Here is a 144179-nt window from a genome sequence, read left to right on the forward strand (position 1 = left end):
CTTTGTGGTCCTATGAGAATTTAGTCATTGGTAAGTCCAAATTATTTTATGACATCCATCGACCATGCTACAATGAAATATTATTGCAATACTACTTCCTTGAGCCTTACAAATCATGAGGCCTATGTTGAAGTTAAAGACCTTGTCTGATTATGCCAACATGAATGCCTCATAAATAAAGAAATAGACCTTGATTTTCTACCTTCAAAATTAGAGGTTGTTTTGGTACAATTCCTCCATATTTCTTCTTGATCACTTCCTCCTGCTATAAACAACCTTAATCAGTAGAAAGCAAATTTTATAGTTTGAAACATGTGTCTACAAAGGACTATAACAATTTTGTAAATAAATTTGGAATTTCTATGTGAATTAAGATCTACCCTTGAATAAAATTGCACATATATGAACCCAAGAATAGCATCAAATACACCTCTTATTGAGAAAATTGCTTATGTTTCTCTTCTGACTTGATTCACCTCTGTATTATTTCATTCATGATCCTTGAAACTATTCAAAAGATCACATTGCTCTTTACCACTAATCTCCTTGGTGTCTGCCATGTTCTTGTTTTAATCCAATAGATTTTGCTTAAGAAAATCTAACCCATGTTATGCAGTTAAAAATGATGTAGAGATCATTCAACAACATTTAAACCATTTTATCTTGAAAATCAAGCGAGTGTGGTCCATAACCACCACAATAAATTTATTGTTTTTTTTACATCAAAACACCACACCTCACCTTGGTTTTAATGCCACTCATCCGGTCCAATCCATCGAGAATTAGAAGCACGCCACCACCGCTTCTCCACTTACTTACCCAATCACCAGGATTAACCCATTACACCACTGGTTCACTCACATGCTACTAACCACCGATTCATTTATTACTCATTAGAATAGCCCCAAAATTTATATAACCTACTCATCTATCTGAATAGTAAAAACATGAAAGAGTTATTGTGAATTTCACATTTTAGACAAGAAACACAGGGATAAATTTGACAAAAAAAGTTGGATGAAGAAAAAACATGCATGTGGAAATTGCACATAGTGACCTTTGTGGTCCCATGAGAATTTAGTCATTGGCAAGTCCAAATTATTTTATGACATCGATTGATGCCCTTCCAAGGTTGTGCTTTCCCAAGTACAAGTCATTAGCTCTGAAGTCAAACCCATATATTTATACATCATAAAATCGAAGATATTAACTCAAAGCATGCATAATATCCAAACCCTTCTCAAAACATTTTGAAGCTAAAAAAAATATGCAATCTGATAGTTTACAGTCAATGAATCAGTTGTACCATGTGAACCCATAAAAATGTACATTGGAAGTCACGTCATGAATATGCAACGTGGTATATTCTTTGTGTATACAAAATAATTTGGTGCATTTTAGGGCTCACAAGACATTTAGAGTGAATATCAAGTCCAACACACATAATCTAAATTCATAATATATAAAAGGTCTCTCTAAAGATTTGCATTCATTACTAACTGAGAAGACACTCCAAATGCACAAAATATCAAGAGAAGCTCAAATACCAATCACCTTTGCCAATCAACCTGAATAGGGATTGCCTTTTCTGAAATAAAAAGACAAAATGTCAGCATTTAAATAAATTGCTCCAAAGAAATATGAACAAAGATAAATATCCAAATTATGAGAGAATTGACTTCCTACCAATGCCAAGAGATCGATCACTTTTTATGTGCCCCTTGGTTGATTGAACTTGTGGCAACAATCTCTGAGTCCTTGGTGATATAGAATTGGGTTTCCCATTAGGAGCTACTAGAAGAGAATGTCTCCATACTATATGAGTTCCCTTCTCTCGGACATCTGGACTCGACCTTTGAGAATAACCACGAAGATTTGATTTTCCAAACTCAGTAGCAATCATGAAATTTGGAATTGATACATTGCCTTAAGAAGCATGTTTAGTATACTAAGTTTTAACATATCCAAATGAATTGCGTCTTCTGGGTTCCTCCTTCTATAATGTTATTTCGCCTATCCTCCTGCCTTAATAGTAATTTACGCCTAATAATAGAAGCATTGTGAGTTATACCAAACAAAGTATCTAAATTCCCTTACCATTTAAAAAGCATCCTCAATTCTTGTACCACCCACCTCAACATCCACTCTAGAAATCTTAGGTTATTCTTAATTGATCAAGAGTTTATAATTTTTAGGGTGGTGTTCTATGTGCACTAAAATACCTATGAGGTCCAGGACTATGTATGGGGGTTCATTGCAACCTTGGATATATTATGTGAGTTGATGTGATGTTTTTCTTGTGGCTACAACTTAGTTTTGGTTCTCACCTAGCTATCATGATTCAAAACTCAGTCATCATCTCAGACCATTCCATTGCAGCATTGGATATATTCTGTGAGCTAATGTGATGTTTTGTTTGTCACAATGATTCAAAACTCAGTTATTATATCTCAATATTGACTTTCTCACTATTTGTTTTGTATATGAACCCTTTAAAAAACCACAGTAACATTTGATTTTACACTATTATCTCCCGAGCATGGGTGGGGGTTTCAAAAATTGGAGAGAGCAACTTAAGTGGCTATTGTTAGAAATTGTTGTATAAGATGGAAAGTTGCATGGTCTATAAGCAATCTAGATGCCATAACAGATATATATTTTGAATTTTCTATTGTCTCTAGCCACCATGCATCTAATAGTATCCATTTCAACTAAGAATGTTAATATGTCACTGCGCCAATGACAACGACCATTTATTTTTCTTGGAAGGGCATCGATGGATGTAAAAAATAATTTGAACTTGCTAATGACTAAATTCTCATGGGACCACAAAAGGTCACTATGTGCAATTTCCACATGCATGTTTTTTCTTCATCCAACTTTTTTTTTTTCAAATTTATCCCTATGTTTCTTGTCTAAAATGCGAAATTCACAATAGCTCTTTCATGTTTTTATTAGTTAGATAGACAAATAGATTATGTAATTTTTTGGGCCATTATTTTAAAATCAAGGTGAGGTGTGGTATTTTGATGTATTAAAGCATTATTTTCATTGGGGTGCTTATGGGCCACGCTTGCTTGATTGTCAGGATAAAATGGTTTAAATGTTGTTGAATGATCTGTACATTATTATTAACTACATGATATGGGTTAGATTTTAAGCAGAATCTGTTGGAATAAAACAAAAACATGGCAGACACCAATGAGATTAGTGGTAAAGAGCAATGCCATCTTTTGAATAGTTTCAAGGGTCAAGAATGAAATAATACAGAGGTGACTTTAATAGTTAGAAGAGAAACACGTGCAATTTTCTTAAAAATAGGTGTAGTTGATGTTATTCTTGGGTTCAATTTCCAGATTGGAGATATGTGTAGTTTTATTCAAGGGTAGATCTTAATTCATATAGAAATTCCAAATTTAATTACAAAATTGTAATAGTCCTTTGTAGACACATGTTTCAAACTATAAAAAATTGCTTTATATTGAATAAGGTTGTCTAAAGCAGGAGGAAGTGATCAAGAAGACATATGGAGGAATTGTACCAAAAAAACCTTTGATTTTGAAGGTAGCAAATCAATATTTATTTCTTTATTTACAAGGCATTCATGTTGGCATAATCAAACAAGGCATTTAACTTCAACATAGGACTCATGATTTGTAAGGCTCAAGGAAGGAGTAATACAGTGAGATTTCATTGTATCATGGTTGGTGGATGTAATAAAATAATTTGGACTTGCCAATGGCTAAATTTTCATGGGACAACAATGGTCACTATGTGAAATTTCCATATGCATGTTTTTTCTTCATCCAACTTTTTTGGTCAAATTTATCCCCATGTTTCATGTTTAAAATGCAAAATTCACAATAGCTCTTTCATGTTTTTACCAGTCAAATAGATGAGTAGATTACTATGTTTTTTGTCTAAAATCCAAAATTCACAATAACTTTTTCATGTTTTTACCAATCAGATAGACGAGTCAGTTATATAAATTTTACAACCATTATTTTAAAACCAAGGTGACGTGCGATCTTTTGATGTAAAAAAACAATGTTTTCATTATGGTGGTTATGGACCACACTTGCTTGATTTCAAGATAGAATGGTTTAAATGTTGTTGAATGATCTCTACATTCTTTTCAATTGCATGACATGGGTTAGATTTACTTAAGCATAATCTATTGGATTAAACATGAACATGGCAGACACCAAGAAGATTAGTGGTAAAGAGTAATGTGATGTTTTGAATAGTTTCAAGGATCATGAAGGAAATAATATAGAGGTGAGTCAACATTAAAAAGAGAAACACAAGCAATTTTATCAAGAAGAAGTGTACATGATGATATTCTTGGGTTCAATTTCCAAACTGGAGATATATGCAATTTTATGTAAGGCTAGATCTTAATTCACATAGAAATTCAAAATTGATTTACAAATTGTTATAGTCCTTTGTTGATCCAGGTGGATGTTGGTGGCCACCCACCTACCCCATTTGGACCCCCACAACTGTCTCTTTCAGTTTTTCTGTTTCCTTAATTATAGCACAGTTTACTATTTTTAGCAGTTTTTCGGGTCCTAAACTTCCGGAGCCATTTTGAGGCCCTAAACGATGTTTTTTGGGAAATCTACTGCCAGCGATATTTTTGTCTAAAAATTGTCTTTTTTGTCGTAGTCCTCAGAGAGATCTTTCCAACGGGCTATCATGCGCGTCAAACAGAGATAGTACGACCAATTCACGACCCCGGGAAGTTGATGTACCAACTTACCCAAAAAGGGGCCCACAATTTGGCATTTCATCTTCTAGGGTTAGGTTTTGGAATGTGAAGGGTTTTCCATTGTTTCTCAACAATAAATAGGTCCTCGAGCCTCATTGTAACACAGTTTTTGGAGAACAGTTCAGAGGCATGTAGCCGACACATCTCTTCTCAGAGATAAGCTACCATCGCCCTAGCTGGGTTATTCCATTTCTATTTGTAAGCATATTTCAGTATTTTACAGTAATGAAATGAAGTATTATTTCCGCTGCATATTTGTCTTTATGGTTATCTCTGTAGTTTATTGCGTTCCTGTTTAAATCCCCGGCAACGGGGCTCGACCAACGGGAGAGGAACTTTGAGAGAAGCGCTCCCTCGGCAAGGCAACACTTCGTTAGAGCGAATTCCCTTCTGGCTCGCTCCAGTCGGTACCTATAGATATAGGGGGGATAACGAGATGGATCGGATTCCTAAGGGATCATTGACCATGGGACTAGCCGAATCGACGTCCCTGCCTCCCTGAGAACAACTGTTGTCAACGAAGCGACCTGTACATTCCGTGAAATTGAGAAAGGATTATGGCCGGATTTAAACAGGAACGCAATAAAATACAGAGATAACCATAAAGACAAATATGAAGCGGAAATAATACTTCATTTCATTACTGTAAAATACTGAAATATGCTTACAAATAGAAATGGAAATAACCCAGCTAGGGCGATGGTAGCTTATCTCTGAGAAGAGATGTGTCGGCTACATGCCTCTGAACTGTTCTCCAAAAACCGTGTTACAATGAGGCTCGAGGGCCTATTTATTGTTGAGAAAAAATGGAAAACCCTTCACATTCCAAAACCTAACCCTAGAAGATGAAACGCCAAATTGTGGGCCTCGTTTTTGGGTAAGTTGGTACATCAACTTCCCGGGGTTGCGAATTGGTCGTACTATCTCCGTTTGACGCGCATGATAGCCCGTTGGAAAGATCTCTCCGAGGACTACGACGCAAAAGATGATTTTTAGATAGAAAAATTGTTGGCGGTGGATTTCCCAAAAAACGTCGTTTATGGCCTCAAAACGGCTCCAGAAGTTTAGGACCCGAAAAACTGCTAAAAATAGTAAACTGTGCTATAATTAAGGAAACAGAAAGACTGAAAGAGACAGTTGTGGGGGTCCAAATGGGGTAGGTGGGTGGCCACCAACATCCACCTGGATCATTTGTAGACACATGTTTCAAACTATAAAAAAATTACTTTCTACTGATTAAAGTAGTCTATAGTAAGAGGAAGTGATGAAGAAGAAATATGGAGGAATTGTACCAAAACGACCATCAAATCACAATCTATTTATTTATTTATGAGGTGTTCATGTTGGCATAATCATACAATGTCTTTAACTTCAACATAGACCTCGTGATTTGTAAGGCTCAAAGAAGTAGTATTGCAGTAAGATTTCATTGTAGCATGGTCCTTGCCTTCTCTTGATATTTTTATGTCTTTAAACAGTTGCCAAAGAAGTATTAATTAGTGTATATGCTATTTCCTTACATCGTTTCCTTTGCAACATCTAGAAATTGCTAATAAGCTGCACTGAGTCATCTCTAATACAAATACAAAGCACTACAATTTACCATTGCATTATCTAATATATCCATATAGTTAGTATATAAATATATAGAATGAGAGAACATAAAAATAAAATGTAAAGAGTCACATGAACATTTTAGTATATACCAGTTGCAGGTCAATCATGTTTGTTTGATGATGATGATTGTTAATATCCATTGAGACTATCTTTGGTGTATCAGATTTTGAGAGAAAAAATGGTAAGGAACTAATTAGTTTACTTTAGAATTTTATTCACTCTCTTAATGTAGAATTTACAAACTGTTAAACAACATCATCATTATCATTTATTAAAAACTAAATATAATATGTTGAAAACCGACCAAGCTAAAAAACTGAAGTATTAAGAGATGAATTTCAAAATAATAATAAAAATATGATAAGAAAAAATTATTTAACTAAAAATACACAATTAAAAAAGGTTATCATTGAATTAAATATATTTTAAAATTAATTTTCTCTATCCTATTTGGTTGTTATTCTTAGACATGACCACTATTTACATAATAATAATAATAATATAATTACTGAAAAATTCAAAATAGAATTCAGGTTTCCAAATCCAAAACAAAATTAAAGCGCACTGACACATGAAAATCACATGTTTTAGAAAAACACATTAGACATGACAAAATTGGATAGATCAAATATCCACCAATACAACTCTTTTCTTAAGTGATCTTTGAGTTATGCCAAATTTAGGAGGTTCCAATTACTTTTTCTCCAAAAAGGAAAGGTCATCTACAATCATTGCAAGTGAGAGAATTACATCAGGATTTGACATTGACAAAGCTACAAAAGTTTATCTATATAACCAAAAAAGAAAAGTGATAGGTTTCCAAAAAGTTGTTATGAAATAATCAACCAACAACAACCAAGGGGAGGTTCCAATTACTACATAAGCATTCTTCAAAGATCATTGAATTTTGTGGAATTTTGGAGATTTTTACCTATCACATAAATGAGGTTCCAATTACTACATAAGCATTCTTCAAAGATCATTGAATTTTGTGGAAATTTAGAGATTTTTACCTATCACATAAATGTTCTTGAGCTATCTTCAGGTTGTCCTAAATTTAGGAGCATGCAATCACCATATAAATATTGTTAAGTGATCATTCAGTTATGCTAAATTTGGGGTCCAATTACCGTATCAACGAGAGCTCGAAGGAAGAAAAGGGAAACGGTGCCCTATATGTAAGAAGGCGAAAAGATTTATATTATAAGTTACTAGTAATGTGAAACTTTTGCATAATTAAATCATACTTTGATGATTAATGACATTAGAATATTTAATATAATGAGGTCGATGATTAAGTGTATTAGAATATTTAACATAGAAATGTTGATTATCAAATCAAAATGCCAACAAACTAATCATATGAAAATGATGTGTTTATTTTTTTTTATTGTTGGGAGTAACGAGAAGTTAAAGCATACAAGAATTTATATGTCCTTTTTGTGTTGATCTCCATCTAGATTATTGAAAGGATTGAATATTAATAGTAAAAAATTGCAATAAAAGGATTCACAAATTAGCATTAGTGAAATTAAATAAAGAATATAAATAAAATTTAACAATTTGGCATTCTAAAATTGCGAAACTAAATCTTGATTAGTGAAAACAAAATTTAAATTAAGAATATAAACAAAATTTAATAATTCAACATTTTGAAATTGTGAAACTAAAGCTTGAACAAATATGGCAGGACTTTGTAAAATTCAGTAGATCCTTGATTTGTTGTGCGTTCTTTTCTTACAGAAATTCAAGATTATACATATATTTAATGGAGAAGTATTTTTACAACTACTTCATTTTACATTGCTCTTAGCCCTAGTACCAGAAGTTAAAAGCCTAGAGGCATTTACATGTCTAAAATACTTTCAAGTTTAGGACCTTTTGTGTCGATCTCGATTACTTAAAATAGTAAAAAATGACAATAAAAAAATTTGACATTAACATTAATGAAAAGTTCAATTAATGCTTTACCATCCCTAGTGTGTATTAGGAAAAACATTCTGCTCTGACCAAAGAGAGACTTTGATAACTAAAATCCCAATTCTTACTTAACCAAAACCAACAAATACATAGCCATACAACAACACTTATACACGTCAAAATATAACTAAATAAATAAAAACAAAATAAATCTCATTTACATAATAAATGATAAATTATATATTAAAAAATTAAAATTAATTTGAAAATAATAAAAAATAATAAATTTATAATTATAAAAATAATAAATCATATCGCATTAATAAATAATGAATGCTTATAAATAACTATTTGTAATATATATAATCTCAAATTTCTTCCTTATTGAATTTTATACAAAAATCTTTTTCTATCCATTCAATTCGGTTCAACAAGAAATTCGATAATTCGAAATCGGTATAGAATTTTGTGAATATAAAATATAATATTTAAAAAATAAGAAACACAATTTTTTATATTAAAAGAATTAGAGTAAACAATAAATTGTACATTAAAAGAACTGGGTTAGGTAAGGATTTTGGTTAATATAAAAATTTAATATTTAAAAATTTATAAAAAAAATTTCTATATTAAAAATTTTATAATGATGATAGAATTTGGTATTGATTTTTGTTAATATAAAATGAAATATTTAAAACTTTAAAAAAGCTATTAAACTCTAAATTTGTTATAAATTTGAAAATAATAGAAAATAATGAATTTGTAATTATTAAAAATAATAAATCTTATATATAAATAAGTGTAATATATATAATTTCAAATTTCTTTATTGAATTTTATACAACAATATTTTTTTATGAATTGAGTTTGAATTCCAATTTATATTGGGTAGTTATGGCTGTCAAACACAGAAAACAAAGATTTTTAGATTGATTCTTTTTTTTTGGAGTTCGTTGAAATCCAAAAATATATTTTACATTTTTAGTGTAGTTTATGAGGAACATGGAACTTGTTCCTAACTCTGTAGTTTCAAACAATTCTCTCGGCAACTTAACATTGGTCTTTTCTGGTGATTCTGTCAATTTATTGAGGTCTGAATACAATCTAGAATTGGATGAGAAAAAAGCCCACACACGAATACGTAATGTCTTCCTATGTAGAGAAGTGTTTATGATCGTCTTCATTTGCAACAACCTTAGTAACCAAAAAGCTTGACAACAAACAGGATGAAAGATCTATAACAACCTGGGATGAATAATTTGTTAGAATTTTAGTAACTTCCAATATTTCATAGAATAACAAATGCGCATCAGATTTCCTCAGAAGCATATGCCATAATTACGTCAACAACCTGGGATGAATGATCTGCTAAAATTTTAGTAACTTCCAATATTTCATAGAATAATAAATGCACATTAGATTCCTTAGAAGCGTATGCCATAATTACATCTGCAAAACATTTCGATAACTCTCGAAATTATTTTCTCACATAAATCTTTTGGAAGGGAGAATTTTAATAGTCGGAAGTGATGAATTCTTTACGGCGAAGCAATAGGTTCATGAGTTAGAATAAAAATGAACAAGTTGAACGGTTACACAAATCAAGATTCACTTAACAGTTAAAGGAGTGTGATCTAATGGTAGAAGAACTTTCAATTGTCTAACATTGGATCTGACGGTACAGAGGGGTGCAGAGTGGAAACTAGGGGAGTTCTTCCTAGAGGAACGCCTTACGGCATAAAAATAAAAATCTAAAAAAGTTTCTATTTGACGAGTGTCATAATAATGATTGTTATTGTAGTTTTTTCACAACACAATGTCACGTGGATAACTGCCCACCATAATTTAAGCAAGTATTTGGATAAAAAATGGATAGGAACAAGATGTAAACAAATATAATATAAAGTTTATTAAGCTCTTATTATGTTAAATTTTTATATTAGTTTTTAATGTCGTAGTCTAATTAAAATTCGGGAGAGATTTTAAGAAACTCTAGGTTAAGTTGTTTGATTTGTAGGATTCGAGTACCCAAGGGGTTTTTTAGGGTGTTTAATCCATTTATGCATTCAAAAAACAATTTTAAAAAACAAAAGATCACATTCTTGCTTGAAATTGTATTGCCAAATTCTAGTGAAAAAATACTATTTCATTTATAAATTAGACTGCTTATTTTTAATATATATATATATATATATATATATATAATTTCCCCACCACTGCGGGTGCCTGGAGCTGACAAATGTCGGCGAGCATTCAATGCCACAGGAAATCATCAGACATCTGGCCATGCTGTTAATCCTCTGGCACGCTTGTATTCACCTTGATATGATGTCTGCACCTGTAAAACCTTGGTCATTGTACTTCACAGCTAGTTCACATTACGGGAAAATAATGGTTCCTCATTATTACTTATAGTGGTTTCTTATTACGTAGGACGAGGGTGGCATCATGGTGAGTCGATGCCCTCCCTTGGGTCTATTTCTAGTCCTTGCCACCTCGTCTCGGAAATACAATGTGTCTGGTGGTAACAATGTGGAGAAAGTATGTCTCTAATGCTTATCCTCTCTTATCATTCAACAATTAGCCCATTCCTGGGTATACTGTGCTTATCTCGGAGGTGGAATGTTTGTGTAGCAATTGGTCGAACTCTCAGCCATCCCCGACCTCCAATGCTTGTAGGATGGTTTTGACATCTTCAATGGCCCCCTAGGCTCACTATATTTATACATCCTTCCCAAAACATCCTCTATTTTCTTATCATTCACAGGTTATAATTACAGAGGTGCAAGTCAAGGTCTGATCCATCTATCTCCTTATTACTATGTCTGTTGAGCACTCAGGTAACAATTTGTGCAATTTGAGTGGGGCGACAGAGCTCAATTAGAGCAATTCAAGTATGCTTGGTGAGGTTAGGAGTACAAGCACGACCTCGACTATTGAATACTCTTCCAGGAACCACACTTGCTGTAATACAGGAGAATTTCCTTCCATGGTACATAAGAACCAATTCACAGTTCAGTTGTTTAATTTTAAGAAACTCTAGGTTGAATTGTTTAATTTGTAGGTTCGAGTACCCGGGGGGTTTTTTAGGGTGTTGAATCCATTTATGCATTCAAAAAACTATTTTAAACAACAAAAAGTCACATTATTGCTTGAAATTGTATTGCCGAATTCTGGTGAAAAGACTATTTCGTTTATAAATTAGACTGCTTATTATATATATATATATATAATTTCCCCACCACTGCGGGTGCCTAGCGCTGACAAATGTCGGTGAACATTCAATGCCACAGGAAATCATCAGACATCTGGCCATGCTGTTAATCCTCTGGCACACTTGTATTCACCTTGATATGATGCTTGCACCTGTGAAACCTTGGTCATTGTACTTCACAGCTAGTTCACATTACGGGAAAATAATGGTTCCTCATTATTACTTATAATGTTTTCTTGTTACGTAGTATGAGGGTGGCATCATGGTGAGCCGATGCCCTCCCTTGAGTCTATTTCTAGTCCTTGCCACCTCGTCTCGGAAATACAATGTGTCTGGTGGTAACAATGTGGGGAAAGTATGTCTCTAATGCTTATCCTCTCTTATCATTCAACAATTGACCCATTCCTGGGTATACTATGCTTATCTCAGAGGTGGAATGTTTGTGTAGCAATTGGTCGAACTCTCAGCCATCCCCGACCTCTAATGCTTGTAGGATGGTTTTGACATCTTCAATGGCCCCCCGCGCTCACTATATTTATACAACCTTCCCAAAACATCCTCTATTTTCTTATCATTCACAGGTTACAATTACAAAGGTGCAAGTCAAGGTCTGATCCATCTATCTCCTTATTACTCTGTATGTTGAGCACTTAAGTAACAATTTGTGCAATTTGAGTGGGGTGACAGAGCTCAATTGGAGCAATTCAAGTACGCTTGGTGAGGTTAGGAGTACAAGCACGACCTCGGCTATTGAATACTCTTCCACGAACCACACTTGCTCTAATACAGGAGAATTTCCCTCCATGGTACATAAGAACCAATTCACGGTTCAGTTGTTTAATTTTAAGATTAAATTGTTCAATTTGTAGGATTCGAGTACCCGAGGGGTTTTTTAGGGTGTTGAATCCATTTATGCATTCAGAAAACTATTTTAAACAACAAAAGATCACATTCTTGCTTGAAATTGTATTGCCGAATTCTAGTGAAAAAGACTATTTCGTTTATAAATTAGACTGCTTGTTTTTAATATATATATAATTTCCACACCACTGCGGGTGCCTAGCATTGAAAAATGTCAGTGAGCATTCAATGCCACAGGAAATCATCAGACATGTGGCCATGCTATTAATCCTTTGGCACGCTTGTATTCACCTTGATATCATGCCTGCACCCATGAAACCTTGGTCATTGTACTTCACAGCTAGTTCACATTATAGGAAAATAATGGTTCCTCATTATTACTTATAGTGGTTTCTTGTTACGTAGGACGAGGGTGGTGTCATGGTGAGCCGATGCCCTCCCTTGAGCCTATTTCTAGTCCTTGCCACCTCGTCTTGGAAACACAATGTGTCTGGTGGTAACAATGCGGAGAAAGTATGTCTATAATGCTTATCCTCTCTTATCATTCAACAATTGGCTCTCTTATCATTCAACAATTGGCCCATTCCTGGGTATACTGTGCTTATCTCGGAGGTGGAATGTTTGTGTAGCAATTGGTCGAACTCTCAGCCATCCCCGACCTCCAATGCTTGTAGGATGGTTTTGACATCTTCAATGCCCCCCTGGGCTCACTATATTTATACAACCTTCCCAAAACATCATCTATTTTCTTATCATTCACAGGTTATAATTATAAAGGTGCAAGTCAAGGTCTGATCCATCTATCTCCTTATTACTCTGTCTGTTGAGCACTTGGTAACAATTTGTGCAATTTGAGTGGGGCAATAGAGCTCAATTGGAGCAATTCAAGTATGCTTGGTGAGGTTAGGAGTACAAGCACGACCTCGACTATTGAATTCTCTTCCACGAACCACACTTGCTTTAATACACGAGAATTTACCTCCATGGTGCATAAGAACCAATTCACGGTTCACGAGCTACTTTGAATTGCAATCAATAACAATTGGTTCCAAAATACTTCAATTGGTTTCTTGATGGGGTTAGGATGGCGTTATTTAGAAGTACATGGCATAAAATCTCTATGCACAATATGAAAGCCCTTCTTAGGAGTTTGGGGAATCTCTTCATAGTGGAATTGCCCAGGGTTTCAAAGCTCCATGAGATGACCTATGATAATGCTCCAATGGTCTGGGTCAGCAAAGACCGACAACTCACAAGAAGCTTCAGGTTGGTGGGCGATCAAAACTTCATCCCTACACAGAGTTGGCAACTGTGGGGATAAGTGGTGGTCAAAAGCTTCACTCCACTTTCTGGCTCAAAGTCCCATTAAGGACGCATGCACGTGGTTAGTGTCTCGTCATATTGTTGTTCTCTGTAAAGAGTTAAAGTTATGGAGCAATTGGATACTTTTTGTCCTAGTTTAAATGGTTCAGAGCTATAAATTTTGAAATCATAGGCACAATGGTTTTAGTCCAAGTTATCCTTTCATTTTGTTGGATAAGTTGTTAGGAAAAACATTTGCAATCTTAAGAAACTAATCTTACGTTATTGCGTTGGTTTCCCATCTAGGTGGCCAATAACACATAGGAAATTTATATGTATTCTTTTAATTCAATAGTATAAAGCTGAGCATTATACTATATATAAATTTAAAATTATTAATTACTTTTTGTATTAAAGGCAAGTACAACATATTACTTATTTATTAAATTATTTTAAATTTAGTAATATTTTGCAATAAATTTTAATTCTCTTCCTAGTTAAAAGATGAAAATTAAAATTTAAATATATATATAATTTTTTTTACAAATAAATAAATAAAAATTAAATATATAAAAAAACCTTAACAAATAAATAAATAAAATTTAAATATATTAAAAAAAACTTTATTTAATTGTATAATTAATAGTTTTCATGTGTGATTTTTTGAAAAGTTTTTAAGTCTAATTTGGATTCTTCATCTGTGATTTTTTGAAAATTTTTTTAGTCTAATTTGTCTAGAACTCATAAAGATTCATTGAAATAATAAATTGTGAACTCTTCAAAATCAAGTGCCTCAAACGGTTTTTGAAAATGCTATCTATATGTGTAATAAAAAACAAACCTAGATTAAACCAGACAAAATTTGATTCCAATTTTTTTTGCCAAATTCATAACAGAAATCTACAAAATACTTCAAAAATCACACTTAAAACAATAATTAGATAAATAAATCTTTATAGTTAATGGAAAGACAATAATCAAAATGATTTATAGTTTTCAGAGACTATAAAATACATTAAAATAAAACATGGATAAACACCAAAAAAATAGAGATATTTTTTCAGTTCCCGTGCGGAGTCACGCCACGATTATTTATTCCCCTAATAACAGAAATGAAATCACCATCACAGAAAGCTGGTACACAGTTTTTTTAATCCTTTCGAAGGTGTTTTGTAAAGAAGCACCGAATTCAAATATAACAGAGATGGAAGCAACACTGACGTATGGGTCATCTTCTAAGGTCTCCGATGGTAATGACAAATCTATGGACAACACTGATCATCTGGTAAAGGAGATGGGGCTGCTTACTGACGGAGGAGTATTGGCAGGGAAGGGTGGGAATTCGGCAGAGGATATTCCAATTGAGGCTCTCATTGATATATTTTCAAGGTTGGATTTGGAGGAAAGATGGAATGGTGCCTCTCTAGTATGCAAGGACTGGTTTAGGGCTTTCCAGGATCCGTCTTTCTGGCAAATTGTTGATTTCGAGAAGTATTTTGCAAGGAAGAGAGACACTGCTTCCTGGTGGAGTACAGAATTTGAGAAAAAAATGGATAAAATGGTGAAGCTTGCAGTCGATTACAGTCATGGGGATCTTAGAGAATTGCATATCAGACATTGCTCTGATGAAGCGGTCACTTATTTGGCCCAAAGGTATGATGCCAATCCACATCCTTTTCTGGTTCTTGCGTAATGAAAAGGAAGAAAACACGGGTCTTTTTTATCTCCCTTTATAGCAGTTGATAATGAAGTGGCACCAACCCAATCTGTGAATTAACTTTATAGGATCTATATGGTGTTTTATATGAAATGTGGAATAGGGATATTATTTTTCTCTTAATAAGTCATGGAGGGTTAGGCTCCCCTGGAGGTATCAGGGTAGTTCACAGCAACACCTCCTCTCGAGGTTTTAGGATAGTTCGCAGCCACTGCCCCCAGCACGGATCTATCTCAACATAGGCTCTGTTATGCATGGAATGGTATCGAATTCCCTGAGGTGTCAATCTCAATGTCTTTTCACCCACTCGTTGTGATTACATAGTGTTAAAGTAGTTGTCTGTATATTGTGTGATTAAACAGTCTTTCAGTAGTTGTAGGTGAAAAACATTGAGATTGGCATACCAACAACCTGATACATCTTGGTCCTTAATAGATTTAGAGTTAAGATGGATCTATGCAAGTGGCAGTCACTCCCGTATATTGTGTGATTAAACAGTGTTTCAGTAGTTGTAGGTGAAAAACATTGAAATTGGCATACCAAGAATCTGATACATCTTGGTCCTTAATAGATATAGAGTTAAGATGAATCTATGCGAAGTTAAGATGGATCTATGCAAGTGGCCATCACTCCTAGTTGATTTAGAACTAAAGTTTTATATTAATTATATACATTTATGTCATATTTTAAAAGTTTATGCAAAACAATATGAAGAAGGAAAATAATAATTACAATGTTGTAGTGAGACTTTAAAGAATATGATGTAACAACTTTAAGTTTATATATATATATATAACAAATTAGTGAATTACATATAAGATTTAATCTAGAAACTAAAACATTTACATGATGATGATACAAATTTAATCAAACATACAACTAGTACTACATCAATGATGATAAATTGAAAAACACACAAAAAATTAAAACCATAAACTGTAATTTTCTCATTCAATCATCAAAATCAAAATGTATTACATAGATATTGACTCTCCAAGTCATTGCTACTATAAGTGGGAATGCTAATGACAAATACAGTACAGTGTAGATAATAGAACCATAGATCAAGATGGAAGAATCTCATAGGTCATGTGATGCAGGAGCATTTTTCAAGGTTTATAAGACCTAAGAGTCTTATCACACATTTACTAAAGGGAGTGGGTTCCCTTAATTATTTATTTAATTTTCAAAGTTTATTTTGAGTTTTAAAGAGACTGGAATGTAATTTGATTAATGGAGAATATGTCGTGACTCGTGAATGTAGAGATCTTAGAGACAATTAAGTAATCCTAGGAAGAGTGAGGACTTGAGGGATTTAAAAGATTAATTTGGGTTTCTGTTTGAAAAAGAGTGGAGCTGGAGAGATAATTTGGGAGAGAGTGAGAGATTGTTGGATCTGAACTAAATTGGTTCATGAATATGTTTTTGTATAAATTGTGATCTTTTGAATAATTCGAGAGGTGAGCCAGAGGTTAGCTAGAGGTTAGCCAAAGGTTAGCTAAGGGCTAGCTAGGGGTTAGAAAGCAAGAAGATAGTAAGAGCAAGAGTGAGGAGTTAGTAAGAGAAATAGATGGACTTTATGGAAAGGAACTGAAACAGTCGAATGTGACTGTTTCCCTTGTAAATATTTTATAAAATACCAAAACAGTGTGGATTTGTATATATCATATATGGGAATTTGTGTCTGTATGTGTCTTAATAACCTTATGGTGCATTGATTGTGAATCTGAGAAATACTGTGGAATTTATGTGTTGAATAGCATGAATGACTAACGGAATTTACTTTACGGGATTAGTATTTAATTGTCTAATAAAACCTGTGTATAGGCATGTAGAAATCAGGATTTCCCTTTTGAATGGATGGAGGGATTAGCTGGAAGTGAGCGTAATTGGTTTTCACAGTAGACAGAGGAAGATTGAGAATTATCTTCTATAGTGGAGGACACATGCTTTTTCTCAATTTCCTAAAGGATTGTAAAGAGACAGTGAAGGGCGAAAGAACGGTGGAGATTAAGTCGCATCGTTGAAAATGGAAGATCGACGGCGTAGAAAGAATTAAAATGACAAAGAACGGGAACCGTTGGATCAGCCAGATCGACGGATAATAACGATGGAAGAGGAATGGTGGAGGAAACATCATAGCCGTCCGATGGGAGGAGATCCACGGTGATCGCGTGGAAACTTGCAAGCAAGTTACCTCGGCTAGTGGACTCGAGAAAATCATTAAAACGAGTTTAAAGTCCGGAGGTGATCGGATTGTCCGTTGAAAGGCGATCGGACACATATCACGTGCCAACAAGCGCGGACCTTAATTCCGAAAACGAACGCGATAAGGTTTTATACAACGAGATTAAAACCTTGTTGAGATCCGGCCATCCAGACCGTTCGTTGGTTGAATGATCGGACGGTAATCGCGCTCGAATGTGCGCGTGGGTTAACATTTCTGGCGGACCCGATATGTTATGAACTAGGGTTTATCTCCTTTTGGGTTTCGGCCATATGCGTTCAAAGAAGGATTGACGGTGATTGGTTGGGTTTCGTTGTGTTTTTGCCAATTAGAACGCTTCCTGATCCGGACTTAAACAGGAACACAACAAATTACAGAGATAACCATAACACAGATATGCAACGGAAATAATACTTCATTTCATTAATATAAAACATCGAAATATGCTTATAAACAGTAATGGAAATAAACCAGCTAGGCCGATGGTATCTTATCTCTGAGAAGAGATGTGGTGGCTACATGCCTCTGAACTGTGTTACAATGAGGTTCGAAGGCCTATTTATTGTTGAGAAACAATGGAAAACCCTTAACATTCCAAAACCTAACCCTAGAAGATGAAACACCAAACTGTGGGCCCTGTTTGGGTAAATTGGTACATCAAATTCCCGGGGTCGTAACTTTGGCATACGATCTCCATTTAACGCGTACAATAGCTCGTTAGAAAGATCTATCCGAGCACTACCACTTTGGGAAGGGCAACATTGGTCGTCTATGGACCCATGTTGCCCCCAGATCTCCCAACAAACGTCATTTAGGGCCTCAAAACGGCTCCGGAAGTTCAGGACCCGAAAAACTGCTAAAAATAGTAAGTTGTGCTACAATTAAGGAAACTGAAAATGCTGAGAGAAACAATGGTGGGGGTCCAGGTGGTCTTGGTAGGTGGCCACCAATATCCACTTGGATCATTCCTCCCCCCTTAGGAAGCAATGGTCCCCATTGCGTTGAGTTCCTCCATGAGATGAGGAAACTTTTGCTGAACTTGGTCCCTGGCGAGCCACTTACCCTGGTGAAGGAGTTGGCCTGCTTTGACAACTCGATACAGTTGGATATTCTGTTGGCGAGTGTTCTTGATCTGTGTGTCCATGATCCGATCAGTTGCAGCTTGTTCCATGCAATCTGGATTTAATTATGTGGGTGTGAGCTGTTCTACAATGTCGGATGTGTTTAGCAATGGTGGAAAGTATGGCCGAGGACGGTCCACATTGAACACTGGGTGCAGGGCAAGGAACAGGGGAATGCTGAGCTCAAATGCATTGTCTCCCACAGCCTTAGTAATGGTGTAAGGACCATATTGGAGTGGTCTCAGTTTCCGATAGGCTCCAGTAAGGCGTTCTTTTTGCAAATGCAACCAGACTTTGTCGCCCACATGAAACTTGTGTGGCATCCGATGTTGATCATGTCGCTGCTTGTACTTGGCATTTGATTTCTCCAGAATGTCGTGGACCTACTGGCGAATATGTTGGATGTGCTCAATGAAGCTGGTTGCCTTATCTGTTTCGGACTGGACATGAGTCGAATCTATTTGAGTAGTTGCAAGTGGTATGGCCACATCAATGGGGCATAGTGGCTGGAATCCCAAGCCCACCTCAAAATGGTTGTGGCCAGTCGAGCTGTGAAGAGCTCGGTTGTAGCTGTGCTGAACATAGGGGAGGCTCTCGTCCCATGTGCGTGGATGCTTTGAGTTGTACATGCGCAGAATGTGCACAATCATCCTATTGACAATCTCTGTCTAGCCATCATTTTGAGGATGGAAGGCTGTGGAATTTAGTGAGTTTGGTGTCCAGCATTGACCAGAGACTGGACCAAAATGTACTAAGGAACCGACTGTCCCCATTTGAGAAGTCTCGTGCCCACAAGAGTTGAGCACGGTGGTTAATGCCATGATCGGTGGTCGATTGAGGTAATCTGCAACATTATTGGTGCTGCCCTTCTTATACTTGATATTCAAATGGAACTGTTGTAGGTATGTAGACCACTTCTGATGGCGATAATTCTGCAATTTCCCTTGGGTCTGTATGAACTGCAGGGGTCGGTGGTCTGTGTGGATGACCGTTTCCTTCCCCAAAATGTAATGCTTCCATTGTCGGCAGGCCTGCACAATGGAATACATCTCTTTATCATAAGTGGGATACTTCCGAATTGTGTCTGAAAGTGTTTCACTATGATATGCCACTGGATGCCCGTGTTGAGTAAGGACTTCCCCAATAGCATAGTCAGAGGCATCTGTCTCGACCTCAAATGGTTGTTGTAAATCTGGTAACGCGAGCACTGGTGCCGTGTAGAGGCGATCTTTCAACTCTATGAATGCCTTCTGTTGAGATTCAGACCAAAAGAATTTTGCTTTCGCTCCTCCCTTGGTGACTTGACTTAAGGGCCAAGTGATATGAGAAAAACCCAACACGAACCTGCGGTAGAAGTTGGCAAGACCTAGAAAGCTGCGGAGCTCTGTCAGAGTGGTTGGAGATGGCCAATCCCGAATGACTTGGATCTTGGCTGGATCCACATGCACCCCCTGTTCATCAATAATGTATCCCTGATACTGAACTTGGGTCATGCCAAAAGTGCATTTCTCCAAATTGGCTACATAGCTTGTGTTGCCACAGTGTTTGGAGAACCTGTCGGATGTGGTGGTAGTGCTCTTCCCAACTTTGGCTGAAGATCAGAATGTCATCCAAGTATACCACTACAAATGAGTTGGTGAATGGTCATAAGATGTCATCCATTAGCTTCATGAAGGTTGCAGGAGCATTCGTCAATCCGAAAGGCATAACCAACCATTCGAAAAGGCCCTCCTTGGCTTTAAAGGCAGTCTTCCACACATCAGAGGGTTCGATTGGTACTTGGTGATATCCTGACTTCAGATCGATCTTGCTGAAATATTTTGCCCCCTTTAGTTAGTCCAGGAGGTCATCAATCCTCGGGATCGGGTACCTATTACGGATAGTGATCTTGTTCAGTGCTCGATAGTCAATACAGAGTCTCCAAGTCCCATCCTTCTTCTGTACCAACACGATCGGGCTCCCACAAGGCGATGAACTCGGACGGATGTGACCTTTCTGCAGGAGCTCCTGCATCTGCCTCTTGATTTCATCGTTCTCCAGAACGGAGCGCCGATAAATTGGTCCATTGGGTAGCGGCGCACCTGGGGTCAGATCGATGGAGTGCTTGACCTGACAGTGCAGAGAAACCCCTGCGGGGGAGGTGAAGATGTCCTCGTACTCCTCCACGACCTTGTCCATCTGTAGTTGTCATGCGGAGGGGCCCTGTCTGGAGGCCGTGGCCACCGTCTTCTGAGCTTACTGCATTGTTTTGCAGTAATCAAAGAGATGGCGGTAGGCGGTGCTACCTCTCGTATCCTGTACAACTTATTTCCTAATGTAATAATAACAGCATGGGGCCTTGATTCATACACAGCATGTCGCTTCCACAAGTATGGTTGTCCTAATAATACATCACAAACTTCAAGGGGAGCAATGTCACACAATACCTCATCCGTGAAGGGCCTGATGTTGTATGGAAGGCGACATTGCTGGCTTACGCGAAGATCCCGTCCTTGGTGAAGCCACCCGATGGTGTATGGTTGTGGATGTGCTGTGGTCGGTAAGCCCAACCGCTTCACGACCTCTGCTGAAATGAGGTTCTTTTGGCTCTCGCTATCGACAATGAACTGTAGCGGGGAGCCCTTTACCCACATCTGGGAGTGGAAGAGACGCTCCTCCTCCTCTGGATCTTCGGGTTCATTTTTCTAGATCTTGGCGGTAGCAATAGTGGCGTTGGGATCCGCATCAATGATCTGCTTCCCTTTGTCATTCTCCTTGTCGGGTTCTGAGTCAGAGTTGGAACATACATCTGATTCTGAAACATTTAGCTCAACCACCAGTGACTGCTTGGCCCGACACTTACTTGTGTTGTGAGTGGAGCTCTTATGGAACTCACACCATTTTCCCGTGTCCTTTTTCGGCTTTGCGACGCTGTTCTTTGCTTGCAGCTTCAGCGAGTTGTCTTGGGCTGCCCCGCCTTGGCTTTGTCCTTTGTTCTGTGGTTTAGGGGCACCTTTCCCTTGCTTTGGATTCGCAGATCCAAAATCTCGCTTCTTTTGTTTAAACTTCTGCTCGACCTTGACGGCATATCGGTATGTTGTGTCGAGGGAGGAGATGTTCAGGAATTGTATTTCTTCCTGGATGTACTTGTGCAGGCAACCACGCTATTTGAGTATCAAATGCTGCTCCGAATCCTTGATACCCAACTTTGTTCGAAGGGTATGGAAAAGATTGGTGAACTCCGGCACGTCTTGGTCCCTTCCCTGCTGCAGCATGGTCCACTTTATGTATTCATCCTCATGGCTTCCGACAGGGTAGTACTGCTCCTTGATGGCATCCCGGAATGAATTCCAGGTGGGTGCGGCTGAAAATAGTGAGCCGGTACTTTCATCCTTTTGCTCGCAGTAGGTTTCCCACCAGTCCTTGACGTGGGGAGCTGCTTTGAGAAGAGCGAAAACAATCTTTTCCTGACTCGAAAATTCATGAACAGAAAAATAACCCTCTAGCAGATTTAACCATTTATCTACGACATCTGCATCTATCTGACCCTCGAATATGGGGATTTCAAAATTAACGTGTACCTTAAAGGGCATGGCGTTTCCAGAGTAGCTGCTAGAAGCCGATGCGTCACCTCTGGCTAGCCGCTGAAGGATCTGGGCAAAGCTGTCCATCATCGCATTCCGTTGTCGCTCAAGGGCTTCTTCAAGCAAGATTTTGATAGGATCTCCTGCTCCCTCGTCTTTCTTCTCATCCGCCATGGGGGGCCGTTGGGATTTGCGAGGCTGGTCTTGCAAAGGTTCGACCGGTTCAAGCCCTAACTCCTTATATCCCGACCTCGTTGGGGACATGCAAAGAAAAACAGAGAAAAAGCAAACCGCTCTGATACCACTGATCTGGACTTAAACAGGAACGCAACAAATTACAGAGATAACCATAACACAGATATGCAGCGGAAATAATACTTCATTTCATTAATATAAAATACTGAAATATGCTTACAAACAGTGATGGAAATAAACCAGCTAGGGCGATGGTAGTTTATCTCTGAGAAGAGATGTGGTGGCTACATGCCTCTGAACTGTGTTACAATGAGGCTCGAAGGCCTATTTATTGTTGAGAAACAATGGAAAACCCTTAACATTCCAAAACCTAACCCTAGAAGATGAAACGCCAAACTGTGGGCCCTGTTTGGGTAAATTGGTACATCAACTTCCCGGGGTCGTAACTTTGGCATACGATCTCCGTTTAACGCGTACAATAGCTTATTAGAAAGATCTATCCGAGCACTACCACTTTGGGAAGGGCAACATTGGTCGTCTATGGACCCATGTTGCCCCCAAATTTCCCAAAAAAGTTGTTTAGGGCCTCAAAACGACTCCGGAAGTTCAGGACCCGAAAAACTGCTAAAAATAGTAAGTTGTGCTACAATTAAGGAAACTGAAAATGCTGAGAGAAACAATGGTGGGGGTCCAGGTGGACTTGGCAGGTGGCCACCAATATCCACCTGGATCACTTCCGATATATACGTGGGCCCATAACCCACAGGTCCATGCACTAATTTTGTAATGGTGCAGCTTTGCTATGTTAAAGCAGCTGAGCTGTCATCATCATGAATGTCAGTAGCCCCCCATGTCATTGTCATCAAAACCAACATCACTGCTAGTGCTTTCTCCTCCATCCTCCTTTGTGGTTCTCATGTAAAATGTTTATAGTTTTAGATGATGATGATACAAATTCAATTTTAAAACTAGTGCATATAACCAAAATAATACTGAGTACAATCCATCTTTGAACCATAACTACATCAACAAAGAGGCTCGAAATGGCCTCTAGAGTCCAAAAAAATTCATGCTACAACAAATAACTACATATCATTAAAATCATTGCCTATATTAGGATCCCCATCATCAATATCACCCTCTAAGCATTGAAATGAGATAGAAAAAGCTTAACATGTCAAATCGAGATTTTTTTGAGTGATGGGTACATTTTCACTAGGGTCATGACAAAGAGTTCAATAATCACTGCCGCCGACATTGAGGTATAAAGCGAACTTGGTACTATTCATTAAATGCTAGTTCCATACCCTCATACATGATAGAATCAAATGGAAATGTTGCAATCCCCCAAATCTTGAATTTTTGAAAAATGCTAAGTTTGTTGGATTTTGAGTGGGATCTAAAATTCTACTATCTCCATATGAAATCCAATGAGGTTGGAACCATTCTCAAACATTCTGGAAAAATTAATGGTCGTGTAAAAATTTAAGTAAAAGGATGTCATTGTCATCCTTTTTATTTCAAGAATTTATCGTTACCATTAATTACATAGCATTAGTAGGGCTTGGACAAATCCATTTATGTAATATCCCCAATTTTTTGAGCATGAGAAATTTGCCTAATTTTGGTGACATTAAGTAAAGGGGCAAATATTATTTTGGAGAAAGGTGGCAAGTATTATTTTATTGGAGATTGATGGCAAATTATTATTATATTAAAATGGAGGCAAAAGTCACTTAGTGGAAAATGGCCCCCACCAATAAAATAATAATTAAAAAAAGAGTCTAGAAGCATGGGGAGAAATTATAAAAGGAGGATGGACTCATTTGCTAATCATATTTTGATTATACACTTCACATTACATTTTCTATTGGAGCTGTTTAGCACAAGAAGGGAAGTGTTGTTTATCACATGAGTTCCAAGTGGAATTCCACCCTCATTTAAGAGAACTTCAAGTGTCTCCCTAGTGAGGAAATTTGGGGAGTCCAATTCAGGATTTCTAGAGAGCTTAATTGTAGGTGTTCACCCAATTCTATGCACTTCCTTGACGTAGAGGTAGTTTGTGAAGCACAAAGTTATTTAGCTAGAGTGCGTCGGGAGATTCAGTGATTTGCAGAGAGATTTCCTATCTTGAGACCGAAATTTTGGTAGTGTTTCGTAGGGCAAGAGTCTTGGCCATTTGGTGATCTAAATTTCTCCATTCTGGCAGTGTGTGGAGCTCACTAGAGAATGCTTGCGCAGGGGAAGAGAGAAACTAATTTCTGGAGGAGATTGGCTGGAAGAGAAGGTAGATTTTAGAGGGGATTTTGTGTGGAATTTTAGTGGCATTATAGCAGAGGAATTGAGAATTTTTGGAGCATTATTTCTCAGTAGTGCGTGTAGCCAGCTAGAGGGCCACTCGCACTATTTGGTGGGCTCTCTCGTCACTTGGAATTAGCCCAAACCCTTTTTGGGTTTTTGTGGGTATTTGGAGAGGAGCTTGTGGCTGCATTATCAACGTGATCTGGGCAATATTCAGGCCAAAAATCCACTCTCTTTCAACAGTGTGTTTTATTAGTTAGCTGGCAATCTGCACCACTTTGTGGGTTTCCAGGAGAGTTGGTTTGGGGCCAATCCCTTTATGGGTTTTGTTGGCCTTGTTGAGAAAGTGCACCAACTAATTTCTCAGAATTTTTTGAGCACTTCTGAGGGCATATTTTCCATTTCCTATCTGGTAGCAGCAACAAAAATTTATTGGGTCAGTGCAGAAATTGGGGAGGAGATTCTACAACACTTGGGCTTCATTATTATCACTTGAGTTTTGCCTTGCTTGCTTGTAGCAAGCCCAGGTTCTACTATTACCATCTGTTGTACCCATTTTGCTCATATTAATAAAATGGCTTAGAGCTTGGTTCACATTTCTGGTGTTTAATTCATGTGCTTTCATGTTTTTGAGATTGTAATTTGTAGTTAGTTCATAGACTCTGTTATTTCCTATATTTTCCTATTAGGAATATTACAGTGGTATCGGAGCCATGATATGTGGCCTGCTGTGGGCCTTAAGCCAAGTGATGACAAGCCCTGAATAAAAAAAAAGCTAAGAAACAATGGGATCCAAAGAAAGATTAAAATCAAACAACATGGCAGTAACCTTGAATGAGGTGATTAGGATGCAACAAATGATGATTGATGTGGGGGGGCAATTGATTCATACCACAATTGGGAATCAAGACCATTCTCAATTCTATAACAAATCCACTATGCCCAAAGTTATGGATAATGCGTCAAGATGGCAAGACATGATTGCAACTGATGTTGAGTTATTGGCAACAAATTGGAGGGCATGCCAATCATTGGGACATGACATTCACACGTCCCTCTCCTTTTGGGAGTTTGGTGAACTAAGCGACATGCACAAATCAGTGGGAATTCAGTGGAATTATGCAGGGATGATGAGGAGGATTAAGGCAAAAGATGAAAAAGTAGTTGAAGGGGCCATGGTTGGCAAGGAGATAGTTGAGCATACATCGCTTGGTGAGATGTCGACATGAAGTACCCAGTGTTGTGACTAAGTTTTCAGGTGATAGCAGCGCACCAAAGATTGATGAGGTGCCTGGAGCCATATTCACCGTTGATGAGGAGTCGATAGGTACAAGGCATCCAAACCTGTGATAGAGCTTCCATACAGTAGCTACCTATCGTTTATTGTTGAGGATGTTATGCATGATGAGCTAACTGTGGAGGGGAATTTAGTGGCTCATGTTGAGCCCATGGTAGAGGAGGATGAGCAACCATCGTTGGAGTCAGCCATTGACGAGGAACAGTTAGGTGCATCGGCAGCCAACAAAACTATCGTGCTTTCAGACGATAGTCCCCTTTAGGCATACATTGATGGGGCTTGCAACATTATTGGACTTGCCTCCTTGTGTTGGTGAGAGAGAGGCCACATTACCTAGGCAGATTACATGGATTGGCCAGACTAGCGAGATGAGGCGACACGAGTTGCGCAAGGTGCAACATTCGCAGGATGGAGGACTTGCTCCATGTATGGTTCGTGCATTTGATCCCCCTCTCAGGGTTGGATGACGAGAGATATTGAGTTGGTATTTGGTGTAGCTGGCTAAGAGGTTAGATGCATCCATGGCCACAGATCAGCAGGGACTACTGATTACTAGAGGGGCTTGAGGGCTAGATTGCTGTTGGGATCTAGGTGGGATTCTCCATCAGATCATGGAGTCAGTGGGTGATGGTAGTAGCTGCATGACAGACTCAGTGGTTGGGCACACACACCCTTTCATATCCCCTTTAGAGTTCCTAACAACACTAGTGACGGGATGGATTGATAGGGGAGCAGGCAAAGTTCATGAGTTGTCATGGCATGTTGGGAGTACAAGGGATTGTAGGATGATTAGCCGACTCTGGCAGGAGTTGTTAGGAGGAGGTGGCATCGACATGCCACCAAATAGGGTATTGTATGGAGATCATGCTCTCTCACTGGTATATTGGACACAGGAGCTACCGAGGATAGGATTAGTAGTGTCATTCACGTTAGCATGTGAGGAGTTAGGCTGCTCAGGTCTATCTAGGGAGATGAGGAGATATAACTCACATCGTGGAGGGCTTACTAGCAAAGTGGTGGATGTTGGCGTATGCGGGATGGCATATGATACACAGTGGTATGACAGTAGGTAGTGGTACCTAGGGGTGCACAGAGATATGTCGCAGAGTCCAGTGTTATGCAGAGGGATGCAACTTGATGCATACATATCGAATTTTAGACCCTAGCATCCAATGTTGTATAGAGGTATGCAATGATGAGCAGTGCCCTGTAGAGGAGCATGGAGATGCATGGTTGTTTGATGTCGCATGTTGGTTTACATTAAGCGACTCACATCGCATCGAGTACACGTGGGGAGTGCCAGGTACAGTGACATAGGCAAGATACGAGATGGTATAGCAGTAGCATGGGTATCTAGTGTTGTACAGGGATAGGCCGCAGGGTACAGTGCTAGGTCGAGGAGTATAGGGATACTCGGTGAGATGCAGGGGCATATGGTGCTACACAACGAGGTCTTAGAGGGTCGCCTCCAGGGAGACCTATGGACGGAGACACTGGGCATACCTTTGGGTGTAGTTCACCCAGGATCGACGGGAACACAAATGAGCTATACTCAATGGTATCCATAGGGACTCACACGTATGTCCCTCTTATACATCACTTACAGGCATAGACAATTTGTCTGTTGTCCTTGGACACTCTGGGAGAGAGCAACGGGGATAGGGAACTCACCTGAGATATTGGGATGACACTCAATACAATAGGGGAGAGACTTCTCAACGGTGGCATTGGGTTGGTGCACGAGTTGACAACCACTGGTTGGGGGATGAGGTGATCATTTGTAGGGGTGGCATATCGTTCATCAGTGAGCCTATGCTTGGGGAGCTGGTCACGAGGGAGACATGTGTCACTCTTTCCACAGGGCACGCCAGGACCATGCATGAGAAGAGGATATCGTGTACATGTGAGGCAACTTTCTAGTATGTGTCTGACCTCCAGACATTTTATTGTCACATTATCGAGTGGGCGGATGGCAGACTTAGTGGTGATGGTTGGCAGGAGCAAGACGGGTCCGCATACACTGATTCAATTGCGAGTGTCAGATACCCATCTATTGGCTGCGTTCCGGGGTAGTTATTTGGCACATGTGGCTTCTAGCAGTGATTGATACTACGGAATGGCAGGCACATGGCAGTTTAGCATGCATTAGATTAGTTCATGATATATGGGGCCTATATGTTGGTTACATGCAGGGACTACGGACGAGGCACAGACGAATTCCAACAGTTATTAGAGCTATGCCGCAACAGGTTTGGCTAGAGGATCCAGGGATTCACTTGGTTGACAGACCACTCCATCTTGTGAGGAGAAGGAGCATAACAGAGAGTGATCTAGGTCACTTTGGGGTTGACACATGGGGGATCATTGGGGCCTCCATTGTTTGGCGAGGCAGGCTTCTTCAATTGCAGCTCAGGATTGAGACTAGCGATGGGTGGGTAAATATTGACATCATAGAGACATCTGGGCAGGATGAGCTTGGCCTTCATCAATATTTTGCCTCCAGGTTTCATGGGAGGAGGTTGCAGTGTGCACACGATGGGCAGCCTATTCAAGTCAGAGTGGCGTAATGACAACATGGTGGCACTTTTCAGAGATGAGCATGGGACTTGGGCATCGCTGTACTCGACAACTCAAAGACCTTTAGGGATGAGCTGGATGCTATAGGGGGAGATCAATCAGATTTTCCATTGGGCTTTAGTGCCTCGCTGATGGCGTGGGGGACTCATCAGCATGACAGGTTGGTCAACAAGGGGATATCAGGAGGAACTCATGCGGGAGAGACTTCATCCCCATAGGGATTGGGTTGTATCTTCAGGAGTTTACTCTTGGTGTGCATGAGGTGGACTACTTGGTAGGGCAACTTCATGGAGAGTTTGGACAGAGTCCTATATTATCATGATGCTCTATAGTATGCAGAGGGCTTTTGGAGCTTATACTTGGTTGGAAGATGAGTGGAGCAAGGGGTGCTTCACATTGATCAGGAGGCCTTGGGATCCTGGTATTGAGAGATTCCTTCTTGATCAGATAGTGCAGAGATCGGGGCTAAATCAGTGGCACATTTGGGACCCTGGTATTACTAGTGATGATAGTGGTGATTAGCAGTCAGAGGGGGTGCTTGTTTCGACATTGCTTGAGGACAAGCAATTTTTGGCGGGGAGGACTGTAATATCCCCAATTTTGTGAGCATGATAATCTTACCTAATTTTGGCGATATTAAGTAAAGGGGCAAATATTATTTTGGAGAAAGGTGGCAATTATTATTTTATTGGAGATTGGTGGTAAATTATTATTTTATTAAAATGGAGGCAAACGTTAGTTGAAAATGGCCCCTACCAATAAAATAATAATTAAAAAAAGGAGTCTAGAAGCATGGGGAGAAATTATAAAAGGAGGATGGACTCATTTGCTAATCATCTTTTGACTATTACACTTCACATTACATCTTCTCTTGGAGCTGTTTAGCACAAGAAGAGAAGTGCTGTTTAGCACATGAGTTCCAAGTGGAATTCCACCCTCATTCTAGAGAACTTCGAGTGTCTCCCTAGTGAGGAAATTTGGGGAGTCCAATTGGGGATTTCCATAGAGCTTAATTGCAGGTGTTCACCCAGTTCTATGCACTTCCTTGACATAGAGGCAATTTGTGGAGCACAAATTTATTTAGCTAGAGTGCTTCGGGAGATTTGGTGATTTGCAGAGAGATTTCCTACCTTGAGACTGAAATTTTGGTAGTGTTTTGCAGAGCAGAAGGCTTGGCCATTTAGTGGGCCATATTTCTCCATTCTGGCAGTGTGTAGAGCTCACTAGAGAATGCTTGCATAGGGGAAGAGGAAACTAATTTTTGGAGGAGATTGGCTGGAGGAGAAGGTACAAACATTCCAGAGGGGATTTTGTGGGGAATTTTAGTGGCATTACAACAGAGGAATTGGGAGTTTTTGGAGCATTATTTCTCAGTAGTGCGTGTAGCCAGCTAGAGGGCCACTCGCACTATTTGGTGGGCTCTCTCGTCACTCGGAATCAGTCCAAATCCTTTTTGGGTTTTTGTGGGTATTTGGAGAATAGTTTGTGGCTGCATTTTAGCGTGATCTGGGCAATATTTAGGCTAGAAATCCACTTTCTTTCAGCAGTGTGTTTTATTGGTTAGTTGAAAATTTGCACCACTTTGTGGGTTTCCTGGAGCGCTGGTTTGGGGCCAATCCCTTTCTGAGATTGCAATTTGTAGTTAGTTCATAGCCTCTGTTATTTCCTGTGTTTTCCTATTAGGTATATTACAATTTCCTAGCACTTGGAATCCCTTTTGACACTCCTTAATTGCCCTTAGTTGCATTCCAAAGCCTTTGAGAACTCCAAACTTATGACTGAAATGTGTGAGAATGAAACAAAAGATTAATTTTGAGAAGCCATGGGCCACTTTTTTGTCGGAAACATGTTCGAAAATCATGACATGAGTAGGGATTGTGTCCGACACGAGTTTGACTTGTGTCTTGCGAATAGGATGTGAGTCAAACTCGTGTTGGACATGTGTCACATAGTGTCATGTCCGACATGTGAAATACATGACACATGGGGGGGTAGTATTGAAATGTCATGTGACTTAACTTAGAATCAAACCCTACGACTTATGGATTGTTAATGTCGATGCAAGTCAAAAAAGCAAATTTCGCATGTCACCTCATTAGTAGTTATTGGAAAACCTAAATTGCAGGATATAGATGCGTATATGGATACAAGTCTGTTGGTATTTTTTGAAAAGTCATGATAAGGGTATGGGGAAATGTCTAAGGAAAAAATGTAAATATTTCATTATAATATTTATAATTGTCAAAAGGAAAAGATAATGAACCAAAAACATAGAAAATTGAGATCTCCAAATATATTTCTCTCCATGTTAGTCTCACATACTTAGAAATGTAGATTGTCATGACAAGCTGAAATTTGTGTGTTTTAGGATTGAGGGAGGGGCTATCTTATAGGAAAAAGTTAGGGTTTGAGGGTCCCACATCATGCCTTTTTTTAATTTTTAATTTTATGTTTCATCATGTGGATTTTTTGTAGATGGATGTTTTTGTAGGATGTGTGAGTGTGATCTTTTTGACGATTGATAAATGGATCATGAGTAAATCCTCTGATACTTACAAAGTGAGAACATATTGCAAGTGGATTTTGATCTGTGGAACTAGGAATGAGATAAGGAGGTTGCTAGATCAAGGAGATTAGTTGCTAGGTGTTGAAATTTCTAAGTCTGACATGTCAGAAATCCCTATTGCATTATCTGGTTTATTTTCTCCTACTTGTTCTTTTCATTAACAAGTTATTTATAAATATAAATACCGAAAATAAATACAAATGCAGCGTTAACACACATACAGATCAACAATTGAAATAACTGGGACAATCACACAAGGGACACCGTTATTTTTGGACAATTGTCCCCGGAAAAACCCAATGCAGGAAAACCGGTGCAACAGATATGAGGGTTTTATTATTATGCAGTTTCTGAATACAACTAGGGTGCCATAAATGGCTCACCCAATAGAGAATGTCCTCAGCAGTAATACCTCTCCTCGGAGATAGATATTCCGGCTGATCAGTCACTGGATGAACGATCCCACAACAACTACGACAGCTCCTTAGCTGGACAACGAAAGATGCTCCAAGCTTCTCCACTGCTCTGCGTCACTTTGCTAGGGACTGCGTCACCCTCTCAACGCACCAACACTCAGTCTGCCCCACGAAAGTCACCCAGCGCTGCCTCTTGGCCCTGCGTCAGCTCGACTGATGCCTCTGCATCAGCCTTTTGGCTCTCTGCATTAGCCCTCTGACCCTCTACGTCACCCACGCTGGCCTCCTTAGCCTCTCTGCGTTGTCTCTCCAACACTCTCTGCCTCTCTGCTATGTATTCTCGGCCTCGTGCCGAACTGCCCCTCGTTGCAACAGATCACTGGTTCGATTCTCTTAGTAAAACCCCACTCCAGAAAATCGAACTAACTGATCAATATGGTATATCTCCAACTAACCCTCAAGCATCCTCTTATACTTTTCCTGTTGAGTCTTCAATGACTGAGATTAAGTCCCTAATCAACGGTTAAATTAGATTTGGCTTGATCCATGTCATTTAAAACATTCTCACCCAGTTTTGTATTAATACCCATTAACATTTTAATTTTTCCTAAGTTTAGACTTGGGAACCCCAAAAAATATTAATTATTTTAATATCTCTCCAACCGGGTAGAATTTCCCCAAATGATTTCTGGGTCTTGGAGATCCTATGTGCCTTAGCCTCTCCACCAATTTTCATGGCTAGAGCACATCTGATGCTGCCACAAATCAACACTAGGATCAAGGAGATTAGTTATCTCTCTCTAAAGCATAAATATGACAAGATGGGGGAAGTTGAATACACACATTTTGTATAGCAAGAAGACTCGTGGTCAAAGAGAGATTAGTTGAGTAAATTCAATGCATAGGATAGGGGTCGAGGTCGAGAAGCAAGCCGACGTACGTTTCATATAGTCACATGGATTTTGTACAGATAGATTCATATAGTTGTACAAATACGGCCAAACAATGTTGTACAACAATTTATGCAGGTAGATTCACAATTGTCCAACAAATAGATTTATCTTAGTAAGGGCAGATCTTGTTTTTGTGTGTACCGTACAATTGTTAGTTTGACAGATTGTGGAGGTTTCCTTGTAAGTTAGGAATATTTAAATGAAAAGTTGATTTGAAGGGGTAATTATCTCCCCGTTGTCGCACAGAATGTCTAGGCACTGCGACAGTGACTCAGATCGGGGGCTGTCACCCTGATCCCCAATCTCTCTGTTTAAGCTGTCTCCCAATAACAGGCTACAGGGGGTAGACCCTACGGAAATGGAATGAAGGAGAACTAGTTGGGAACCAACCAATTCGGGAGACACAGTCAAGCGACCAAGTACTTGTTTTAGATTTAGCAAGACTTATAGGATTCGATTAGATTTATACGATTGATACCAGTGCCTTATGGAGTCAACTATTTTGCTAGGAAATTTAAGACCTAGTAATTGATGAGTAACTGCTGCTTGGATGAATGACTATCTTATATGAAATGCATATCCTAAAATTAATGTTTGATGTAGGAAGCTTGATTAATTTTAATTAAATGCCTATCTAAGTTTTAACCTTTCGATCCTTTCCATATCGAGCTTGATTTTGTAGTAAGTGGTGGAGAGAAGATAAACACACTAAGGTGTGATTAACGATACCTCTCCTGAAAATCTAACGTACCTGGTGCCTCCGGCGCTGCAGAGAGCTGTGGCTTTAATGATTGTAAGGTCACCGTTTTAAGTACTATGAAAACCAGGCTTCTCAAGCAAAGATGGATGGGTACTTATCTTTCTATCGACCAAGCTTATGCTTGGAAGTAAATTTTAATTATGCAAGGTTAATTTAATATATGAATGCACGAGATGATTAGAAGATGGAGCGAGATGAAGCTAGATTAAAGATTGAAAGTGCTTATGTCACGATTTATTTTTGAGTTATATGCCAAAGCCTTTAATCGCCAAAATAAATATTCACTTCACTAGATAATGACTGAAAGATAAACTTTTTAAAACATTCAACTCAACAATGATATTATAGTATAATTTCCAATATGAAATTAAATCGTAAACTTATCACTTCAGTTTATCTAGATGCATTCCAATGCAATTATAGCTCAAAGAGGACAAAAAACTTCTTCACAATTCTTCAAGATTACCCTCAAGATAATGCCAATTATGAAGATGCTCAAAATATTCAGTTTAGGAAACGAAAGAAATGCAAATTTTCCACAAGTCAACGATAGAGTATTCAATAATTACTTGAAAAAATTCTCAAAATTAAATATGCAAGAAATATCCAATTTCAAGTAAATAGACCCACACTTAATTAAATGACAAGCGATCTCAATAGACATCAAGCACTAAAATATTCAAAACCCAATGCCAATGATCATGACACTTTGCTGAATCATGCAAAAGGCTTAAGCACTTAAATTTCGAAAATTAATTACCATGAGAAACCATGAAATTTAAATGCTAATCAAGTAAACACTTCAAGCAATTCCGGAATTAAAATTATTTTCTTAAGTAACTTTAATCCATAATTTTTTTTATTTTTTCCTATAGTCAAACTTTAGAAATATTAAAAATTTAAGTCACATCGACTATAAGAAAAATATATATATATTTTTTACCACAAAAATTTGAAGTTTGAAAAATCCCCAAAACCCCTTATCACAAAAAATCCAAAAAAAGAACTTTAGTCATACCTTTATTGAATGTAATTGAATTTAATGTGATAAATGATTTAAATAAAAAAATATTTTTTTTAGTTTACACAAAAATAAAATAAAATTTTTAAAGGGACAAAATGAATCTTTTTTAATGTGAAAAAGTAAAAAATTTAATCTTTGATTTTTAAAATGTGAAATTTTATGATAAAGTTGATTTTAATTTTGTTTTTTTCTAATGGGCCAAAGGCTACACATATAATTAAATGGAATTGCAAATCGATAATTTTTAAAAAGGGGAAAACCAAAAATTGAAAATGAAGGCGTTAGAGTGAAAAAAGGCAAAAATTGATTTCTTATTGTTTCATGTGCCTAAAGCTTACCCTAAGTCGAAAAAGGTAACTGAGGGTGAGTTTGAATGTAGGTTCGATGAGCGTAAAGACAACAGGAAAGGAGACGCAAGCTGAAGGGAAGGAAAATGGATGCGATGGCTAAGGGAAAGGCGAACAGAGGAAAAGGACTGCGAGGCAGTAAGCAAGAGCGAGGGTTGCGAGGAGATGCAAGGAATGAGGGAGATGTAGTGAATGAGAAGGCTGCAAAAATGCGAGACTCATGTAGGCAGAGAGAAGGAAAAATGAAATGCGCGAGGAAGGAGGACATGAGGAGGAAAAATAACAGTGTTCCACGGGGACTCGCCCCCCCCCCCCCAGGGGTCTAGTTTCCTTGCTCCCCCGCGCTCCGGGGACTTGGGGACGAGTAGGGGACGTTTCCCCACGCTCCCAAAATGGAGGAAACTTGGGGGGACATGCCAGGGAAACGTTTCCCTTCCCTGAGGGGACGTTTTCCCACGCTCCCAAAAAAATGGCCTTGCATATAGTTTAAGATTTAATAGACCTAAAGTGGTACAAAGCTACTCATGTTCTGTATGGGGATAACATCTTGTGCTGTCTTTTGGTTTCAACAAGCGTTATTTTAGAGGGTCAGTATCATGAAAATTTGCTGGACCATATAGCACGTACATGAATTTTCCCTTTTAAAACTTCTCCTTTTTTTCTCAAGTGATGGCTGGATTATAGTGGGGAGATAATTGGAGTGACAGGCAAAGAATATGAGACATTCAGTTTGTGTTTTTAATTTGCATGACATTTGACATACAAACTATGGAAGCAGCGCCTATTTCATGTGGGAAATAATTGGGTGGACTATAGACTAACATGCGTTTACTGCAAGCATGACAAAATACTATGGGCAACAAGAAATCTCAGGAACTGTCGTTATATATGAATTTATACAGTTACAAAATTTACACAGAGCACAGTGGCTCAGCTTGAATTCTCAGGTCTGAAAATTATTTTCACCCCTGAAATACACTGCTAGTTTGAAGTTTGAACTTTGAACTGCATGGCATTGCTCTAATAAGGTAGACAAATTATCCATGCCATCGTTGGTCACCCAAGTTGGTTCGCAGATGGTCATCCTGCAGTCAATGTCATTTGATAGTAAACTGTCAGAAACTTTTTCATGTGATCTTCTTATTTCTCCTGGAACTAAAACTCTTCTTTCAGCATATGGTGTACTGTCTATATTATATATAATATAACAAACTTTCTAGCTGTTGGATCCAATACAGCTGGACAACCCATTGTAGTTGCCCCTTCTACTGCCAATGCAGTGTTCCTGATCTGTTCATTTACCTTTTCACAGAATTCAGTGGCTACCTTATCAAGCTGAAGCTCTCCCTCTGTCTGACTAAAATCTAAATTAGAATTTGACCAAGCTGAATTAGAATTTTAAATTTATTATTTTATATGATATTATAAATTTGGATAATGTCAAATGATATTCATATCAATGATCATGCTTTGCAACTTTTCAATCCAAACCAGATTGTCATAGTGGACTCAATTAATAAATTATATTTTATATTTATAAATTTTTAAGACCCTGACGCTCCCCCACGTTTCCTAAAAAATGGTAGGGAGCTTTTGCATAGGCTGCTCCCGCGCCCCCTCGCTCCCTCGCCCCCTCGTCCCGGAACCTTGGTGGAACATTGAAAAATAATGCAGAAAAGAGAAAAAATCGCAGAAGAAATGAGGGCAGCGGGTTATGCAGAGGAAAGGCAACAAAAATGCAGTAGGGGAAACGATTTCAAGCAAAGGATGGAGGGCTCAACAAAGGGTTAGTCCCTTAGATTAAAAAAAAATAAATTGAATCAGAAATATTTGCCCAGAAATTTATTGATTTCACAAAAATCCTATATAAAAAAACTAGATCTGAACTCTTCCCTGCAAACAAATTGTTTCTGAGACAAGGTTTTGCCATCCAGGGCCTAGATCTGTCTCAGATCTTAAAATTTTTTCCTAAAATACCTTCAGATCCACACCTGCAAAATGGAAATCAAAGATACCTAGATCTCGATATATACAAAAAATAAATAAAACCCCAAGACCCAAATTGAAAATTCTAAGATCTATACAAGATAATTACAGATCTATACAAATGAGTTATAGATTTATTAGATTTGAGGAGTATGAGTCCAATTTCGCTCTTAGATTTGTAGATCTAAGGCTCTTCCTAGCCAGATCTATCAATTTTGCACAAGTTATAAAAAATATTTAAATTTTTTAATGAGGTACTAGCCCAGAAACACCCTGCAGAAAAATAGATCGTTAGATAAATCCTGAAGCTTCGATCAAGTAGGCTCTTCAGAAATTATGCTTTGAGAGTTGGCTGGTCCAACTGAGGACTATCCCAAACGCTCAATTAAAATTCGAATGATCTTCTGCAAACACTAGATCCAACTGTCAGATCAAGTAGAGAAATAAAATAACAATATAATTTTCAAGAACTAGAGATACCTGCTAATTCAATCAAATTAAAATTGTTACCCTAGATCCAATAAACTGAACAAGATACCTGTGCACAGATTATTCCACGAGAGCTATTGATTGACAATTTTCAAATAATATTCAACAAAAAAATTTAAAACAATATTACCATAAATTCGAGAAGAGGAACACCACTATTAATTGAAACCCTAAAGACTTTTGCATTATATTCCAGAAATATTACAAGAGAGTTTCGAGAGCTTAGTACACAATTCAAAGATCAGATAGAATAAACTAACACCAACCTCTAATTTATAGATAAATTCTCAAACGGTTAGTTTGCTCGATCCCCGTCAAAGTAATCTTTTTTTTTTTCTCGGTAAAACTAGCTAATCTATTATATTATATTTACAAGTAAACTTTACATGCAGAGAGACAGGCTGTCCAGGGCCAACTGTGGCACCTTGGATAGCTTAGCTTGACACAAAATGCTCCCTCGCAGGGGCAGCACCTCCAGAACATACCAAAACACTTCCAGAATAGACCAAAACATAAGACAATAATGACACGGCTATACCAGAACATGAAACAGAATTGAGCTCAGACAGTAGCGATACGGCCCACGCAGGGGCTTCCAATAAAAAAACTCACGGTAAACCTTGCCCAGACGCATAACCGCCATACACATGACATAATTAAGAAATGAAAATAAACAAACACAGTAACGTAGCATAATCCAAATACCCGCCGAGACCTTTGACTTAGACCATAGCCGAGAGAGAGAAGAGAAGGCCGGAGAGTGCCTCTGGGGATCAATCTTCAGGCTCTTCCTCAACGACGTAGCACCAGCCTTGGCCTTCAGGGATGCCTGCCCACATTGCCATAGGATCCTTTGCAGTGGCCAGAGGTTCCTGCTTGGGCTCTTTCCCAGAAGTTCCTTCTTCAATTGATGGCTGCAGCACTGGACTTTCCTCACGATTGCCTTCTGGAAGTAGCTCAGCCGAAACTGGTAGCTTTCCATCTTCATTCTCCTCAGGAACCTTAGTAAAGAGAACTGAGATATGTGCACTGATGCCTGCATTATCCTTCGAGCTGCCCAAGGTGAAAACGACTGAGCCGAATGCTGGAAGCACGGGCTCTCCTCCACTGGAGCTGCCGACCTCCATGAACTGACTGGCCTGAATTGGGGTGGCTCTCGCCCTCCTGTAGCAGTAGTAGCAGCAGCAGTGATGGTGCACATCTGCTACAGGGGGGCGTGAAGATGCACCTCGCCCCGGTCCCCTTCTGCTCGGTTGTCTTTCCCGCAATCGTGCCATAGACTCCACGTCTTCTTCAACTTGTTCCAGGACCGAGCTCGTGGGCTTGAAGTCCCCGCTGTGACTGCCAAAGGATAGCAGTACCCAGATTGATGCAGGGCTGAACTCAACTGCCCAAAGACCACGCACAGAAGTAACAAACCCGGAGCGGACTTTGCCCGAGTGAGAGTCTTCACTTTTCGCCTCAAATTCACTCCAATTGCTCTTGGAGCTCTCTTCCCTTTTGAGACATTTACCAGCTTCGCAATGACGGATTGCAGTGTCTGCGTTTTGAGGGAGGAGAGCGCCCACCTGTCCAAAATCTTTCCGAGCCTGCACCACCCAGGCCTTACCATGCAAATGCGCCTGCATTGATCCGCCTTCCCTGTGAAATCTCGCAACATTCCCTCGAAAAGAGCCCTCCATAACTGCTTCCTGCATCCACATCGCTTCACCCTGCGCAGCATTGAATGCCAAGAGCTCGGGCGGCTGAACATTAAACCTCGGCGGCAGTGAACCATTACTATGCATCGTTAGCACGGGGCGGCACATGCTGGGCATGTGGCTCGTCCCTGTCTGACGTGCCATCACCCGCATCCGGGGCCCCGTCAAAGTAATCTTGACCATTGAAAAAGATTTAATTATCTTTTAATCTCCTTCGTCGAAATTATTTTATTTTTTGAGGAATTTCGAATTTTTCATTTAATTCCTTTTTAATTAACTCAAAAATAATTATTTTGAGTTAATTTCCCCAAAAAATTGACTCAAAAATAATTATTTTAAGTTAATTTCCCCAAAAAATTGACTTTGACTTAACTACCAAGGCCCAAGGGTCCAAAATCTCTTAAAATTTTCAATATTCCCTTGGCCGGGGACCTCAAAAAATTAATTTCTTTAAAGCCCACGAATTTTACCTAGGACACAAAATTAATTAAATTTTTGGCTTAGGATTTTAATTTAATTTTGCCAGAAAATTTAATTAATTGACTTATGAGGGGATTAATAATTTTTCCAACCCTCTAATATTTAGCCATGGTGTCTAATTATGAGGGACCATGCACTAAATATTTTTTACATGAAGATTTTACATTTTAATACATGAAGGGGAAAACCCGTTTGTTATAGACCCTCAACATTTACCCATTTCTGCGACACAAAAAATTATAATCTAGTAGACCAAGTGACTTGTAATAAAATAATTTAGCCAATTAGCTAAAATTATTCCCAAGTCACTTTTACAAAGACTCGATCTAAAACACTAGGACTCGCCTAAGATCTTGACAACAAAATCCACCCTAGCTTTGGGGTGAGGGTGGAGGGAAAAACTCTGCCGATCATTTGTGTCTAGAGACACATATGAATCAGTGAGACAAAAAACCTCCTAGAATGGAAATCGTCACCAAAACAATAGGTTTACCTAGGCTGTTACATACAAACGTGGTCATACTAGGATTATTTACATTATACATATGCAGAATGGGTTGACATCTTTACAAAACTGCCGACTGATGATGAAATCTGAAAGGCGCGAACACTCTAGCATGATAGATCCCTTTTCCGAAAAAAAGGCGGTGTACTGCTATGGGGTTGTTGACATAGAGTGGTCAACACTACCTATTGTGTTTATGCTTTCGTCGTTAATTTTCTAACTATATGTGTGATTGCTGCATGTTCATAAATATTTATTTTTGTGGTTAAATAAGTTTAGATCCTATTTATTTAATTAAGAGAAACATATGACAACAGTCACCTAGGGTTTGAAAATCTACAATGAAGATTGGTGGATCACATCCATCAAAGTGACAATTATAGAAATCTATAAAAGTCAACTTCTCGATCCTGAAATACCAAGCTTGTCGTATAAGTAACAACCTATGCAAGGCCATTGACAACTTGCCAACATGAGAATCTCCTCTCTCATGTACCTCCAATCCTCTAGTAATTGAAACAACTTCAACTAGGTCAACTCACTCACCCTGAGAGAATCCTGAAGCAAGAGTAACATCATGGGAAATTCCCTCTATTTGAGAGGATCCAGTAACCTTGTCCTTTTAATCTACAATACTTCCATCAAATGCAATCCCATAATCAATATTAATGTCATCCTCCGTCAAGGTATTGCACCTCTCCTCCTCAAGATATTTGGAAGGCTCATAGATGGAATAAAAAAATAAATTTGACTAGCATATCTCCTAGGAGGTATGCTCACCGTCATTGGAGATGTGGGTACGTTGTATGCTCTTAAGTCTCTTACAAGTTTCAACATCTAAGCAACCCATCTTGGTGTCCTATGGGTTGGGGTAGAAAGTGAGGGTGTATCCACACCCAATCTCACCTCATCCACCTTTGAATTTGACTCATCTTGAGTCTTTGAATCAATCTCTAGAGCAATGGCCTCCTCTCTTGCCTCAATTACTGAAGAAGAATCTTATGAATTGGAATGCCTCATGTCATCATCAAATATCACATCTCTGCACAATGCACACCACAATTTCCCATTGTACGAGAATATTGTTTCTATAAGTCATAGAAGTATATTTATATACATCAACATATGATGTTATTTTAACATCCGTAATAGGTTTTGAACCTATCTCTATGACATCTGCCATGCATGTGCCTCTTCAAAGCTAGAAGGCTTATCTAGCCTCTGAATGGAATATACAAGTGTCACTGCAACAATAAGTAACTTGTAAAATCTATACTCTCTCAACCCTCTAAAAAGTCCTTGGGCTAGCTAGGCTACAATCATTGATGGTGCATAGTTGCCCCTCAAAAGCAACTATATATTGTACATTTGTCATACAAGACATCGAAAACAAATTCTTTTTCAAGATAGGGACTAACAAACTAGAATTATAATCCAACTCAATAACATTAGTTGAAGGTATCTGAAAAGAAATGGAGCCAACTCCTCACATAGGATAAGTAGCATCATCACCAAGTTCCACACTTATGCCTCCCTCTTGATTCCGAAATCTGTCAAATAAAGAGCTATCATGTGTCATATGTCTCAAAACTCCACTATCCCCAACCCATCCAACACTAGACAGATGGTCATAGCACACATAAGAGATCATAGCCATATCCATCTTGGAATATATATGATATGAAGAAGTTCCACCTATGAGATGTGAATAAACACAGTGACATCTACTAGAACAAATCAACCACCTATGGTAGGTCCTCTTGAGTACCTCACCCATTGAAAATAAAGCCATAGCAGTCAATAACCACATAGATCTACCACCTAACAATGGTTACCATGGAACAAATCAATCACCTATTAAAGGTCCTCCGAGGCATCATACCTATTGAAAAATACATCCACAATAGCCATAAAGGTCCTCGTAGGCATCACACCTATTGAAAAATACATCCACAATAGCCATCAATGTATTAGGTCCATGAACTCTCATGACAAGAGAAACCCATGAAATCATCTCATAGGTTTAAGTGCTCATCTCAAGAAACCTTAGGGTATGACACCTAACAACCTCAAACAAGGTCAATTACCTCTCTTTGGTAATCTTCAATTGTCAAGCTCCCTTTTACTCTAGAGTGACCTCAACCACAACAAGCTCTAAACCATATAGAAGTTTCTTTGTTCTTTGAATTTTAATGAAAGACAATAATTTCACCTCTTAACTAGAGGTTTTTTGGATCTTAAGTTTTAACCTTATGAATTCAGCCTTAGGGATGTTTTGAAATATAGAACAAAATAGCAACAGAAGTGGACACTATTTCAATCCTTAAAGACAAACTTCTAGGCAATCTAAGGAGAAAAGATACCAAGTTGTTTTGATAAGTTTCAACCTTCTAGGGCAATCTTATCATGCACGAATACTAGGGATTTTACAATTTTTTTTTCCCATACATAATATTTCAATGCATTTAGTAGAGTCTTCAGTCAACCCTCTCAACAATACTTCAGATTAAACAATTCACCTTAACAATGTGACAGACTGAAGCAAGCATAACAAATTTAATTGTTTAATTCACAACACAACAATCCCATAGTGTATTTTTGACAATGAGACATAAAGATGCCCAATATAATTTGAAGATAATATTGATGCCTTGACGAAAATTAAGGGCACGAGTCTCTGCGCCTTAGTGATGTTAACAACCACGTAATAGATCCTTCGTGCCTTCAGAAGACCTGCGCTGCTTCAGGGAATTAAATTGGCCATGGGAATCCACAAACAAAATGATTCAAGAGTTCGCTTCTTCTTCAGCTGCCATATAAAAGCTTCACTGCTCCAAGGGTTTATGAATTACCTGCTTAGTGCTCGAATCAGCTACAAAAGCCACACTTCAGAGCCTCGATTTAGCTATAGAACCTTGGCATCGACTCACACCAGGCCATCACAGGATCCACGCTGGGCTTCGGACTGGTTACAGGGTTCGACTTTTGTGACTTACCAACTCCAGCGTATACGTCTGCACTATTTCAATCCCTTTTTGAACCCTAGAATAACTGCCGCACGAGACTTTTGCCTCTCTGAACCTACTGAAGGAAAATTCAACTCATTACAGATTTAGGGAATTCGTTACCACTGGAAGGAAGATCTTTACAAACTGCCTTCGATCTTCCTCATTTGATCCTCACTTGACCCCAGGGTTTTTGCCTACTATAAATTATAATCTGCTCCACTGTAACTTCCAGTGTCCTCAAATTATTTCATTTTGCAGATTATAACGCTTCATAATCTCGTTCCATAACCCTGTGCTAAACCAGATCAAGGGCTCTTACAGGAGAACTCGCTAACTAATAGTATTGTTGCTTGTGCCTAAACAGAGATCAGTACTTCGCTCTTCCACTAGGACGTGTTCCTGTGGTCAGACCAGAATTCTGCTACCTATGCTAAAACAGGATTAAAAACCCCTGTCCTCAATCGAGAGAAAACAAGCCTTCAACGAATTTTTTCACCCTTCAAAAGATTCCTGTGCCCAGAACAAGGAGAAAAAAAAAAGAATAAAGAAAAGTAAGATTATCAACTAGGGTGGAATCTTTCACCACCGAAATTGATAGGAGAGAAGGGGTCTTAAAACCTTCAGAGCCTCAGGCTCAAGGAAAACAGAGAGACAATCCAATCCAATGATGATCTAAATGAATCCTATCCTCTTGAATTTATAGATTTCTTTGAGGGGCTCTCCTTCTTTAATTGATTGAGTAAACTTTACTCCAAGCCCCAACTTTGGGTTTCTTCGCCCAGCTGCCAAAAAATTTGCCCAACAATGGGAATTTTGGGGTTTTTTACCTTTTATGGGGGACTATAGCCTATGGGAATTGATAGGCTATTTCGTCCCATAGGCAATTAATTTCCTGGGGACATTACAGTACTCCTTCCCGACATTGCTTGCCCTCAAGCAATGACAAATGCTCCTTTTCTGCTTCTGCAATTTTATCACCAAAAGAATGGATATTTCTTCTTTTCCAGGATCTTGATTCTGTCACGTGATGCTTGTTTACATTCTCTTGAGCAATATGACTATATTCTTTTAAGTCAGCTTGTAATATTGTTGCAACCTTCATTTGCATCATAATTTGGACTTGACTACCATCAACTGGACTGTCAGATTCTATATGACTGTTAAGATGCATTGTGAAATCTCTCTCTCTAACAAGATGGCACAGTTCACCATCTATGCCATGACAATCATCATACTCACTGCTTGGTGTTACCTTTTGAGTTATGCAATCGTCACATTCTGTACATTGCTTTTCAAAATCATTAACATTGACATCAATGCCTGATTTGTGATCACCTTCGCCATCCTCAATTTCAGAAAAATGTCTAAAGAGATTATCATCACTGATGTTGATATCCAGTTCAATCAATGGGGTTCCTGCAATCTTAGTGCATTCCATTTCTATCCCTTGTTTGGGAGTCAAACTGGGTTCAACATCTGACCCATTCAGTGTGCTGTCAAGCTCTGTTTTACTGCCACTATTCAAAGCAACAGTGTCAACCCGAATAAAATAGAACATTTCACTGTCACTGCCAGGGGTATAGTCAAAATCACCGCACTCCACATTTTCATAAGCAAAAATTTGAGTGCCAGTTCCACCATTACCACCTTTGCCATCCTCAAAGTCATCAAATTGCTGCGCATAATCATTTACAGTGACTTCAGAGACAGATTCATTCCCAAGGATTCCTGAAATAATGTTGTGCCTTACTTTCACTTCACCTTTGTGACATGAATCAAACTCCAATGGTGATTCACTTGGTAGACCATCAGATTCTGGATGACCGATGCAATTAGAACCCAAAGTATTTGGTGGAATAAAACATTGATTTTCACTGTCCTCAATTCCACTGTATTCATAACAATCATTTGCTTCAACATCATAGGGAGAAGCATCAACATAGTTGCCATCACTGACATCCTCAACCTCTGCATATTGTTTTATGGAATCATCCTCCTTTACCCTTAGGTGCATTTCATGAAATTTGCAATGAGAACTCATAACATTGGGTGGAGTGGAGCAGTGGTCTTCAACATTCTCAGTTTCTTCTGTTTTGACATCATGGACAGAAGCATCATCATCGAGTTCATGATGGTCATCTTTCACATCCTTAAATTCTGCAAATTTCTTTATGGAATCATCTGCATTTACCCCTAAATCTGATTCATCAAGACAAGATTGAGACCCCATACCATTTGATGGAATGAAACAGTGGTTTTCTGTGTTCTCTGTTCAATCATACTCACTGCAATAGTTTTCTTGAACATCATAGGAAGAAACATCAGCATCCAACCCATCAACATCAATGCCTTTCTATTCTTGGAAGGGGACGTTCAAGGGCCTTTTTGATCTCTTGCTGAACGCATTCGAAATGGGTTGCTACGTTGCACGAAACTTCTAGGAACCCGACGTTTCGGGCCGTACCCGTACCCAAAACTCTGAAACTCGGCCGAAACTTGACCATAATGTAATCATCTATGAGAGTTAATATAGACTTGGTTTTCCTTCTAAATTGTCATCTATGGGTCTTATTCCCCTTTTACTTGCAAGATAATGTGTTATTCACTTATTTATAACTTTATATATATATATATATGACATTTCAGTCGGTGTTTTGGTTGACGTTTCAATTTTTGGGAGGTGACATTTCTAAATGTACCCGTTTCAGAAACTCTGAAACGTTTCGGCATTTCATGGAACTTAGGGTTGTATGAATCTTCCAGGTTATTGGCTCGACGGACAGAACTAAAATTTTGATGATCTTGATGCTGCCACATTCTTGATCGAGAATATGAATGTTCGTTGCCAAATTCAATCAAGCGTGGATCCTTTAAGAGAGATAGAGATTTCTCAAGTAAGCCAAGGTTTTGACGGACAAAAGCATTCAAAAGCCTCCTGTGCCTTGTTGCAAACTTCATTAGTGTGATACCCTTCTCATCTACCTTTCTTCGTGGAGCTGTCAAGGACCTTAACAGGAAAGAAGACTCAGATGAGCTAGTAGTTTCTTTTACCTCACTAGCAGTAGCATTAGTGTATTCTAAGTTCTAACTGTGTTGGTGTTATTTGACTAGGTTGCAACCTTTCACATGTTACAAGAATTGTTTCAATATATGGCATTAACTTCTTGTCAGAGGAATATGCTGAAACTTTAGATTGCTTCCAAGGTCCATTTTCTTCTATTGCCTCAATGCTTCTCTCATTGCTTAACGATGTTGAAACATAAGGTCTATAAGGTGCACTGAATCTACTGTTTATCATGGAGCTGTTGCATTTGTGAGTTTGGGAGACCAGTCTAATCTCAAATCCAGAAACAAGGTTGTTTGGTGCATTCACATGCAGAAGGGCCTGTTCTGAAGTTTTCGAATTGAATTCCTGGAATTCAGTTAATTGAAGTGTGCGTTGTGGCAAAGCAGCCAAGGTTGGAGCTGCTACAATCTTCTTGTTCAGTGGTCTTGCTTTGAACTTTGGCATGTTAGCAACCATTTCTTCTTCAAGTTTAGTTGAAATCTTAACCCTTGTAGTTCTTGCCAGCTGTGATGTCACCAGATTCGGCTCCTTTGGTCTTGTCAGCTTGAGTGGTTGTTGCTCTGGCCAGCTACAGAAGTGCTCTGTAGCATTAGATTGAAATTTAAGCACTTTTTCAGCAAAAGAAACATATGGGGATACTGCACTTCTACCCTGGGCAAAGGCCTGTCTTGGCTGGATTCCTTCAAGCTTTTGCCTTTTATTAGCATAATGATTTTCTCCCCGGATCTTGCTTAAAACTGGAAGTTCAGACTTCGTTCTCTGATTCCTTAGTAAAAGTCGCTTCAACTTTTTGGTGTGTGCTTGCCTTCCCACCCGAGATTCCTGCTTTACCACATCTGATGTAATGTTCCAAACTTAAATAAATACTGATATGCAAAGAAAAAACGATTTACAACACAAAAAATTTAAACAATCAGCAAATGATCATAAGAACCAGTGGAGCCATTTTATTAATCAATGGAGCAAGTACAATAGTATGGAGGAATGCACTTGGGCTTGCCTCAATGGCAAGCATGAGAAAACCCAGTTGATAATACAATGATCTCAAATGCTGGAAATAACTGTTCCTCCAATGCTCTGCGCTGCCTAGAAAACTTCACTGCTGCCTGGAAAGGGACTGCAAGAAACTTCTCCTCCGCTGCTCAGAAAATGATGAACTTTCAGCCACAAACTCCTTGGCCAAAACCCACAAAAACTCATAAATGGTTTGGCCCGATTTGGACTTCCCAAAACCGACCCCCAAAAGCACTATTCAGTCCCTAGCAATTCGACACTGTCTGCTACAAAGATACGACTTAAAACCCCACCACCGGTGCTCAGAAAATTATGAAAATTTATATTTGGGATCCTTGTCAAAAACGCAGAAAAACCCAGAAAGGATTTTGGCTGGTTTAGACTTCTAAAATTCGACCCCCTTGGAGCCCAACCTCAGCTGCAACTGCAAAACTCGGCCTGCTGGAAACTGCCTGTAAATCCTCTCGGAAATGACCCCAAAGTGCTGGGCTGACCCTTGCTATCCAATCCCTGACTTCCCAGGTGAGCTCTTGGCTTAAGACACCTGCTCCTAAGCACCATGGAAAAATACTGAGTGGCCTCTGCGCTGTCCCCTAGCCCAGCAATTCAAACTGCTGGAATGTTGGCTCTGCTGGCTGTAAAACTCAGCAAGAATGTTGGTCTATTGCTGCTATCTCAGCTCTCTAACTCTCTAGAAAACAATCTGATCTCTGCTGGCCTCTATCTCCCTCTACGTATTCTTTGGCTGCCCAGAAATATGCACTCCCTGCTCTGCGCTGGTTGGTGGTGCTATGTCATTGCCCGAAACTCCTGAAATCTTTGTAGAACTGCCTCTCTAGGGTGGGCACGGATGGTCCCCAGAAGTAGAGGTTGAATCTCCTGCTTGAGTGGTTCGTGGCTAAACAGTCGGTTGACTCAACTAAATAGCAGAATGAACAGTCAACTAATTTTGTTTGCAAGATGTATGAATGAATCCAAAAATAAGAGCTTCTCTCCTTATAACTCCTTGGGCCTCCCTTGCTTCATGTGGGCCCCTCCATCCACCTATTCGAGTTTCCCTCCAAGCTATTCGAATGGGCCAATTTGAATTCCCATGTGGGTGGCCCCCACATTCCACTAGCAACCAAATTAAGTCAAATTGCCTCCTAAGTCCCTAAGTCGAAAATGATGGATTCTCTTCCTTAGCCAAAATTGTGCAAAATTGTGTAGCAGCACCCTGTTACAAATGTGTTTGAGAAGGGACATGACAATCCTCCCCTCCCAAATGTTGCTTGCCCTCAAGCAACCTCAAAGTTGGGTGCTCCAATATGTGCTCACCCTCTTAGGTGGCATCCTCATTCGGCAAGTTCTTCCAACGCTCCAAAAATCGCTTGTCCTCAAGCAATGCCTGAACGAGCATCCTCTCTAACTGTTGCTCCCCACTATCACTGCAACATGTGCTAGGGTCCTAGATGTGCCATTGAATCGTCCTTGACCTCAGCACTGTCCTGATATGAAAGAATCCTTCAATACCAAGATCTTAGGCCATCATGTCCAACATGAAGCCCCCCTTGCTCCACTCACTATCCTGCCTGGTGCAAGTACCAGAAGTCCCTTGTTCCATCAGTGACTCGCTAAAGCCCAATGGAAGATCTGTATGATCGTCCCTTGCAGTAGTCGGTGCATCCCTAAAGTTTATTGAGCTGTGAAGGGTTGTGACGCCCCAGTTCCCTGCTAGTCCCAGAGTGGTGCCACCATGCTGACGCTGCGCTACTCTGACTATGTCACACTCCCCATCGTGCATAGACAATATCCTCCTCTCCTAGAACTCGATGGTGGAATACTGAAAGAGGTGATACACATCCTGCCTGGGCATCTCCATGGCACCAAGGCCTACCCATCCAAATCTAACTCTGAACTTGTGTAGCAATAGAGAATGTCTGCCTCCCCATATGGTGAAACCCTCTATGAACCCCCATGTGTCATCCCAAGAGCGAACTATATCACTCTCTGCCACGACTCCGCTCATCACGAGTGATCTCTCGATCAACTGAATCCTTGCATCCCATAGGCAAACCTTCTGCGAGCCCTGACAACTGATGGAATCCCTTTGGCCCTCCTCTCTAGTCCCTGCATGCCACCCATATATAGGCTCCATACATCATGAACTAATTTGAGGCATGCTAAACTGTTTGGTGCTTTCCACTGTGTAGTACTGATGACCACTAGAAACCATGTCTGCCAAATAGCTACAGCTTGAATGCAACCAATAGATGGGTATCTGATACGTGTAATCGATTCAGTGTATTCGGATCCATCCTGCTCTTGCCAACCATCGCCACTTGTTTGGCTACCCGCCTCCTGGAGAATGTGTCGATACAATGTCGGGAACCCAGATACATATTGGACAACTATCTCAGCCGTACACAGTATCCTCTACTCATGAATGGTCCAGACATGCCCTATGGAAAGAGTGAAACATGTCTCCCCTGTGACCAGCTTCCCATTCATAGGATCAGTGATGAATGATATGTCATCCCTGTCGGTGATCACCTCATCCCTCGACCAGTGGTTGTCAACTCGCGCACCGACTCGATGCCCACGCTGAGAAGTTTTCCCTCTATTGCACCAAGTGTCATCCAAATATCTTGGGTGAGCTCCCCGTCCCCTGCTGCTCGTGCTCAGAGTGTCAAAGGACAACAACCAGATTGCCCGTTCCTGTAAGTGACGTAGAAGAGGGTCAAGAGTGTGAGTCCCTGCGGATACCATCAAGTATTGCTCATCTGTGTCCCCATCGATCCTAGGTGAACTACACCCAAAGGTATGCCCGGTATCTCCATCCATGGGTGTCCCTGGAGGCAACACTCCAAGACCTCGTTGTGCAGCACCATACGCCTCTGCATACCACCGATCATCCCAGTACTCCTGGACATGCCATTGTACACTGCGACCTACCCCTGTACACTGCTGGATACCCTCGGCTGTAGTTATGCCATCCTATACCGTCCTGCTTCCTACCTATGTCACTGCGCCTGTCACTCCTCGCATGTACTCACTGCGATGTGAGGCACTCCCACTCTGCAATGTAGTCCAACACACTACAACACACCACCATGCATCTCCATGCCCACCTGTAGACCACTGCTCAATGCTAGATGCTCCCACACATCCTTGGATATGATGGCCTAGAGCTATGTCTCTACGTGTAAGGCCACACTCGATCAGTATCATCACCCCCACCATCGCATCATTATCCTCGTCGATGAATGGATCTTCCCGCCAAATCCTCCCTAAGGGATCCGAGAAGTGACTCTCCCTATGTGTCAGTAGCGATGCCACCACTGCTCCGCTCCTCTGCATCCTCTATGCCCCACACAAAAGTGAAGAGCCCCCAGCTCCATGTAAGGCATCGTCTGGTGGCTTGCCAATGCCACCTCCTTCAACAAACTCCTGCCAGAGTATGTTGATCACCCAGTGATCCCGTGTACAAATGCCATACCAAGAAAACCAAAAGAGTCTGTCCATAAATTGGTCAGCCACTGGTGTTGACTGAGACTCCCCTAGCGAATGTGCATGCTCAATTGCACCATCCCAGTTGTAGTCAACTGTCATACATGCGAAATGATAGGTAGTCCCTCTCGGATCCCAATGCCAGTCGGGGCTTCCAGCATCCCTAGTGCTTGGAAACTCCTATTGAGCTCCACCTGGGAACACTACCATCTCCATAGTCCACTCCACCGGGTACCAACTCAGAATCTTGTTGGAATTTCTAAGTTTAACCCATTAGAAATTCTCCCTGTACTATCTGGTTTATATTTTCCTACTTGTTTAATTACTTAACAAGTTATTTACCATGCAAATACTGAAAATAAACACAAGTACAGTATCAACATCTACAGATCATCAACTAAAAGAAAACAAGCACACAAGTGACACTGTTATTTTTGGACCAATGTCCTTGGAAAAACCCAATGCAGGAAAACCGGTGCAGCTATTCAGAGGGTTATATTATTATGCAGTTTATCAGAGTACAACAGGGTGCCTAAACCGGCTCACCTGACAGAGAAAAATATACGACAGTAATACCTCTATATTCGGAAACAGGTATTCAAAAAACCTGTCCCACGAAACCCTCTCTGGCACAACTGAAGCTCAGCGCTGGCCCTTTTGGCCTCTACGTCAGCCTCCTGCTGACCTGCGTTAGCCCCAGGGCTCTTTGCGTCAGCCCTCTGAGGCACTGCGCAATGTCTGGGAGCCTCTGAGTCACTCCCTCTGCCCTCTGCATGGATGGCGCAGTCTATTTGGGCTCTGCGTAGCCTGGACTGACTGTTGCTCTGGCTCTCTCCGCTTCTGTGCTGGTCTCCTAGTATTGTCCCTACCTCTCTGCCTCGTACCCATTGCCCCTTGCTGCTGATCACTGATTCACTTTCGCTTAGCAACCTTGCTCTAGCAAAATGAATGATTGATCACTCTGGTGTATTCTCCAACTGACCCTCAAGCCTCTTTTTATACTTTTCTCGTTGGTCCATCAACAACCGAGATTAAATCTCTAACCAACGACTAAGATTAGATTTGGCTTGATCCATGACTTTTGGAACCTTCTAACCCAGTTTTATATTAATATCCATTAACATTTTATTTTTCTTAAATTTATACTTAAGAACTCCATTAAAAATAATAATTATTTTAATATCTCCCAAACCGGTTAAAATATGCCCAAACCATTTCTGGGTCTTGGAGATCTCATGTGCTTTAGCCTCTCCACCAATTTTCATGGCTAGAGCACATCCGATGGTACCCCAAATCAACATTCCCTCTTAGCGAGGATTGTGCTCTAGTAATACTCAACACTGAGCATTACCCTGATCATCTAACACCGGTCCCTGTGCTAATGCTATGCCTCCCCGCCCAACATCCTCTGCACTGTTGCATCCTGTACTGCTACCCATGGCCCTGCCACAGCCACTGCTGCATCCGTACGGCAACTACCTCTACATTTGTGTTGCTGCTGGTCCATACTCCCAACATTGCATATGCACTGCATCCCCCTCTCATCATGCTGCATCGTGCTACTGCACTGCAACTCAGTTACTGAGAAGTAAGTAACTGATCCACCCAACTTCTAATATCCCTGTCAGATTAGAAACACTCCCGATGCTGAAGCTTTGTCTGTTGCTAACAAGTGCTCCCTCTACTGACCTCTGTGCTGCTGCAATAACTCGCTGCCTCTCGCACCATTGCACACCTCTCTATACCATCCTGCACTGGTGCAACACTCTTGTGCCTCTCGCACTGTTGCAGCTTGCTAGCCTCGCGCTGCCCGAGGACTTCTGCACTGTAGCACTCTCTGCCGTTTCATCCGCATCTGTCTCTACCGACATCTAATAGTCCTGCTACTTCTCTTCGGGGCTCCCGTAGCAAGGTATAATCCAAGAGGTTGGGTACCTTGAGGATCCGGCTCCTCATCGCCTGTAGTCCTCCTGACTACAACTCGATGTCTCCCCACTTCTTCTCAAGTGGCACATGAGCACTCATGGCACAATCGTCCTCCTCAACTTCTTTCACTGCCTTTGCAGGCATTGCCTTCGAGTCTGAAGCCTCTCCCTTGCGCTTCTTCCTAGGACACTGGTTCGCAAAATGACCCAGTTCCCCATAATGGAAGCACTTGACCTTGGATAGGTCCTTCTTCTCCCTGTTCTCTTGCTTTCCTGCAGATGCTAGAGTCGCATCCTCTTCTTCCTCCTTGATTCTGACCCCTTTGCCGCTACTCCCCGCCTTGGTTAGCCGTCTGATCTCTTCTTGACGAAGAGCCGCCCACAGTTCTTCCCAATTTGGAAGACTTGTCCTACCCAGTATGCTCTGGACAAATACCTCCCAATCCTCAAAAACTGCGTTTAGTGCGATTCTCACCATCAATTCCTCATACGACGTGGCCCCTATGGAAGTTAGCTGGTCACAGATCTCCTTCAAGCGACTGAGGAAGACATCTATCTGCTCTCCCTTTTGCATCTGGTATGCCCTTAGCTGATTCTCCAGGAGCATCTTCCTCTACACGGAAGTATGCTGATACAATGTCTTCAAGGCATCCCACATCTCCTTTGTTGTTTCCTTCTCGACAATATGTGGTACCACATGATCCTTGACCCCATCAAGGATGATGCACTTTGCCTTCGCCATTGCTTCCTCGTATCTTTCATTAGCTACCAGGTCAACTGGGATAGCTATTACTCTCGTGACGAAGCCCTTGAGCCGATGTCTGTCTAGAATGGGCAAGATCCTGGCCTTCCAGACCACAAAGTTGGATGCTCCGTCCAACCTATCTTGATCTCTCAGCCCATTCACGACCATCTCGCTACTCTTCTTTCGACTCCTCCGAGTCTCTCTACTTCCCTCCTGGAAGTCCTCTGTTCGACTCCTGCTAAGTCTCTCAACTTCTCGTCTGGAAGTTCTCGGTTCGACTCCCTCTGAGTCTCGATTTCCCTTCTGGAAATCCCTCTGCCAACTTCAAGTTGCCCCACTTCGGTTGTCTGTGCAACTGCATCACTGATCCAGATTCCTTGGCTAGAAATCCGCCTTGGCAGCAACTCCCCCCACCTTGGTCTTGCCCTGTCAGGTACTGTTCTGACCACAATACCCCACCAGCTTCGCTCCGCAAATTACCGACAACCTCCTATACCCTAGCAACTAAAAGATTGAGCCACTTGGCTCTACGCAATCCCGACACCGACAAATCAACTCCTCCAGCCAACTGTGTCAGCCCTCTGGCCTCTGCGTGGCTCTGCGTGAGCCTGATACTGCCTCCCTTAGTCTCTGCGTTTCCTTTCTCTGGCCCTGAATGATGATGCAGTTCCTCTGCGTCACTCCTTCCTCTGTCGCCTTTTGTAAGGATCAGATCTGTCACTCGAGACAGCTGAATCTGCTGCAAATGCTCTGCTCGGCTGACACCTTCAGTTTTCTTGTGATCTGCAACCATGCTTCGATACCATGTTGGAATTTCTGAGTTTAACCCATTAGAAATTCTTCCTGTACTATCTGGTTTATTTCTTCCTACTTGTTTAATTACTTAACAAGTTATTTAGCATGTAAATACTAAAAATAAACACAAGTACAGTATCAACATCTATTGATCATCAACTGAAAGAAAACAAGCACACAAGTGACACTGTTATTTTTGGACCAATGTCCCTGGAAAATCTGAATGCGGGAAAACTGGTGTAGCTATTCAGAGGGTTATATTATTATGCAGTTTATCAGAGTACAACGGGGTGCCTAAACCGGCTCACCCGACAGAGAAAAATATACGGGAGCAATACCTCTATATCTGGAAACAGGTATTCAGAAAACTTGTCCCACAAAACCCTCTCCAACGAAACCCTCTCTGACACAACTGAAGCTCAGCGTTGGCCCTTCTGGCCTCTGCATTAGCCTCCTGCTGACCTGCGTCAGCCCTCTGAGGCACTGCGTAGCCTCTGGGAGCCTCTGCGTCACTCCCTCTGCCCTCTGCGTGGATGACACAGTCTCTCTGGGCTCTGCGTAGCCTGGATTGGCTGTTGCTCTAGCTCTCTCTACTTCTGTGCTAGTCTCCCAGTATTGTCCCTGCCTCTCTACCTCGTACTCACTGCCCCTCGCTGCTGATCATTGATTCACTTTTGCTTAGCAACCCCGCTCTAGCAAAATGAATGACTGATCACTCTGGTGTATTCTCCAACTAACCCTCAAGCCTCTTCTTATACTTTTCTCGTTGTCCATCAATGACGGAGATTAAATCTCTAATCAACGGCTTTTGGAACCTTCTAACCCATTTTTATATTAATATCCATTAATATTTTATTTTTCCTAAGTTTAGACTTAATAACTCCATTAAAAATATTAATTATTTTAATATCTCCCAAACCAGTTAGAATCTGCCCAAACCAATTCTGGGTCTTGGAGATCTCATGTGCTTTAGCCTCTCCACCAATTTTCATGGCTAGAGCACATCCGATGTTACCCCAAATCAAAAAATCTCTGGCCACCCTACCCCAAGAGAGGGATCGAATGCACGAACTCCCGCACATAAAACAACCCCAACATGCAAGTGTTGCACCCTGTGCAACTCAGGTCGTCTCATCTTGCTATCCTAGTCAATACATACAATCTGACTAGGTAGCTCTGTCTCCCTCTGTCCAATGGGCCAAGGTAACCTAATAGTGCTGCCAGCTCCCTCTATGTATGCCCGAAGAGGGCTGATCTCATGCTCCAACGTGCATCCTAGCTGCATCGGTAGGGAATCCAACTGCTCGCCAACGTGAGTCAATTTGGCCGTGGACTTGGCACAAACCGCTTTCATGTCCTCCAGAGCCTTGTTCTATTGCAGAATCGCCTCTCGCACTAGCGTGACCTTCCTTTTTAATGCTAGAAGGTCGGCCTGAAACTGATGGAACTGTCGTGGGCATCTATCACTTGTAAACTCAACCACGACTCCAGATACCTCAACACCTGTTGGCATTTCATCTAGGGATGGCACCCCCTTAACAAATGGCTTGATGTGAGTAGGCTTTATCCTCTCCACTAGGGTGTCAACTGGGGCTATCAAAGAGGTCTCTAATAAAGGTGACTGCTGCGCCACACCAGGTATATCGATGTGCTCCTCACCATCTTGTGGGGTCTCAACATCGTGCTCAACCTCCTCCTCAGGTTCCTGATATCTAAAGCCAGGTCTCCACCAGCAAAAGCGCCCCCTGGTCTCACCCTCTAACCATCTTTGTCCTGTTTGCTCCTTTTCAGGAGATCTGGTGCCCTGATCTGGTCGACTTTTCCCACACAATGTAGATGGCTGCACCCCCACGACATGCTCACCTCTAACGTCTTTGTTGTAAGGGTGAGGATGGGTTTGGTCTGTCACCCTCCTCAACTGGGCCAACCTCTCATCATCCCAATGAATTCTACCCCAGAATTTCTGCATGCTGGATTTCCCTTGAGCCATGGGTTTGTCTCCGGTTTCACCCGTCACTATGCACTCGTACCCACAACTGGACCAAGATCATGCTCTGATACCACTGTAATGTTCCAAACTTAAATAAATAGTGAGATGCAAAGCAAAAACGATTTACAGAACAAAAAATTTAAACAATCCACAAATGCTCATAAAAATTCTGGAATTAAGAACTAGCGGAGCCATTTTATTAATTAATGGAGCAAGTACAATAGTATGGAGGAATGTACCGAGGCAAGCGTGACAGAACCCAGGTGATAATACAATGATCTCAAATGCTGGAAATAACTACTCCTCTAATGCTTTGCGCTACCCAAAAACTTCACTGCTCCCTGGAAAGGGACTGCAAAATGATGAAACTTCAGCCACAAACTCCTTGGCCAAAACCCATAAAAACTCAAAAATGTTTTGGCCCGATTTGGACTTCCCAAAATCGACCCCCGAAGGCACTATTCAATCCCCAGCAATTCTACACTGTTTGCTGCAAAGATACAACTTAAAACCCCAACTTCGGTGCTCAAAAAATTATGAAAATTTATATTTGGGATCCTTGTCAAAAACCTAGAAAAACTTAGAAAGGATTTTGGCTGGTTTAGATTTCTAAAATTCGACCCCCTTGGAGCCCAACCTCAGCTGCAACTGCAAAACTCGACATGCTAGAAAATGCCTGTAAATCCTCCCTGAAATGCCCCCAAAGTGCTAGGCTAACCCTTGCTATCCAATCCTAACTTCCCGGGTGAGCTCTTGGCCTAAGACCCCTACTCCTAAGCTCCACAAAAAAAATATTGAGTGGCCTTTGCGCTGTCCCCTAGCCCAGCAATTCGAACTGCTGGAATGTTGGCTCTGCTGGTTGTAAAACTCAACAAGAATGTTGGTCTATTGCTGCTATCTCAGCTCTCTAACTCTTTGGAAAACAATCTGATCTCTGCTGGCCTCTATCTCTCTCTGCGTATTCTTTGGCTGCCCAGAAATATGCACTCCCTGCTCTGCACTGGTTGGTAGTGCTATGTCACTGCCCCGAAACTCCTGAAATCTTTGTAGAACTGCCTCTCTAGGGTGGGCATGGATGGTCCCCCGAAGTAGAGGTTGAATCTCCCGCTTGAGAGATTCGTGGCTAAACAATCGGCTGACTTAGCTAAACAACAGAGTGAACAGTCAAGTGATTTTTTTTTGCAAGATGTATGATTGAATCCAAAAATGTGAGCTGCTCCCTCCTTATAACTCCTTGGGCCTCCCTTGCCTCATGTGGGCCCCTCCATCCACCTATTCGACTTTCCCTCCAAGCTATTTGAATGGGCCAATTCGAATTCCCATGTGGGTGGCCCCCACATTCCACTAGCAACCAAATTAAGTCGAATTTCCTCCTAAGTGCCTAAGTCGAAAATGATGGGTTCTCTTCCTTAGCCAAAATTGTGCAAAATTGTGTAGCAGCACCCTGTTACAAATGTGTTTGAGAAGGGATATGACATCTGAATGATCTTGCTTTGCAAAGAGCTTTCTAGGTGTTACTTGCATATGAAATGAACTGCAATACTTAGCTGATTCCTTTCTAGCTTTGTCACATTTTGGAGGGCGAGCATCTTCAACAATATCTTTTTGTTTTGCTTTAGAAGAACTAGAGGTGTTGACTGTAATCTCTTGGCTGATCTGGTCATTGCTTATTTGAGTTTCTACCGAATTACTAGCCACTGAATAGCTAGTAGGATTCAATGGTTTGTCTCTAATCTTCACCAAATTGTTTACCTCTTGCTCTGCTCAAGATAAAGATGCACTCACTTCTGTCTTTCTAGGTGAGGAACAACTGAAATGTGCAAATGATAAAATATCTTCCTTCGTTCCACATGAAACATGAGAAATCGTAGTCAAATTTGATATTTTCGGTTCAGATATAACAATTAATAGATCATTATTTGAAATTTTTGAAATCCTAGGAGCATCTAAAGCACCCACAAGAGTTGTTCCAATGGTTTCTTCAGATTCAAAGTAACTCTTTGTATCCTTTGGCACATCATTTCCTATAGCTTCTAGAACATTTGAAATAGTGGATGAATCTAAAGGACCCACAATAGCTGTTCCAGCAGTTTTTCTCAATTCAGAGGATATCTTGACATTTCCTGATGTATCAGATCTACTAATTGTATTATAACAGCCTGAGATGTTAGCCTTTCCACGTTGGGGAGAAACTTGAGCAATTAGCCAATTTCTTTCAATTAAGTCTAGTTGATTGCCAACCTCCTTTTTTAGGGGATACAACCATGTCCATGCTTTGCTTTTTTGCTTCAACTTTTCTTACATTTTGTCCTTCATGCTCGGGCTTATGATCAATATCGTTTGCTTTGTTTCCTTTGTCACTATTCCAGAAGTCGTCCCAACTTTTCTTTGTTATATGTCGGGGTATTTTGTTATATTCTTCTAGTCTTCTATTCCATTCTTGCAGCTTCTTGATATTTTCTGCTTCTTGTTCTTCCATCTTTTTCAAAGCTTCTGCTTGCTGCTCTTCCAACTTCCTCCAAGATTCCGCATACCTGAGCCAAAAATTAGCTTCTGGCAGTTCAATTTTTAAGTACCATTAGGGCTGGCAGGACCTTTGCTCTGATACCAATGTAATGTATTGGGGCAATTTTCGCCCAAAGATACTAGGGAATTTACAAACTTTTTTCCGGTACATAATATTTCAATGCATTTAGTAGAGTCTTTAGTCAACCCTCTCAATAATACTTCAAGTTAAACAATTCACCTTAACAAATTTAATTATTTAATTCACAACACAAAATTCCCATAATGTATTTTTGATAACGGGACATAAAGATACCCAATATAATTTGAAGATAATATTGACACCTTAATGAAAATTAAGGACACGAGTCTCTGTGCCTTAGTGATGTTAACAACCACGTATCAGATCCTTCGTGCCTTTAGAAGGCCTGCGCTGCTTCAAGGAATTAAATTGGCCATGAGAATCCACAAATCGAATGATTCAAGAGTTCGGTTCTTCTTCAACTGCCACAGAAAAGCTTCACTGCTCCAAGGGTTTACAAATTACTTGCTTAGTGCTCGAATAAGTTACAGAAGCCGCACTTCAGAGCCTCGATTTAGCTATATAACCTTGGCATCGACTCACACCAGGTTGTTACAGGATCCACGCTGGGTTTGCAGGGCTTCAGAATGGTTACAGGTTTAGACTTTTGTGACTTATCAACTCCATCGTATACGTCTACACTATTTCGATCCCTTTTTGAACTCTAGAATAACTACTGTGTGAGACTTTTGCCTCTCTGAACCTACTGAAGGAAAATTCAACTCATTACAGATTCAGGGAGTTCGTTCGCACTGGAAGGAAGATCTTTACAATCTGCCTGCAATCTTCCTCGTTTTGACCCTCGCTTGACCCCAGGATGTTTGCCTACTATAATCCACTCTACTGTAAATTCCAGTTTGCTCAGATTATTTCAATTCACAGATTAGAACACTTCATAATCTCGTTCCATAACCCTGTGCTAAACCAAATCAAGGGTTCTTATAGGAGAACTCGCTAACTAATAGCATCGTTGCTTGTGCCTAAACAAAGATCAGTACTTCGTTCTTCCACTAGGACGTGTTCCTGTGGCTAGACCAAAATTATGCTACCTATGCCGAATAAACCCTTGTGCTCAATCGAGAGAAAACATGCCTTCAATGAATTTGTTTTTCCTCCAAAAGGTTCATGTGCCCAAAACAAAGAGAAAAAAAGAAGAATAAAGAAAAATAAGATTATCAACTAGGGTGGAATCTTTCACCACTGAAATTGATAGGAGAGAAGGGGTCTTAAAACCCTTAAGAGCCCCAAGCTCAAAGAAAACAGAGAGACAATCCAATCCAATGATGATCTAAATGAATCCAATCCTCTTGAGTTTATAGATTTCCTTTAGGGGCTCTCCTTCTTTAATTGATTGAGTAAACTTTACTCCAAGCCCCAACTTTGGGTTTCTTCGCCTAGTTGCCCAAAAATTTGCCCAACAATGGGAATTTTGGGGTTTTTTCCCCTTTATGGGGGAGTATAGCCTACATGGATTGATAGGCTATTTCGTCCCAAAGGCAATTAAACTTTGGGTTTCTTCGCCTAGTTGCCCAAAAATTTGCCCAACAATGGGAATTTTGGGGTTTTTTCCCCTTTATGGGGGAGTATAGCCTACATGGATTGATAGGCTATTTCGTCCCAAAGGCAATTAATTTCCTGGGGACGTTGCAGAAACCAAATACAAATGAAGATTTAAGAGAGGGAAGATGACTAATGCGCTCCACTTGATTCCAACACAAAAGTGATAAACATAATGAGCTATATTTGATATGGACTTTATCCCTCTTTTACGGGAGGTAAGGTAGGCCAACAATGTGATGCGGGCTCATGCTGTTACAAACAATCTACAATAAACACACATAGGCTCTCACAAGAGTACACATGGTAGACTCCAAGGTGATGTTATACACAATATGGGCTCTAAGATGATTTAGCTACTTAGGCGCATGACTAAAGCATATGTTGAAGGCTTTGGGGGTGAAGTTATTGATTTTGCATGATGTCATGAACCACATCTAATGCATTGCTTACTATTACACAATCAATGTAAGTTTGAAGTGAGTATTGTTAGCTTTGCATGATTGCTTTGAAGATATTCTCCTTGAGAAATTGCACAACAGTGATGAGCAAACCCAGTTCTAGTGCATAAGTTTCTGTGTGGTAGTAATTTCTTTGACCGGGCACACTATCAAATGGTGCAATAGTTAAGTAGATAGTTGTGTGTGAGATGCATGCATACATTGTCTTTCGAAAGCCCAAATCCTTATTTAAAATGTACTTTTAATTTAGGAATGCGCTTGATTTTTCATAGTTAGAATCTGCTTTCCTCATCTTTAGTGAGGGGCTCCCCTTCTTTAATTCATTGAGTAAACTTTACTCCAAGCCCCGGGTTCCTTCACCCAGCTGCCCAAAAATTCGCCGAACAATGGGAATTTTGGGGTTTTTCCCCCTTTATGGGGGATTATAGCCTACGGGGATTGATAGGTTATTTCGTCCCATAGGCAATTAATTTCCTGGGGACATTACAGAAACCAAATACAAATGAAGATCTAAGAGAGGGAAGATGACTAATGCGCTCCACTTGATCACATTTCCAACACAAAAGTGATAAGCATAATGAGCTATATTTGATATGGACTTTCTCCCTCTTCTATGGGAGGTAAGGTAGGCCAACAATGTGATGTGGGCTCACGCCCTTACAAACAATCTACAATAAACACACATAGGCTCTCACAAGGGTACACATGGTAGACTCCAAGGTGATGTTATACACAATATGGGCTCTAAGATGATTTAGCTACTAGGCGCATGCCCTGACAAGCAACCTACAATAAACACATATGGGCTTGCATAAGTGAAGTGCTCAACTCCAAGAGTACACGTGGAAAACTCCAAGGTGATGTCATACATAATAACGGCTCCAAGATGATCTAGCTACACAAGGTGTGTGCACACATATCTGTCACAAACACACATAGACTTCATCACTCCTCTTGAGCCATGTACTACACTAGGTCCACTTCCCTTGCATTAACACTGTCGTAATGCAAACATCCTTGAGCCAACTCCAAGCCTCCATATAGGAATCCAAGCTACCCCTTGCTATCTAGGACCTATTGCCCTTTTGGAAGATGCATAATGCTCCTCCTTAGAAGTAAAGTGTTCTCCAAGTGAATCTCTCCATGTGACCATCATGAAGGATGTTCCCCGAATTGTCAAGAGAACCCCAATGCCCTAGCAAAGAATGCCAAGCAAACACTCCATTAAGGTCAACTAACCACTGAGCAAGCTATCTTGAATGTGTAAGTCCATCATGGACCATCTCCCATGTGGTCAATCCATTCTATATACCATGTACTCCAAATCTCATGAAGCACTATTAAACATGGTGTAGAAACTTTTGATGTAACCCCAAAAGCTAACATAATGAACCACCACATAATTGTTGGAACTTGAAGGTGACTAAAACATATGTTGAAGGCTTTGGGGGTGAAGTTATTGATTATGCATGATGTCATGAACAGCATCTAGTGCATTGCTTACTATTACACAATCAATGTAAGTTTGAAGTGAGCATTGTTAGCTTTGCATGATTGCTTTGAAGATATCCTCCTTGAGAAATTGCACAACAGTGATGAGCAAATCCAGTTCTAGTGCATAGGTTTCTGTGTGGTAGTAATTGTTTTGACAGGGCACACTATCAAATGGTGCAATAGTTAAGTAGATAGTTGTACGTGAGATGCATGCATACATTGTCTTTCAAAAGCAGGATCCTTATTTAAAATGTACTTTCCAATTTAGGAATGCGCTTGTTTTTCATAGTTAGAATCTGCTTTCCTCATCTTTAATTAACACTATTCCTAAAATAGATAAATATCATGGCTTAGAGTGTTTTGCAGGTTTCGATTAGAATGTGCCCATGCAGGCTGGGTACATTCTTTGAGGCAGGGATCAGGTTAAAGTTTCATCTCTAAATTAGGCACAACATTGGGATAGGTTATTTTTGTAAACCCTATATCTTTCTTAGTCTATAAAAGAAAGGCAGGGTAGGAGTGTGAGTATGAAAGTTTTGAATAGTTGCTTTGTAATGTGACGTGTGATTGAGTGCTACTATCTACTTGCTATAGTTTCCACAATAATTTAATGTAGATTTAGGGGTTCACAGTTTTCTTGGAAAATCCCTTCTTTCTAGACAAGCAACTTAACCAATATACTCAAAACAAAAATCACAGCAAATAAATTCAACCAATGTAATAGATCTGTTTATTAACACCACTGTAAAATCTTGTCTTGCTAAACAAATAACTTAACTATCATGCCACATGCAAAAATACTACAGCTAACAAATTCAGCGAATATATTCTGATCTACTTTATTAATTTGATCTGGAATTATATGCTGGAACAGCCTTTTGAGCTACTGTTAAATTTTGTTAACAATGGTATGTTCTATGCTTAGCACAATTACTTCAATGTACTTTAGCAGCCCAATGACAATTTCCAATTTAGTTTCCAATAGCAATCACTTTAACCATTAATCACATTGACAGTAAAAGTAGATAGAACATGAAACAAAATGCAGAAGACAAGCCAACACAAAAGAACACCAGATTTGACGGATGCCAGGGACAACCCTTTGATCAATTCTTCTTATTATTATATCAAATGTTCAACAGAGGGAGAGTACAAAAAGTCAAAGTTGACTTGCCAAATCAAAGTCAAAACAGTCCTGTCAAATCTGTAGTCAACTGGAGTCAAATTCAGCCCTAATGAAAAAGTCAATGGTGGTTAAAACAACAACAAAATGTCTCCTTTGAAGCTGGTCAAACCCAGTCAAGCTCGGTCTGAACAGGAGGTCAAAATCAGCCCAAAACAGTTCCAAAGTTAGCGGTCAAACTAGGTCAAATTTCTGCCTTGAACTCTGCGGTCAACCTTGTTAAAATTGGCAACTAGGGCCAAACTCCATGTGGGTCATCTTATTTATGGCAGCTGATATTTTTCTTGGATCCCTCTCATCGAGAGGTGTAGGATTGATCTAAAGATCGTCCTATTCCGATAAGTATTCATGGAGTTATGAATTTATTTGTGTTATAAGACAATTCGTCAAGGTCGGCCAGCGACTAAATAACACCCACATGTGCTCAATGTTTTAGTATAAAAGGAGATGACTTGTGAGTCATTTTATACACACTTCTATCTTGATTTCTCTCCACTTGTCTTGGGTTTTAGTGGAAGAGAAATCTAGGAGTGGAAGCCCTAGACGTTGGAGGAAAACTCTTCGGTCAACCTTGTTAAAATTGGCAACTAGGGCCAAACTCTATGTGGGTCATCTTATTTATGGCAGCTGATATTTTTCTTGGATCCCTCTCATCGAGGGTGTAGGATTGATCTAAAGATCGTCCGATTTCAATAAGTATTCATGGAGTTATGAATTTATTTGTGTTATAAGACAATTCGTCAAGGTCGGCCAACAACTAAATAACACCCACATTTGCTCAACGTTTTAGTATAAAAGGAAATGACTTGAGAGTCGTTTTATACACACTTCTATCTTGATTTCTCTCCACTTGTCTTGAGTTTTAGTGGAAGAGAAATCTAGGAGAGGAAGCCCTAGACATTGGAGGAAAAGACGCTGCTGTAGCCGCAGTCTAGAAGAAGAAATACGTTGCCATAATCTAGAGGACACAGCCATGAAAGAGAAGCCCTAATGCTATCAAGAAGGAAGCCTACAACTCTATACACTGGTCCCTACCAAAACGCAGTCAAGGAGGACAATACCATGCCCTAGCCACATCATTAGGAGGCTACCCTAGGTAGCGTGGAAGGGCTGTATGGACAATGTATTGAGCAGGAGTCTTAGCCGTTGTTTGGAGGGGTTCGAAGTGTTGGAGAAGGGGCCGAGTTCCCTTGTTGTCATGCCGCAACAATAAGGACTGTTTTAGGATCGTGTGGAAGAGTATAGACTCTTGGAAGGGCAGACACAGTCATAGGACTGATTTGTGGGTAGTTTTAGTGACACATTTATAGGGTCGCAGTGAGGGACTGCTACAACAATTGGGAGATGAAGTTTGGATGGCCGAGAGACCTAAAACAGACCTTCTAACCAGGCCGTAGTCACCTCTAAGGACAACAAGGCAAACGGGGATATTTTCCCTATACGTTAAGCTAATTGGTGTACCCTAACCAAACTAGTACATGTACAGAACCCTAGGCAGAAATCAACAGTAGCATGTAGCAGAATTGAGGGTTGTTTGTGGACTGATGGATAGATGCATGGGACAACAAGGCAACTAGTACAACAGTGCTAATATATATATGGGATAGCTAGGCTACATGGTGCTGCTAACTAGTGCAACAAGGTAAATAGGACAACTAGGACATTGTGCTGCTAACATGCATGGGACAACAAGGACATAGTGCTGCTAACATGCATGGGACAGCAAGGTGACATAGTGTTGCTAACATGCATGGGACAGCAAGGTGACATAGTGCTACTAACATGCATGGGACAACAAGGTGACATGGTGCTGCTAAGACACATGGACAACAGCCAGGTATGCTAAGACATATGGGACAACTGCAAGGTATGGCAAGGCAAAGTGGGACAACAGCTGTGACATGGCAGAAGGCACATGGTACAGCAACAAGCATGGTACAACAACAAGCATGGACAACATGGATAACAGTGGCAAGCATGGTGCTGCAAGCACATGAGACATGCAGTATGACAACATGGTTCAACCATGGCACATGGGACAACAGTGCAGCATAAGGTGCAACAGTCATGAGGTCCAACATTGTGATGATGGGTGCAGCATGGTGCAACACGGTGAGGTGCAACATGATGACGAGATGCAGCACAATGAGAGGTGAAGGAGTCACCTTTGAGAATTAGTGGAAGTAGTATGTCTTCAACTGATCTCATGTATCATCTTCTTAGAGATGATCTCTGCTCTTATCTAGATAAGTCAAAGTGTTGACTTCTGTTGTAAATATACTATCTCTCTCTCTCTCTCTCTCTCTCTGTTGAACTATTGAAGAACATAAAAGAAGAATTGATCAAGGGTTTCCCCACATTGGGGTTTGTCCCTGGCTAGCGTCACATCTTGTGTTCTCTTGTCTTGGCTTGTATTTTGCGATTTATGTTTATGTTCTATCTGCAATTTACTTTAATGCTGTTGTGATTGCTAATCTAGAAAAGATATTGAGCTAACTGTGAAAATTGAAATAAATTGCTCTAAGCATAGAACATACCTAAAATTAACAAACCTGCAATTTTCTGCTATAGTCAAAGTGCCTAGAATGCCTCGGTTTATGTGCCAAGGTGTATGGCCTGCCCAAACAAAAATCTGCCCAGAAAAGCGAAGTCAAAATCTCTCTGGAAAGTCAAAGTCGTCGCTAGTCAAACTGTAGGAAAATCTGAATTTTTCGGCCTTGTAATTCTGTCTAAAATTCGTTGTCCTTTGCCACTTGTGTGAGTGAGAGAATATGCCCAATAGTTGTACGAACCAATGAGAGGAGAGAGAAGAATGTGTGAGTGACTAAGTCACAGGACACGTCCTCCAAGATCTCGTGTCCCGTATTTAACGTGCAGGACACGAAAACGACCCTAAAACGTGTCAAAGACGTCTTTTATCTTGTCCTATAAAACGTAAAACATATTCGGGCGTTTTAGTGGTGTCCTACTCTTGGAAAATGAGTATTCGGTGTCTAGAATACGTTGCCCTAACGTTTCTTCTCCGGTTGAATACGTACCCCACGAAATCACTAGTTTAAAGCCCACACAATTATTTTTTCGAGGTTATTTTCCTATTTTCCTCCGCCGTTTTCCTCAACCGTCGCTGTATATTCGTCATGTGGAGCCGAGTGTGGACCGAGTCATCTCCGTGGACTCGTGGAGCTGTTTGGTCGCAGCGTGTGTGAGGTTTGGCAACTTGGCAGGCTGCAACGTTCAGGTAAACCGTGGTCCGTCGCTGTATATTCATCGTGACGTGTTTGCTTACATAAATTGTGTTAGTTGCTTTAGAAGCGATGCTGGCTCTCACGCAGGTTTTCTTTTAGGTAGCTTGATATCACTCTAGATGGTTCAGTGATTTCTCTATCTTTTTGGTGAATGTGAATGATTATTATTTCTAATGGATTGAATGTGCTATCACTAAAAGACATTTAAGCCTTAAAGAATGCGCTTCGAAAACTTGTGTTAGTCTATTAGAGTATTCTTCGAGATGGGCAATTCATAAATGTGGTCTGTAATTATAACTCTGTAATTGCTCGGTCGTAAAACAAAATACATCTTAGAATGGACAGAAGAAGAATTATTTCCTAATGCTTGCAGAGTGTATGAAGTGCGAATTCAAGTAGTTACCCATCTTGTCATCTTTTAAGATCTGGGAACTTCTATGGTAATTTTATTTTGCGAGTAATGTATGATTATAATATCATAAAATGCAAGCTTCTTGACTTTCTCACCTATAATTTGAGTAAAACAAATTTCTACTTGTGTACTTTTGTATCATCAGATTTAAGATTAGGGCTATAAAAGTGGCATTGAAGGCGGCAGTCATCTTCCCAGTTCTCCCAGATTCATCAAATCTTCCTCAATGAACATTGAATATTCAAGAATCAAGACCAAGCATATCACATTCTAATTTCTAAATAATAAATTCTGATTCTATTTATTTTTTTAAAATGAACTATGAACTCTGAAGTAATTATATTTTAATTTGATTAGATAAGCTGCATCTTGCAATTTAATATGGATCAAAAACTATATTTCGGTATATATATATATATATATATATATATATATATATATATAACATGTCCCTCGTGCCCTGTTTCTGGGTCGCAGCGTTTCGTATTGAATACTCGTATTTACAAAAGGACACTTGTAGGACTATTTTCCTAGTCAAACTGTAGGACTAGTGAAAACTTCTTCGGGTGTCTTGAAATCCAGTGCTTGATGCAGGCTCCTATTTTGAACATACACGACAGTGTTGGCAGCTTCTCCCCATAAGAACTTTGGTAGACCTTGATCATGGAGCATGGCACGGGTGGCTTCCATAATTGTTTGATTCTTCCTTTTAGCAACCCCATTTTTCCCAAAAGTGTATTGAACAATTGTCTCCCTCTTAATGCCAGCCTCTCTGCAAAAGTCATTGAATTCATTTGATTCATATTCGGTTCCATTGTCGATCCTCAATATTTTGATCTTCTTCCCTGTTTGATTTTCCACCAAGGCTTTGAAAGAACGAAACCATTTGAACACTTCATCCTTCTTCTTCAAAAAATAGATCCATGTTTTGTGAGAGAAGTCATCCACAAAAATTGCACAGTATAAGTATCCTCCCAATGATGTTACGGCCAACATACCAGATAGGTCAGAATGGACCAATTGAAGAATATCGGTAGTTTGGCTTTCACTTGAAGGGAATGGTCCCCTTGTAAGTTTCCCAACTGCACAACCTTGACAAACTCCTTCATGATTCATGTTGAAATCGGGCATACCTGTGACCATCTTCCTTATCCCAGGTAAGGCTTTGTAATGAAGGTGGGCAAATCTCCAGTGCCATAGCTCAGATTTAAGTGAAGCTTCACAAGGCAAGGCTCCCAAAGGACTTCCTCCAACTTGATAGAGACGATCAACCCTAAATTCAATTGTGAATGCATCTTTAGGGTTTCTTTGCCAAATACATACCTTTCCATCAATGGATGCTACCTTGAAGCCTTTATCTTCCATTGCAGAAATAGAAACCAGGTTCTTCTTCAAATCAGGTACATATAATACTTCTTGTAGATGAATGATTTGACTTTGATTTAACTGAAGAGTGACAATACCTATCCCTTTCACAGGGTAGGTGGCATCGTCTCCAAGTATGATCTCCAAATTGGTCTTTTCTTCAATCAAATTTGAGAGGGCCTTTTTGTACCCAGTGAAGTGCCTTGAGGCTCCACTATCAATCAACGAGTGATCCAAAGTATTTGGAGGAGAGGCAGTAGATGGAGCGGAAATAAGATAAAAATCCTTTGGTTTTTCTACAACATCACTTTCCTCATACCTGGAATTTTTCGTCCTTTTGGGAGGTCAACCATTTCTATATCGAGCAGCGAGAGCATTTCTCTTTCTTTTATTCTTGAACTTGTTGTTCCTTTGATTGCCATTGCCTTCGAAATTGTTGTTGTTATTGTCATCATCCCTTAGAGAATTCTTCTTGTGATGACACTCTCTAGCATAGTGGCCGAACCTATTACAATTGTAGCACCTTCCTTTTCTTCCTTCTTTTGTTAGGATATTCCGACACATAGGAAATAGTTAAGTATAACTTGGTCTAGTATAGAGTTAGGTAAAGTGTGTTTCTTTACTATGTACATTTTGTAACTTACAATCCGACGGTCACGATATGTAGTGATCCGACGGTTCATTCTCTCCTCGGTATTACCGACACTTGATCCGTGGCTTAACACCCGATTGGTCCATGATCTCTATTTAAAGAGCATTGAGGGTCAGTTGTAGGTTAACTGTTCATGAGAAAAGCTTATGTAAAATTTCATTCTTTTATTAATAAATTGCCTGAAGTGGCCGCGTTGGCTCAGGTCGTGGACTGTTTCCCTCTTTGAGGGTTTTAACCACGTCAAAATACTGGTGTATTGATCTGTGATCTGTGTGTGAGCAGTGTCCTTTGGTGTTCTGTCTGAGGAACTTACCCTGTAAATTCCTACATCTTTGAAATCCCTGCTTGAATCCTTGACCTTGTCTCCTTGGACCAAAATTATTTTTCCTCTTAGCATGAGCGGAACAAGCAGTAGGTTCATTTCCATTTGAAGGCTTGTCTTTGTCCATCATCCTCGTCTCCTCTTGAGTGCATCTAGCCAATAATTCGTTGAAACTAAGAATCCTGTCATTGTTGAGAATGGTGTTAAACACATCCCATGCTCTTGAAAGACCTCCAAGTGCAATGAGAGTGAGCTCCCCTCGTCAGTAATAACTTCTCCAATAGATAGTAGGTCATTCTTGATTTGTGTTATTCTCATAAAGTAGGATTGGATTGACTCCCCTTTATCCATGTTGATGTCTTTCAACTTGTTCTTGAGAAAGAGGATTTGATTTGCATTGTTTACTTTGAACATCCCAACCAGGTTATCATACATCTCCTTAGATGTTCTTGAATCAGAAATATAGGCAACCAAATGCTTTTGAATGGAGTCTATGATAATTCTCTTAGCTTTGACCTCACCTTTCTTGTACTTCATGGTATCAGAGCTATTTGAGGGCCGCGTTCGTTGGTGATCCAAATCTGAAGCCGGTAGAACTGCATTCGACTGTCGTTTCCTAGATCTACTGTTTCTGACTACTTTCGGGCCGAGAGGACTGCTCTATTGTGTTGGGAGCATCTGTTCCAGTGAGGAACCCCTTTCGTTTCACGCGGAAAGGTTTCCGGTAGCCCTAGGTATGTCATTTTTAAGATCTGGAGGTATACAATGTTTATTTGCAGTTTACAGTTATTTTCTCTCTGTTTATTTCGGTTTCGGTTTATTTAGCTTTTTGTTTTTTTTATTACCGGATCTGTACCTTTCATTTCTGCGTATGCTCTTTGTCCCGCGACTCTGTGCGATTTGGGCAAATCAGAAACATAAATGAAGGATTTTTCTCATGCGTATGCTCTTTTCCGCTGCACCTTAGTGTGATCTCGGAAAATCAGAAACATTGAGGAAATAATTTAGTTTCCGGCTAAAGCTAACTTCGAGCCACAAGGTTCGTTTTTTTTGTATGTCCGTGTTGAGTTTTGTGTTTTTTGCTTTGTAGGGAAAAAGAGCTTTCTCAAAGCAAGCACGCAACCCAAAGCTTCAACCCCCCTCTCTCTCTCTCAAACTTTTAGTATAGCTCACTTGGTCCAAAGCTAATTTATGAGAGTAGAGGTCTTGAGTTCAGGGCTCCTTTTTGTGGGGACGGATTTTTAATTTCCGCACATTCCCGCACTTCGTCGGCATCTTTATCAAATTTTCTTCAAAAAGCCATAACTTCTTCATCCGGAAGCCGCTTTCAGAACCGTTTTTTTTGAAACAGCCTAATATTTCGAGATCTTTCCATTGGAACATTTAGTTTCAGCATCTATAGCTTCAGTTTCTATTAAAATGGAAAGTCCATGCCAAGTTATTCTTGACAGCACCAACTACTTCCAATGGTGGTCCTACATTGTGGATTTACTTAAAAGTAAAGGTCTCTATAGAATAGCCTCAGGCCAAGAAACCAAACCGAAAGATGAAGATAAGGCAGCTAAATGGGAAAATAGGCAAGATCAAGCACGTGGGCTGATAAGGATGTCTATTTCTCCAGATCTTAAATTCCATATTGCAAAACTTGATACTCCTGAAGAAGCAATGAAACAGATCACTAAAGTTTTTGGAATTAAAAATGAACTTAAAGCCCATTAACTTGAAAATGAGTTGCTTACATTGGACCCCAATAATTTTTCTTGCATTGAAGATTTTTTGTCCAAGTTCAAGACCCTTAGACTTCTCTTGGAAGGTGTTAAGGTTAAGAAAGAAGATAGTAGCCTTATCTAATCCATTCTTACTAAGTTGGGACCAGCCTATTCTGTGTTTGTTTCCACCTTCCATTCTACAAGAGAAGCCTTCATTTCTCAAGGACAAGCCTACAAGTCCCCTTCCTTTGATTCCTTTTGTGATTCTTTAATAAGAGAACAAGAAAAACTCTTACACCTTGGTCTTCTTCATCTTGGAAACACTTCTAAGAAAGTGTTAGCCGCCCAGCAACAACCAAATTCTAAGAATCCCAAGAAGTTGTATCCTAAAAGGAATGGTCCTAAACCAAACAAGGGTCTTAAGCAATTTTAGCCTCAAAATGAAAAATCATTTCAACAAAATGATAAGACAAATAAAAACAAAGGGAAGAAGACTGATAGACATTGCAACTTTTGTAATCGAGATGGCCACTTAGAATCCAAATGCTTCAAGAAGATGGAAGCCTTGGAAGCAGCAATGAAGAAGCATAATATCCATTTGGAGCACTCTTCAACTTCAACTTCATCTTCATGAATGACACTTTCTGCATGTGGTTGTCAAGCATCTCGGTCTGGCTATGCACTAAATGTATCTTCTTCTTCTCATTCTCATGAGTGGCTCATTGATTCTGGAGCTTCTTATCACATGGCCAAAAACAAAGCCATGTTTTCTTCTTTAAATGATTGTAACACCAAAAATATATATGTTGGTGATGATAGATCTCTTAGTGTTGTAGGGATTGGAATTGTTCATATAGACAATGGTCAATTTAATGATGTATTATGTGTTCCAACCTTATCCTGCAACCTTCTATCTGTATATCAGATAACTCATTCAGGTGAAGGTAAAATCGTTGAATTTTCACCTCACGATGTTGTAATTAAGGACCTAAGAGATCCTAGACAGATTTTAGCTACTGGCATTGCTGATGATTCTACAAGGTTGTATAAGTTTCACAACTTTGGGTCATCAAATCTTTCCTCAGTATTTGTTGCTCATAACGATGAAGTGAGCAAACTTTGGCATGAGCGATTTGGTCACTTAAACTATCGCTCCCTTCAGAATCTATGTAAAGAAAATATGGTGACAGGTCTTCCAATGGTATCTTGTAGAGATGGTGTTTGTTTCGGATGTGTACTCGGAAAACATCATTGGGATAGTTTTGAAAAACGTGCCTCTTGGCATGCCTCAGCCCCTTTACAACTCGTGCATAGTGATTTATGTGGTCCACTTCCAGTTGTTTCATTCTCTGGCTACAAGTATTTCTTAACTTTCATTGATGATTTCTCCAGACGCACTTGGGTATACTTCTTAAAACTCAAGAGTGAAGTATTTAACATGTTCTTGGCCTTTAAGGCCTTTGTTGAAAAACAATCTGGACATCAAATTCTTAAGCTAAGATCTGATATTGGCGGAGAATATGTTAACAACAAATTCATCAACTTTTGCACTGAGAATGGAATTCAAATGCAACATACTGTTCCATTTACTCCACACCAAAATGATGTAGCTGAAAGGAAGAATCACACCTTAAAGGAAATGGCTAATTGTATGCTTCAATCTAAAGGACTTAGTCTTAATTATTGGGCAGAAGCATTAACCGTGCAAATTACATAATAAATCGCACTCCTACTAAGGTTTTAAAGAATATCACTCCAGAAGAAGCATGGAGCTCAATTAAACCAGATGTAAGTCACTTTCGTGTTTTTGGAAGTGAAACATGGGCCCATATTTCAGATGAGAAACATAAAGCTTTAGAACCTAAGAGTGAAAAATGTATTTTTGTTGGATATTCTGAAGATGTCAAAGGATATATACTTATTCTACTTAAGTCCAAAAATGTTATCATTAGAAGAGATGTAAAGTTTGCTGAAAATATATAGGCCTACGAGCCTAGTTCGGCGGATGTGCCACCTCTCCCTCTCTCTTCTACTTTTGAAAATATTTCTTCTTCAGATGATGAAAGCGAGGATGAAAATCCTCCCCCACCTTCTCAGGATCCTCCTTCAGCTCCTCAGCTTCCAAAATGGGTCCGTGCTACTCGGGATGCAGCAGGTGATCTTGCCAGTGATCCTACAGATCAGCGACGTACACGTTCTCAGTTTGATAGAGCCTCTTCTTTACTGGCTCAAGCTTCAGTGAATTATGATCCTGACACCTTTGCAGAAGCTTCAGGCCATCTAGATTGGGAAGCAGCTATGAATGAAGAATATCATTCATTGTTGGCAAATGATACATGGGATCTTGTTCCTCTACCAAAGGGACGAAAACTTGTTAGATGCAAATGGGTTTATAGAACCAAGTATGGACCAGATGGGAAAGTTGATAAACATAAAGCTTGTCTTGTTGCTAAGGGTTTTTCACAAGTTGAAGGCATTGACTACACTGAAACCTTCTCCCCTGTTGCCAAAATGAACTCTATCCGCCTTGTTCTTTCCCTTGCTGCCTCTTTCAAATGGGAAGTCCATCAGATGGATGTTAAATCTGCCTTCTTGCATGGGGACTTGCATGAAGAAATCTATATGGAACAACCTATTGGCTTTATACAAACAGACTCCAGCCTTGTATGTCGGCTTAAGAAATCCCTTTATGGTCTCAAGCAAGCTCCTCGAGCTTGGTATGCCAAAATGGATAACTTTCTTTTAGAAAATGGCTTTTCTAGGTGTCATTCTGACAATACTGTCTACCCCAAGAAAGTGGGCAAGTCTCTTATCATTCTTGTTCTTTATGTTGATGATCTTATCCTGACTGGTAGTGATCCCAACCTTATAAACCATGTGAAGTCTAGCCTTAAAAGGAAGTTTGAAATGAAAGACCTAGGACACTTACATTATTTTCTTGGTCTTCAAGTCTTGCAATCCAAGGAAGGTATTTCCCTTTCCCAGTCCAAGTATGCCTGTGATATTCTACGCCATTTTCACATGGAAGACTGTAAGCCAGCCCCTTCTCCCTTTCAGTCTGGAGTCAAACTTTCAGTCACTTGTACTTCTCCTGAAGTTGATGCTACCTTATACCGTCAGCTTGTAAGAAAACTTTTGTATCTAACCCATACTCGTCCTGACCTTTCCTTTGCTGTTGGCCTTGTTGCTCGGTTTATGCAAGACCCACATGAAAGTCATTGGAAAGCAACTAAAAGAATACTTCGTTATGTTCGAGGTACAGTTCAGTTTGGGATTCATTACAGTGCCGAAGCAGCTCCTGTATTGGTTGGTTTCACTGATTCCGATTGGGCTGGTGACCCTGATGATCGGAAGTCTACTGCAGGTTATGTGTTCACTCTTGGTTCATGACCTATTACATGGGCTTGCAAGAAACAATGTGCCATTTCTCTTTCTTCAGCAGAAGCAGAGTATCGTGGTGCCGTAGAAGCTAGTAAGGAAGCCTTGTGGCTTTGTCAGATCCTGTCAGAGTTTGGCTTTCAGCAGCAACATGCGACTACACTTTGGTGTGATAATCAAAGTGCCATTCAACTATGCAAAGATCCAGTCCAACATCAGTGCAGCAAACACATTGAGCTGCACATGCACTTCATCAGAAAGCTCATCCACGACCATGTTCTTGAAGTGCAATATTGTTCAACGGATGATCAAGTTTAGATAATCTTTGGCAAAATCACATAATCAATCTTTTGTCGACGCGTTTCGAACCAACCAGTGTGGTTCATCGTCAGGACAAGTTGAAGAACCAATCTGGCTTAGCTTGATTAAATAGAGTGTGCAGAGACTCCAACGGCTATAATGCCAACGGCTAATTTTGACCTGATGATCATAGTCAAACCACTAATTTTATTATTAATAGAAACATATAATTCATTATTATTAGTTAATTGAATAATATAATAGATTTATTGTTTAAATATAATGGTCATTAATAAATTATATCTTCATATTTATTAAATAACTATATTTATTATTATTCCCAAATTATTTAAATACAAATAAATAGTATTAAATTACTATTATTCTTAGAATTTAGTTACAATAGGTAACTGTGTATAATTGTTTAAATCTAAGGGTCTATTGGTAAACTAGATCTTCTCTATTTGTTCTTTAAAATAAATCAATTTTATTAATTATTTAAATGTAATGGCCCATTCGAAATTAAAATAATAAGTTCTATATAATAATTTATGTTTATTAAATAATCTATATTTACTTAATAATTTATGATTCATAATTCCAATATTATTAAAAAACAAATAAATAGTATTCTAGTTAAAGCATTATTATTCTTAGAATATAGTTACATTAAGTAAATACCATAATTAAAGTACATGTTTATTAATAATAGTATATAAAAACTAACTAACTCAAACTAACTCAATGTTATTGGTATATCATATATTTCTAATAATTTCTTGTTTATCATTTAAACCTAAGGGTCATTTGGTAAAGCTAGATCACCTCTTAAAAATAATTTAGTAATTTATATTCATTAAATAATCAATATTTATTCACTAATTTTTTTTTTAAAATTAACTATGTTATTAGTTAAATATCTTATTACTTATGAGGTTTAAAAAGGGGGGTTTTTATTAATTAAATATATAGGAAATCAGTTAAAGGTAAATTTCAAGGTGTAGTAGAATTAAATATTAATGCATAAGATTGATTATGTGATTTTGCCGAAGATTATCTAAACAATGTTATGGATGATCAAGTTGCAGACAACTTTACAAAGGCTCTCACAGAGGCGAAGTTCACTAAACTTCGATTTATGGTTGGAGTTCAGGAAGTTTTCACTAAGGGGGGATAGGCTCTAGTGCCTCGTTCCTTCTCCTATTGTGTCATATTTGTAAATCCTTCAATCCTATCCCAAGTTGTTCTTAAGGGGGGATGTTAGGATATTCCGACACATAGGAAATAGTTAAGTATAACTTGGTCTAGTATAGAGTTAGGTAAAGTGTGTTTCTTTACTATGTACATTTTGTAACTTACAATCCGACGGTCACGATATGTAGTGATCCGACGGTTCATTCTCTCCTTGGTATTACCGACACTTGATCCGTGGCTTAACACCCGATTGGTCCATGATCTCTATTTAAAGAGCATCGAGGGTCATTTGTAGGTTAACTGTTCATGAGAGAAGCTTATGTAAAATTTCATTCTTTTATTAATAAATTGCCTGAAGTGGCCGCGTTGGCTCAGGTCGTGGACTGTTTCCCTCTTTGAGGGTTTTAACCACGTCAAAATACTGGTGTATTGATCTGTGATCTGTGTGTGAGCAGTGTCCTTTGGTGTTCTGTCTGAGGAACTTACCCTGTAAATTCCTACATCTTTGAAATCCCTGTTTGAATCCTTGACCTTGTCTCCTTGGACCAAAATTATTTTTCCTCTTAGCATGAGCGGAACAAGCAGTAGGTTCATTTCCATTTGAAGGCTTGTCTTTGTCCATCATCCTCGTCTCCTCTTGAGTGCATCTAGCCAATAATTCGTTGAAACTAAGAATCCTGTCATTGTTGAGAATGGTGTTAAACACATCCCATGCTCTTGAAAGACCTCCAAGTGCAATGAGAGTGAGCTCCCCTCGTCAGCAATAACTTCTCCAATAGATAGTAGGTCATTCTTGATTTGTGTTATTCTCATAAAGTAGGATTGGATTGACTCCCCTTTATCCATATTGATGTCCTTCAACTTGTTCTTGAGAAAGAGGATTTGATTTGCATTGTTTACTTTGAACATCCCAACCAGGTTATCATACATCTCCTTAGATGTTCTTGAATCAGAAATATAGGCAACCAAATGCTTTTGAATGGAGTCTATGATAATTCTCTTAGCTTTGACCTCACCTTTCTTGTACTTCATCTTTGTAGTAGAAGGTGCATTTGAAGGAGGTTCTACCACTTTTACTTGCACATAGTCCATGGCATCATGCTCTTCCAAAGTCAAGTCCAAAGTCATCTTCTATGCATAATAGTCAAATTTGTCCTTGAGCTTATCCTCAAATTTGAACTAAGACGTGGTAGTCATTGAGGCTAGTCCAATAATCTTGTCTAACAGATCTCCCAAATGATTGCTTTTCTCTCTCTTGCTTGGGCTTTGTCTTCACCTATGCTCTGATACCATGTTAAATTTTGTTAATAATGGTATGTTCTATATTTAGCACAATTACTTCAATGTACTTTAGCAACCCAATGACAATTTCCAATTTAGTTTTCAATAACAGTCACTTTAACCATTAATCGCATTGAAAATAGAAGTAGATAGAACATGAAACAAAATGCAAAAGACAAGCCAAGACAAGAAAACACCAAATTTGGCGGATGCTAGGGAAAAACCCTTTGATCAATTCTTCTTATTATTATATCAAATGTTCAACAAAGAGAGTACAAAAAGTCAAAGTTGAATTGTCAAATCAAAGTCAAAACAATCCTGTCAAATCTGCAGTCAACTACAGTTAATTTCTGCCATAACAAAAAAGTCAACGGTGGTCAAAACAACAGCAAAATGTCTCCTTTGAAGCTCGGTCAAACCCAGTCAAATTCGGCCTGAACCGGAGGTCAAAATCAACCCAAAACAATGCCAAAGTTGTTTAAAAGTGTAACTAGGTTTGGTCTTCATAATGACGTGTAATTGTGATTTTATGTAATTGATGAAAAGAAGAAACTAAAATTATTTTTCTGGTACTTGAATCATGGGTTTCATGATCAATGAATTTTATTTAGGTTAAGGTTCCCATTGTGAACCTTTAGGTTTTGTCATCTAGTCATAGAAGTCAAATTGAGTCAATGTCATGTATGAAGGACCCTTCTTGGGCATGTTACATTTTTATAGGAGTCATTAAATGAATAAGAAGGCCCTCCAAGACAAAGCAAAATCTCCTCCTACAAGTCGGCTATAGAATGGAATAAATAATCTTCTCAAAAGGACATGTCGGCTCACCCTCTCTCAAGTCGGCCTAATTGATGAGGAAACAACTATAAATAGGGCAGTTCGGATTTCATTTGGAGCTCAATGTTTCGATGAAGAAGAGCACTAGAATAAGATGTGCGAAAGAGTCAAAGAAGATAGTCCTATAGCCAACGAAGAGAAGGGAAGGTAGAGTGAAGTCTCTAACATTTTTTTTGGTTCTGTTTTGGTATAATCTACTCCACACTTGCGAGGAAAGAGTGTTGTCCACTGCAGAAGAAGCCGACCTCTTGTTGTGATACTCACAGGTCATAATAAGGAGAAGATCAAGGTATATTATAAGCCGAATTACCAAGGAAGAGACCTCCTACTAAAGCAAAGGAAATTAAGGCATAAGAGAAGGTCAAATGCATGAGTTAGGGTTTTTGAATTAGGGTCAAAGATTGCTAACCTAATTCAAGGAGGCCGAAATAAGCAAAGATTTGAAGCAGAAGAAAGCCGAAGTTGAAGAGAAGCCGAGAAGGAGGAAGGAGCAGATGGTTGAGTATCGTTGACTAAGGATCTCATCAAGGAAGTGTTGTAGCGGCTGCAACACCCTCCAAAATTTTGGCCGGCATCTAATTCTGAAGCCTTCCTTGGGTTTTTCCTTGATGTTTGCAAGCACTCGGGCTCATCCCATGAGCTCGTGTTGCGTCTTTGCACCCTCCTCACTTGACCGTTCACTAGACATATTTTAGGATGTTGGTCACAATGTCATGCTTGTAGTCATGTTCAGGCTATACACAAATCCGTCTATGTGTGTACAAGTCGTATTCGCTATGTAAGCATCCGCTGCACTCACACACGGAGTTGCATGCAATGTCGCGCAAGCATCGTTGCGGTCGTTCAACAAACTATCACAAGTGTCGCGCTTGTCGCTCGCACCCGTCGGTCAGTCACACTAAGTGTATGTTGTCTTGATGGTTCGAGGTGTCTTATCATCAAGTCATGTTGAGTGTGTGTTTGCAAGGTCATGCATGTACGAAGTCACTCGTTCACACACTTAGTCATTTTGCTGAAACTCTGTCATCCAGACCACACTCCAACAGCCGAACCTTCGCTTAGCTGCACTGCGCAGTCTAACCTCTTAGTGATCATGTACTCTTGCCCAGAATTGTGCAGAGCTTGACGCTGCCTCCCAGGCGGTCTGCACTGCGCAATCCTTGAGTTGACCTGATTGACTGTCACCCATAACAGTGTAGAAGTTGCTCAACAAGCCCTCTTTATCTGTGCTGCTCGTAAGCAAAGCCATCAAGCCTCCAGCTGGTCAACCGAAGAGTTTGATTGGGTAGTGAGCTCGGACCTCACTCCAAAAAATTGCATAGAAGTTGCCAAGCATGCCCACCTCCGCTGACGAAAGAAACTGCACAGACATGCCTGACAGACACCCGCTGCTTGTCATTGCACTGTCCTCAAAATCTGTGCAATTCTGTTAGCCAGTCACCCTGTCAGTCGACCTGCTGCTCCCCCTAAAAACTGTGCAGTTTTCATGGGTTGTCTCCTAGCTGCCCAACTTCGTGCTCAACCCAAACACTGGGCAGGGATGTCCTGCAAGCCAACCTCCCAGCTCTGTGTAGTTTTGGCTAGCAAGCCCCCGCAGTCCGCTGCCAGCCTCCCTGGAGAATCTGCGCAGTTTTCACTACCAGTGTTCCCCTGCTGCCTGCACTGTCTCCCTGGAAAAATTGCGCAGATCTTCCCTTCAGCCAAGCCAGATCTCGTAGACAGTCACTGTTGATCCAGATTGCCCATCTTAGCTTCCCAGTGACCTCTGCGCAATTTTCATTGATAGTGCCCGGAGCCCGCATCCCGGTCCGAAATGTGCTATGCGCAGTTTCAGAGCCTTGTCCTCTCTCCCGGTCACCTGCACTCGAAAGCGAAAGATAGTGCATCATGGTAGACTAGGAGATTTCTGGATTTGATGTCGTCTTGTCATGAGTGATTGTAGATACAGGTACATGGATGAGACATGGCGCGACGACGAACGGGATGGACATGGAGCGCATGGTAAGAGACTTGTTCACGAATGGACGAACACATGGAGTATGCCAAGTACAAGCGAAGGAGAGACATGCACATGCAACATCAAGCGAACACCAAGGCCATCGAAGACTCCGCACACCTTGCCATACAAAGGTGAAGCTATGATACACCAAGAGCACATCCATCACTTGGCAACACTGCAGCTCGACATGGACGCCAACGGCCGCATGAACATACCAGCTCTGTTGTGTCGAGTCATGTCATGAGTCATCTCGGCCACAACACTACTATGGGCCATACTTTTGTAAATGGTCACGAGGTAAGTCGAATTGTCACAAGGGTCAGTTTCCCTTGGCTATATATATATACCCCTCAATTGTACATGCAATGGACTTTTCACCTTGGCTCCTCCCACATAGCCTTGAGAGTCTGTAGTATTTTCTTTGAAGAGCGAGCAGTGGCTCCAACGCCTCGTTATCGGGATCAGTGATGTAATGGTGTACCAATGTGTCTTGGAACTTATGCTTAATTCAGAGGCCTCATAATAGGCCAACACATTTTCACACATGTATTGTATTTGTTTGTAAGACTATTCTTTGGACACTTGTAATGCATTTTTCTTTAACCTGTATTAAGACAGTTGAACTTTTTCGGTTGTTCTAATACATATGCTTACGAAAATGTGTTGTATAAGTTGTTAACACTGTCTCGCCCGTGTGGACTATTTTGTCGGACACTCGACAGAACCATTCTCATAAACTTGTTATAACGACCGTCACACTCGTGTGGACTATTCTACTGGGTGTTGTACGTGCTATTTGTTCACTGTGCATTTGTGACTGTCACATTCGTGTGGACTACTCTGCCAGAACCTGCGCATTTCCTGTTGTGTTGTGTGCCTCTGACAGAGTTGGGACTATTCCCTTTCGACTTGAGACTCACTTCCAACCTCTCCCTCTGCGGTGAAAGAACCTTGACACATGTAACACTAAGCACTCACTAGGCACGCGAACATCGTTGTTCGAAGACAAAGCAAACCACTTTCATGCGCTGACAAGCAAGAGCTAAGGAAAACCTTTAAGACAATGGCAACCGGACCATCATACCGGATGGGACTCCTACACCAAACAGTGTGAGGTCTAGTTGGGACTTCATATCGGAGAGATCCCCTACATGTTGGCGGGTCCAGCATCGTCAACAAGAAGCTTTGTGTCTTGGTCTTGGAGTGGCAAATAGGTCAAGGGTTTTGGTCTTGGTATTCGTCAATTGAAGTCTCTATAAGAAGAATTTGTTCGGGTTTTCCTCTCAAGTAGGAGAGGTTTTGGCCCTAGCTGATAGCCTATATTCCGTGTCTCTTTATGGTTTATGCATTGGTTGCTGTTTGATGAAGAATAACACTATACTAACATAAGTAAAAGAAGATCCTAATCTAAGAAGTAAAAATCATTCACAAGCAGTTATCAAAAGAAGATAAATCACTTAATCTTGATGCCCTATATTTTTCAACATGGTATCTGAGCTAAAGTAACAAATTCAAGGAATGGCATTGATCCAAAATGGATTTTGGATAGACTCCTAAGTCTAAGTGCTCCTCACAGAGGAAAACGAAAGTCTAAGGATGCTTCTGGAAATAGTCCATTGCGTAGATCTTTTCATTCTGAATCTACTGCAATTTGAATGGACTAAAACAGACCTCGGATGCAGAAGTTATCGCAGAAAGAAGTTGCCCTTTGTCCTTTGAAAAAGACGCAAAATCTTCAAAAAAATGGCCTAAGAGGCTTTATAAAGGAAAATCACATCGGAATGGTCCAAGAGGCAGACTTGAAGCGGAGGAAGAGACCCCCGATTACCGATCCCCGACATATCGGATCGGAGGTAGGCATATGCAAATAATATAGGGAAAGGACCCCGAGCTGATGCGACATTGCGATCGCCGATATCGGCGTCGGCGATGCTATGAGATAAGGGAAAGAACCCCGGGACTATGCGGCATGCAATTGCGATATATCGCATTGCAACATCATATTGTAGCGATATAAAAGGGCCCAATACCATATGCGACATGTGATTGGCGATCCGCGGCGTGCGATCTCAGCCGTTGGATCGGAAATGAGATCAACGGCCAGGGTTAAATCGGCGGTTGGGAGGTCGGCGATCCCTGACACAAAGGGCCGATGCGATAGCGATATGCGATGCGATCTGGATCGTCCGATCGGGGATCAGTTCAATGGTCCAGAGTAAATCGGCGATCCTCGATAGCAGGGCTAATGTGATTGCGATTGCGATAAGCGATAAGGGCTGGATCTGATGGGGATTATAAGCCCGATTACATAATTTTTGAAGTTCGAGAATTTAGATTTTCTGTGTTATCCCGTGTATTTGGGATTTTGGCCATGTGATGATGCGATAGCGATATTGCGACTAATGGCGGACCCGCTAGGGTTATAGGGGCGATTTAATAAAATTTCAAGTCCAGGATTCACGCCCGATAGTGTAATTTCGGAAAAATCTCTGTGTATTGGATTTTTCTCCATTTTCCGGTTTTGGCTGGAAGAAGGCCCCGATCCCTCTGTAATGGCCCCTGATCACTGTGCCACGTTGCAAGCGGGTGTTTTTGGCAGACAATGATGCGTTTGAAGCCACAGAGTCGGAGAGCCAGATGGCCAATTGAACAGACAATGCGCAGAGAAGCCACAGAGCCGCAGGGAGTAATGACACACAGAGGAACGACTGGGGAAGCCACAGAGCCGGGAAAATGCCTCAAAGGAGCCAGAAGGCCCAATTGATATAGTTGTTGGCGAGGGATGGAGGTCGCTGAAGGAGCGCTGTTAGCTACGAGAGCGAAAAGCCAGAGAGCAAAGCTGCTAAAGGTCACTGGAAGGTTGCTAAAGGTCGCTTGGAGGTCGAGCGAACCATTGATGCACGCAGAGGCCGAGAAATAGCTTAGAGAAGCCAGAGCTGAAGAGCCAGAGCCACGAGCCAGAGCCAAGAGCGAGAGCGAGAGCCAGAGCCAAAGCCAGAAAGCCGAGAGTTTCGGAGCCAGGGATAAGATGGTGTTCTAAGCCCATTGTGTTCTATGTAAACCAATGGAGTTGAGCGTGGAGCTTGTAAAAGAATTGCTGCCATAATCTTAGAGAGCCTAGTTGAGTTGACTAGAGCTCAAGGAGACGTAGCCCAAGAGTTTTGGGTGAACTCCATATTAAACTTGCTGTCTTATGTGTTTGTTATTTGCTGTAATATTTTACTGTTATATGTATGTTATATCAGCATAAACAACAGAATTTTAAAGCACATAAATAGTCAAAAATAAACACTAGCATACACCTTATTTTCAAGCACTTATTAGTTCTGCAATTGGTTAATCATAAAGACTTGGGAATATTTAAGCTTTGGAAGTGGGAGAGGTTCTTGTAAGCTCACAAGAAGCCTTTAGTGCCCCATTTTCAAATCAGGTGGTATCAGAGCCTGAGATTGATTAACCACACCTTCAAGAAGGTGATATCAAAGCTGGTTATACCAGAGCAAGTGGTATCAGATCAGAATGCTTGATTGACAGAGCGAAGATTGCTTGTCTGAAAGGCGTTTGGGTAGTCAAGAATTGATTGTCTGATTGATTGTATGCTTGTTTGCAAACTAACTATTGTTTGAGTTTGCAGAGGTGAAGGGAAAGCTATTGATAGCTTAGTCCAGGAATGACAAGAAGGAAGAAGGGTTGAAGGCATTCTTCTATCCCAAAGGACCTCAAAGCAATCCTTGAAGCACAAGAGGTTTGTTGCAAAAAGTTGCTGAATAAGCTCTTTATTAATCTTGTTTGAAGTTCTTTTGTTCATTGGCATAATGACAACTTCTACAAGTGAGTCCTCAAATTCCTCCTTCATCACAAGATTCTTTGATGAAGACATGAAGCAAGACTTGTTCATCATGATGGACAAGGTGAGGGAAATGTATGAGGATGGAAGGAAGAGCAGCATACTTAGAGAGCAGTTGAATTCCGTGGAGGAAGAGAAGTAGTTGCTTTCTGACAAATTGCAGGAAATGGAGAGGCAACTTCATATTGCAAATATGAACCTGAAAAGGATGCATGAGTTGGAGACACAACTCTTTGTTGCCAAAGAAGCCTTAGTCAAGTATCAGCTTGAAGAAGAGGTAAACCATTCCAGTGTGTCTTCAAATTCTTCTAAGAATGCTTGTATTGGTTCTTTTGAAAAACATACCAGAGGCATAGGTTCCAAGCTAATGTCCAAGATGGGCTATGAAGGAAAAGGATTGGGTAAACATGCACAAGGTATTGTTGAGCCAATAATGGTTGAGGAAAGGCCTAAGTATTTGGGTCTTGGCTATGGACAATCTTATGGAGGAAGTTCCAAAGATTTCATGAAGGCCATTGATTCAGTTCCAAGAAGGAGTTTCATTGCATGTGCTCTACGTCAACAGTGTGAAGATTGTATTCAGGAGGAATGCAATAGCTTGAAACATCATTTGCAGGATGTAGGGGTTCAGAAGCACACACTTGAAACAGAGAGTTGTGGAAACTCTAACAGCCTTGAAGAGATTGATGGTGTTCCAAAGGGAGCCACTTCTTCATTTGATTCACCTCCTCATGAAGGCAATAAAGGTGAAAGAGGAAGGTATAAATCTGGTTCTAATCATATTCCTTTTGATTTTGTTCCGCATGGTAAATTTCCATATAAGCATTGGAAAAGAATTGCATGTTCCTTTTGTGGTTTGGATAACCGTCATGTTTCTAGATGTTGGAAGAGAATGGCCACATACAGGAAACTTTTGAAGGAAAAGAAGCAAGAAACCAAAGGTCCATTGGACAAGGCAAATCATGCTGTCAAGAGGATGCAAATGTGTTGCACTTACTGCCATAAGCAAGGACATGTTGTTGCAAGATGTTGGACTCTGAATCCAGCGATGCTTCCACAAACGCTGAAGAAAGTGGAAAGAGAAGATGGCAGAAATGGAAAGGAAGTTTCCATTAATGATGTGTCTCAGGATGATTCACATGTTGATGTTGATGTGCAGACAAAGGAAAGACCTTTGAAATGGGTTGGTAAGAAATGGTTAGAGTTCTTATCCAATTAAGATGGCATGTCTATTGATATAAGGCATTTGTTTGAATTTTTTTGTTAATGGAATGAAAGTTGCAGGTTTTTACCGAGATGGTGAATGGAAAAAGGTTGAGTAGGAGACTCACTTTGTTGCTGCAACATTATATTTCATTTCAGCTTCGAAAGTACAGTGTGCTTAAGTGAAAGTTGAAAGATGAAATGCATGCATGAGCTTGATGTGCATGAACACAGGGATGCTGATGATTTCCTTGTTTTTGAACATGTGTGTGTGATTAACTTGAAGGGTTGATTGCTTTGACATGCATGTGATGCAATGTTGACTTGGGAGAAGTTAACTTGGTCTCCAAGATGGAGATAATGATGAAGTGTTTCATGTTTTGAAAGAGTCCTAATGGTCTTTTTCTACATGCTTGACTTGAAGGGTCATTTGTTTTAAAGGCATGTTTTGTGGGCTTGTTATCTAGTCCATTTGTATGCAGATGTAAGACATGGAGGTGTTGACAAGATGTGAAATCTGTTTCTTTTGTTGAAGCAGGAGACCAAAAGTTTTTTAGTGGGAAGGCGTGATCCAAAATGCATTTTGGATAGACTCGTAAGTCTAAGTGTTCCTCACAGAAGAAAATGAAAGTCTAAGGATGCTCCTGGAAATAGTCCCATTGCGTAGATCTTTTCATTCTGAATCTACTGCAATTTGAATGGGCTAAAATGGACCTCTGATGCAGAAGTTATCGTAAAAAGAAGTTGCCCTTTGTCCTTTGAAAAAGAGGCAAAATATTCAAAAAAATGGCCTAAAAGGCTTTATAAAGGAAAATCGCATCGGAATGGTCCAAGAGGCAGACTTAAAGCGGAGGTGGAAGAGACCCCCAATTACCGATCCCCGACATATCGGGTTAGAGGCAGGCATATGCAAATAATACAAGGAAAGGACCCCGGGCCGATGCGACGTTGCGATTGCCGATATCGGCGTCGGCGGATCGCGTTGGCGATGCTATGAGATAAGGGAAGGAACCCTGGGACTATGCAGCATGTGATTGTGATATATTGCATCGCAACATCGTATTGCAGTGATATAAAAAGGGCCGATACCATATGCGACATGCAATCTCAGCTGTCAGATCGGAAATGAGATCAATAGCCAGGATTAAATCGGCGGTCGGGAGATCGACGATCCCCGACACAAAGGGCCGATGCAATAGCGATATGCGATGCGATTTGGACTGTCCAATTGGGGATTAGATCAACGGTCTAGATTAAATTGGCGATCGACGATTGACAATCCCCAATAGCAGGGCTAATGCGATTGCAATTGCGATAAGCGATAAGGGCCGGACCCGATGGGGATTATAAGCCCGATTACATAATTTTTGAAGTTCAAGAATTCGGATTTTCTGTGTTATCCCATGTATTTTGGATTTTGTCCATGTGATGATGCGATAGCGATATTGCAACTAATGGCTGACCCGATAGGGTTATAGGGGTGATTTAATGAAATTTCAAGTCCAGAATTCACGCCCTATAGTGTAATTTCAGAAAAATCTCTATGTATTGGATTTTTCTCCATTTTCGGGTTTTTGCCTGGAAGAAGGCCCCGAACCCTCTGTAACAGCCCCTGATCACTGTGCCACGCTGCAAGCAGGTGTTTTTGGCAGGCAATGATGCGTTTGAAGCCATAGAGCCGCAGAGCCAAATGTCCAGTCGAACAAACAACGTGCAGAGAAGCCATAGAGCCGTAGGGGAGAAGTGACACGCAGAGAAACGACTGGGGAAACCGCAGAGCTGGGAAAATGCCTCAAAAGAGCCAGAAGGCCCAATCAACAGAGTTGTTGGCGAGGGCTGGAGGTCGTTGAAGGAGAGCTGTTAGCTACGAGAGCGAAAAGCTAGAGAGCACGATTGACAGGCAGCAAAGCTACTAAAGGTCGCTGGAAGGTTGCTAAAGGTCGCTTGGAGGTTGAGCGAGCCATTGATGCACGCAGAGGCCGAGAGAGATCTCAGAGAAGCCAGAGTCGAAGAGCCAGAGCCACGAGCCAGAGCCAAGAGCCAGAGCCGATAAGCCAGAGCCAGAGCCAGAGCTAGAAAGCCGAGAGCTTCAGAGCCAGGGATAAGATGGTGTTCTAAGCCCATTGTCTTCTGTGTAAACCACTGGAGTTGAGCGTGGAGCTTGTAAAAGAACTGCTGCCATAATCCCAGAGAGCCTAGTTGAGTTGACTAGAGCTCAAGGAGACGTAGCCCAAGATTTTTGGGTGAACTCCATATTAAACTTGTTGTCTTATGTGTTTGCTATTTGCTGTAATATTTTACTGTTATATGTATGTTATATCAGCATAAATAACAGAATTTTAAAACACATAAACAATCAAAAATAAACACCAACATACACCTTATTTTGAAGCACTTATTAATTATGTAATTGGTTAATCATAAAGACTTGGGAATATTTAAGCTTTGGAAGTGGGAGAGGTACTTGTAAGCTCACAAGAAACCTTTAGTGCCCCATTTTCAGATCAGGCATGTTACCAAGGGACACTCAAGGATCAAATCTCGAGGAAGGCATCAAAGCAAAGATCGCCTTGAAGTCAAGATCTACAAAGGAAGCATCATAATGCTAGATCAAAGAAGAAGTCTACGAAGGAATTTTGGAACCCTCAAGCCATATCAAGAGACCTCAAAGATCCAAATCAAGTTGAAGGACTTATACATCAAGATCCTTCTTAGAAAAGCAAGACGAAGGACGTCGTCATCAAGATTCTAAGGCGATCTCTCTCTCGTTGAAGCAAGATCCTTACCATTGAAGACATCATCAAGAAGTCATCATTGATCTTCATCAACAAAGACTCCACCATCAAAGGATCCAAGGGATCTCCCTCTCTGTGGGATCAAGGATCATTATTGAAGAAAACTATCTTCATGAAGGAGAAGTTTTCTATTATCTATATCTTCATCAACATAAAGGAAGCAACAAGGAGAAGGAGCATCCTATCGAGTAAGTATATCTATGTCTACCTCTGAATCTGTCAAAATGTCTTTCTGCAAGGAAAGCAACAAATTGGTTAGGGCTTCAAACTATATTGAATGGAACAAAAGGATAGATCTGGATCTCATTGAAAATGAGGTTATGGAACATGTCAAAGGATCAATCACCAAACTAGCAAAGGAAAGCGGTTGCAAAAGTGTATGAAAGGGGAAGTTAGGTCTCAAAGGATTCTCATAGAATCCATGAAGGATCCCTCATCCCATATGTATCAAAACTCAAAACTTCAAAAGAAATATATGACAATCTGGTAGAGTTGTATTCTGTAAGCACTGTTGGAGAAGTCATCTCATTATGGCAAAAACTCTACAAGCTTATGCTACAACGATTCAATGCTCAAGCTTATGCGAGTAGGTGGAAAATTTGAGAAGTATGGTTCATGGAAAAAGAAAAGGGACATGGCTAAGATTCAATGCTGTGGGTGTCAAGAATATGGGCATTACAAAAGAGATTGTCCTAAGATCATAGAAGTACAATAACAATAGAGGAAGAGAAGAATCCTATATCACCGAAGAAGTGTAGGAAGTTGAAAAGAAGTCCAAGAAAGAGGAAGTAAGAGATCTCTACTATGACTGAGATAGTCTTCCTCACCTAAGCTCTTTCCAAGTTCCTAAGTCTTCTGTTTTAAGATATGACTATCATTATTCACTAAGAAAAATAATGGGATGCATCATGTCATCATAGAAGCATTGAAAACAAGAGCTCGTGATGTCATCATAGAGAAGCATTAAAGATGGTCGAAGCATGGAAATCAACTATGGAAGGATATAGCTCTTGGAAACCTCATTTGTAACATAGATAACACTTACGGAAAAGAAAGAAAAAGGTCATCTAGTACAAGTCTCATCATACATCTGTAAAAAAGGGAACATCTGCTGAATGGGGATATTCAAGATCCTCCAAATTCTCTAATGGAATCTTCATCGAAAGGTTCACTGGTCAAGAAGGGAAGCAAGTGTTTCATCAAGAATTCCAAACTTGTGGAATTCATGGGATGATGTTATGATGACATAAAAGGTGAAGCAGATCAAGGGATTGAAGCCCTTTCAATCAAGGAAGCTACTGTAGGAAGTCTGGATGACCCAAAGAAAATGAATTATGTATGCTTATATTCAATATCGAAGAGTCATGTCATATGGTTGCAGGTAACATGGATCAATGCTCTCTCGTGAGAGCATGATCAAAAGAAAAGGATCTTCTCCTGTGAAAGAATGCAGGAAAGCATGAGTCACACATTGTCTAGATGAAATCAACATAATATGTCCTCATATGAAATATGAGGTGGTTGACATTAATTGGAGGAACTCTGTTTGGAAGTTCCTGCGAATGAAATGTGTGAAGGAAGGAAGGAAGAGATCGTGGGATATGCAACCATGGAAATGGCAATCAACATCCAAAGACCAAGAAGATTTGACTAGGATATCTCCATGAAAGATATGAAGAGTCTGATGGATTTGAAAAAGAAAGAGACCCTTAACAATATATATATATATATATATATATTTGAGAGATCTGTCGATATGTATGCAGGATGCTGATGCAAACTAGAAGATGTCATGATGAAATACCATCACAAAGGTAATTTTGATTTAAGTGTTCATTTCTTATTTTTGAACAAAATCTGGATGACATTATGCAAGACTGCCGAGGGAAGATCTATGGATGTCTTCCACCACCGATCCCCATGTAGTAGGATGAAAGATCCTCAAGGAAACATGGCATGAAGAAGGCAGCATGGCATAAAGTAAGACCAAATATGAATTGATGGATCACTTTCCGATGATGACATGACTGATTCATGAATGAAAGTGATGGATGGTCTGTGCCCTATGAAGAAGTCCAAAACATGAAGACTCTTGAATAACAAAAAGAAGTTCATGACATCTTGAGGAGGAGTTCTTCAAGCAGCTAGTTGCCCCATCATCTCCACCTGAGGCGCTGGTGTCCCTAATTAAGAGGGAGCCTAGAAAAAAGTTCCTTACTTGCTAGAAACTTGGAAGCAAAATTCCTAATGAGTACATTGCTTTATTGGAATAGTTATGTCCTCCCTAATTAATAGGGAGAGATAGACACAACATTCTTGTCTTCACTTGGGAAGTTAGAATGGAGGATTGAGTAAACATATGACATCTGATACTCTTTGAGGACGAGTTAGGGCTTCCAAGATAAGAATAGTCGTAGAGGACCGATATTCTTTGAGGACTGGGAATCCAAGATAAGAATAGTCCTGGTAGAACACACCTTGAGAACCCGGGTGGGGTATGTTCCGAGAGAGACAATGATGAGGGTGTCTATACATCACTGGTCTCACCAGCATTGAGCTCAGATCTTGTGGAGAGATAGAGCTGTTAGTCAAGGCCTTGCTATGTCACAATGCTAGTTGATCTGATGCTATATAGATGGGTTACCATTCCAACTCTTCTTATGAGAATTCTTCAGATTGAGAATGACCAAGTACCGTTATGAATACCTCCCTAGTTAAGAGGGAGTGTTGAAAAGTGTAACTAGGTTCGGTCTTCATAATGACATGTGTAATTGTGATTTTATGTAATTGATGAAAAGAAGAAAATAAAATTATTTGTGTAGTACTTGAATCATGGGTTTCATGATCAAGGAATTTTATTTTAGTTAAGGTTCCTATTGTGAACCTTTAGGTTTTGTCATCTAGTCATAAAAGTCAAATTGAGTCAATGTCATGTATGAAGGACCCTTCTTGGGCATGTTACATTTTATATGAGTCATTAAATGAACAAGAAGGCCCTCCAAGACCAAGCAAAAGCTCCTCCTACAAGTCGGCTACAAAGTGGAATAAATAATCTTCACAAAAGGACATGTCAACTCACCCTCTCTCAAGTCGGCCTAATTAATGAGGAAACAAATATAAATAGGGCAGTTTAGATTTCATTTGGAGCTCAGATTTTCTGTGATGACCAGGACTAAAACAAGAAGTGCGAAAGCATCAAAGAAGATAGTCTTTATAGCCAGTGAAGAGAAGGGAAGGTAGAGCGAAGTCTCTAATATTGTTTTTGGTTATGTTTTGGGATAATCTACTCCACACGTGCGAGGAAAGAGTGTTGTCCACTGCAGAAGAAGCCGACCTCTTGTTGTGATACTCACAGGTCATAATAAGGAGAAGATCAAGGTACATTACAAGCCGAATTACCAAGGAAGAGACCTCCTTTAAAGCGAAGGAAATCAAGGCATAAGAGAAGATCATATGCATGAGTTAGGGTTTCTGAATTAGGGTCAAAGATTGCAAACCTAATTCAAGGAGGCCGAAATAAGCGAAGATTTGAAGCAGAAGAGAGCTGAAGTTGAAGAGAAGCCGAGAAGGAGGAAGGAGCAGAAGGTTGAGTATCATTGACTAAGGATCTCATCAAGGAAGTGTTGTAGTGGCTGCAAAACCCTCCAAAATTTTGGCTTGCATCTAATTTCGGAGCCTTCCTTGGGTTTTTCCTTGATGTTTGCAAGCACTCGGGCTCATCCCATGAGCTCGTGTTGAGTCTTTGCACCCTCCTCGCTTGACCGTTCACCGGACATCTTTTAGCATGTTGGTCACAATGTCATGCTTGTAGTCATGTTCTGGCTATACACAAAGTCTGTCTTCGTGTGTACAACTTGTATTCGCTATGTAAACATTCGTCACACTCACACACGAAGTTTCATGCAATGTCGCGTAAGCGTCGTCACGGTCGTTCAACGAACTATCACAAGTGTCGCGCTTGGCGCTTGCACCCGTTGGCCAGTCACACTGAGTGTATGTTGTTTTGATGGTTTGAGGTGTCTTGTCGTCAAGTCATGTTGAGTGTGTGTTTGCAAGGTCATGCATGTATGAAGTCACTCGTTCACACACTTAGTGATTTTGTTGAAACTTTGTCATCCGGACCACCCTCCAACAACCGAACCTTCGCTTAGCTGCACTGCGCAGTCTAACCTCTTAGTGATCATGTACTATTGCCCAAAATTGCGCATAGCTTGAGGCTGCCTCCGAGACAGTTTGCACTGCGCAATCCTAGAGTCGACTCGATTGACTGTCACCCAGAACAGTGCAAAAGTTGCTTAGCAAGCCATCTTTATCTCCACTGCCCGCAAGCAAAGCCATCAAGCCTCCAGCTAGTCAACTAGAGTGTTTGTCTGGGCAGTGACCGCAGACCTCACTCCGTCTTCGCAGAAGCTGCCAAGAATGCCCTCCTTCGCTGACTGAAGAAACTGTGCAAACATGTCAGACAGACACCCGTTGCCTGTCATTGCGCTGTACTCGAAATTTGCGAATTCTGTCCGCTAGTCACCCTGTCAGCTAGCTTGTTGCTCCTCTGGAAAACTGCACAATGCTCATGGGCTATCTCCTAGTTGCTCAGCATCCCGCTCATCCCAGAAATTGCGTAGGGATGTCCTGTAGGCCAACCTCCTAGCTTTGCGCACTTTTGGCCAACAAGCTCCCACAGCTTGCTGCCAGCCTCCCTAGAGAATCTGCGCAGTTTTCACTACCAGTGTCCTCCTGTTGCCTGCATTGTCTCCCTAGAAAATTTGTGCAAATATGCCCTTCAGCCGAGCTAGATCTCGCAGAATGTCACTGCTGATCCAGACAACCCATCTCAGCCTCCTAGTGACCTCTGCGCAATTTTTGTTGACAGTGCCCCGGAGCCCGCATCCTGGCCTGGAATGTGCTTGCGCAGTTTCAGAGCCTTGTCCTCTCTCCTGGTCACCTGCACCTGAAAGTGAAAGTTAATGCATCATGGTAGACTAGGAGACTTCTGGATTTGATGTCGTCTCGTCATGAGTGATTGTAGATACAGGTACATGGATGAGACATTGTGCAACGACGAATGAGATGGACATGGAGTGCATGTTAAAAGGCTTGTTCGTGAATAGACGAACACATGGAGCATGCCAAGTAAAAGCGAAGGAGAGACATGCACATGCAACATCAAGTGAACACCAAGACCATCAAAGACTTCGCACACCTTGCCATGTGGAGGTGAAACTATGATACACCAAGAGCACATCCATCACTCAACAACACTGCAACTCGACATGGACACCAGCAGCAACACGAACATACCAGCTCTGTCGTGTCTAGTCATGTGATGAGTCATCTCAACCACATCACTACTGTGGACCATACTGTTGTAATCAATGTAATGTAACGTGGAAGTCCAAGAGACCCACATGTAAAGTTGAAGAGTCATGTAAGTCAAACAGTCATGAGGGAAGTCGAACAGTCACAAGGGTCAGTTTCACCCTTGGCTATATATACCCCTCATTTGTACATGCAAAGGACTTTTCACCTTGGCTCCTCCCACATAGCCTTGAGAGTCTGTAGTCTTTTCTTTGAGGAGTGAGCAGTGGCTCCAATGCCCCGCTATCGGGGTTAGTGATGTAATGGTGTACTGATGTGTCTTGGAACTTTCGCTTAATTCAGAAGCCTGATAATCGGTCAACACGTTTTAACACATGTTGTTCTAATATTCCGACACATAGAAAATAATTAAGTATAACTTGGTCTACTATATAGTTAGGGGAAGTGTGTTTCTTTAGTATGTACTTTTTGTAACTTACAATCCGACGGTCACGATATGTTCGAGACATGAAGTGATTCGACGGTTCATTCTCTCCTCGGTATTACTGACACTTGATGCGTGGCTTAACACCGATTGGTCCATGATCTCTATTTAAAGAGCATGGAGGGTCATTTGTTAGGTGAACGCTCATGAGAGAAGCTTACGTAAATTTTCTTTCTTTTACATTAATAAATTGCCTCAAGTGGCCGCATTGGCTTAAGCCGTGGACTGTTTCCCTCTTTGATGGTTTTAACCACGTCAAGAACACTGTTACACTGATCTGTGATTTGTTTGTGAGCGGTGTCCTTTGGTGTTCTATCTAAGGAACTTACCCTGTAAATTCCTACACATGTATTGTATTTGTTTGTAAAACTATTCTTTGGACACTTGTAATGCATGTTGCTTTAACTTGTATTAAGATAGTTGAACTATTTTGGTTGTTCTAATACATATGCTTACGAAAATGTGTTGTGTAAGTTGTTAACGCTGTCTCACTTGTGTGGACTATTCCGCTGGACACTTGACAGAACCATTCTTATAAACTTGTTATAATGACTGTCGCACTCGTGTGGACTATTCCTTTGGGTGTTGTACGTGCTATCTGTTCATTGTGTGTTTGTGATTGTCGCATCCATGTGGACTACTCCGCTGGAAGCTGCGCATGTCGTGCTATGTTGTGTGTCTCTCATAGAGTTGGGACTATTCCCTTTCGACTTGAGGCTCACTTCCACCCTCTCCCTCTGGATTGAAAAAACCTTGACACAAGTAACACTAAGCACTCACCAGGCATGCGAACCTCTCTGTTCGAAGACAAAGCAGACCACTCTCATGAGCTAACAAGCAAGAGATAAGGAAAACCTTTAAGACAATGGAAACTGAGCCATCATACCGGATGGGACTCCTACACCAAACGATGTGAGGTCTAGTTGGGACTTCATACCGAGGAGATCCCCTGAATGTTGGCGGGTCCATCACCATCAACATTTCTGGTGCTAGAAGGAGGGTTGCCAGTTGTTTATGGATGAATGTCCTCTCACCCCCAGTCATCAATCATTTAGTCAAGGCAGTAACTTGTACTCCCTCTCAACTACGCGCAACTTTGGAGTTGGTTAGTCCTCTCCTCCTAGATGTGAACACAGAATTTCATATCAGCACCTCCGCTCTGTCTGTCCCATCACTCGTCAGTTTATAAAAGTAGTTAGATTGATCCCAGGAATACAAGATCTTCCATACGCAGCAAGGAAGCCAAAGACCACTCCCACAGGAGTTGTTGTGTCATTGCTGGAAGTAGTTCTTGCCACACTCGAAGGTCTGGTAGAAATTGTTGAGAATGGAGAGGAACCTCCATTCTTCCAACAAGGAGAACGAGACACCCTCGTGATCTTGGGCTTAGATTCCGATACAGGGGGGGGAAGGCAGCGGAGGAGGCGGAGACGAACCAATAGAGTCAGAGCCGGAACCGTCAGATTTTGAAGAAGAGGTGGAGGACGAAGAAGAATACATGGCTGACCAAAACTTGGAATGGATGACTCAGGGACCATTGGCTCTCTTGGTTTCTTTGCACAGGATGCCAAAGCGTTCAGAGAGAATGCTCACAAAGTATGACCCTGACTGCAGTGAAGGCAGAAGACCACTTGGACAACTTTACCTACAACTGCAGACACTCGAGGTATGGTACAATGGTGTTGCATGCAAATTGTTTCCATGTAGCTTTGATGGCGGTGCAACTGTATGGTATCACAACCTTCCTGTCAACTCCATCCATAACTGGGTGATGTTCAAACAGAGGTTTTTGGAAAAATTCGCTGATGACAAGACCCCGACCATGTTGCTCAAAGAATTGGGCAGCCTGAAGATGGAGTCGAAAGAAAAGGTAAAAGATTTCAATTAGAGGTTTATCCGCATATTGAACAAGTTTGCAGCGGACACGAAACCTCACGACTCCATCACTGTTGACTACTACACGTCCACATTGCCAACCAATATTGTGCAGTTCATTAAGCGAGCTGCGAAACCAACACTACTAGAAAATTGCAAAGAGGCAATCGCTGTAGAGAAAGACCTGCGTGTGATTGGAGTCATCAAGGATGATGAACTAGCAAAGGACTCCAGAGATGTGAGCAGGAAACCCCAAGCTGCGGCGAGCAAGGGTAAAGACAAGGAAGCAAGTGATATTGAAACCCTTACTCGTCTTGTCAAGAACTTGACAACAGAAGTGTCTGAGCTGAAACAATGAATGATCGACACATTTGCGAGCAACCAGCCTCCCAGACAACAGAAAGGAAGCATGTCATCAGGCAGCAACCACTTCCCGACTAAAACTGCGCAGAGCTCCAGCTCAGTGTTCCAGATAGAACAGTGCGCAAACGACGATTTTTGCTCATTCCATGAAGACGATCACCCAAAAGGGTCTTGTTCGGAATGGAAATGAGTTGCGGGCTCAGTATGCAACCGCGCACTAAACGTAGTGAGCAGTACGCAGTGCCAACTGAGAGACACAGACGATGACGAAGATGCTGCACCTGATGAGGCACCCAGCACTGGGCAGGTAATCAATATGTATCAGTGCTTGCAAGCAGCGCAGAAAACAAACACCGAGAAGTAGTCCAAAAAACAAAATGGTCGATACAATCTCAGAAGTCAAGGGGCTCCCCCTACATTTGGGGAAATGCGAGAAAAGCTTGAACTGCTGAGGAAGGTTGATCCACCAGCCGTCCAAAAGAAGAAAACACAAAGCAAGCTCGGGAAGACAACAATGGACAAGAGTACGTCCATGAGCAGTAAACTGCAGAACACTCCGCCGGACAGTACGAACACAAGTCTGACCCTGGACATCTCGGTGGGTCTACCCTCTCTTGACTACAACGTTGTGGAAGACATGGAGAAAACTCGCGCAAACATCTCTTTGTTCGAGTTGGCTAAGATTCAAGTCAGCTGGATATTTTGCTTTGCGCACTGGGGCAAATATCTGCAAACAACGCAACTTCTACTAGCAAGGGAGCGAGCACATCTCCTGGTTCACTAACAACTGTGCTCAACACACTATGGATGGAGGAAGCAATCTCTATTTGCCCTCCGTTCTTGCTTTCATTCAAAATTTTTAACTGCAATGTTCACAACTATTTGGTTGATTCTGGTGCATCAGCCAACGTCATGCCACTCTCCATCGCTAAGAAGATCAATGCGCAATGGAGCAAGACATCCACAGATCATCCAACTAGATCGGACATGCGTACCAGCCATTGGTGAACTTCAGGATGTAATCATTTGATTATCTCATGACAGTCGAGTTCACCAGTGCATCAACATTGTTGTTGTGGACATACTGGAAGTGTATGGGTTACTGCTCAGCAGAGACTGGTCCAACAAGTTGAATGGGTACTTTGCTATAGATTGGTCACACTTGTGGCTTCGGTACCAGGGCAAAAGCAATCAGATCCGAGTGTTATCGAGAGATATATGAGGCACACCATCACTCCCATCAATGGTGAGAACGAACCGTTAGCCTTCGCAGTGCTCATGTTCGACAACTGCATCTTGGAAACAACGCTTGGGTGTTATCTCGCACAACCACCTCCAACCCCACTAGACACGCAGTTGGGTCTCTTTCCTTGCCCAACTGATGGAAATTAAACCTGTACAACACATTGTAACATTAGTAGCAGTAGCAGTAGCAGCAGTAGCAGTAGCAACAATAGAAATAGTACAAGCGCATCGAACGGTTCGTTTACAGATGAGCTATGGACCATGTATTTTGACGGATCAAAGACACAGGATGGCTTTGGAGCTGGGTGTGTCTTGATTGACCCAAAGCACAAGAAACACTTGATCTCGAGTCGCTTGGAGTTCGAGTGCACAAACAACATTGCTGAATACGAAGCACTCGTGTTGGGCTTGCAAAAGGTCATTAGCCTCAACGTTGCTATGCTCAAAGTGGTAGGTGATGCAAAAATCGTGGTACGACAGGTATGTAACACCATACACTGTTTATCACCTCATCTCAAAAGTTACCAGCAAGAGGTATGGCAACTAATCTCTAACTTCCAAGCATTCAATATCATTGTTGTGCCAAGAATGCATAATGCAACTGCCGATGCCTTAGCAAACGCAGTTGCTAGCATGTCACCGCTTAGGGATAGATTTACTGTTGAAATTTTGTATAAGCCTTCTATCCTTGATAACATAACTAATCTACGCGTTTTTGACGATGATCAACAGATACTGCACTTCATGGACAACGCTGATGCCTTCAAGGACGCAGTGGTTGATGAAGATGAGCACGAGCAGTCCCTGCAAGCTGCAATTGATGACAAGAAAGGCAACCTCATCCCCAAGGGTGTGGTTTCTCTCAAAAGGCTCTATGACTTGCAGAACCGCTTTCAAGGGTCAAGAAACAACAAAACCCATAGTTCCACCATGATGAACGAATAGATCAATCTGGGAACAGACCACAATCCGAAGTTTGTTAGTCTCGGTATGTGTTGCACACCGCAGGAGCGGCAAGTTTTTGTCCGCTTGTTCAAACAGTACCGGGATGTGTTCGCGTGGGCATATGATGGTTTGAGTACATACGACATGCGAATAATCCAACACATGATTCCAATCAAAGAAGGGGTCAAGCCATTGCAGCAAAACTGAGGAAAGTACATCGTCACTTGAAACCCTTATATAGAAAGAACTGACTAAGTTGTTGGATGCTCGGATCACTTACATAGTTCGTTATTTTACATGGGTTTCTAATTTAAGTTTTGTACGTAAGAAATCCGGGGGAATCTGCTTATGCATTGATTTCCGAAACTTGAACTGCTCCCGGAACAAAAACAACTACCCCGTGCCGTCAACGGAACCTATGTTACACACAATATCTAGGGCAGGAATGTTGTTTTTGCTTAATGGTCTTTTGGGATACAACCAGGTTCCAGTAGCGGAACCTGATAGTCTGACACTGGTCCATGAGAAGCTTAGCCCACACACATACTATCTGCAATCACTTGATGGGAGGATTGACAACCTTCTGGTCAACGACCAAGATCTCAAGCACTATTTTTAGTAGGTCGGGGCCGCGCCCCATGCCATTTACATTCCTTGTTTACTGCTTATTATCTTTTCGCGTTGCTTACTATTTTTGTTTCACTTTGTTTTGTTTGCTTAGCTTCATGCTATTTCTGGTTTTGTAAATAAAGTGTTGTCCTCTACTGAGTTCTAGCTTTTGAATGAGTATGTGGCTGAGATCTAAAGAGTCGTGTGTCATTGCAGCACTTGGCTAGTCCTGTTTCTGTCTTCTCTATGCTTGGTTATAACCTTTGGCCGATGAAGTCTTGACGGAAAATACGAGCCGTCTGCAAGGAAAGCTTGGGTCCAACCATGAACCTGTGTCCACACTGGGAAACACCATGCCTATACTCAGCCTTCTGCTTTGTGTGTTCAAGCTCATCCAACGAGCAAACCTATGTCAAAGGTCTTACACGCTTCTCTGAAGGAACAAACTCTTCTGCTCTCAATAAGTCAGGATCCCTCTTTCGCCCCAAACATAAATAAGTGCCTATGCACAGTTCTCTTTTAAAAATACAAAGGTGAAATAAGGGAAAGGCTCCCTGCGCAGAGAGGTGAAGCATGCAACTCCACCGGGGTATTGACCAGGCTCACTAGTAGTGGAGCAATTGGTGTGTTCTTGCGTGACTCTGTTGGGACTGTCCAGGCCTGCTGGTAGCAGAGCAACACAAGAGATGAAAACTGATACTTTGAAAGTTTTTAACCCGCGAGCCAAACTACCCTATCCGATTTCGAAACACTGTGATCAAGCTGAATCTTGTTGTGAGTTGGCGAAAGGTGAACCATGTCTGTCCATGGGGTAAGTGAGGAAGCCGAAGTAATCCGCACAATGATTCAATACTCCCTGAAAGACCAAGGCCTTGTGTTGTCAATGAACCAAAACAGGGAAGTTGGAATTCAACTAGTGTGTCGCCAAGTGTTGTAGTGGCTGCATCACCCTTCAAAATTTTGGCTTGCATCCAATTCTGGAGCCTTCCTTGGGTTTTTCCTTGATGTTTGCAAGCACTCGGGCTCATCCCATGAGCTTGTGTTGACTCTTTGCACCCTCCTCGCTTTATCGTTCACCGAACATCCTTTAGCATGTTGGTCACAATGTCATGCTTGCAGTCATGTTCTGGCTATACACAAAGCCCATCTTCGTGTGTCCCAGTGGTATTCGCTATGTAAGCATCTGTCCCACTCACACACGGAGTTGCATGCAATGTCGCGCAAGTGTCACGTGGTTGCTCAACAAACTATCACAAGTGTTGCGCTTGTCGCTCGCACCTGTCGGTCAGTCACACTGAGTGTATGTTGTCTTGATGGTTCAAGGTGTCTTGTTGTCAAGTCATGTTGAGTGTGTATTCGCAAGGTCGTGCATGTACGAAGTCACTCGTTCACACACTTAGTCATTTTGCTGAAACTCTGTCGTCCAGACCACCCTCCAAAAGCCGGACCTTCGCTGAGTTGCACTGCGCAGTCTCAACGCTCAGTGATTATGTACTGTTGCCCAGAATTGCGCAAAGCTTGAGGCTACCTCCCAGGCAGTTTGCGCTACGCAATCCTAGAGTCGATTCGACTGACTGTCACCCAGAATAGCACAAAAGTTGCTCAGCAAGCCATCTTTATTTGCATTGCCCATAAGAAAAGCCATCAAGCATCCAGCTAGTCAACTAGAGAGTTTGACCGGGTAGTGACCCCGGACCTCACTCTAAAAAATTGCGCAGAAGCTGCCAAGCATGCCCACCCCTGCTGACTAAAGAAACTGCGGAGACATGTCAAACAGACACCTGCTGCCTGTCATTGAATTGTCCTTGAAATTTGCATAGTTCTGTCAGCCAGTCACCCTGTCAGCCAACATGCTGCTCCTCCTGAAAACTGCGCAGTTTTCATGGGCTTTCTCCCAGCTGCCCAACATCCCGCTCAACCCAAAAACTGCGCAGGGATGTCCTGCAGGCCAACCTCCCAGCTCTGCGCAATTTTGGCCAGCAAGCTCCTGCAGCCCGCTGCCAGCCTCTCCGGAGAATCTGCAGAGTTTTCACTACCAGTGTCCCCTTGTTGCTTGCACTGTCTCGCTGGAAAAATTGCGCAAATTTGCCCTTCAGCCGAGCCACATCTCACAGACAGTCACTGTTGATCCGGATTGCCATCTCAGCCTCCCAGTGACCTCTGCACAATTTTCATTGACAGTGCCCAGAGCCCGCATCTCGGCCAGAAATGTGCTCTGCGCTGTTTCAGAGTCTTGTCCTCTCTCTCGGTCACCTGCTCCGAAAGTGAGAGATAATGCATCATGGTAGACTAGGAGATTTCTGGATTTGATGTCGTCTCGTCATGAGTGATTGTAGATACAGGTACATGGATGGGACATGGCGTGACGACGAACGAGATGGACATGGAGCACATGCTAGGAGACTTGTTTGCGAACGGATGAACACACATGGAGCATGCCAAGTACAAGCGAAGGAGAGACATGCACGTGCAACATCAAGTGAACACCAAGACCATCGAAGACTTTGCACACCTTGCCATGCGAAGGTGAAGCTATGATACACCAAGAGCACATCCATCACTCAGCAACACTGCAACTCGACATGGACACCAGCAGCAGCATGAACATACCAGTTCTGTCGTGTCGAGTCATGTCATGAGTCATCTCGGCCACATCACTACTGTGGGTCATACTGTTGTAATCAATGTAATGTAACGTGGAAGTCCAAGAGACCCACATGTAAAGTTGAAGAGTCACGTAAGTCAAACAGTCATGAGAGAAGTCGAACAATCACAAGGGTTAGTTTCACCCTTGGCTATATATACCCCTCATTTGTACATGCAAAGGACTTTTCACCTTGGCTCCTCCCACATAGCCTTGAGGGTCTGTGGTCTTTTCCTTGAGGAGCGAGCAATGGCTCCAGCGTCAAGCTATCGGGGTTAGTGATATAATTGTGTACCGATGTGTCTTGGAACTTTCGCTTAATTCAGAAGCCTGATAATAGGCCAACACGTTTTCACACATGTATTGTATTTGTTTGTAAGACTATTCTTTGGACACTTGTAATGCATGTTGCTTTAACCTGTATTAAGACAGTTGAACTATTTCGGTTGTTCTAATACATATGCTTACGAAAATGTGTTGTATAAGTTGTTAATGATGTCTCGCCCGTGTGGACTATTTTGCTGGACACTTGACAAAACCATTCTCATAAACTTGTTATAACGACTGTCGCACTCGTGTGGACTATTCCGCTGGGTGTTGTACGTGCTATCCATTCACTGTGTGTTTGTGACTGCCGCATCCGTGTGGACTACTCCACCGGAAGCTGTGCATGTCTTGCTGTGTTGTGTGTCTCTGACAGAGTTGGGACTATTCCCTTTCAACTTGAGACTCACTTCCACCCTCTCCCTCTATGGTGAAAGAACCTTGACACAAGTAACACTAAGCACTCACTAGGCACGCGAACCTTGCTGTTCGAAGACAAAGCAGACCACTCTCATGTGTTGACAAGCAAGAGCTAAGGAAAACCTTTAAGACAATGGCAATCGGGCCATCATACCGGATGGGACTCCTACACCAAACGGTGTGAGGTCTAGTTGGGACTTCATACCGGGAGATCCCCTGAATGTTGGCAGGCCCAGCACCTTCAACAGGAAGCTTTGTGTCTTGGTCTTGGAGTGGCAAATAGGTTAAGGGTCTTGGTCTTGGTTTTCGTCAATTGAAGTCTCTACAAGAAGAAGAATTTGTTTAGATTTTCCTCTCAAGTATGAGAGATTTTGGTCCTTTCCGATAGCCTATATTATGTGTCTCTTGTCTCTTTATGGTTTATGCATTGGTAGCTGTTTGATGAAGAATAACACTATACTAACATAAGTAAAAGAAGATCCTAATCTAAGAAGTAAAAATAATTCACAAGCAGTTATCAAAAGAAGATAAATCACTTAATCTTGATGCCCTAGATTTTTCAACATGGTATCCGAGCTAAAGTAACAAATTCAAGGAAGGGCATGTTACCAAGGGACACTCAAGGATCAAATCTCGAGGAAGGCATCAAAGCAAAGATCATCTTGAAGTTAAGATCTACAAAGGAAGCATCATAACCCTAGATCAAAGAAGAAGTCTACAAAGGAATTTTGGAACCCTCAAGCCATCTCAAGAGACCTCAAAGACTCAAATCAAGTTGAAGGACTTATACATCAAGTTCCTTCTTAGAAAAGCAAGACCAAGGACGTTGTCATCAAGATTCTAAGGTGATCTCTCTCTCGTTGAAGCAAGATCCTTACCATTGAAGACATCATCAAGAAGTCATCATTGATCTTCATCAACAAAGACTCCACCATCAAAGGATCCAAGGGATCTCCCTCTCTGTGGGATCAAGGATCATTATTGAAGAAAACTATCTTCATCAAGGAGAAGTTTTCTATTCTCTATATCATCATCAACATCAAGGAAGCAACAAGGAGAAGGAGCATCTTATCAAGTAAGTATATTTATGTCCACATCTGAATATGTCAAAATGTCTTTTTGCAATGAAAGCAACAAATTGGTTGGGGCTTCAAACTATCTTGCATGGAAGAAAAGGACAAATCTGTATCTCATTGAAAATGAGGTTATGGAACATGTCAAAGGATCAACAAACAAACTAGCAAAGGAAGATGCTCAAGCGGTTGCAAAAGTATATGAAAGGGGAAGTTAGGGCTCAAAGGATTCTCATAGAATCCAAGAAGGATCCCCTCATCCCATATGTATCAAAACTCGAAACTTCAAAAGAAATATATGACAAATTGGTAGAGTTGTATTCTGTAAGCACTGCTGGAGAAGTCATCTCATTAAGGCAAGAACTATACAAGCTAAAGATGTCAAGGTAAGATGGAATAGCCTCATACTTTATGAGGAGATATGAAATTAGGAATCACATTCAAGATCTGGGAGAAGTCATGTCTGATAGAGAAATGACTACAATTGTACTAAATGCACTATCGGAGGAGTGGGGTAACTTTACTTAAAGTATTTATGCGAAGAAAAAAACTACTCCATTCCAGGATCTATGGTCACTGTCCAAGATTTAAGAATCTAGACTAAAGGCGAAATTTGATGTGCGAGTAGGTGAGCAAAATCAAGCTTATGCTATAATGACAAGAAGAAAGAGAAAATTTGAGAAGTTTGGTTCACGGTAAAAGAAAAGGGACATGGCTAAGATTCAATGCTATGGGTGTCAAGAATATGGGCACTACAAAAGAGATTGTCCTAAGATCAAGAAGGACAATAACAAAAGAGGAAGAGAAGAATCCCATATCACCGACGAAGTGGAGGAAGTTGAGAAGAAGTCCAAGAAAGAGGAAGTAAGAGATCTCTACTATGATTGAGATAGTCTTCCTCACCTAAGTTCTTTTCAAGTTCCTAAGTCTTCTATTTTAAGATATGACTATCATGATTCACTAAGAAAAATAATGGGATGTATCATGGCATCATAGACGCATTGAAAGCAAGAGCTCATGACATCATCATAGAGAAGCATGAAAGATGGTTGAAGCATGGCAGTCAACTATGGAAGGATATAGCTCTTGGAAACCTCATTTGTAACATAGATAACACTTATGGAAAAGAAAATAAAGGTCATCTAGTACAAGGCTTATCATACATCTGTCAAAAAGGGAACATCTGTTGGATGGGGATACTTGACGTCCTCAAAATTCTCTGATGGAATCTTCATCGAAACTTTCACCAATCAAGAAGGGATGCAAGTGTTTCATCAAGAATACCAAACTTGTGGAATTCATGGGATGATGGTATGATGACGTAAAAGGTGAAGCAGATTAAGGGATTGAAGCTCTTTCAATCAAGGAAGCTGCTGTAGGAAGTTTGGATGACCTAAAGAAAAATGAGGTATGTATGCTTATATTCAATATTGAAGAGTCATGTCATATGGTTGCAGGTAACATGGATCAATGCTCTCTCATGAGAGCATGATCAAAATAAAAAGATCTTCTCCTTTGAAAGGATGCAGGAAAGCATGAGTCACATTTTCTAGATGAAATCAACATAATATGTCCTCATATGAAATATGAGGTGGTTGACATTAATTGGAGGAACTCTGATTGGAACTTCCCGCGAATGAAATGTGTGAAGAAAGGAAGGAAGAGATTGTGGGATATGCAACCATGGAAATGGCAATCAACATCCAAAGACCAAGAAGATTTGACTAGGATATCTCCATGAAAGATACGAAGACTCTGATGGATTTTGAAAAATAAAGAGACCCTTAACAATATATATATCTTTGGGAGATTGTCGATATGTATGCAGGATGCTGATGCAAACTAGAAGATGTCATGATGAAATACCATCACAAAGATACTTTTGATTTAAGTGTTCATTTCTTATTTTTAAACAAATATCTGGATGGGATTATGTAGGACTGCTGAGGGAAGATCTATTGATGTCTTCCACCATCGATGCCCATGTAGTAGGATGAAAGATCCTTAAGGAAACATGGCATGAAGAAGGCAACATGGCATAAAGGAAGACCATAGATGAACTGATGGATCACTTTCCAATGATGACATGATTGATTCATGAATGAAAGTGATGGATGGTCTGTGCCCTACGGAGAAGTCCCAAACATGAAGACTCTTGAATAACAAAAAGAAGTTCATGACATCATGAGGAGGAGTTCTTCAAGAAGCTGGTTGCCCCATCATCTCCACTTGAAGAGCTGGTGTCCCTAATTAAGAGGGAGCCTGGAAGCAAGTTTCTTACTTGGTAGAAACTTGGAAGCAAAATTCTTAAGCCAAGACGAAGCTTAGGTACATTCCTTCTGTAGGAATAGACACAACATTCTTGTCTTCACTTGGGAAGATAGAATGGAGGATTGGGTAAACATATGACATCCGATACTCTTTGAGGACAAGTTAGGGCATCCAAGATATGACTAATCGTAGAGGACCGATATTCTTTGAGGACTGGGAACCCAAGATAAGAATAGTCTTGGTAGAACACACCTTGAGAACCCGGGTGGGGTATGTTCCAAGTGAGACAATGATGAGGGTGTTTATACATCATTGGTCTCACCAGCATTGAGCTCAAATCTTGTGGAGAGATAGAGATGTTACTCAAGTCCTTGCTATGTCACAATGCTGGTTGATATGATGCTACATAGATGGGTTACCAATACAACTCTTCTGATCAGAATTCTTCAGATTGAGGATGACCAAGTACCATTATGAATACCTCCCTAGTTAAGAGGGAGCGTTGAAAAGTGTAACTAGGTTCGGTCTTCATAATGACATGTGTAATTGTGATTTTATGTAATTGATGAAAATAAGAAAATAAAATTATTTTTGTAGTACTTGAATCATGGGTTTCATGATCAAGGAATTTTATTTTAGTTAAGGTTCCCATTGTGAACCTTTAGGTTTTGTCATCTAGTCATAAAAGTCAAATTGAGTCAATGTCATGTATGAAGGACCCTTCTTGGGCATGTTACATTTTTATATGAGTCATTAAATGAATAAGAAGGCCCTCCAAGACCAAGCAGAAGCTCCTCCTACATGTCGACTACAAAATAGAATAAATAATCTTCACAAAAGGACATGTCGGCTCACCCTCTCTCAAGTCGGCCTAATTGATGAGGAAACAACTATAAATAGGGCAGTTCAGATTTCATTTGGAGCTCAGATTTTTGGTGAAGAAGAGCACTGAAACAAGAAGTGCAAAAGTGTCAAAGAAGATAGTCTTATAGCCAATGAAGAGAAGGGAAGGTAGAGCAAGGTCTCTAGCATTGTTTTTGGTTCTGTTTTTGGATAATCTACTCCACACGTGCGAGGAAAGAGTGTTGTCCATTACAGAAGAAGCCGAGCTGTTGTTGTAATACTCGTAGATCATAATAGGGAGAAGATCAAGCTATATTACAAGCCGAGTTACCAAGGAAGAGACCTCCTACTAAAGCGAAGGAAATCAAGGCATAAGAGAAGGTCATATGCATGAGTTAGGGTTTCTGAATTAGGGTCAAAGATTGCAGACCTAATTCAAGGAGGCTGAAATAAGCGAAGGTTTGAAGCAGAAGGAAGCTGAAGTTGAAGAGAAGCCGAGAAGGAGGAAGGAGCAAAAGGTTGACTATTGTTGACTAAGGATCTCATCAAGGAAGCTTTGTGTCTTGGTCTTGGAGTGGCAAATAGGTCAAGGGTCTTGGTCTTGGTATTCGTCAATTGAAGTCTCTATAAGAAGAAGAATTTGTTCGGGTTTTCCTCTCAAGTAGGAGAGGTTTTGGCCTTGGTTCATAGCCTATATTTTGTGTCTCTTGTCCCTTTATGGTTTATGCATTGGTAGTTGTTTGATGAAGAATAACACTATACTAACATAAGTAAAAGAAGATCCTAATTGAAGAAGTAAAAATCATTCACAATCTGTTATCAAAAGAAGATAAATCACTTAATCTAGATGCCCTAGAATTTTCAAACTTTTGCCCTGAAGTCTGTGGTCAACATACAATATTCTGTTGTAGTCAAAGTGCCCAAAATGCCTCGATTTCTGTGCCAAGGTGTACAGCCTGCCCAAACAGAAATCTTCCTAGAAAATCGAAGTCAAAATCTGCCTGGAAAGTCAAAGTCATCGCTGGTCAAACTATAGGAAAATCTGAAATTTTTTCCCTTGTAATTATGTGTGAAATTCGTCCTCCTTTGCCACATGTGTGAGTGAGAGAGAACCAATGAGAGAAGGAGAGAGAAGAATGTGTGACTGATGATGATGCCAAATGAGGTGAGAGGACACTTGTAATTATACAAGTCATTAAGGGTGAAGAAACATGTCTATTGGGCTTCATGAGCCTACATGATGATGTGGCCGACCTGAACAATTTGCACATGTGTGGGCATAAATTCAAAAACACACTTCTACTTGTCCAAATTAGATGATCTTTAGATCAATTTTGGTCCTCTCGAAAAGAGGAATTCGATGCAATCATCATCTCCATCAAATGAGCTGTCCAAAGTGGAATTTGGCTCTAGTTTCCAATTTTTAACAGTTACAAAAATAGATTTTTGGAAACCCATAAACAACCATGGCTAATGGCACGATTTGCTATGCAAGTGGGAGATGATGACAGTGTTGAAATGTCCCCTTGCATTGTTGTAAATAATAATATTGGGGCAGATTTGATGGTTGGTTTGACAATCCGTTTTGATACCATGGCCCAACAAATGATGGTTCGAATCACTGAGAAAAAAGGTGCTGGATAGGGCAACAAAAATATGGGCTGAAACTACCCACAAAAAATACATGATTATAATAACTAGTATGGCCTCCTCAAGTGATCCCACGGTTCAACCCCCTTCTTCCCACATGAATTGCAGATGGAAAATATGATCTCCAAAATTCCCACGATCTCTAGCTGTGCCTACGACCTGGCAATGAGATGAATCTTCAACAACAAATACGGGTGAAAGATCTGAGTGATCTTTCCTTTTGATCAGCTAGGGTGGATTTGTTTCACCACCGAAGCTAATTTGCGCAAGGGTTTCAACCTTAGCACTCCAAAGCCACATGAGCTCTCCAAATCAATATGAGGAAAATGATTGTGCATGCCCTCTCTCAAAGCATCACACTCAAGCACAAAGGGCTAAGTGAAATCGGGAAGTGCCAATATTGGACAAGTGCTCATCACCTCCTTGAGCTTGTTGAATGCCTGCTAAGCTTCCTCTGTCCACCTAAATGCCCCATTCTTCGTAAGATTTGTTAAGGTCTCACCCAACTGCGAAAACCCCTTAACAAAGTGCTTATAACAACTGCATAATCCAAAGAATCCCTGCAACTTCGTAATGGTCCTAGGTGGTGGCCAACCCAATATGGCCTGGATCTTCTCTTGATGTACTTGCACCCCTTGCGCACTGATCACATGGCCTAAATATAGAATCTCTATTAGATTGAATTCACATTTTGATGCCTTGGCATACAATGACTGCTCCCCCATAATACCCAATATCTAATCTAAATGCCTCAAGTGATCCTCCCATGTCCTGCTGTATATAAGGAGATCATCAAAGAGCACCAACAAAAACTTCCGCATTTGCTTGTTGAAGATGTAGTTCATGCAAGACTAGAAAGTGGTAGGTGCATTGGTCAACCCAAATGGCATGGTCAATAACTCGTATTGCCCATAATGACACCTGAAGGCAGTCTTGTGAACATCCTATTCCTGTTGAAGAATGTAACTAGTGTCGGTCTTCATAATTGTACTTGAGTCATGATGTAATATATTTTTCAAAAGAAATTTTTATTATTATTAAGTTGACATATTAAAGCATGGGTTTCATGCTTGGGTCAATAGGCTAGGATTTTTGTTGAAGTCAAAATTTATTTTTGTAAGAGACCCTTCTTGGGCTCCTTAAGGTCAATATTTTTGTCTTACATCTCCTCCATCAAGTCAACCTTGTTCTCCTTGCAGGTCGGCTTCCTCACTTAAATATGTCGGCCCCAAATACAGGCTCCAACCACTATAAATAGAAAAGGTACTCGACCTATTTGAAGATAGATTAATTCAATGAAAAAGGTTTTGTAATTCGGCTAAGGAATGCGAAGGGTAATAGAAGGTTGTTTGGCATCTTAAAGGAAGAAAATACAATGAAGAAAAGAAAGAAAGTTTGGGGACAAAGTTTATATCTTTGATGAAATTACAGGGCTGAATCCTTTCATGACTACAAGACCAAATTATATATTGGCTACAGAGTTGATCGAATTATCTCTTGGCTACAAAATCAAGTTTCTCCTTGGATACAGAATCAAAGTACTCCAACACTACAGGGCCAAAGATATTCTAGATTATTGGATTGAAAGTCTTCACGAGTGCAAAAAGAAGAATACACGAGTATAAGAGAAGCCAAGTTACATAAGGAATTATTGAATGGACCTACAAAAAAATTGTTAGATGGAAGACGTTTTAGGTCTAGAAGGTCTTGGTCATCTCAATCTGATCTACTAGTTTAGAGTTTGGATTGGGTTTTCCCTTGGCTGTGTGCCTACATTTTGTGTCCCTTGTCACGATCTTCATGTTTTGACATTTGTCTTGATGAAAGAAACATAATAAAGTATAAGAAAACCTAATAAGATGAAAATACTATCGCAAGCAAGTGCCAAAGTCTAAGAGAAATCTATCTAAAGAATTTATTTACCATGATGCCTTTGAGTTCTCAACAGTTCTTGACCTTGATTTGGTGATATCCTGATCGAAGATCAATCTTCAAGAAGTATGTTTCCCCATGCAACTTTTCCAACAACTCATCGACCTTAGGAATGGGATACTTGTTTTTGATTGTTTTATTTTTCAAAGCCCGATAGTCAATACACATCCTCATAGTGCCATCCTTCTTAACCAAAACTAGTGAAGAAGCAAATGGATTGGAGTTGGGTTTGATATGCCCCATCTCCAACTCCTTGATTGCCTTCTCTATCTGATCTTTGAAATTCTTTGGGTGCCTGTATGGAGTAGTTATTATGGGTTTGGCCCCTTCTTTTAACTCATTACTGTGCTCAAAGCCTCTGTTAGGAGACCTCCCTAGAGGGATCTCCCCCAAAACTTGGTCATGTTTTCTCAACAATGACTTAATGGGTGACATCTAGGGACGCTTGATAGAGCGACTATAGTTCCACCTTTAGTCTCCACATGTGGTTGCTCATCATCTGTACTGCTATGCTCATTGCCTTGAGCTTGTCCTACCTTCTCTTCCCCATCACTATCTGAGAGCACCAATATGTAATGCACCTTTCCCTTCCCCATGCACCTGTGACCCAGTTCCCAAGGCTCCTTATAGCTAAAGCAAAGTTTCTTCCTTCTTAGTTCCTTTCGAGTCTCATCATCCAATTTATTTTTCTCGGTCCACTCCTTCTGGAAGGGCATCTTGACCTTATTTTTCTAAGGAAGGGTTTGGGAGAAAATTTATTCTTTGGTACCACGTTTGTATTGGGTTCTGATGATAACATCATGTAGAGATTCTGGTTTGAAGGCCTTAACCAAACCACGTAGGGGTTCGGATAATCCTTAAACAAATAGCATAATCGTTTTGTGCTCCGACACATTTGTCACCATGACTGCGAGCCTTTGAAATTTTGAAATGTAAGCATCTATTGTACCTGTCTGTTTGAGCTGTGCCAATTCCATGAAATGTATATATGGGTCCTTCTTATCAACTTGGGCAATCAGTCTGTGTGTGAAGTCAAAATATGAGTTATTGCCAACATTTCCCAAGGTGACTAGCCCATGATACCACCACTCGTGAGCCTCTCCCTCCAAATGCCATGTGGTGAGTTTGATGGCCTTTGTCTCCAACATAGGGTTGAGTTGGAAATATGTGTCCTCGTGAACCCATGCTCTGGCACTGCATTTGGATGAACCATCAAAAGAAGGGATGGACAATTTGTTGACTTTTGTAGCTTGGGCAGGAACTTTTGCACAAGCCTTGTGTCTAAGCGTGCAAAACCTGTTACCCACCACTAGTGGGTGGACCCCTATAGGAGAATTTTTCTCCTAGATTTGTCTTGAACTGGATGCTAACATCCCCTTGCAACACCTGATAGCTCGATGTGCTACTATTCTCTGCCACCTGAGCCAACTATTGTGTGCCCTTGCTCATCTGTCATGATCATATGTTTGAAGGTGGGCCTTCCAACCCCGAATGTATTAATTTTCATTATGTAATTGGGTGCTTATGCTTGCTTTTCTTGGGCACATTTGGACATGGATTAGTGGGGGGATTTTTCCAAAAGAATGGGCTTTGACTGTACTCTTGTTCCCTTACCTCAACTTGCGGGTTAATCTTGTATCCTAGCCGCGTGGGATCTCCTTTACTGACTATTAGCTTTAGGAGTGGCACTACATGGGAAACCCTGATTTTTGTTGCATCGTCCCGCTTCCCGATACCATATATCTCACTTCCCTTCGCTCATTACAAGCCCTTTCTCATTGTTAGCCACCCCTTTCCCTTGTCCACACTTTGGATTGGGCTTGGAACCATTCCCCAAAGGTTGATACAACGAAAAAGAAAATTAAATGCATAATATGGCACATACAATAGGAAAGGTACCACAAAATGCAAAAGATGGATGAAACCATAAAATTTAGCACGTGGGCAAAAGCCAAACATGAGCTCTACTCCCATCATTATGGCCATCACTCTGGTTCTTAGGGCCCCTATGAGTGCCCCCAACATCATTAAGTAGCCCATGATTGTCCCAACCCCTGGTGGGCGATGAATTGCTCCACCTTGAGGGGGTATTCATTGCTACATCTTACGCATCATGCTCTCATCCCCTTGAGCCCCAAGCAATAAAGTGAAGAAAAATCAATAAAAGGCACAAAAGGCATATGAAGAAGGGTGGAAAAACAAAGTCGGGGTAACTCATGGACCACAATCGCTCCCTCCTACATTCATACACCCAAGGTGTGGGCCTCCTTTATCATAGCTACCCTTGTACCATGGCATGTGGCTTGGAGCCTTCCCTTCTGGCCCCACTCCATTCCATCACTATTTCACATGACACTTGCCATTTGATGGATGTACCATGGACCTGTCTCTCCCTTAGAGATTGAAACCAACTAATAGGGTCCTTCATTAACCTCTCTTGTCAAGGAAGGTAACACTTGTACATGTTCAAAGCCCATTTGGAAAGGCATGCCACTATGAAGTGTCTATTTATGCCCCTGATTAGCAAGCTTATTTAGTCAATTATACTAAAAGGTGAGGAGATGCATTGGATCTTATACAAGATTGTAGGTGGGTCTTCATCTTGGACTTGGTCTCCTTATATGGGATCCAAGCCCTCTAGAGGGTCATAATGGCACTTGTAGGTAGGGTGAGTGTTCAAAGCAATGGGCCTCCAACCATGCAGAGCATTGATTGGCACACCATGGGCTTCTTTAACATCACCACATTGGATGTATGTGCCCTAATTATACATTGATGATGATGCACTTGGACCACATTGCCCAGTCGGCTACATAGTGCACCCAACACTTGGCAGCTGATCCAGGCCTAGAGGAGGTTTTGTCTCTCTGGGGAGACATGGGAGGGAATGTGTCATCTTCCAACTCTTATTGATAGAGCATCGACTTGATCTTGAGCCATTTGGAGATCCATGAGATCCATTTGGAGCCCACATAGCCCAAGTTGGGGTTTGGAGATGTTTTGCAACATTTCAAGGCATCCCCCTCTTGTCCATTGATTTTGAGGCCCTCATTCTCATTTTTGGCACATGATGCCTCAACATTGCCCTTCTAGGCCTCCACGTCAGCCTAACGTGGCCCTAAAAAGGCTAATTTGACTTTTTTCATGAGCCATCATGGTTGGCTTGTAACCATGCGTGAATTACTAGACGTTTTAGGCATTGGAGGGGCTTCATCTTTTGATTTTTGAACTCTTAGATCATTTATAAATAGAGGAGGCCTATCCTCACTTTCATCATCACACTTTGGATCTTCGATCTCTCCTAAAAAGAATTTAGACTTGTAGTAGAGGATGAAATTTGATGTCTTTGATGAATTATGATGTTTGGTTAATTTCGCTAGCATTCTTGGAGCTTCTTTTTGGCAATTTGTGGATGGATATACTCTTGTTTGTCTTGTAAGTGCTAAATGATGCTATATTTTTGTTTTGATGAATGTCTAATGCATGGAATGTTTTCTCTTGGTGATTAAATGTGCCGTAATTAATGCGAATTGTTTGAAGCGTTGAAAACTATTGGAAATTTTTGCATGTGTTACTCATTGGATAACGAGTGAATGAATATTCCTAGGGGATTGATTGCATTTTCATCCTTAAAACTCCACAAAAGTGTCATTGAAGTATAAAAATCTAGAAGCCATTTTGTTGCTGCTTCCATCTAGGGTGACGAAATTCCTTTTGGGTCTCCTTGAAGAGCGAGTTGCCATTTCATGGTTTATCTTGACTTCATTTCTCCAATAGGAAGGCATTGGGTTTGGGATCCTTGGTGATCACATTCTACTTGAAAAACCATTCCTTCACCTCTTTCTCTCTCTTTTCCTCGCCCCTTTAAGGCTAAGCTATCCTCTCTAGGGCTTGATGCGAAATTCTCTAGAGGAGTGCGTTTTGAATTCTGAACTCTTCTATAGTTTCTCCTCTAGGCATCTGCAAATTTTGAACAAATTTCAACAGTGGAATCTCAAGAAAACTGATGCCCTAGCTATCACACCAAGTGGGAACCCTTGAAGCTGCCCTTCAACTTAGGGATTTCTTGAAGGTTTGTACTTTAGTAGTGTATCATTCAAAACCTTTTCTCTTGACTATCTTGACCTTGGATGAACTCTTACCTCATCAAATACCTCAACCCTAGGTCTTGTATAGTGTTTCTTTCAAGGGGTTTTTCGTGGAAAGTCTTACTAGCTTCTCCTAAAGCCTCACTTTGAATCCTATTATAGACACATTAAAGGGATATTGAAACTCCTCCCGTCGGTGAAAATCCGAGAAGAGAAGGGGACATAGGTTGTGGTGACAGTGAGCCTTTGTCCCAAGCTGTTGTTGTGCCCTCTAGCTCCAGCCTATTTACTAGGCATGCTAGTTTGTGCAGTAACATTTTTGGCACTGTTGCCGGGGAAACGAGACGTGTGCCTTGTTTCCTATATGATATCATTGATATATCCTTTTGAGGACTCCATTGGAAGAACGAAGCCCTAGTTCTTCATTGAACCTCAAAGTCAATGCTTGTAGGGTGAAGCAAGCATTCATTAAGGTAATTTTCATTCACCTTGGCGAATCTCATGTTATCAATATATAATGATCAATGCATACCAAGTGGCTTCATGAGTGGTTCCCTGCTTTGGATTTCACATGGATCCCAAGATACCCAAATGGCTTGGATAGGAGGCATATGCAAAATGTGCCACAATTTGATGGCAATCCATGTTTGGCAGTTGATCACATACCAAAATTCATCAAGTATGCTTCTGATGTGAATGTGATTCACCTAGGTAGCCTCATCGAGTTATTTATTATATCTTTGAATATAAACATCGGGGCTGGATTGATTCATGTGAACCCGAAAGCATTTCATCTTTCATCGAGTTGATCAACAAATTCTTGAAGTATAAGGGGGTTGTTATTGCTCAAACTAGTAGGGGTCTTAGGGGGGATCCTATAGAGCAACTACTAGGTCAAGGGGCAACAATGGAGCGATAGCCCAGTGTCACCTTAGCTAAGGCCCCTTACTCTTTACAAACTTTCACCGATGGGAGGAGACCCTGTATAAGAGGAATCACAATGATGAATGGATCAATGATTAGATTAGGAGTGATTCCTAAAGCCTATTCACAAGAGAGACTTAATTAAATAGCTTGCTTGAGAAGAAAGGTGATGGGCTCTCTAAGAAGGGATCTTAGGATATCTTAGCCTAAGGTTGGAGGATATGCCTTGACAAGGGGCTTCCTAGACTTAAGGATCCTTATGGATAAATGGATTCTCTGTAGTCCTTGTGGAATTTGATTTATAAAGTCGTGGGACCATAGAGAACACAAGTGGACCCAAACTAGGTCAAGGGTATGGAGTTGATCGACCAAAGAGGGGCTTGACTTAATTAGGGAAGAGAATAGGATCAAAGAACTAATTTTCTTTTGAAATTTGAATGCAATGATCCAAGTGAGGACACTAACCCAAAATCAGCCTAGGGAGAGAAATGATCCTCGAGCTAGGGCTTGCAATATCTCGAGATTCCACTGTTAGATTGTGCTTAAATTTGGAAGACCCCTTGAGAAGACCCCAACGCAATTGTGACCCAATTTTCAAGGTGTTTTGATGGATACAAAAGATTTGGTGTGATGCCTTAGGAGAGCTTTTGGGGTTAGGCCTAGAATTGGGAAAAGTGAAGAAAAGAGAGGGAAATTTGACCACCAAAGGGATACAAGGATTAGTGCCTTATTGCTTGGGCTTAATGGAGTCAAGATACACATAGATTGAGAATTTTCGTGTGCTAAGGAGCCCTAATTGATCTTTGCTAGCCTCTTCAAGGGCAGTGACTAGGTCAATTGGGATTTATACTTCAATTTTCCAAAGAGATGAAGTTTCGAGGTCTTTCAACCTAAGAGGTGCCTCTAAGAGCATTCACCTACTCTCTTCAAGTAAAACACATGCATTAAATAACTTATTCAAGGTTCCCAGAAGAATTTCGCATTTACTTTAACCCATACAGGAATAATGATAATCCTAACATGTAGTGAACTAGTAAAATAACAAGAATACCATCAAAATTCGACTTACATGATAGAGAGAGTAGAGTATATCCGTTCATCAACTTTGCATTAGAAATAAGCTCCAAAGACAATAGCGAAAATCCAAACATCATATTGCATCAAGAAAGCTCCAAAAAGTTTACCTAGCAAAAAGTGCGAAAATCTCACAAGAGATACTAATCCAATCCAAGTGATGACGAGAGAATGAATCACCTCTCATCTATTTATACAATCTCTAATGATTTCAATTTAGCTAATTTGGCTTAATTAAGCCCCAAATAATAAAATAATGTGCCTATAATAACACTCCTTGGTGACAAGCCCACTAAGATAACTCAATAACATAAGAATACGCTTCTCAAGAGCGTAGAATGATCAATATAGTGAGTCGTTGGGCCTTTGAGGAGGCCTAATGAAGTCTAAGGGGTGCCATGATGTGAAAATGGACTCCAAACATAGTGGACAAAGGGTTGGCCCTTTGTTTTCCAAGCAAGAACCTGTGGTGCTCCCAAGTGGGTGTGGGGGCACAAGGACATCCTCATGGGTCTCCAAGTGGATCGAAAATGCTTGTAGACCATCTGTAAGGGCTAGGATGACGACATAAGCCCTCCCTCTGTAGCGGGAGACATCCTTTGGACCTTGGAACATCTGCCAAGTGTATGGTGCAAGTGTGGAGCTGGCTGGGCATAGTGAACCAGGTGCATCATCCTCATCCAAAAGGTGGAACATGAGCAATCAATGATCGGTGCTGGGGATCCATGAAGTAATCTTTACTATGGTGGAGGCCCATGGCTCTCAATGCTCACCCTACAAGTGCCCATGTGGCCCTCTGGAGGGCTAGGACCCTGTATAGGGAGACCAAGCCCTCAAATGGAAACCCACCTGCAATCCTGCATAAGATCCAATGCGCCCCCTTGCCCTCCAATACAACAAATTATTAAAATAATCAAGTAAAATAGTTTACAAATCATGGAATAAATGAGACACTTCATGGTGGCATGCCCTTCCATTGTGGGCTTTGGCATGTACAAGTGTCTCCAAGCTCAATAAGGGGGTTAACCAAGCACCCTATTAGGTGGTTTCAACCTTTAAAGGGGGTGACATGTCCATGGTACATCCATCAAATGGAAGGTGTCAAGTGATATAATAATGGAACAGAGTGGGGTCAAGGGAAGAATCCAGGCCACATGCTATGGGACAAAGGGGTAGCTATAATGAGGGAAGCCCACACTTGGGTATATGAGTGTAGGAGGGAGCAATCGTGGTACATAAGTTACCTTGACCTTTGTTTTTCCACCCTTCTTCATATGCCTTTTGCCTTTTATTGATTTTTCTTCGTAATTGCTCGGGGCTCTAGGGGATGAGAGCATGATGTGTGGTATATAACAGTAGGTACCCCCTTTTAAGGTGGGGCATTTCATTTCCCACCAGGGGTTGAGACAGTCATGGGTTCCTCAACGTCGAGGGGGCTCATCTAGGGCCCATAGATTCAGGGTGATGGCTATATATAAGGGGTAAAGCTTATGCTTGGCTTTCCCCATGTGCTAAATTTGTGTGTGCTGACCATCTTTTGCATTTTGTGGTGCATTTCCTGTTGAAAGTGGCCAAATTATGCTTTTTCTTTTCTTTTTAGCTGCATCAACCTCTGGGGCATCATTCTAGGCCTGATCCAATGTGTGGGCAAGGGAATGGGCAGGCTAACCCTATGTGGATCCAGTGGACCCGGATGAGAAAAATGATGATTGGGGTCAAAATGAGCAGAAAGGGGTGATGTATATGGTGTCGGGAAGCGAGATCACACAACAAAAATCGATATTTCTCATGTAGTGCCAACCCTAAAGCTAATGGTTAGTAAAGGAGATCCCAAGGGATTAGGATACAAGGCTAAACACCAAATTGGGTAGAGGAGACAACAACATAGACCTAGCCCACTCTTTCTGCCGAATCCCCCAACCAATCCATGCCAATAAACAAAATTACTTAACTAAGCTAATGAAAATTCATACCTTTGAGGTTGGGAGGCCCACCTTCAGACATACATTCATAACAGATGGGCGAGTGACCACATGGTTGGCTTAGGTGGCAGAGAAAATGGTACAAAGCACTCCAAGCTTTAGGTAGTCCTAGAAGGGCAGTAATTACGAGCTTCTTTTTTGGGACAACTTCATCTATTGCTTGGAGTTCATCCCTGATTCTAGATATCCTTATAAAGTATGATGAAATAGTATCATCATTTGTCATCTTAACAATTCTTAGTTCATTCTTGAGGCTTGCTATTGGACCATTGTTCTTGATTATGAATAACTTGGAGAGAGCCTCATACATTTCTTGAGCGAATTTATGTTGGGTATTTATGGAATTAAGTTATCTTTAACTCCATCCACTATTAGATTCATAGCCATGATTTCAAGTTCTCTAAACTTCACTTTCTTTGCATTACTTGATTCATCAGTAGGCTTCTTGACTTTTCCTTGAACAAGATCTAAAACTTTGTTCTTTTCGAGAATGAGATCTATTCTCTTTTTCCAGGCCTTGTAGTTGGAGGCCCCTTCTAATTTGTTTTCTCCCTTCATTGAGTTTGTCATTGTTCTTGTAAATAGTAGGCTTGTCTTCTTATGTGATCCCCTTTTAATGTCCCTTTTTTAATCTCCTTTTTCCTTAATAGAGCCTTTAACCTGCCTTTTTTTTTCTTTTTCACCTTAGCTCTGATACCATGTTAGAAAATCAAAAAGGCAGAAAGATTTTCTTTAGTTGATAATTACTTGTGATATCTTTGAATTCTTTATATCTTTCTTATGTTCTTCTTTTATCTTAGTTCATCAAGCAATTATCAAAAACAAAATATGAAGATCAGGGACACCAGATGTAGGTGGACAACCAGGGCTAAAACCCCTATATAGGGGAAAACCCAGTCAAGAACTCTTCCTTTAGTAATTCAAATTGAGATGGACCAAGACCCTAGACCAACAAACTTTCCTCCTCCACCAAGTCAACCTTCCAAGATGATATAGTAGTCTCTTCTTATCCAACAACTCCAGCCCAACAATAATCTAGAAATTCAACTTCCCAGTTGTAGTATTTCGACCTGCAACAGAATTTCGGCCTCCCAGTTACTGCAGAATTTTGGCCCCCATCCAGCTGTTGCACAACTTCACATGTGAGGAAAAGAGATAGAAATTTTCGATTTTATGCTTGAAAGAGGAGTCCTCCTTCGCTATCCTTCTTTCTTAAATTTTACACTTTTTCCTTGGCCTAGTTACTGCAAATTGAACTTGTTGTGTGCGTGTCAAATGAGGTCGAGTTTCTGCTGCCTAGTTTAGGCTGACTTGTCCAGTTTTGAGGCCGACTTGGTGGAGGAGGCCTAGAAGACTAATTTTAATATAAAATACATTTCTTTCTTGACAGATAATTCCCAAGAAGGGTTCTTTACATTTTGACATGGACTAGAACACTTGACTCAAACCCTAGAAGCCTGCAGTGGAGGCTTTGACCAAAAAATAATTGACCCTAGCATGTGATCCATGCTTTAATAAGTCAATTTTAATAATAAAAAAATTACATTTTCTTTCTTTTGACGAATACATTATATTGTGACTTAAATACATTTATGAAGACCGAACCTAGTTACATTCTTCAACAAGCTATATGATGATTGATCATTAAATCTGTAGATCTATAATGAATTTGGGGGTAGAGTTGCCCCTATATTTTCTAGTTCATCTACCTTCTGCTTAAGTGCTCTCTTGATATATGCAAAGTAAAAAATTCAAACTTAATAAGTTTCAATTCAACCTGATTTCTCGATTGATTGTGGTTAACACACTTGGGTAGGTTCGTCATACTTTCTATGATAAATTTAGAATCACCAAAGCAGGCTAAATATCTTGCAGGGCGAGGTCTAGACCCTCCCAGGTTCCATGCAAACTTGATTTTAACAAGGCCTCTTGGCTTCTTTGTATGTATTTCTTACGTGTTCTTAATAAATTTAAATTACTAATAATTGCTTAAATGAAAATAATTTGACATGCCTTTTTTTCTTGTCATTTAATGATGAATTGCACTTTCGATGCAAGAGGTAGAAATTTTCAATTCCTTCTTGCTGACCAAGTTAATATGAAAACTGAAACTTTGGTGCCTAATGTTCACTGTTCAGGTTCATGGAAAACTTGTTTGCCAATTTACATTCAACCATTGATATATTAGACAACTTTAGACTGACTTGGATAGTGTGTGTTTCTTTTGTAGGTGTGCAAATCTTCAACGTCTTTCAATCAAGGCATGCCAAAGTGTTACTGATGCATCAGTATGTCAAATCGCATTGGGCTGCCCCAGAATTGGGGAACTTGATATTAGTTACTGTCACAACATATCTTGTGCTGCATTGGAGAAAATTGGACTTAGTTGTAAGAATCTGACTATTGTGAAGAGGAACATGATGAATTGTGTTGATCCTTCTGAACACAGGGATGTGGTTCCGACTGAGTATCTCCATGCTGCTCCTTCGAGTGGAGATGACGAGGCTGCTTTATTTGCAAAGTTCATGCCAAATCTAAAACACCTTGAGATGAAGTTCTCAAAATTATCTCCAAAGGGACTGAGGGTGTTGTTGAATGGATGTCCTAATTTGGAACACCTTGATTTGTTCGGTTGTTTAAACCTAACGAGCAGAGCACTAGATGATGCTTCAGAAAATGCAAAGAATCTTAAAGTATTAGTTAGACCCGAATTCTTTGTTCGTAGGCCAGCTTTCCACATTGAGAGATATGGGCATTGGCAGCTTTATGATGAACGTTTTCAGACCAATGTCTTTCAGTTCTAGGCACTTGACAGCAAACAAGATGTTCTTTTGGACACTAATTCCATGCCTTATAATTGCATGCAAAATTCAATGTGGCTGTGTGAAAAAAATGACACTTATCTGCACCCATAGGCCAAGTCATCATACATCTATCTTAGGGACACAAGAAGGTGCTATGTACATGATATTGTATTTGAAGATCAAGTAGAATATGCTTCATTAATAGTCCAAGGGCCCACAGTATTGATTGATATTAGATGTTTAAGTTAAAATACCTAGAGTGCTTCGATATTAGACATTTGATTGCCATGTATAGCTATGCTTTTATATATCTTGCTATTGATGTATCGTATCCAGACAGTGGCCAGATTATCACTGGTCTTCTATCGATGTATTTATGTAGTAGTAAAAATCTAAATTGTTCTATTCTCCCTTGTTTCCCTTTTTAGTGACTCTATAATGGTCAAAATCTCACTTGTGACTGAGTTCTCATCGTTTTCAAGAAATCTACATTTGTTCAATACATTAGGTACATGTGAAAGCGAGCAACAATATCTGTTTACATTGTTATATGATTACCAGTAAAGTTTGGTGGCGATGCTTGACATTGTAAGAAATTATGTCCATTGTCACTAAAGGTAGGCATGTATGTTCTAGGAGCTCTATTGTTGGTGAAGGGCTGGTGGATAGCATTCTATGTGAAGATATCGGGTTGTAAAATGTTTTAAAATAAAGACAAATAAATGGCTTATTGCATTTATTGTCAAGGGTGAATGAGTGCATCCAGGGGGATACATGTCATGTTAATGAAATTATTTGTTCCAACCCTTAGTCGTAAACTAGTAAGAGGAACAAGGAGCAAAGTATCGCTAATTAAAACCTTTTGGAACTTTTAGCAGGACCTTCATTGTAGTCAAGCATGTATTGTATGTATGGTTCTTTAGTAACTCTGTTATTAAAGGGTAGTGGTTAGAATTCTTGGTGAATATATCAGTTACTTTGTAGTTGTCTTAAAATCTCAAATAAGAATGGCTTATTGCATTTGTTGTCAAGAGCCCATGGGAGCATGTATAATTACATGAATGGGATAAATATCACACTAGGTAAATCTAAATTCTGTTTGGAGCCTTAATTATAAATTACTAAAGGAAACAAGGAGCAAAATATCTTTAATTAGAATAAGTTTTTAAAACATTTTTGAACTTTTAACCGGATGTTTGTAGTTCACAATGCTAATGCACCTATGGTGTCTATTTTGGTGAAAATAATTTTGTCATTGCAAAGATTATTTTGTGATTAATAGCTCATCAAAAATAGTAAAACTTGACCATTAAGATGCAAGATACTTGGTTATGTGAGTATTTCCTCACTTGATATCATAGTTCCCCATAAAAAAGTGAAAAATAAAAAGGCTATTGTTCACAGGAATTTACAATTACTGCCTGATGCTGAAGGTACTCAAATAAAATTACTTCATTGACTTTATTTATCTATGAGAGCTGTCACTGCCCTCATGGTTAGATATATCACTTCTGTTCAAAATTTTTTGCCAGATGTGAAAATAAGTGATTTTCTTAGATCATTATGGGTCCTTGATTGATCACATTAAAAAATCAAATTAAAAAAATTATAAACCATATCAAAGAAAAATGTCACATATATACGTAACTATAAGTATTATTGAGATTTTTATAAAATAAAAAATAAGAATGCTTCTATAAATACAAATGTGAAATTTATATAAATATAGAGAATATTATTAGCAGCCAACATAGATCCATCTAAACTTCGGATCTACGAAACACTGAGAGAGATCAAATCTCTTGTGGTGCAAACCTTACCTCAAGTTTTGCACTAAAAAGGAGATTTGCATGTTGAGAGGTTTGATCCCTCTTGGTGCTAGGTAGATCTAAAGTTAATATGGGTTTATGTTGGTTATAGAATCAAGTCCAAGATAAGTATTATTCATATTCTTAACAAAATTGTAACCCATGACAATATATAGTATGTTAGAGATGTGCAATAAATGACTACATTTTCTTGCATGAAGGTTTTAGTCTTAGTGAGGAGCTTTGTACCTAACAAATCTTGGAAATTAAAAATTAGATACTCAATACAAATGAGAAATTGAAATTATACACATCTGAAGAGGAACCTTATTGTTTTCAATTATATAAATGAGTTAAAGAAGGAAAATAAATGAGTTAAGTTTAACAAATGATTTACATGTCTCATTGAGAAAAAATGTTGTTGAATGTGAGTTGGAATATGAACATGAGCATGTACCCTAATGACAAAGGGGTTCAAAACATTATATACATGCTAATATTTTTGTTATCGTGATAGTGGATATTTATGCTAATCGTCAGTTATGATTGAGCATGTCACATAATTATGTGATCTAATTTAGTATACACATGATTAGGTGATTTATTTGGCTGAGTATTATTTCAATTTCATATATATATATATATATATTTAGTAATATAATTTATATGGTTAAAAAGAAAAAAATACAATAAGAAAGCTTTGAGAGATGTTTTTCAATTTAATATTAGAATTTAAAATATTATAATAATGATGATGATTATGTCACCCACCATGTTATAATCTTAGTTTTCAAAAAAAACATGTTTAGGTTCACTAAAGACATCTATTATAATTTATTAAAGTATGGAGAGGTGTGTAATAAATGATTGAATCTATAAGCGTTGTTGTACAAAGGTTTTGGTTTTAGTATGGGACCTTGCACTTTTGGAATGGAAACACTAGTGGATATAGATGGTTAATGGTGTTGGTGCTTGTGGATAAGGAAAAATTGTCTTAGATTTGATTTGATAAACTACCTTGGCTAATATGAGTTGTGTTATGCATGTGAAATGCAATTAGTTAAGGTGAAATTTATATATCATTTGCACCCCTTGTTACAAATACAAGAACTGTAGTGGTATTAACTTGTGTTTTCACAAGAATAGTATCTACTATGGAACCAACTAATGCAATTGCACAAGTAGTAAGAGCTATTAGATCTAGGCAAGTGATTCTAACAATAACTAACTTGTGGTTCTAAGAGTAGTTATTAGTTAACTTGCTTTTGACTATTCGTGTCTCCAATCTAAAGCTACCAATTTGGAACTTGCAATATGCTTAGGATACCTTTTACCATTTTTCCATGAGGTTAAATAGTTTTCATAGCTTATTTTGTTGATGATCAAAGTAAATAAATGATTTTTGATTGCAACTATAAACTTATGCTGACTATGATTCTCATTGTTGCTTTGCTTGCATTAATACAACCAACATGAATCCATCCTAATACTAGATTTATTAAGCATTGATAACATTGCATCTCAATTTTTTTTTGATCCCTCTTGTTGCTTAAAAGATCTAAAGTTAAGATGAATCTACCTTGGTGTGGATGCGTGTGTTAATGGTTGGTGTTTTTCCTTTCTATTTTTATTTTTTATTTTTAATTCTAAATATTTTGATTTATAAGTATGGATGTTACACCTTGTTAAAATAATATCTTTAACTTACTTATGCCATGTTAGCGTTAGGCACATACATTACACATCTCCTTTATATTGTGCTATAGAGTGTAACCTATTTTGCTCAATATAATAACAAATAAATTCCCAATATATTTGAGATTTGTCTAGACATCGATTACAATGTCAAGACCTATTGTTCATTTTAAAAACCCACAACTTATAGTAGCGAGACTTTATTAAATCAAATTATGAATTTTAGGGATCAAGATTCAATATAATAGTGAGAATGGTGACAAGTATGATTGTAATTTATATGGTGTTTGCAAATTTTTGTAAGAACGATGACAAATTAAATTCTAACATCTCAAACATATCGAAAATGAAAATGACTTTTATATTTCTGATTACTTAAAATAACTTTAGGTAGGTTTACATGCATTCCTCTTAGTTTAAGATGAATGTATATAATGCAAGATTTTTTAAGATATAATTATGCATAATAGGATTTAAGGTGTATATAACAATTAGAATGGTAACAATTATGCTGATAATTTCTATAGTATGTACACATTATGGTAAGAATGGTGATAATTGGAATTCTAACATTTCAAAAAATATGGGATATGACTATGAATTTTATATTTGAGGTTACCTAAAAACTTTGGATATGATTATATGCATTCCTTTTAATTCAAAAGGTGGGTTTGATAAATCTTTTTATATCATGATATGCCTATTTGTCTTAATAATTACTCCTCATCACCTCACATCTTATCCTCCCCTCTCTCTCTATATAAAATTCACCTTGTCAAGATGTGAAAGTATATGTTATTTGCAGTAAAATTGAATTTTAATTTTATTCATCCCTTTTCAATAATAAACTAACATAAATAACATAGTGACACTTTTATGACCTTCAACAAGAAGCACAACTATGATTTAACAAATAAATTTAATATTCAATTTAACTTGTGCACCCTTTTTAAAAAGCCAACAAAACAATATTTTTTGAATGATAATGAAAAGGGGATTTGGATAATATTTTTAAAAAGGTTTAAAATATGGGGAGAAAAGACTTTAATCTAATTGGAGCTGATTTTCTCTCAACATTGTTAAATAATTGAAAAGTTTTGTCTATTTAGACTAATGGAATATGGAGTAATCACTAAAGTAATATGGTACTAATTGTAAGTTCTTATAGTTATACAATAAATTAAGGTTCTTAAATGAGTTAACAAGACATTTATTGGGAATATTAGCAACACATCCTGAAACACAATAAAAAACACAATGAAGAGTTTAAAAATTAAGAACAAGTCTTTTAAGATAGAATAATACATACCTTAATAATTCTTCAAATACTTAATCAATGTCGACATATAAAATATCATAAGTTTATGCAAATGCATATAACAAATATTACTACAATGTAACATATCTATGCTTAGAAATATGAATTGCCATGACCTCCTCAAGAATAAATCTATATACTTCTATATATAGGTCTTGATATAACTCACTATCAACCCATAACCTTCGATGACAATTGATTTTATTTTGTACTTATTGACCATGTCCATTGGCTTCATTAACATTGACTTGGATTTTGACTTACTTGACAACACAAGTGTAGGAACTTAGTGACTTGACTTGACCAACAATATCACACTTAGGAATTCACCAAGTTTGAATCTCAATTTTGACTTTTGCTATTGGTTGAAAACCCCAAATTCACTTTGAACCCTTTTTTCTGTATACAACACCCTTCAGTAATGATTGATAACCATCAAATATATGTTGTTATTGTTTAGGAAAATCTGGCTTGACTTCACTACAACAACAAAGTGACACAAGGTATTAATATGCTTCAATGTAGTTTGATACCTATCTCGATTAAGTGCAGGGGAAATAATTCTTTAATTTTTGACGGCAACTCATAATTGTTTACTCATAAATGAAAATAATTCACTAAGTATGCTTTATTGCATACATCTTTCACGACCCCATGATGGTTGCACAACTTAGATTGCCATGGGGCGTGCGACAATGAAGAGATTTTCATATCAAGACACTCAACTACTTTCTCTTGGACTACAGCTCTAGCCTATGTGTGCCTAAGTGAACTCACCTATCAACTTTGCATAATTAACTTTTCAAAAAAAATCCATCACAATAACTAAATACTTTATCTTTTCCAACACTTAAACAATTCTTCAAGATCACTTTTTTAACTTAGCCAACAATTCATTTACTTCTTCACAATGTACAACAAACAAAACAACAACAATAATAAACCAATATAAAATAGCGAACATCAACATTACATTTAAACCAGCATGAACATGTGAAACAAGAGGAATTCCCAACCTAAACTTTCCCCTTTATATTAACTTCAAATATACAAGGCAAACCTTCGACCAAGTCCTTGCCGATTTGTTGGGCTCAACTTCAACAACTTGGTTCCCTGGCGTCGTGTAGCCCTTTCAGCTCGCATGCCCTTTGCAACCTTAATACAATAGAAACAATCCAACCAAAATGCAAGGGTCGTGTAACCCTCTGCATGCCCAACCAAAACCCAACTCAACAGAAATACCGAACAACGTCCAAAACGACTTGGCTCGGCCAGGCAAGCCTCATTCTCTTCTGCAACTTCGATTTCCTTCACTGTGGTTTTACGTCCTCAATTTTCTTTGTTTATGTTTTATTCCTTATTATTTAGTGACTTGCTTGATGGTATCAACTCAAGCGTGCCTTCCTTTATTTATATGCATGCTTTCCTGAACATTAGGTCCAATTGACACCCCTTCAACACGCTGAGCCTACCCTTTGTTTGAATTAACTTTTCCATTTCGGTTTAGGTATCCCTGTCATGGGCTGACACCCTCCCAACTCATCAAGTCAACATATACTTCAGGCGTGCCTGCTCGTCACCTTGCCATGCACTCAAAGGTACGCTCGTACCAGCGCCCCGCCTTCGTGTGAGCGCGCCCAAGTCGTGTAGCCAATGCAACGTCCCATGAACCATCCCCTCAGTTTTTACAACTCGACCCATTTCCTAAGTCGACAAGTGCACTTGCCGACGTGACACACCTATCACCTTCGTGTGACCTGCGCATGCACGACCTCCAACTTGTCAATATGTGTCGTGGGCGCCTGACTGGGTGCTTGTCTCACCACCTTTTGCATGTCATCTTGGTGGGGCGTGCTCGCCTTTGTGTCAGCGCCCTATCCCACCACTTCGTCTAACTTCAGTTTTTTTCCACTTCGAGTCAACATGTATCATCATGGCCGTCTTGGTGCACGTTCAATCCCAAGGGCTTGACATCCTCCCCCAATCTAAAACAGTGGTTTTCCTTGACAACAACTACACTCAAAGAATTTATTCACAAAGTCCAAATTGTGAGAAAGTACCAAAAGCTCCAACGTCATGGAAGAGTCATCCATCTCCCTTCGTCCCTGCGTGCATGAACTCTTAGCTTCGTTTGCATGAACCTTCATAAAGACTCATGACTTTTGTTGCCTTCACAAGACTTCGTGTAGGAAATATCTTTGAAAATATTCAAGGCCATCAGCGATCAACACAAGTGTTGCAAGTCCACACAAAGCTCCATCTCATCATGAAAAGTTGCCCCCTCCATCTCATGGCTAATGTGCCTCATTGCAACTACCATTGTTAGCACAAAAATGACATCAGGGAAAGAGCATAGGTTTGGGCACAAGGGGCCAACAAGGAACCACGGTAGTCTAGGACAACGCCGACATTTTCACCCTACCTCAAGGGATAAAGAGTCTCACCTGAGGCGTGCCATGACAAAAACTAAGAAGGGTTCAAAAAGTATCAAAGATATCACAACCATCACTCTATGTACATGTTAAAGCATACATTCATCATGAAATTATATCATTATAGAGATCACATTCATATGGGGAAAGACCTTCGACATTTAAAAACTTTTGAGTAGGCCTATTCATCACGACATTACACATAGTTAATCCATTGCAACTAGTCCAAGTACTCATTTATATTAATTTAACAGAAGATCCATTTAAAGACATCTTCGACATGGAGCCATGGGAAAATACATAAAATACCATGACATAATGCTCCAGATCTCAGACCGAGCCCTGCTCTGGTCTAACCGCCACTGATCCACCCTCTAGTCAGGCTTCTCTATGCTTCAGACTCCCTCCAATATCGACCCCTTCTTCATATTGTTCCCTCCTTTTTATCTGTTCCTCCACTGCTCTGAACTATTAGTTCCATTCGACTGTCTATCCTCTCGGCTGCTTCTCGTCGTCCTCCTTGTTCACTCAGTGGTTTATGCTTGTTCCTGAGACCTTGCCGCAATTGTCCCACAACTACATAGTGTTGCTCCCTTTCCCCACTGTCTTTGCCGCAACTTGACTGTTGCTCCCACCACTTGTTTTTCGCTCTTCGTATCTTCAAAACTTTTAAAATTCAAAACGAAGGCCCCAACGGGCCTCGACCACAGTTTTTTGACTCGTCCCCAAGTCAATCTATCTCCACTGTTGTGGGATTGTTGTTGTGTCTGCGGGTATTTCTACTTGTAGCTGCTTCTATTCTTCCCTTTGAGGGACTACTGTTTCATCTACTTCCTCTGGAGTTTGTTGGCCTCCTTCTCCAAACGAAGGCCCCAACTCAGGAACAATTGTTGTCGTTTCTTTCCTGAACTTGTTGTATTTGCTTAGTGTTGTTTGTCACGCACTTTCTATGGAGTCAGCCTGTTTGATGAATTCCTTTGTTGTGCTGGATGTTAGCTGAATTGGTCTGCTGCGTTGTATTTTTTTCCACTGATCTTCATTGTTGTCACAGAATTCTTTCCGGGCAAGGACATGTTGGCGAATTGGAGGTCTGAGGTCCTTGATTTTCTTCTTCGTTTTCGTAGATACCTCCTCTATCTATTTCTCTTGGGCATCAAGTGTGTCAATTTGTTCATCGATCTTTTGTAATTGGACGAGATCTGTGCATATTTTGTTGTTGGCAAGTAATATTTGGAGACGTTTTTGTAGGGGGTAGACATTTTGATTCTTTATGGCTAGGTTGCCTGACTAATCATGTATTTTATCCATTAGTTCAAACCCATCAACCAACATTTTGGCGAGTGATTCTTTTGCAACGACGATGGTGCTGATCTTCTCATCTATTGTCATGGTGTATATCTCAGTCGGATCTGACAACTCTGATCTGATTGTCTCCAATTTTCTCTTCATGTCTGCATTTGTGGCTGCCAAACTTGAACACGCTACATGGATGTGGTCGCAATAATCGACCAACGTGCAGGATGTAATATCCTTGGGAGTTTCTGTGACAATACCTGATATGGTCAACCATAGTGACTGAAATTTATTTGTAACTTGATCTACTTGGGCCTGTAGATCACTATTTTCTTGTTTCAGCTGATCTCTTTCTTTCGTGACCTCCTGCAACTGTCTTCTCTATTGTTCATGTTCACGGATGAGGTCATCATGTAGTTTCTCTGCTCTCTATGCAGCTTGTTGGATGAATCCAAACAACTGCGTTGATGACCAATGCTGCAAGGTTTCTTCCTGCATTGTATTTGGATCTGGAAAATTTCTTCGAATGGGTAGGCTGCTGGCAATGGACTTGTCTAAGTGAGATGGGGGGAGTTTTCTTGTTGCAAAGACGGGGTGAACTGAGGTGTAGGTGGAATAATGGTAGGGTTTGGGATCAATGGGAAATTTATAGGAAATGCGGTCTGGTACTACTTAGTTCCCACTGACTGCGGAGTAGACACCATTGGCTCATCTCCTGGTAGTGGGCCCGACCCTAGAAGTAGGGATACCAGTGAGGATGCGTGAGCACCATTGCCTTGAAGAGGCTCACAATACTGCTGGGTAGAGTCCACCTCCATCTCTTCTATGGCTACATGCGTACCAGAGGGGGATTTTTTCAGACAAGGTCGTGGAGGTGGAAGCTGTATTTGGGGATGGATCCCGCGACCCTGGTGAGACTGCGGATGAGGTTTGGGGATTTTCTTCAATAATTGGGGATGAAGGTATAGATTGACTAGCCTCGCCAGTGAGGTCGACAATTAGGACTGCGGTTGTTGTCTTGGGCTTCTTGGGGGTCGGATTTTTAATTCCCCTTTTCTTCTTTGGCTTTGGGATTGTTGGCCTTGATTGTGCATGAGGGCCAACAGTGGGAATTGCTACAGATAGGGGAGTGGTTATTATTGGATTAAATAGAGTGGAACCTTGAAAAGTCACGGATTGTGTTGCCTCACCTGAAGGTTCAGTGAAGTTCACAATTGTTTGCTTGATGGCCAACATTTGTTGCTCCATCTGATGAACCATCGGCTCCAGATCATCTTCTACTTGTCACTTCCTACTGCTCCATGCTGCTTCTCCTATTTGCTATTGTGGCCTCATCACTTCAAACAAATACCTGTATTTCCCTTCGGTCATCTCGCATGCAACCCCTTGCTATGAACCAACCTCACAGTGGAATGTTGCTTCCGGAAAAACAGATCTCTGCTGCCTCATTTGAAATGTTTCAGGGTGGACACATCTCGGCCTAATGTATGTGTGTCCATGCGTAACCCCAAACCAGATATCTTGTGAAAACTCATCCAACAGTTGTTTGGGTATTCTTTATGTCAACCTGATTGTGATTAGCATTAACTCACACCATTCGGCAAATGCCACCTCATTAATCTCTTTACCGTTGGGGTCCCATGAAGCTCTCCAAGGATCATATTTGAGCGCTATGGGTTGTTCCTCTTTGATTTGTACCATTTATCTTCCTTTGGTAGTCACCATTTCCACATTGCCAGAGTCATCAATTTCTATCCAAATATGAAATCCATGCTCCTTTTGTAAATGTCCTCACAAGCTTCAAATAACTCATTCAGTACAAACGCTGACCAGTTTAACACCTCCCCTTGGCAGTGATGTTCTGCAACCGAAATTGCATCCAGGGTACATTCATTCTTGGAAAAATGCCTCATTTTTTCCCTGTTATTATGTAGTAGGCGAATTTGATATAATCTTTGGTGATGAGATCAATTCTCATGCCTCTGCCCCCACGCTTGGTGTTACGTTTCTCGTAATAATCCTTCTCTCCTTTCTTCGCTTTGTTTGTTCCTCCTTGGAACGCTGTAGCCACTGCATTTCCTCCTATAGAGAGTCCTGTTAGGCAATGGATGTCCTCAACATGAATGGATATTCTTTGTCAAGCCATAGCGATCCCCCATGCATCCTGCTAGCTAATAGCTTTGTGCATTGCATTGTTTCCAATTGCGTGCCGAAAATAAGCAGACTCCTAAGATTTATCAACGTCGATCGTTGGAGGCCTTTGAAATATTCTTTAATCTTGGTTGTGATTGTGCCATCTCCCTTTGGCACATCTTTCGTCTATACTTCCCTCTTCAATGATGGAAATTGGAAACAATCCAAGAGATCATTATCCACTAGTGTCGCTTTGTCATACTTTCCATACAAATTCTCTATCACTGTAATTCGCTCGTCTAGCGGATCATCTGGGACTAAAATAACAACTTTTTCCATCTTTTTGCGCCTTTGGTAGACAAGAATTATCAAAGGTTAATAATTATGGGGTTATGCATGGACACACATACATTATGCCGAGATGCGTCCACCTTGAAACATTTCAAATGAGGCAGCAAAGATTTGTTCTGTCGGAAGCAATATTCCACAACGAGGTTGGTTCATGGCCAGGGGTTGCATGCGAGATCATTGAAGGGAAATACATGTGTTTGTTTCAAGGGATGAGGCCACAAAAACAAACATGAGAAGCAACAGGGAGTAGCAGAAAGCGATAAGCTGAAGATGAATTGGAGCCGATGGTTCATTAGATGGAGCAACGAATGTTGTCCATCAAGCAAACAATTGCGAAATTCACTGAACCTTTAGGTGAGGCAACACAATCTGTGAATTTTCAAGGTTCCACTCTATTTAATCCAATAATAACCACTCCCCCTAGCTGATTATTTGACCGGTATGATGCAACACGGGAAATGACAAAGTGGGTTGCATGGTTAATAAAGTTTCCATAATGGTGTGTAATTATTAGCTGATTTATTCCTTAACGGGAAAATATTTTACTGAACTCTATCTGACAGGTGTATTATTGCCTACTTATTATGGAAAAGACCTATAGTACAATGGAAAAGACTCGTGGAATGTGTGACTATCCCCCTCCCCGACCACAAGTGGGTTGCAGTGACATGATATGGTTGCTGCAACCAGAATGACATGTGTTATTTAATTTTGAACAAAAAACGGAAAAAAAGAAAAAAAAATATGAACTGTAAAGGAGTATGCTACTGACTCATGTGACTCACTATGCATTTATTTTAGACAGGCTATGTATTATTGACTAAAACCTACTTGCGGGCTCGTTTCCGAGACCCCTTCAATTTGATGGTGTGATTATGGATTTGTAGAAAGGCTTCAAGCGTGTGCCGTTCACCCATCCAGGTAACAATATCCCATCCAATTGCGATAACTTCACCACCCCAGAATCTTTAATCTCCGCAACTATGAACAGCCCCAACCAATGCATTTGGAGTTTTCCTGGAAACTTTTGAAACTTACTGTCATACATTAGAACATGATCCCCTATCTTGAAGGTTTTCTTTTTGATGTGTCTGTTGTGCCAAGCCTTTTGTCTCCTTTGTTCAACTGATTGGTGGAACTCTGCTAGAAACCTTGATTCATCCAACTCCATTAGTTGTTCCATTCTCTCTTTCAATGCTTCATCATCTATCATTTTGGTGGCCTGTGAGATAAAATTCTCGGGACAATGAATTATGCTGGTACCACTGCCTCTCTACCGTATACTAGTTGGAATGGTGTTTTCTTGTGTGTCCTCTTTACTATTGTTCTGTAAGCCCATAATGTTGCTGGTACCCGTTCGTCCCAATCATCTCAATTTGCTGACACAATTTTTGTCAGACCCCTCTCGAGTATTTTGTTAAAGGCTTCAACTGTTCCATTGGCTTGTGGGTGGTACGGGCTGCTTTTGTGATGCTGGACCATGAATTTCTTCAAGAGAGAAGCGACTGTTTCATTAATGAAATGCGTCCCTTGATCATTGGTTAAGATTTTTGGACATCCAAATCTAGATATAATACACTCAAATATGAATCTCGTTGCAGTGTCGATTGTACAATATTTGACTGGCGCTGCCTCTGCCCACTGAGTAAGGTACTCTGTAGCGGTTATGATGTATTTGGCATGTGAATGATGTGTTGGTGGTGTGATAGGGTTGATGAAATCCACTGCCCATTTCTCAAAGATTTGTACTGTGTGAACTGGATTTAGGGGCAGTTCATCTCGATGTGATGGCTTCCCGACTCTTTGACATACATTGCAACTCTTTGCGTATTCTTTAGCGTCCTTGTGGATGGTAGGCCACCACAACCCAGCTTGCAGTATCTTTCTTGCGGTAGCTTTTCCCCCGACATGGCCTCCCGCAACCCCAGCATGGAACTCCCATAGTACTTCATGCCTTTCATGTTGAAGGAGACATTGTCGTAGAACTTGATCTAGGCCCAACTTGTATAGGTGTCCTGCAATTAATTGATAATCTGCCACTCTCACTATTAGGTTTCATTTCTGCATTGACGTGTATCCTTCCGGGAAGTATCCTGATGTTAATAACATATCAATCTCCTCTAAGTAGTCTAGAATGGCCTTTATTCAGAACAAGTCCGCATCTGGTAGTTGGTTGTCTAATGGTCCTTCATTTTCTCCTGACTCTATCCTTGATAAATGGTTTGGTCCCAAATTTAACCTTCCCAGTTTGATGACCACTTCGAAGGTGAATTTTTGGAATAATAGTAACCATCGACAGATTCTACCCTCCAACACAAGTTTTTTCACTAGGTATTTTAAAGCTGAGTGGTCTGTGAAGAACTTGAACGATGCCCCCAATAGATAGTGTCTGAATTTTTGTAGGGAGTAAACCATTGCTAATTCTTCCCTATCTGTTGTTGTGTAGTTATTCTTGGTTGTTGATAATTTCATACTGGTGAAGTAAATTGGGTGATCCATGTTTTTTTCTCCAAGTTGCGCAAACACTGCTCCTAATGCTATCCCTAGTGCATCAATATGTACATGAAACTGCTTATTCTAGTCTGGGTATACAAGAATAGGGGCGCTTAATAGTTTTTCTTTTAATTTGTTCAGTGCTGCTTGGCAAGCCTTCGTCCATATGAAAGCTTCTGTCTTCTTCAATAGTTTCTCCACAGGAGCTGTAATTGATGCATAATTTCGAATAAATCGACGATAATATCCTATATGGCCTAGTGCTGCTCACAGTTTCTTTACATTATTTGGTGGCTCCATATTTACAATTTCCGCAACCTTTGTGGGATCTACACACACCCCATCTTTGCAAACAATGTGGCCTAGTAGTGTTCCAAATGGAACTGCAAAGATGCATTTCTTAAGATTTAATGAGATTTGTAACTGCCTGCACCTTTCAAACATGACCCGTAGTAGACTGGTGTGTTTCTTCAGAAAACTGTACACCATCCAGTCGTCCATGTACACTTCTAAGAACCTATGAATATAATCTCTAAAGGAAACTATGAAAATTCGTGAGAAAACTGCTGGTGCATTCTTCATACCGAATGACATTACATGATAAGTATATGACCCCCATTCTGTCGTGAATGTTGTTTTATTCTTATCTTCCTCTACAATGCGGACCTGATGATAACCTAAAAATCCATTGGTAAAATAATATGCCTCATTCCCCACAATGTTTTCCAAAACCTCATCACTGAATGACGTCGGGAACGGATCATGTACACAAGCATTGTTTAGGCTTATGTAATCTACACAGACTTTGATTTCCATGGCATCATTCTTGTTATGTATTACAATCGGGCTAATCCAGTCTGCTTCATCCACCGGGAAGATAAGTCCAGCTTCTAACATAGTTTCAATCTCTTTCTTGACTTTCTCTTTTACTCTTGGGTTTAGTCTATATGGTCTGTGTTTCACAGGATGGGCATCTGGTTTCAGCACAATATTCATTTCTTTGATGCCCCCCTTTATCCCTTTTAGTTCAGCCACCGAGGCTGGAAATAAGTCTTCGTGTTCACACAACAGATAGAAGATCTCCCTAGTTTTCTGCTCGTCCCAATAATCTCCAATGGATGCCATATTGGGTTTATTTTCTAAGTTGATATTATGCTTCCACAGTTTCATTGGGAGCAAGTGTGCAGTGTCTCATGAGGGGCTTTCTTGAATATCTAGTTCACCTTCCATTTCTTAAAATTTTAGGTGTCTCAGTCCTTCTAGATCATCCTCCTCTGGCTCTGCGTCTACTTTGCCGCAAGACATGTATTCTGGATACCCTGCTTCATAGAAATACTGTAGGAATTTCTCATCAACGCAACCTTCCCATAACTGTCTTGGAGTAAATAAGATCCTTTTAATGGCATACAAGGTTTCAGTCATGCGTCGATCACTATATTTGAACGAGAAACTACTGCTGAATTGGCTAGCCATGATATCCTAATCTGTTTTCTGTCTACGAATTTCCTCCTGTATATACCATGCCTGTGGGAATGTACCTAAGTTCTGTATGAATAAATGCACCCAAAGTTCCTTTGGTACTTTCTCTCTTTCCCATTTCTCTGTGCAACCCTCTAAATGTTTTCTAGGACTCAAGTTTCCTATATACTTCACCTTGTCACGCGGCTGGTCTCCTTCTTGACTAAACCTCTCTATCATGGCTCTCTTGATAGTCTCCCATTCACACAACGTGTTGCGATACACTTTCCATCACCTTGATGGGGTCGCGTGTAACACACTATCTAATAGTGGGACTTTGTGATATTCTCTTATGTTTATGTCTACCTTATTTAAAAAAGTGTCGATTGATTCAATACCATGGAATGTAGGATAGTTTCTTACCTCTTCCTAAATCCAGTTTATCCTGCATATCTTGGCACAACGTCGGGTATAAATTTCGTATTCCCCTTGTTTCCATGCATCCCAAGTAGCGTTCGAACCAACTTCTGAGCTTTGGATACTCCTACAGCTGACCGATCCTCCTGCTATGGGATTTATGTAGTCTTCTCTTTTTCCTGTCGTTAGCCTGTACATCTAGTATTCCTGACTCGTCTCGGTCATCCATAGGTTCCATGAAACTTGGTCCTTGATATGGATCTAGTGGTTGTATTAGTCGCATTCCTTCTACTTCAAAGATCATCAACTCTTTCTTGAGGTAGATGATAGCATAGTTCTCGTATGCCTAGTCGATACCAAGAAGTGTTGGGTACGGGTCCTTATCACCCATTATATCAATTACTTCAAATTCAGTATAAGTCTTCACCCCTGCTACATCCACTTCTACATCTTCCAACCTTCCAATGGGCAAGATGTAATACTGATTTTCCATCCGTAGTTGTATTTGCAAATATTTAAGTTGCGGCTTCCCCAACACTTCCCATGTTTTTTTGGGTGGAATGTTTATAGCCGACCCTAGATCTAGCATTGTGTCCTTAATCTGGAACCCTACAATTTGAGCATCAATATGGAATTCTCTACCGGTTCTCTTTTTGTTTTGTCATACCCTTCACGAATGTATTTCCAGTAGATTTGCCGATATGGTTTCCCCCTTTTCTTCGTCTTCTAGCAACACTGCTCTCAAACTCCTGCGCAACTCCTTTAACATTTTTTCATTATCAAAAATCTGCAAAAACAACCAAAACATTCTTCGATTGGTCGAGTGTTACTTGCTATATGTGAGTTCATAGTTTTGCATTGATCAACTTAGTCCCTCTCTGTCTGGTTTCTTCCCATTTTGCGATCAGCTCCGGAAAATCTTTGGTGGCATGCGCATTGACCCTGCATTGTGAGCACCAAGGCCTTCTTGGGAGTGGACAGTCTCTGGTGACATGTCCCTCCTGATCACAGTTGTAACACCTTACATGCCCTCTTCCCCTTATTCTTCCTCCTCTCATACCTCCTCCTCGTCCCCCATGACCAAATTCATTGATTTTGAAGGTGGATCTATCTAGCCGCTCTGCTAAGGCGTCTAATGCTCGACATTGGTCAGTGTGGTGTGTTGTGGATGCACAGAACTCACAATAGATATTGTTAGGTACATTGGAATACTTTTGTAGTATTGGACATACCCACGACAAATGTCCATAGTTCCTACAAACTTCATAGCAGTCTTGCATGTTTCAGCCCAGGAATGATCCTTGTGCTCCCACTGTCGCAACTCCTGCTATTGGTGGGGACCCTGATGATCCTGCAATTCTACCTGAACTATTTGTACCTCTCAGCCTTGGGCATTCAGTCGCCACATGACCTTCCACTAGGTAGTGTGTACACCATACATTGGGTCTTACTAGTCATGTTGGATATAGGTCCTTTACTTCCTTGGTTAGAATGGAAATTTGATTTTGGAGGCCCATGATCGATGGGTCTTGTGATCCCATCCCTCCTCAATACTCATGTGGGTATCTCGCCATGGCTTCTATGTGCGGCGCTTGTTCTAAATCATCCTTAAGGGTTCCAATCTTTTATTGGGTCAATGGTGTTCTTGTAAGGGGTAGCAGTGCTTTGATGAACCAATCTCTCTAGTGATTGGGATCTATGGTATAACTTAGCTTTCCAATAGCATCCTTAAACCTCTGCATCAATTCCCAAGCAGTCTCTCCTTCTTTTTGCTTGATCTCCCATAGTTCAGACAATCCCTACTGATCTGTTTGCGGTACCTTAAACTCCTGAACGAAGCCTCTCTTAATATCATCCACTGAAGGATTTTGGTTCTGTTCTTCCCATTTGATAAACCATCTTAAATATCTTTCTCTTAATGTGGTCTGGAACTCGATTGAATTTACATTATCTGGTGTTTGGCGTGCTCTCCATATATGTTCACATAGACACCAATGTTGTTCTATGTCTTCATTCCCTCTACCAATGAACTCAGGATATCTAGTAAAGGACCCTGCCATGTCGATTCAGGTGTGTGCTAGGAGCAAAAATCCTTGGTTTCTGGGTTGTTGAGATCCTTGTAACCCCAGATTACTAACACTGTTATTATATGTATTACAACTCACTTTGTATTTCTCATGCATACTGTGTACTCATATTACTTTAACCAACTTTGCAACAATTTTGTCAGGGTTTTTGTAAAGCACCACGGGGAGGTCGGGGAAATCACTACTTGCTGTTTGGGGATTCTGCTACTAAACTCTAGTTGACATGTTAGCTTTGGTGAACAATCTTCTCATCGCATCACAAATTTCACCTTTTGTCTCCTTCTCGTAGTTGCGGCGAGAGATTCCTTCTGGCATCTTCCCCACAACCTGTAAGGGAGAATCCTTGTCATTCTCCTAGCTCCTATCTGTCCAGTCGACATCCCTTCCATGTTCTGCATCTTTATCCATATTCTTTCGTTGTTTCAGGTTCCCTAACACTGCTCATGCTTGGTGGGGTCCCATACATCTTTTCTTCAGTGCTTGCACTGCTCTCTCTTGCCACTTTTATGCTAATAGTGCTATCCTTTGCACCCTAATATCTCTAGCTCTCCGCAATCCTTCTATGTCCATTCCTTCAGTAGCACCTACATTTCCCCAAATGGTAGCATTATCCCCTTAGGCCCTTCCCCTAGTACCGTGTTTTTACGCTACCATTGTTTCTCCAGGTAAAGATAACAACCCTTCTTCCACCATCAACATCTTAATCCAGAAAGGCACTTTGTTCACTAGTTTCTCTCTTAATCCCTATCTAAACAATGTGTCCTCCTTTGTAAAGGACTAATAGTTTTCTACAACAAATTCAAATACGTACCCTTCTACGGTAGTATGTACCCAAAAGTCTACCGCCATCTTTAGCTGACTATCCAAGTGTCGTAGTGTTGCGAGGTCTGCGGGAACCCAGTCGTGGCGAGATGGCGTAACTCCTTCTGGTCAACTCTTTACTTTCAGCCTCCTCAGTGAGTTATACAAGTCTTCTAGAAACTTACACCAGAAGATGTCATACTAGTCACTTGCAGCCTCTGAGTACAAAATTTCTCCACTCACTTTAGCGATAGGATGGCTTCAATAAGTAGCTTGCTCTGATATAAACCAATCTACTCTGTTATCCCACCAATCTCGAATCTCCTTCTTAAATATCCTTGACACCATATTCCAAACCGGTTCTTGAGAATTCAGGTTTCAGCAACAGAACCATTTGTTGACAGAAAAATGACATCAGGGAAAGACCCTGGGTTTGGGTACAAGGGCCCAACAAGGGACCACTGTAGTCTAGGACAACGACGACATTTTCACCCTACCCCAAGGGGTAAGGAGTCTCACCCGAGGCATGCCGTGACAGAAACTAAGAAGGGTTTAGAAGAGTATCAAGGATATCACAACCATCACTCTATGTACAAGTTAAAGCATACATTCATCATGACATTATATCATTATAGAGATCACATTCATATGAGGAAAGACCTTTGACATTTAAAAATTTTTGAGTAGGCCTATCAATCACAACATTACACACAGATAATACAATGCAACTGGTCCAAGTACTCATTTATATTAATTTAACAAAAGATCCATTATAATACATCTTCAACATGGAGCCATGGGTAAAGACATAAAATACCATGACAGAATGCTCCAGATCTCATACTGAGCCCCGCTCTAGTCTTCCTACAACTAGTCAACACTCTAGTTAGGCTCCTTTGTGCTCCAAACTCCCTCTGGTATCAACCCTTCTTCATGATGTTCTCTCCTTTTTATCTGTTCCTCTACTGCTCCAAACTGTTAGTTCCATTCCGCTGTCTATCCCCTCAGCTGCTTCTCATACTCCTCCTTTTTCACTTTACTGTTTTTGCTTGTTCTTGACACCTTGCTGCAACTATCCTACAATTGCATGGTCTTGCTCCCTTTCCCAGCTGTCTTCGCCACAATTTGGCTGTTGCTCCCACCACCTGTTTTTCCCTCTTCGTATCTTCAAAACTTTCAAAATTCAAAACAAACGCCCCGACAACAATCGTGTCAACTTACGAAACTCCAACTCTCAAGAAATCCTGCTGCCATAATCCAACTCAACTCCAACACACCTCAACACACTTTCGGACTCCATGAATCGAACTAGTCAAGTGATCAGTCCAACATCGCATTCAATCCATGAGAATGCACCTCCTCATGCCTTTGTTAGTATTTTCTTCCAACACTTCATCACATCTTCTTTTTCAAGAAATCCTCCCATGCGATTCTACTTCAAGCATCACTTCATGCTATGAGGCCTCTTCCTTGAAGACCCCTTTATTTCAGTGGTCCAACGCCTCTTACTTCGGCAAGGCACCACACTCACCTCATCTTCAAGGGTCTAGTGCATATCAAGGGTTAGGAAGTTTCCTCCCTAACTCTCAGATACCATCATATCAGACTGATGTTGCATCTTCAAGTACTTTTGCACTTCATCAATATATTCATTTGTACATCCTAGCTTCGGAAGTCTCTCTTCGGTTAGCTGAAAATCATAAATGCCCATAACATATCTGCAAAAATACACTATGTATACCAGAATTCTGCCTGCTTCCTCGATTCATTCAACTTGGAAGAAGCACTCATGCCTCCTCTCTCTTTGACACTCTCTTTGTGAAGACTTACTATAGAAGTCACTTCTTTCTTCTCCACGGTGAGAGGAGTTGTTCCTCCACCTTCATCCTTCTTCTTCTTCTTCGTGGCCTATGCAACAAATTCCATCAACTTCTTTTCCTTCGTCACTTGAGTCAAGCTTCCAACCCCTTGTAAGTTCACATCTTCATGCTTCACATTTGGGTCCTTCTTATAAAAGACCATGGAGGAGATCCTTGGATGATACCCTGAGCGACTCTTCCTACTCATTGACACAGTCACAATCTTTCCATTAGTCAGAATCAAGAGTATGTCTAGATATACCATAAACATGACATGGGATGTCATCAAGAAATCTAACTCTAGCACCACAACATGATCATCGATCTCGACTTTAATATTCCTAATTAGGAATTAACAACGAATATCAAATACATGCAATAGATACAATAAATGTAAAATCCTGAATACACAACTACAATTAGTATGCACAAAAAATAGAGCCAAAAATATGATCCATGGTATTAATTTGCAGATATGAGTACATCCGTGATAGAAAATGGAACTTGAGCTTGATACTACAAGCATGCAAACACCTAGGCGAAATAGTGTGAAAAGCGCCACCATAAATGGCTCAATCTGGAAATACACTGCCCACAAAATTTTGTTGTTGTTGCTGGAGGTGAACTATAGTTTTTTCCCTCAAATCATTTCTAAAAATTCTAAAACATTAGCTGAATGCTCCTCACACCCAATCCAACAAAACCCATATATATCTTGGGCCTGTTAGAAAATTATATATTACGGAGCAATGGAACACATAAAATATTGCAGAAATATAAACACAGAAAACACACAAAACAAGAGAGACACAGATATACGTGGTTCACCCAGTTTGGGCTACGTCCACCTCGAACAACCAGTCCTTCCTTTCTATTATCCAGCAAAATGAAGAGATTGTTGAATTGAGACTTCTGTTATCCATAACAGTTATAAGAAGAGCTTCGGCGTAAATCACATATAGAAAGACCTTTGTCGACGCATTTCAAACCAACCAGTGTGGTTCATTGTCACGACAAGTTGAAGAAACAGATCCAGCTTAGCAAGTTAAATAGTCTGAGTAGAGACTCCAACGGCTAATCGACCAACGGCTAATTTTGACCTTCGGACCCAGGTCAAATTATTATTCATTAATTTAATATTATTATTATTTTTAATATTAATACATAAAATATTTTTAATGGTTAGTCTTAAAAATTAATTAATTAATTTATTAATAATTATATATATATATATATATATATATATATATATATATATATATATATATATATATTAAAGTTATAATACTAGGTTATTAAGATAAAAGTTAGGATTAAAAAATAAATAAAATACTTTTAGTGGTTAGTTTAAGAAGATAATTTACTTATTTATTTAAATTTTTTAATAATTATTGTTAATATAAAATATATATATATATATATATATATATATATATATATATAATATGTTGTTAAGGACGAGAAAAATTTAGCTTAAAAAGTAATTTATATATATATATATATATATATATATTAAAATCATAAAGTTAAGGTTAAAAATATAAAGAAATAAAATAATTTAAATGGTTAGTTAGAAAAGGTAATCTATTTAATTTAATTTAATTATTTATTATTATATTAATAATATAAGTAGTTTTTTTGTTTAATTAAATTATTTATTAAATATAATTATATTAGTAATATAGTCTTGATATTAATATATTATTAATATTAGTAGTAAAATTATTATTTATTAATCTAATATTATTATTATTTTTAATATTATTATTATTATTATTATTTATGGAAATAAGTTAAATTAAGTAAAATATATAGATAAATAAAATACTTTTAATAGTTAGTTTTAAGAAACTTTAATTTAATATATTTATTTAAATTATTTATTAATAATTATATATATATATAAAAGTTATTAGGTTATTAAGATAAAAGTTAGGTAAAAGATAGTTGAAAAAGGAATAATAAATAGATAAAAAAAAAATATATATATATATATATATATATATATATATAAAATTAATAATAATAATAATATATATAAATTAGTTACGAAAAAAATAATAAAATAAATAATAATAAGAAAGTAAAAATGATAATAATACTAATATATATTTGCTAATAAATAAATAAATTATAAATAATAACAATATATAAAAATGAGTTACGAAAAAATAAAACAATAGATAATGATAATAATAATAATATATATTTGTTAATAGATAAATAAATAAATAAATTAAAATATATATAATAATAATAATAATATATATAAATTAGTTACGAAAAACCAATAAAATAAATAAATAATAATAATAATAATAAAATAAATAAATAAATAAATATTTGTTTATTTATTTACGAAAAATGAAGAGACACAACCTACAGCAAATCCGCTGTAATATCCTCTGTTTTCTCTCACAGTCTCACCTCTCAGTTTCTCGCTCACAGAATACACATCTATCTCTCAGCCTCCAATACAATACCCTCATACAAAGAGAGGGGTTGCCTTTTAGGGCAAAAAACCCTAAACTAAACATAAGTTCTACCGTCAAATCATCTGCCTAATGAACGGCCTAGATTGACTAGAAATTACTATACTTTTACAAGGCAATTTTACATTTGTTTTTAGCTTCGGGGGCGCTGCCCCCGAGCCCTCGCTGAGGGACCGCTGGCCCCCGGACCCCCCAGCCGAGGGGGATCGCCCCCCGGACCCCCACGGGGGGGACAAGTCCCCCCCGCACCCCCCCGCGTGGAGGGGTGTACAAACTTCCTGGGGTATACATCCGGATGAAACAAAGACCTCTGAACAATCATGCTCCACACACCACAATCTCCCACTTGGAGAATGATTGTAGAAACTCCACCGCTGCTTCATTTGCTGGACAATGACTCCTCTTTGGACCTAGCTGTTTCTCATCTTCATCGTCATCCTTGAAGACCAATTGAAACTGAGCATATTCTCAGTTTCTCCCTGGTTACAACTTTTGTTAGCATATCTGCAGGATTCTGGCTAGTGTGTATCTTTTCCAGCTTCAACTCTCCATCTTCCAACACTGATCGTATGAAATGGTACTTGAGCTGTATGTGTTTAGTCTTAGAATGAAATGCTGAGTTCTTTGCAAGATGAATGGCACTTTGGCTATCACTGTATAACGTGCCCATATCATGCTCCTTACCCAATTCACCCATAAACCTTTGTAACCAAATCATTTCTTTACTAGCCTCTATAGCAGCAACATACTCTGTTTCTGTTGTTGAAAGTGCAACAACACTTTGGATTTTTGAAATCCAACTGACAGCTGTTCCACCAACAGCAAATACATATCTTGTAGTGCTCCTCCTGTTATCCCTGTCACCTGCCATATTTGCATCAACATATCCCTGTAGAGAAATGTTTGCACCACC

General features: G+C 40.2%; 1 protein-coding gene across 1 annotated transcript; it reads left to right on the forward strand.

Moving 5' to 3' along the window:
• Positions 1–14742: 14742 nt before the first annotated feature.
• On the forward strand, positions 14743–121037 carry LOC149222658 (F-box protein SKIP1-like). The gene is made up of 2 exons (XM_089385547.1): positions 14743–15338; positions 120056–121037. Exons 1-2 carry the CDS (start codon positions 14890–14892, stop codon positions 120627–120629), a joined length of 1023 nt encoding a protein of 340 aa, XP_089241673.1. The 5' UTR covers positions 14743–14889; the 3' UTR covers positions 120630–121037.
• The last annotated feature ends 23142 nt before the right edge of the window (positions 121038–144179 follow it).

The sequence above is a fragment of the Pinus tabuliformis genome, chromosome Q (genome assembly GCF_031772625.1).
Source record: "Pinus tabuliformis cultivar Carrire ecotype Pingquan chromosome Q, CPIR1, whole genome shotgun sequence".
NCBI classification, from domain to species: domain Eukaryota; kingdom Viridiplantae; phylum Streptophyta; class Pinopsida; order Pinales; family Pinaceae; genus Pinus; species Pinus tabuliformis.

Bases quoted from the DNA above. Each gene is read 5' to 3' on its own strand.
- LOC149222658 (XM_089385547.1), top strand. From the start codon at position 14,890: ATGGAAGCAACACTGACGTATGGGTCATCTTCTAAGGTCTCCGATGGT. The intron at 15,339-120,055 runs GTATGATGCCAA...TTTCTTTTGTAG, and splicing joins GTCACTTATTTGGCCCAAAG to GTGTGCAAATCTTCAACGTC.